General features: G+C 58.7%; 4 protein-coding genes and 3 non-coding genes across 15 annotated transcripts; 1 reads left to right on the forward strand and 6 right to left on the reverse strand.

The window, feature by feature from the left end:
- Nucleotides 1-11048: 11048 nt before the first annotated feature.
- LOC125440247 (homeobox protein not2-like) lies at nucleotides 11049-17909 on the reverse strand. The gene is made up of 3 exons (XM_048509968.1): nucleotides 17628-17909; nucleotides 14472-14686; nucleotides 11049-12767 (listed from the first exon to the last, which is right to left on the reverse strand). Exons 1-3 carry the CDS (start codon nucleotides 17899-17901, stop codon nucleotides 12609-12611), a joined length of 648 nt encoding a protein of 215 aa, XP_048365925.1. The 5' UTR covers nucleotides 17902-17909; the 3' UTR covers nucleotides 11049-12608.
- Nucleotides 17910-38735: 20826 nt separating this feature from the next.
- On the forward strand, nucleotides 38736-50491 carry IDH3B (isocitrate dehydrogenase (NAD(+)) 3 non-catalytic subunit beta). 2 transcript variants are annotated; one of them, XM_048509970.1, is made up of 12 exons: nucleotides 38736-38827; nucleotides 40792-40869; nucleotides 41669-41767; nucleotides 42190-42310; nucleotides 42576-42636; nucleotides 42901-43033; nucleotides 43314-43447; nucleotides 43995-44097; nucleotides 45377-45523; nucleotides 45612-45706; nucleotides 45883-45943; nucleotides 50309-50491. In XM_048509970.1, exons 1-12 carry the CDS (start codon nucleotides 38804-38806, stop codon nucleotides 50384-50386), a joined length of 1134 nt encoding a protein of 377 aa, XP_048365927.1. In that variant the 5' UTR covers nucleotides 38736-38803; the 3' UTR covers nucleotides 50387-50491. The 2 variants fall into 2 exon arrangements, with proteins under 2 accessions (XP_048365927.1, XP_048365926.1); XM_048509969.1 differs by lacking the exon at nucleotides 50309-50491 and adding an exon at nucleotides 46487-47241.
- Nucleotides 50492-51495: 1004 nt separating this feature from the next.
- Nucleotides 51496-56232, reverse strand: NOP56 (NOP56 ribonucleoprotein). The gene is made up of 11 exons (XM_048510030.1): nucleotides 56140-56232; nucleotides 55778-55991; nucleotides 55479-55640; nucleotides 55184-55382; nucleotides 54705-54892; nucleotides 53901-54052; nucleotides 53312-53412; nucleotides 52855-53003; nucleotides 52498-52619; nucleotides 52171-52296; nucleotides 51496-52024 (listed from the first exon to the last, which is right to left on the reverse strand). The coding sequence occupies exons 1-11, from the start codon at nucleotides 56140-56142 to the stop codon at nucleotides 51827-51829; spliced, it is 1614 nt and encodes a 537-aa protein (XP_048365987.1). The 5' UTR covers nucleotides 56143-56232; the 3' UTR covers nucleotides 51496-51826.
- Nucleotides 52384-52453, reverse strand: LOC125440445. Its single transcript, XR_007245708.1, has one exon. It is a non-coding gene; the product is annotated as a small nucleolar RNA SNORD57 (small nucleolar RNA).
- Nucleotides 52739-52809, reverse strand: LOC125440446. Its single transcript, XR_007245709.1, has one exon. It is a non-coding gene; the product is annotated as a small nucleolar RNA SNORD56 (small nucleolar RNA).
- Nucleotides 55001-55142, reverse strand: LOC125440448. Its single transcript, XR_007245711.1, has one exon. It is a non-coding gene; the product is annotated as a small nucleolar RNA SNORA51 (small nucleolar RNA).
- Nucleotides 56233-59854: 3622 nt separating the features above from the next.
- On the reverse strand, nucleotides 59855-115980 carry DCTN1 (dynactin subunit 1). Of its 8 annotated transcripts, none has more exons than XM_048510190.1 (32): nucleotides 115846-115980; nucleotides 98332-98580; nucleotides 96894-96972; nucleotides 95011-95042; nucleotides 90508-90528; nucleotides 80991-81008; nucleotides 76417-76437; nucleotides 73604-73795; nucleotides 72503-72700; nucleotides 71993-72197; nucleotides 71252-71330; nucleotides 70926-71085; nucleotides 70671-70775; nucleotides 70174-70365; nucleotides 68899-69015; nucleotides 68123-68275; nucleotides 67549-67709; nucleotides 67259-67427; nucleotides 66962-67030; nucleotides 66682-66744; nucleotides 66405-66554; nucleotides 65614-65775; nucleotides 64971-65102; nucleotides 64685-64813; nucleotides 64298-64440; nucleotides 63521-63687; nucleotides 62698-62712; nucleotides 62014-62147; nucleotides 61275-61464; nucleotides 61078-61154; nucleotides 60716-60805; nucleotides 59855-60608 (listed from the first exon to the last, which is right to left on the reverse strand). In XM_048510190.1, the coding sequence occupies exons 2-32, from the start codon at nucleotides 98557-98559 to the stop codon at nucleotides 60471-60473; spliced, it is 3789 nt and encodes a 1262-aa protein (XP_048366147.1). In that variant the 5' UTR covers nucleotides 98560-98580; nucleotides 115846-115980; the 3' UTR covers nucleotides 59855-60470. The 8 variants fall into 8 exon arrangements, with proteins under 8 accessions (XP_048366147.1, XP_048366142.1, XP_048366144.1 ...); XM_048510185.1 differs by lacking the exon at nucleotides 115846-115980 and adding an exon at nucleotides 107907-108101; XM_048510187.1 differs by lacking the exons at nucleotides 90508-90528; nucleotides 115846-115980 and adding an exon at nucleotides 107907-108101.
- Between the last annotated feature and the right edge of the window lie 304 nt (nucleotides 115981-116284).

The raw sequence follows: 116284 nt of genomic DNA on the forward strand, positions 1-116284 counted from the left end.
GAAATGGAAAGACTTCTGGTGGGGGAAGAGCCGAAAGAAGGCAGTTCGGAAAGCCTTGTGGACAGGGAGCACACAGTGGTCACGACTTCCCATAAATGAAATGGATCAGGAAAGGAATAGTGTCCGGAAATAGACCCCCCCACCCCCCCATGCCTTTGCAGCTGCACTTCAACCATGCCTGGGAGTGTGTGGATGGTGCCACACTCCTGCAACTGTGCCTCTGCCTCCCACAGTGAGACGTTCTTCCCCGGGGCACTTGCTCCTCTCCGATGCAGCCTGGAAGTTGCCAGTTTCAAGTGCTAATTGGATCATTTCCTTGGCTTTGCTTTGTGTGCGCCATATGGCTGACAGAGCGGCGGCGTGGCTGCCTGGTTCAGTCCTCATTGTCTTTGTATGTTCTTCCTAGAAGCCTCTGCTTTAACCCTTGGAAGGAGGGTCTCCCAGCCACCGAGCACGGCTGCTTTTGCGTGCGGTGGCTGGGGGCACGCACGGGCTACCCGTGGCTCCTGTCCAGGCCTGCTCTGAAGTCTGATTGGAGCACCTTCCTTGACCTCATCCTGCCTGGTACCTTTCACCTCTGTTTGCCTGGCAGCAAAGCGACAGAAGACAGGGTGGGTGTGATGGCTACTAGTCATGATGGGGGTCTGCCCCCCCCCCAGGAGCAGACACAGGAGGGTGCCTCTTGGTGTCAGTGGTTGGGGTGCACAGGTGGGCTTTCTGGAGGCAGCTGGTCGGCCGCTGTGTGAGCAAGATGTCAGGCCTAATGAGCCTTGCGCCCGATCCAGCATCGCTCTTCCAGTGTTCTGATGCTTCGGCATGCCCCAGGGCCTCAGGACTGGGCTGTGTCCCCCAGAAGGAATCGGGGCCTCTTCCATCCTGGGGTGGGGGGGATGCCGTGCAGAGCCACTGAGGTGTGTGACGGCCATGTGCAGACCCAGGGGCCCCTTAGAGATCAGCAGGATGTTCAGGGCATGAACTGTGTGACGGGCTCATCCACAGGCCATGGACTGGATCAGGTCCCTCCGGGTACACCAAGGTCAGCTCTGTCTGCTCAGACTGGCAGCCGCTCTCCAGAGTCTCAGGCCTCTCACATCACCTCAGCAGCAGTGGTGCAGTGGTTAAGAGCAGGTGCACTCTAATCTGGAGAACCGAGTTTGAATCCCTGCTCCGCCACTTGACCTGTGGAGGCTTATCTGGTGAACCAGATTAGCTTGTGCACTTCAGCATTCGCCAGCTGGGTGACCTTGGGCTACTCACAGTTCTTCGGAGCTCTCTCAGCCCCACCCACCTCACAGGGTGTTTGTTGAAAGGGAGGGAAGGGAAAGGAGATTGCAAGCCCCTCTGAGTCTCCTTACAGGAGACAAAGGGGGACGATAAACGCAAACTCTTCTTCTGCAGCCTGAGCTGTGGAGGCTTATCTGGGGAATTCAGATTAACCTGTGCACTCCCACACTCGCCAGCTGGGTGACCTTGGGCTAGTCACAGTTCTTCTGAGCTCTCTCAGCCCCACCCACCTCACAGGGTGTTTGTTGTGAGGGGGGAAGGGCAAGGAGATTGTCAGCCCCTTTGAGTCTCCTGCAGGAGAGAAAGGGGGGATATAAATCCAAACTCTTCTTCTTCTTCTTCTCCTACCTTATCCTTACTTAACTGGAGATGCAGGGATTGAACCGGGCACTGAATTGGGGCCCCTCCCCAAAGCAGGAGGCTCAAGGGAAGGGACAGCAGAGGCAGCCAATGGGCACCTCCGCCAGAGGAGCAGGCCGGGTAGGCGAAACCAGCTTGAACTCCTCCTCTGCCCCTCGGCCTTGCCATGGGATGAGCAGTGACCTCTGCTTTTAGGGGAATGGCGGCCAGCAGCAGATGACGGATGGGCATGCTATGGTGACTTTTCCCCCCAAAGGGCTTTGTTGCTTTGCAGCTCTCAGCCCAGGGCAGAAGACAACAGAAACAGTGGAAACCTTTGCTGTTAAAGAAATGCTCAACACCTCAATAACCCCCGGAGAGCACGGCTGACAATTGCAAGTGGCCCTATAAAAACACTCAGCAAGATGGAGCACAGCCATACGCACTAGAATGCCGACTAGGAGTACTTGCTTTGGAGTAAGCCCATTGAACAGGCAGGTGGTAAGGCAGGCAGCCAAGTAAGCGGCCAGCAGATCCGGCAGTGAGCCTGGTTCCTTTTGTGTGGGGGGGGGGGAATACATGCAGAACCCCCCAAGACCTCCCAGTGGTCACTTGGGGTTTTTGCTGTGGGTCTGCAGAGAACAGGACAGCCAGTGGCTGCATGCAGGCCATTCTGTGAGCCAAGCGTCACACCGCAGAAGGCCCACGTTTGGTTCCTGAGGACTTCTTGCCCACCCGCTAGAGGGGCTGCTGGTGCTTGCTGGAGTGGGGGTGGAGAGAGCTCTGGGCCTTCAATGCTTCTCTTTTGGCCAGCCCCCACCCCCACCCCCACCCCCACCCCCCGCAGGAAGCTGAACGGGAACAGCTGCCCCCACTGAACTTCTGCACCCGCTCAGAGCCAGGCTGCAGAGGCGATGACCGTGGGTGCTGCCTGTGGTGCTGCCAGGCCCAAGGGGGCACATCTTGGTCCTGGGCTATTTCAGTGCTGGCCCCGTGCCTCCTCCTGAGCAGCCGGGGGTCTCTGCCTGCCCCTAGGCTGATTGATTATTTACTTATTTAGGTTGTGGACCCTTCACCTCTCCAGCTACTACTGGTGGCAAGGGGGATATACCCCACCCCTGGTGATCTGAGCCCTTTCAGAGCCCCAGGGAGGGTGGGGGCAGGTGGCAGGCTGTTTCCCTCCCTGGCCCCTCCGGCCCACCCTGCAAGCTACAGATCATCCTGTTGTGATCAAATGACCCCAGGACGGCTGGCTGCAGAGCTCGCTCCTGGCTGGCCACGGCCTTTTTCTCCTTCAGTTTCAGGGTCACTTCTGAGGCTGCCCAGTTGATCCCCTTTTGTTTGCAGAAGGGCAGTGGCCGAGCGAGAGGGCTAAGCCACCGCCTGTCTCCCTGGGGATGCGGTAATTCTCCCGTCCTGCCTATCCCCACGGCCACTAGCTCAGGGCCAGGGTCAACGCAGGGCCAGCCTCCAGGCGAGGGTCCCGAGCCCCCGTTGCTGGCTTCTGGCTTCACCTTCTTCCGCCTGCCGTTGGCCGGCTGTCCTAACTGTGGAATAAACCGCTGGTCAGAGCCCACCTCTGCAAAACAGATATTTAAAAGTCAGGCTGGGAAGCGCTTGGATCCCTGATGGCTGCATCTGGAGCAAACCTTGAAAAGTCACAGCGGCCATTCACAGTAGAGCAAAAGGGGCAGACTGTGCGGGGGGGGGGGGACACAGAGGCAGGCCAAGCCCCTCCCCACAAGGGGTTTGAGTTCATCCGTTCAGATGGCACTTGACTAAACCCTTTGAACTCATGACTGGAAGAATAAGGGTCCTTTGGTGAATGTGCATCCAGCCAATGTAATTTTCTCATTCCTGTTTTCTGGTCCAAGGTCTGATAAATTTACCTCATGCACCTTTACAAGATGTCTTGGTAAAAACAATTCCAAGGTCTACCTTCAACATGAGCTCCACTTTCCCTGGCACTTCCCTGCTCATGGACTAGCTGGGCAGAAAACGCTGCTGAACCAGATCCACAGGAAGATTAAACATTGTAGTTCACATTGTGTGTGTGTGTGTGTGTGTGTGTGTCACAGCTCAGTTGAAAGATCCTTTAATCACCCTGGTTTCCTTAGACACCTCCCATTTTTCCTCCTCACTGGGACTGTTTGAAATTGTGCCTTCAAGATCTCAGTTTTAAGAAACTCCCAGCAGTAATGCACTCCTTTCTCTGTTAGTAGTCTTAACCATGGAATCACACCCAGTCGTTTCCTAAGTTTATTGAAATCAGATGATGAAAGTCTAGAATGTGTGTCTGACTGCGCTAGGCATCCCCTTTCCACTGTATAACAAACTCCAGGAGAACATGGTCACTTGTACCTAAGGATCCTACCACTTCCACCCCATTAGCCAGATCTAAAAATAGTCGATCCCCTTGCTGTCTCTTTCACCCTCTGGACCATGAAATTGTCTGCAGGGCAGGTCAGGAATTCGTTGGACCTCATGTTCTTGTCAGAGTTTGATTCCTCACAAATATCAGGATATTTGAGACCTCCCGTTGCTACTACTTCTCTCCTTTCTGAATGTTTGATCATCTGTTCCAAAAAGGCATCATCCAACTGTGGGGACCATTTCAAAGACTTGGGATGCCGCAGCCACATTGAGGTACAGCTCTCCTGTCAGGGGCACGCATATGCCCGTGTGCGCATGGTGGGGTGTTTCACTTTTGAATTCTGAAGCTGGAGAGAAGACAGGCCTGCACTGCAGGGAAGGCTAATGTGGCAGCAGAGCCTATCGCTCCTCTCACGCTGTCAGGCTGAGTGAAGACGGCGCTATCGGGGGACAGTTATCTTGGTCGGAGCCATGATTGGGCTGCCAGGGAGTCCCGTGGGGCACAATCTTTGTCCCTGCCAGGAGGCTCTTTCGACAGTAATTTCCCCATGCAAAACACCCGCCCGGTGCCCAAGAAGCCCGGCTGCTTCCCCTCCCCCTGACAAAAGGGCCGGGTGGGGGCGAGGGGGCGTCAGGAACAAACAGCGAGTTCAAATGTGAACTGATTAAAAATAAAAGCAACTAAATCGAAGGCCGGCCAGATAAGGCAGCCGGGCCCTCCTTCCCTATTTAACATTCATTGGACTGAATAATCAGGCCTCATTATCTCAAATTGGCTGCAATATTTGCCCTCAAAATGCTAATTCGAAAGTTGGCTGCGAGCGCCATTCTGCCTCGTTTGACTAAAATATGATTGTGCTGCATTGCGTGTCGCCAGTCGCTCCAGGGGCATTTCCAGTTTAAAACAAAATAATAATAATAAAAAAAATTCTATCAAAGTCTTGCCTGGGAAAAAGCGCCCGGTTCAGCGCAGGAGACGGAGGCTGGGTGCCCCTGCTTTGCGTAGAAATGGCATTTCTGAGCACTGAAGTAAAATTAGAAGCCTTATCAGCTTCTTTTAGGGGATGGACAGTTTATCATTAATCTCACAAAAAGGAAACGGGGCAAATGTTTTTATTGTCTTTATGTCAGCAGAGGTGGGGGAGGGATTCTGCGCCTTCCAAGGAGCCCAGCTTCTGACCTCTGGGGAGACGCAGCGACTCCCTTCCTTCTCGGTGGCTGATTAGTCCTTCATGAAGCCTCATTTTGTGACTTGTAAAAAGATCACCAGTGAAGCCACTGTTGCTGGCCAGGTGAGCCAAACTCCAGAGGGCTCCATGGGAGAGGGGGGGGGAGGCTGTGTGGAAGGGTCAGAACAGGTGTGGAGACTTTAGCCCGAGGGGGTCAGGCCTACACAACAGCCCCTGTCCTGTTTCAGGGTGGAAGGGTGGGCAGCATCACCCTTACGCTGTGGCCAGAGGCATCCGAGGGTGTCGCAAGGAATGGGACCTCTCCTGAAAACTATATGACCTTGAATATAAAATGCCCCTGTGCTTCACAGGTTACAAGAATCACCACCCAGGTGCCTGTCGTGGAAACCACTGTGGTATTCTGGGTGCTGCAGCTGGGGCACCCATGGAAGCCACAGGGTGGATACAGGATGGGGGAGGGAGGCAGAGTTCCTCACCAGAGACTGTTGAGAAAACTCAGCAATGAAGGAATAAGAGGGGAAGTCCTCCTATGGATTCAAAACTGGTTGAGGAATAGGAAGCAAAGGGTGGGTGTAAATGGGAAATTCTCACAATGGAGAGATGTAGGGAGTGGTGTCCCCCAAAGATCCCTTTTGGGACCAGTGCTCTTCAACCTATTCATAAATGACCTGGAAGTAGGGGTGGACAGCGTGGTGGCCAAGTTTGCAGATGATACCAAATTATGTAGGGTGGTGAGAACCACAAAGGATTGCGAAGAGCTCCAAGCAGACCTTGATAAATTAGGTGAGTGGGCTAAGAAATGGCAAATGCAGTTCAATGTAGCAAAATGCAAAGTGATGCACAGAGGGGCAAAAAATCCAAACTTCACATACACACTACAGGGGTCAGTGCTATCAGTCACAGACCAGGAAAGGGATTTGGGCATCTTAGTTGATAGTTCCATGGGAATGTCAACTCAATGCATGGCAGCTGTGAAAAAGGCAAACTCTGTGCTGGGGGGCGTCTGCCCCTTTGGCTCCTTCCCAGCAGTCGTCTCAGTAGATGCTAACAAGGGACGCGGCCTTCAGAGCAGAGTGCTCAGCCCGGCAATCCACCCAAGCATAATTCTATTTACGTTATTACCCTTTCTAAAAGTCAATCAATAGATAATAATGCTGGAATAATACAGAGAGTTCAGAAGCCCATTTGGTGCGCAGGATTACAGGCACTGCCGGGCAATTCCTCTGCAAATCGCCTCCATCCGGTGTTAGTGATGCGCGGATTCGCTTGCTAGATTACCCAGCATTCCACCAGGCGGCTCTCAATGACCTCTTTCGGATGCAGGCGCCACAACACGGCCCCCAAATCTGTTTGCACAGCAAGCGGCAATTGTAGCAAAGCTTAGAGGGGCTGCGGAGGGGAGGGGGCGCCTGTTGACAAGCAAGGGTGGAAATCCCCCACTCTTGATTCTGCTGGCGGCTCCGCTCTGCGCTTGGCAATGACACACTCGGCCGGGCAGCTGGGCCAAGGCCTCCTGCTCATCCGCCGCCTGGCCCAGATGGCGCCATGGGAGCTGCCCGGAGGACGAGGGGCAGAGGGGCTGGGAGGCACCAGGGGGGCTCAGAGGGCCCAGCAGCCCTGGGAGGGGCTTCCTCTAACCCTAACCCACCCACTTCAGGAAGAACACTGGGAGGCTTCTCACCATCCCTGTTGCCATCTCTGGTGGTCAGGGCTGCGGGGTGAGGGGGCTTCAAAGGAGGGGCAGAGCAAAGCCAGACTCTTCACGTTCGGCAGCACCTCAGAGACCCGCCAGAGCTCCCTCCCTAAACTCCGGTGGGTCTCTCAGGTGCTCGAGGGCTTGAATCAGACTGTTCTACTGCAGACCACAACAGGTTTCCTTCCTGGAAGCAAAGAAGCCCCCAAATGGTACCGGCCCAGTTAGGAACTCCGGATGCTGCAGCTGAGCCTGGGAGGCCGTGGGGCTTCTCGGCAGACCCTGGCCAAATGGACCCAGGCAGTGGTTGAACCACGGGGGGAGGTGCTAGTCCTCCCCCTCTCCCCCCCCCCCGCATCCAGTAGTTCCCACAAAGCAGGGGTGGCCCAGGAGCAAGCTAAGCCAAGCGAAGCCTCAGCCCAGCCAGCGATGAAGCCGAAGCCGCTGGGCTCAGCCTGGGCCTCTCGTGGTGATGGGTGGAGGAGCAGGTACCTGCCAGTGCCCCACCTGCCAGCTGGGTCCATGGCCTCGGTAGGGCCCAGTCCTGCCTGCTGTCCTTCACGGCAGCAGCCAACTGAGACCCTTCCCTGGAAGTCTGCCTGGGCCACTGGCGGCAGCGGCGGCTGCTCGGGCTGCATTTCCCTGGCTCTGCCTGGAAGTCCCCCTGGCGGCAGCAGGGCACAGCCGCCGGCTCCCTCCTCTCCCCGACTCCAAGCAGCCGAATCAAGCTTGGCACAAAAACCTCAAGCAGGGCTCACTGGCCATTTAAGTGCATGCAGCCACTACTTGCAAACAGCCCTCGTCCCTGTCCTTCTGGGCGAATAAATACCAAAGCAGGCCTTGACCCCAGCTGAGGCAGCTTTCAAAGATACCCATGAGAAGGACAAGGAAAGGTCGCCCCCCCCCCCCCCCGCTACCTGACAAAGGGAGCCAGAGTTGCCAACCGCACCCCTCCCAGGTCTCCAGAAATGTCCCAGTGCAGAGCCGGCCCCCCTGCAGCCCAGCTCAAGGCAGCCCTGTCAGGCTCAAACACAACCCAGCTCCCCCATCATGCTCGGCGGCAGAGCACCCCAGTCAGGGCTTTGGCTATCTTGCTTGGGGCAGGACAGGCCAAGAACCGAGTCCCTCTCCAAGACGGCTTGAGCGTGGCTCCCCCAGCCAGCTGCAAGCCAGAGCCTCCTTGGGTCCAGCGGCCTCCCCTTCTGGACTGAGGCCGATGGGCCCTTCAGCCTGCTGCTGTTACCCAAGGGGGTCTCTTTGAAAGCAGAGGACGGGGTGGAGCACCCCAAGAGCAAGGGCCCAAGAGCAAGGGGCACCCTCTCATTTTGCAGCAGCAACCGTGAGGAGAAAGCCCCCCCCCCCCCCCCAGCAGCCGGGCTTCTGCCAGCCTCTCCCCACCGCGAGTCTTTAGTGGGGAAGCAGAGCCCTCTACTGGTGACAGCAGGGCACAGGCGCCGGCTCCCTCCTCTCCCTGCAGAAGGCAAGGATCCACTCCAAGCAGCCGAATCAAGGTTGCCCCCCAAAAACCTCAAACGCGGTTCACTGACCCATTAAGTGCCTGCGGCCATTGCTTGCAAACAGCCCTCGTCCCTCTTCTTCTGGAGGGATAATTACAAAAACGGCCCCTTCACCCCAGCTGAGGTGGCTTTCAGAAATACTCATGAGATGCACAGAAGGGCAAGGAAAGATGTGCCCCCCTCCCCCCTGCCCCCTAGCAAAGGAAGCTTTGTGTCTTGAAACAGCCCAAAAAACTTTTTGGTCTCTGAGGTGCTTCTGAGATCACAACCACTCGAGGACTCTGGGAAGCCACTAAAGCCCAGCCAAGGCTGACCTTGCGAACTCTTGGAAGCTGAGCAGGGTCAGCCTGAGACCATTCATGAAGTCCTGGGTTGCGACGCAGAGGCAGCAACGGCAAACCACTCCTGGACGCCTTCTGCCCCGCCCTGGACCGCCCAGCCCAACCCAGCCTCATCCGATCGCAGAAGCTAGGCAGGGTCAGCTGTGGTTGGTACTGAAATGGGAGACCAGCAAGGAACTCCGGGATTGCTACACGGAGGCAGGCCATGGTCCTCTCTCGCCTTGAAAACCCCACAAAGTGGCCACAAACACGTCCCCTCCCCACTTGCAACATGGAGATGCTCAAACTAAACTTCCTCAGTGCTGTTGTGAGATCATGTATGAGAAAAGGACGTCAAATAGACCACACAATGGCTAGCCCATCTCGTGGTCATGAAGGAGGATCAGTTTACACCTGAGGAAAGTCACCACAGTCCTCCTGTGACGCTGAGGCACTCCAGGGGAGGCAAGCAGAACAAATTGATTAATTTATTCATTCATTCATTCGATTTTATATAGGCCGCCTCATCCCCAAAGGGCTCTAGGTGGCTCCATGGCATGTGTGAGGGCCAGTGGGGGCAGTGGTTAGAGCAGGGATCCCTTTGAGTCTATGGGCACTTTGGGGAGGGGCACAACCACAAAATTGCTGCAGCAGGAGGTGGACCCATGCCCGTAGGGGAAGCCAAAGCGGAGGCAAGAAGAAAGGGGGAGAATAGAACTATTTGGGAGCTGCTGCTGCTGCTGGGCCACACCCCCAATTGTTTTTTGGAAGTGGGAGGGGCTTCCAGTTGTCCCCTGGGAAATCGGGCTGTCCGTGCTGATTAAAATAATGCTGTTCTGGCAGCAGTTCCCAGATAGTGTCAGTTCCGTTGCTGGGCAAGGATCTAGGAGACCCAGGTTGGGAGGGGCAGCAGCTTCCACGTCCTCTCGCCCCGGTCAGCTGAAATGTAGCTCCCTCTCTGCCTGCCCAATCTCTTCTCCAGGCAGAACATGTCCAGCTAGTCAACCTTTGGCTGTGAAGGCTGCTTTTCCAGACCCCGCTCTGTCTCTCCCTTGCCTCCCTTTGAACCCCCCTTCCCAACTTTGGCTACGGCTTTCTTAAAATGCAGCACCCAGAAGCAGACCTCGTTCTGCAGACTAGTCCCCAAATGGATGGAGTTGCTCCTTTCCATAACTTGGACAGCTTCACTTCTCTGAAAGCAGCTGGCTGCCACCTTGGCCTTTTTGCAGCTGTGTCTCTCCACCGGGGCAAAACAAGGGCTGAGCATCTGGGGCAACAGGGCTTTAGAAACTACAGCTTCCATGGGGGGTTTTGTGGGGAGGGGTGTTACCTCTTTGCATTTATATATGCAGGGAGGAGTGGCAGACCACTGTCTCCCAGGTGTTCCTGCGCAGGAATTAAGATCAGACAGAGAGGCACTCCTGACTTCCCCTTCAATTAAATAAGCTTGTTTTGGGGGTACACAATTTGGGGGTACACAATTAATGGAACTGCCTCCCCAGCCTGAACACACACACACGCACGCACGCACGCACCCGACTACAGGAATGGAGCAACCAGTCTCTGAAACAGAGGAAAGGTTTGCACCTGAAAAGACAGGCAAGTATTCCTTCAGTCCCTTCTTAATCACATGAGGCAGGCGTGAGGGAAGCACGCCTTTACCCTCTCCGCAAGTCTTTTATCAAATATTTATTAACTTTTACCAAATCACATGAGGCTTCAGCCACGACACAGATCCTAAGAGGGCCCAATCCAGCTCCAGTGAGTCCTGTTGGGAACCCAGCAACTCGGACCAGCCTTGACTTTTTGATTTGTTGGGTTCAATAGGACTTTTAAGTCCAACTCGTCCATTTCAGATTAAACTATGTTGCTTCTAAGGAGCAATATACTAACTTACTCTGGAGTAAACAGCTGATGGGCACACCCATCGCACGGCCTTCCCCACCAAGAATTCACTCATGCCTTGTGTTTTCTGTCATTCAGGTTTATTATGGTACAAAAGTGTCAGAGGAAAAATAAATAAATATTATTTCCGATTTACCATCTCGATAACCAAACTGCAGTTACCTCAGATATAAATACAAATTAAAACCACCATTCTGCAGAAAGGAAGGAGTTATCCTGAGTTTTCAGAAGAGCTCTGAAGCGCTGGGCTGAGGACTGTGCAATTCGTAGCAATTTAAGACAGGGGAAAAGCAGCAGTCCTGGATTTCTCCCAGAGAGCAGTTGACCCCCTCCCCCCAAGACCATCTGCACAGGGACCAACCTCCCCCCCCCCCCACTCCTGCCAGAGAGAGGCTGCAGTGCTGACATCTAGTAGACAAACCCCACCTGCACACACACAAACACACGGCTATCACTGTTTGGACCAGCAGGTTCCAGAAAGGAGTCCGTTTCCAGGGAAAGGGGGGGCTGACCCCCACCGTGACTCACCCCCTGGGGCTGCACAGCCAGCGCTAGCCCTGCAGGGGACGCCACTGCAGGACCGGGCAAGGTCTCTACCAGGATGGCCCCCTGGACTCAGTCTGAGGGATGGGGATCCAACCTGGAGGGAGGACTCCGCTGAGCAGAGACCGTTGCCAAAGGAAGGGCAGGCTTCTTCTCGCCCAAGCAGGCAGAACCTGCAGAGGGAGCCCCGGAAACACCAGCCCCACCCCGGCCGGAGCTTGGGCCAAGGAGGCAGGTAGGTCAGTGCCTGGCATTTTGCTGCCCTGGCAGTATTTCTTCTCTGCACAATCCAGATTTTAGCACAACATATAAACAACTCTGGCCCCAGTCCTGAGACAGGCACGCAATTGCAGAGGACGCTTGCAAGATCTCCCGGAGGTGGGGGGAAAGGAGAGCAATCCACCCCGCCCTCCAGTCCAGGGCTGCAGGCAACAGCTACCTGTCAGCTGCGGGGAACAAGATGCCCCAGCTGAGCCCTTAGGAAAGGCACGTGCGAAATCCCCCAGGGGCAAAAGGGTTCACACCAGAGCTGAAGAATGCAGGAAGCAGCTGGCCCAGGGAGGCTTCAGCCACGGCCACGGCACACACACACACCCCTCGGCCCCCAGCAGATCACTGCCAGAGACAGGGGATGGGACCTGCTGCCTTCAACTAGCTCTGCTGAAGGTGCCAAAGAAGGACCTCTGGTTGTTTCGGGTGTCCCACGCATGCACATGGGGCAGGAATAAACACCTTCCCTGCTCAGATGGGCCAGCAGGAGGTCTAGTAAATATACCCCTCATTTTGGATTAGTTTACAACAACCCCGGTTGTGCAGAAAGGAGTGTTAAGGAAAACAGGGTCCTGGAAGTACCAAATTATGTAAGGCGGTGGTAATCCATTCTGCTCGGAGCTCCACCTCTCCTGGGCTTTCAGGGCTTGAAGAAACCACAAAGACCGCCAGCCCAGGGAACACCCGGGGGCAAGCGGCACGGAGGGGAGCGGCGCAAGGCAGTTTTCACCAAGAACCCAGCAAATCCATGGAGCTGAGAGAGGAGAGGTCTGTCATGAGCACGAGCGAAGACAACTGAGTGGGACTTGTTCTGAAGGCCAGCAGCGCCCCTCCCTCTCCAGCCCCCAGTCAGAGGCCAGGGGCAGCAGGCACCCGCACGGCCGTCTTCCCTCCTCGCACTCTGCTGAGGGGCTTCCTGATGCTACGTCCATGTCCGTGTGCTGTCCTGCTGCCTGGGTTACACAGGACCAAATAAAGGCTGGCTGCTGTTGGGGGTGGCGGGTGGACACACCTCGCCTTCAGGTCAGCCAGGCAGGGCCCTTGAAAGCATCCTGATTGGGCCATAGCTGCGCCACTCATCCTCCTCCTCTTCCTTCCCAGGATCCAGGTGCGAACCAGATGCACGCATGCAAAAAAATCTGCTGTTGGGACAAGAAAGCCCCCAAAGCAGCACCTAGACGTCCACTTCCACGGGGTCTCCTTCGCTGTCCTGTTCCTCAGGCAACTCTGCGGAAGTCGGCTGCGGCGTCCCAAACTGAGATAGTTTTGCCGCCTTTTTCTCCAAGCTCTGCTTTCGCCATTTAATTCTCCTGTTCTGGAACCACACCTTCACCTGCAGCCATGGCAAAAGGACCAACAGTGAGAGCCAACCTGGGGGTGCGGCAAGAACGAGAGCCAGCTGAACTGCGCTGAACTCAGCAGGCTCTGTTCTGGCAGAATGTCCCTTTGAAGCCCAACCTCATTCATCTCTCTTACTTATCATTAATCCAGATTTGACCGCAAACACCAGTAGCTCTCTCGGGCGAAGGGGAGGGAAGATTTTTGGTGGGAAACAGCAGGGCCACCCCCGAGAGTGGACTCAGGCTGACCAAGTGACAGCTCTGAACATGTGGACCTGATTATCTCTTCTTCTGCAGAAATTAATCTGACTGAAAGTTCCAAAATATTTATCCAGCCACACAACAGGCTTATGAGATTGGAGTGGGAGTTTGCTTTCTTCAAGCAAATGGGTTCATGTTTCAATCAAGTGTTTTCAGTCATAAGGGCTAGGAAAGCTACCTGTTTTATTTTGAAAAATTAAGAAAGAGTGGGCAAGAGCCAGATCCCTTCAGTGCCAGCACAGTGTAGTGGTTAAAAGAGGGAGTCTAATCTGGAAAATTGGGTTCGATTCCCCACTCCTCCACATGAACAACAGGCTTTTATCAGGTGAAGTGGATTTGTTTCCCTGCTCCTCCACATGAAGCCTGCTGGGTGTCCTTGGGCCAGTCACAGTTCTCTCTGAACTCTCTCAGCCTCACCTACCTCACAAGGTGTCTGTTATGGACAGGGGAAGGGAAAAGGGGTTTGTAAGTTATTTTGAGACTGCTTATAGTAGAGAAAAGCAGGGCATGAAGCGCACTCGTCTTCTTCACTCTGAAATGCCAGAGCAGATGGAGCCACGGGACTAGCCCCTGCCCAGCAGCTCAGAGGAGCAGCTGAGATGAAAGGCACCCAGAGTCAAACATCTCTCCTCTGTTGCATCCACACCACTGGCTACCACAGCCCAGTCCTCCTTGGCCACTGAATTGTCCCGAGGTGGACAAGGCAAGCCAATTGCAAATGACGGCTGTAGCTCAGGCAGGGGGTGTGTGTGTCTGTGCTGCCAGTTCATTTATGTATGAAATAGTTTAATACAGCCAAAGGCCAGAAAAACAGAACAACAACACACATCCACAACAGCAGATTACAACAATTATTAAACAACTAACTAGTTGAATAAATATCTGACTTCCAGCTCATTCCCTCGCTAAGTAGGACCTCGCGATTCATATATGTATTTCGGGGATAGGGTGGTATAAAAATCGGAATAATAAATAAATAAAAATAAATAAATTTCACCTTTATTAAAAGATGCATCCTCCTTTCTTCTTGGCTCAAGGAGTCAAGATTCTCAATGGCTGGTTAATATTATAATGTGATGATAGACCTTGAGAGCTGTAGGTGTCTAAAGGGGTGGCCTGCACCTTTTCTAAACAGGCAGTGTCATGGCCAGCTATGGGAGGACACCACCAGCCCTGGCCTACCTCAAAGGGCAGTGGTAAGCATGGCAACAAGGCCTCAGAAGTTCTCTGCACATTCTGAAATTCCCCATAAATGCCAAATGGCTGCTTTGGGGGCTGCTGTCCTCCCCCAGCAAGCAAGGCAAGATTTGTGACAGCTGCAGCATGAAATCAGCAAAGAGCCACCAGAAGGGGGGGTGCCCCCATTCCAGTTGGCCTGACCCCACCCCCACCTAGAGCTCTGTTTCCTGGGGCAATGGGGCAGGGGTCCCCCTTACCTGCGTCTCTGTGAGGTGCAGGGTGGCGGCCAGGCCCACGCGCTCCGTGCCAACCATGTACTGCTGCTTGAGGAACTCGTGCTCCAGCCGCTCCAGCTGCTCCGGGGTGAAGATGGTGCGGACCCTCTTCATCTTGCAGGGACCCCCAGATCTCCACAGGAGGGGAGTCCTCAGGGCGTGGGCGGCTGCACATGGAGGGAGCTCCAGGCCTGCCACTGCAAAGAGGGAGACGGGGGGGGGGGGGGAGGTCAGATGTGGCGCCCTCTGGCTTGAGTCCCCAGAGGAGCCTGCTCCACCTGCAGGCTGCGCACAGCCCAGTCTGGATCCCGGGGGCTGAGCCAGGTAAGGTCCCTGGGCATGGAGGCTGCAGGGCCCACCCCACCAGACAGAGGCGGGATGGCAGGGTTGGAAATCTCAAGACAACAGCAGGTTGTAACCATTAGAATACACTTAAGAAATTAATGGCTTAATTATAGATGCATGAACCTAGAGATAACTTTTAATCAAATATGAGATTGCTGGAAGTCCATTTAAGGTGTGCAGGGGTTATGGTTTGTCTGTTTTAGGTGCGAAAATAAAAGTTATATAAAGAGAAAAAAGGCTTTCGTCCACTCGTGGGACACGGAGGCTCCAAATCACCTCGTGAGATCCCCTTCTCAACATGCAAGGAGGCATCATCTGCAGTGGGGCAACTAATGGGCAACAAGCAGGGGTGGTCAGACAAGGTCAGCTCCAAGCACCTCCATTCCCCCCCCCCCCGGAAGCAGGATGTTTTATTCCCATGTGCAGACAATCTGGACTGAGAAGTTCCATAAATTTGTTTATATTTTAAACTTTTAGATCACCCTTCCCCAAAGGGCTCAGGGCGGTGAACAATGGTCATAAAAACAATAAAATCACAGATATACAATATAAAACAGATATACATTATAAAACAGACTAGCTCAGATGGCGACGTTTATTCACCCCCTCACTGTACCCGCAGGTGCCGCCCCGCCTCAGAGGACTCCAGGCCCTGCCTGGGCAAAACTGTCGGGCAACTTTTTCACTTTTGAGAGTACAAAGGAATTAATTGTGGGTTCTGTTCTTTAAGCTAAGACCACACAAAAAACCCTTTGCAGAATTTTATATTTTATTGAAACAAATAGTTTTCTTTATTAGATGAGACGTTGGAAAGTACAAACATATGAAAATTAACCCTATAGCTGCTTCAACACCAAGTGCTATCAAGACTCCTTAACATTTTTCAGCAATATCAGAATTTGTAACATTTAAAGCAAACCAGCCTTCAAGTTATTGTCCTGAACTGCTTTTAGGAATGTGTCTGTCGTTAACACGTACAGAAATCTCTCCTAATATCTTCAGAGAATCCCCTGCTGGGATACCTGATTTGCTTATCACACCAATGCTTTTTGATAGAAATAGACAGTCTCCTCCTAAAAGTGTGATTATCATCTAGATAGAAGAAGAAGAAGGAAGAAGAAGAAGAAGGAGGAGGAAGAGGAAGAAGGAGGAGGAAGAAGGAGGAAGAAGGAAGAAGGAGAAGAAGAAGAGGAGGAGGAGGAGGAGGAGGAGGAGGAAGAGGAGGAGTTTGGATTTATATCCCCCCTTCCTCTCCTACAGGAGACTCAAAGGGGCTGACAATCTCCTTGCCCTTCCCCCTCACAACAAACACCCTGTGAGGTAGGTGGGGCTGAGAGAGCTCCGAAGAACTGTGACTAGCCCAAGGTCACCCAGCTGGCGTGTGTGGGAGTGTACAGGCTAATCTGAATTCCCCAGAGAAGCCTCCACAGCTCAGGCGGCAGAGCTGGGAATCAAACCTGGTTCCTCCAGATTAGATACACGAGCTCTTAACCTCCTACGCCACTGCTGCTCCAGATAAGTGACTGGTTCTTCTTAACTATAGTTGTGACACAACTGCACTGCTGTACATGAGACTCCATCACCAGCTACGTCCGTAAAGCCTGATAAGGCCAAACTTAATGCTCAATCTCAATTAAAGGCAAGCAACCTAACAGTTCTGTTGATATGAGCATTCATGAATGGAAAACATGGGTGACCCCCAAGGAAAGCGGGTGGCATCATCCAAAGACCCTCAAAGCCCCCACATTTGGGCTGCTTCCCTGCCCATGTGTTTAGAAGGCAGGCAGACGGGCGGGCGGGCGGGCGGGCGGTGAGCAGAAGCTGGGTCACAAGCAGAATGCGATGCCCGCTCCAAGGGGACAGCTTCAGGTGGTCCTGAGGACCCTGCCAGCAACCAGGTGATGGAGAGGTAGGGCGCAGAGCAGGCTCTGGGAGGGGCACACATAGGGCACACCGCCTATGGGGACATGGGGTAACCCATGTCCCCAGGCACACATAGACCTGGGCACTAGCACCAGCTCCAGGCGGTAGACCTGTATGCGGGCATGGCCTCCAGACAGTAGACCTGGGCACCTGTGGGGTGGGGGTGAAAATTTAGATTTTTTGCTATATATGCCTCTGAGGAGGGGGCCGAAGGGGCAGATGGCACCTTCCTTTCCCCTCCTTGCTAAAAAATGACAGAGTTCTGGTCCAGCCCAGAAAAGGAGGCGCCCACAAGAGATCCAGGAGTTGGTGACGGGAGAGTGGAGCCCTCGCAGAAACTGAAGTCATCACACCAAATTTGGGGCGATCCCAGCACAGAGAGCCTGCCCCCCCCCCCCTCATTCAAAGGACACTCCCTTGGGGCGTTGGAAGAGCCCCAGATTCGCCTCCTTCGCCCTTTCAGGACTGCGGGAGGGAGGGAGGGAGGGGGGATCCAGCCACCCGCCCTCCACATCATACGGGGACTCTTCCGGGGAGCCGGAGGCCCGGAAGGCGGAGGGAGGCCTCGCCCCGGGGCCCAAAGGGGAGGGAGGCCTTGCTCCGCGGACCTCCAGGAGAGTGCTGAGCAGCGCGGTCTCAATCAGGGCCGACGCGCTCCCACCCACGCGACACGCGCCGCCCCGGTAGCCACGAGAGAACGTCGGGCCGGGAGACCCAAGACCGCTCCGCCTCCTAGCAGAGGCCCCTGGAATGGGCAGCGGCGCTCCCGCCTCCCCCCGACACACACTGGGGAAGCCCACTCCGCGGTCCAAAGCCGGCACTCCGCGGGCGGCGCGGTCCGGCGTCGAGGGTCGCGGGTGGGCGGCTCACCTGGCGTGGGGGCGGCGGGCTGGGCGCAGGGCCGGTGGGCGATGGGCGGCTGGGCCAGGTAGAGGGCGGGGAAGGGCAGCAGGCCGACGGCGCAGGTGAGGCGCGGGGCCGGCCAGGCGGCGGGCGAGAGCGGCGTCGGGGGGCTGCGGCGGACCGGCTCGGCCTTGGCCAGCAGCGACTCGATGTCGAAGCGGGTCTTGGTGGGCGGCGGCGGCGGCGGGGAGGGGTCGGGGGCGGCCAGGTGGGGCCAAGCGGCCGTCGGGCAGGGCAGCATCCTCGCGCCGTCGGACTCGCGGCTGGCCCGGCCTTTATAGGGCGCGCGGAGGGCGGGGCAGCCCGGGCAGCTTCGTGCCCCCGCCCGCCCGGGGCTCCTCCCCCGGTTTGGGCCGCTGGAGGAGCCAACCCGGGACGGGGGGGGGGGGTCGTGTGAACGGGAGGGGCAGGGGCGTGTCTGGGAAAGCGGCGCCCTCGGGGGCCAGGGCACCGACGGTAACGGGCCGTCCCTTTCTGCGCAGCCGGGCGGGGCAAGGCGTAGGGAGCCCGAGCCCCACAGCCGGTGCCAAGGAAGGGGCTGGAGCGGCCTGGAAGGCGACGTCCCGGGACTCTCCCGCGATGAGGAGGGCCGACCCCGAAGGAAGGACCCAGCCGCGTCTGGAGGCGTCCCGGGGGGGGGGGTGTCTGGCTGGGCGCAGTTGTGCTGGGGTGGCGGCGGGGGAGGGTTCGCCTCGCCCCCTCGGGACCGTCTCCCTGCTGGGAATCATCCCCCCCCCCAAAGACCAGGCAGTGAAGAAGGGAGGCCCCGGGTGGTAGTAGTGCCTGCCTGCCCCCCTCCCGGCCAAAGGTGCGCTGGGCTGCTTCCGCCCCCGTCCGCCACCGCCCGGGCCCTCCGCCTGTTCGCTTTCACTGCCACTGGTCAGGCCAGTTTAGGAGTGAGAATGACGGGACAGCGGCGGATATAACGGAGCTCTTACTCCTGAGTAGCCGCCGGGGTTGCTCGCTCTCTTTCAGCGGTCAGGAAAGCGCCCCCCTTTTTCCGGCCTGTTTCTTCTGGTTGGCTGCTAGAACAGCCTGTGCCCCCCCTCCCGTGCACGAGTCACAAGGGGGGGGGGGGTCGGCGGCTGCGGAACCTGCCGGAGTCTGAAGGCACTCAAGTGCACCCCCGGGCGGAGGGGCGGAAAGCCCCGGGTTCAGCCCCGGCAGGCAGCGTCGCCAGTTCAGAGGACGGAGCGGAGCAGGCAGGAGCCGCTGCCAGCCCGTGTCAGGCGATCTTCACCTTGAGCGGGGACCGGCGGCCTCAGCTCCACCAGGCAGCCTCCGCGTTGACTGCAGTCCCCCCCTTCCCCCAGTGGGGGGCGATGCTTGCCGGAGAGCGGCTGCTGGGCCGGGGGGCAAGGCGGGGGGGGGGGGGGGCGCCAACTGCAGCAATGTTCTAAAAAGAAACCATCTACCTGCAACATCCATCTGTGGAAATTTCTGCACAAAACTCCAGTATAAATCTACAGGAAACACAATTTTTAAAAGTACTCTGCACATACCCAGGGCCACTAACAGTGCTGTTCTTGATTCTTTTTAGTGGTCCCCGCCAGGCTCAGCCCCAGCACCAAAGTCAGGATGCGCCCTCCTCCTCCTCAGATGTGTGGTCATCGGCCTGTTGTCGGATGGGAGGGTTTGCAGCTTCAATACATGGAAACCAGAACCCTGAAGATTCAGGGGTTTATGCAGCATGCAAGGAATATCTCTCTCTCTCTCTCTCTCTCTCTCTCTCTCTCTCTCTCTCTCTCTCTCTCTCTGTGTGTGTGTGTGTGTGTGTGTGTGTATAGAACTGACAGGCTGTGGGAACTCTGCGTGGCGAGAGGACCCTGAGAGCTGGCACTGAGGGGCTGCTGGCATGCTCGACTGGAGCATCTGAAAAGGCCCTGGTGCATGGGAGATATTGGGGGGGGGGGGGCAGAATTGGATGGCTGTTCCCTCTTTGCAGGAGAGATCTGAGCCCCTGGCCAAAACCCTCGGTGGCTGCCTCACTGTGGCTGGCGCCCCACCAGTGTTATTTGGAGGAGTGAGATTCTGCAAGGGAAACGGGGGCATGGGGGGCCACAACCTGGGAAATGAGGGCCAGCACAGGAGAGGAAAACATTCTCACTCCAGATGGATGCTGGTGGCGTCTAAATGGGCGGAGTCCTTCGAGTTGTGGGCGGGGCAGACGGTTCCGTGAAACCAGCAGCCCACCTGCAGTGGGGATGAAGCAGACCAGCTGCATGCTGAGGGTCAGTAGGAAAGGGACTGGCCATAAAAACAGCTGGTGCCAGCGAGGCTGCTGAGGGCACAGGGGCCCCTTTGGTACCTGACCCAGCAAAGCCCTTCTGCGGTGGGTCTGTTGCGTCCCGTGGGCGAGACGGCATTCCTAGCAGAGTTGCACCACCCTGAGCCTTTGGACTGAGGAGGGTCTCGCTCTGCTTAGGACTGCTCCACACGTAACATGGTCAGCACCCATGAATAGACGGACCTACTAGAATCACTGCCCAGAGATGGAGAAAAAACACTCCATGTGTGCCCATGCCTGGAGCAGAAAGAAACAGCAGAACGAACACTTGGAGAATGGAGTTCCAGGGCTGGCTTTTCAACATAGTCCTGTTCAGGAGGACTGGACCAGAAGAACCTGGACCAGTAGCCGCCAGTGTCCCCTCCCAGAAAAAGAGGGGCTGTGGTTGGTCTCTGAGTGGAAGCTGCTGCCACATCCGATGTAGATGCCTTCACTGTGAGATGATGGAAACTCACTCTGCATATGTTCAGAGGCACGCTCTTTTCCACCACTCTAGATCTGGAATATGAAAACTCAGCCCCACTCTAGAGAAGTCTCAGCTTGAACATTTTCCCCTGTTCTGATGTTTGATTGGAGCTGTTCATTGCCTTCCCCGTGTTTGGTTCCCATCCTGGCTGTCCTCTCTTGTGGGCCGGTTTCCTGGAGAAGAGGCTGGGTGGGGGTTGGAGATTGTCCTCATTCGCCGGAAGGGACTTTCCAGCCCCATTTACAATTTCCTAATTTGAACCTTGGCTCTGAGGAAGACCAAATAAAGAGACCACCCAGAGATTCCTTGGCTTTGCTCCCTGGAGAAGCCCCCCCGGGGGTGGGTGGGCAGAGGGGCAATCTCAGGGGTGCCAGTGAAGGTTCCTGCACTCCAGAACCCCCTGTGGCAGTAGGCTCCTGGCGCCCCAGGGTACAACCACTTGAGGGGGAAGGGGGGGCACAATCTCCTGGGTTAGGCCTGGCATGGACCCCCACCAATGGGGGTGGGAGGGTTCTGCTGCTGTCACCACCCCACACCCCCAGTTTGATTAACACAACAATCATGCCACTAGCGCCTTCGTGGGGGGGAGGCCAGGAGGCAGAGAAGGTGTGAAATTTCTCATGGACAAAGCGGGGAATAGAGCCAAGGGGTGCCAGAGCCAAGGACCGGCCGCAGGCCCCTGGGGGTGGGGGTGGGAACAGCCCAGATTCTGAAAAACCCAGCGGAGGAGTGGCCAAATAAGGTTTTGTGTGCCGGGGATTGTAAAATGCAGCAACCCCCCCCCCCCGCCTGCCCCCCCACCCCACTCACTGGAACCGGCCCCAGCCCATCTAATAGTCATTAGCATCAATTAGAAGTGTTTGAAGTGGCCAGCAGCATTGTCCCTGTGCCGAAAAAGAGCCTCCTTTCAGGCAGCCCATAATAACATCTGGAAGGAGGAGGGGGCAGCTGGTCCTCCGGGGCCTTTCATCTCTTGTCAAGGTGCTTGGAATGTTAATGCCCCCCATTCTTTAATGGAGTTACCAGGAAATGCTTTTCACTCCTGGACTCTGGGCTGGGGGGAGGAGATTGTTTATAAAAGGGGGGGGGCTGGTGGCCTCCTTGCCTGAATGCTCCAAGGACTCGGCCTTGCCTGCCCCCCTCCCGTCTTGGGTCCCCCTGAAAAGAAAGATCGGAGGAGGCGTCCAGCATCCAGGGGCATTTTCTCCCCCAGCAACTCTTCCTTCCTTCCTCCCTTCCTTCCTCCCAGGCAGGTGGGGTTGGAAGAGGCCTTGCCCTCCGGCACAAAGCCCAGTCACCTCTCCTGGCCCCCAGAGGCAGGTGGCTGCGTCCTCTCCCCCCTCCTGCCCCCCACCTGGTCAGCTCCCCCGCTGGTGTGAGATTTCCCAGGTCATTACCAGGGGGTGAAAACCTCCAGCTTTTAAATAGGAACACATTAGCCAAAAGCACCAGGCTAATGGTGGAGGGGGGCACAGAGGGTCCTTTGTCAACCAGGCAGGAGGGGCTGAGAGAGGGGGGTCCCCCCCCCATCTCTGGGCTTCCTGGAAACCAAAAACTGAGGCCAGGTTTCCCAGAACCAGCTGCTTTCCCCTAATGCTAATCATGGGATTTTTGCTGGGATGGACCTTGGCCTGAGTTGTCCTGTCGCTGGCATCTGTTCCCCAGGCCGGCCAAGACCTTTTTGGGCCATTGGTGGCTGCTCTTCCCAGCAGAAAGCAGGCCCCCGAGCCACTCTGCAGCACCCTCTGAAATCTGCACGCTGGGGAGGTAAAGCGGTCATCCCGAGGGGTGCCAACCTCCAGCTGGGGCCTGGAGAGCTCCCTGAAGGACAGCTGATCTCCAGATACCACTTCCTGATGGAGAAAATGGCTGCTCTGGAGGACAGATCCTGTGGCACGATCGCCCACAGAAGTCTCTCCCTCGGCCAGGCTCCGCCCCAAATCTCCAGGAGCTCCCCAACATGGAGTTGGCAACCGTACACCCTAGGCTTCCCCCCCTCCCCCCCAATCTCCAGGAATTCCTCACCCTGGAACTGCCACACACACACACACACACCCGTTTCTCCGGCACTTTACACGGAGGGTGCAAAGGACTCCCTGTGCAGTGGCTCCGTGGTTCTTTGGGCAAACTTTGAAGACTGGTCGCTTTTTGCATCCCAATTTTTATTGTGAGAAGCGAGGTGGACAAAGAGTTCCTGGCCGAGATGGCTCGGGCCCTGGGTGGAGTAGGAGCTATGACACACGCACGCACGCACGCACACACCCCCTTCTCCCAGGCAGGCAGCAGGAATCCCAACGGATGCTTGGGATTACCAGGGGCTGATGCAAGACACATCGTTGGGGGGAAGGGGGTCTCTCCTGGCCCACCGGTCTCGACAATGGATGCCGGGCAGCCACCTGCCTGGCTTTGTGGATTGCCTGTCTGGGCCTGAAAGGGCTGCCCGTGAGGAGGAGGAGGAGGATGCTCTGAGGCTGGCCCGGGCCTTCCTCCCCTTCCCCTTCCTCTGGGTCCAGGGGCAGCCACAGCACAGAGGGAGCAGAGCTGGCCTGCAGCTTTGCTTTACTGAGCACCTTTTCACTGCAGGGAGGGTGTAGATTTATTCACACACACCCCCCCACACACACACCAGGATAATTGTTTTGTCATTTAGGCCATTTACTCCCTGCCTTTCCCTGCCAATGGGAGCTTGAAGCAGTTTATGTCATTCTCCTCTAAGTTATCCTTCCAATAATCCTGCAAGGTAGGCCAGGATTAGAGTTTGTGACTGGCACCAGATCATTTGGCAAGCTTCCATGGCGGAGTGGGAATTTGAACCTGGGTCACGCAGATGCTAGTCTGGCACTCTAACTGCTGAGGCTTTTTGCCTGGTTCATCTGAAAGGGCTGCTGCTGATACCCTTGTGTTTAAGGCAGCAGGGGATTTTGTGTTCGTTTTACAGGTTTGGGTGGGAGATGCTGGCTGCAACGCACAACTTTTATTATAAGGTACTTTCAGCCCAGTGGGGAAGGGTGGCCCAGAAGACAGACAGACAGACAGACAGACAGACAGACAGACAGACAGACAGACAGACAGACAGACAGACAGACAGACAGACAGACAGACAGACAGACAGACAGACAGACAGACAGACAGACAGACTCCACCAGTTCAGGGTGTTGTGGGTTTTCCAGGTTGTGTGGCCATGTGAAGATGCCAGCCACAGATGCACGCAAAACATCAGGAGAAAATGCTACCGGAACACCGCCATACTACCCGGAAAACCCACAACACCCTAGGGGTTCTGGCCATGAAATCTTTGACAATACATTCACCAGTTTAATTGGAGTAGATCCAAGTATCCTCTGATGAGTCTTCTGCTGACGTAAGAGGCTCTTACTCCAACGGAGGAGTCCCTTAAGTCAGAGGAAGGCTCTTTAGATTGGGGTGGAGGAAAACTTCAAATGGAGCCAACAGGAATGGGGGTGGGTGGGTACAAATATAATTTTAAAAATAGGATCCACTCCACAGAGATGAATTTGAATAGCACCAAAGCCTCCATGCAGACATCTTTCTGATGGTAATGAAGGGATGGAAATGAAGCCACAGCTTATAATGAGCAAATGGCCGGCTGTTGGGGTCACCCTCCTGTGTGATCATGGCATTCCACTTCAAAGTGGCATTCATTAATCGGGCAATTAAATCAATTATAGCTTGATGATGCTCTCCTTACAACACATTCTTATTTTACATCCCTGTGATGTAGAATACTGCTTGCTCAGTCTGCCTGATAGGCCGCTGAGCTGGGATTTGAACCCACAACCTCCTGGCTGCAGGCAATGATGTCATGGGGTCAGTCTCAGCATCCTCCCCAGAGCTTTTCTAGGGGTTGGGTGCAAGACGCGTGCCATGCGGCAGAAAGGTCTTGGTCTGGATCCAAGGGATTGGCTCTCAGTTCCCAGGACAGGCCCAGCCTCAAGACAGTTCCCAGGACAGGCCCAGTTCCCAGGACAGGCCCAGCCCAGGCCCAGCCTCAAGTCTCTAGGAGGGATCATGGAATCATGAAGTTGGAAGAGACCCCTGAGGGCCATCCAGTCCAACCCCCTGCCATGCACAATCAATGCACTCCCGACAGATAGCCATCGAGCCTCTGTTTAAAAACCTCCAAAGGAGGAGACTCCGCCACCCTCCGAGGCAGCGAATCCCACAGCGCTGACTGCCAGAGAGTTCTTCCTGATGTTTAGGTGGACTCTCTTTTCCTGCATCTTGAACACATCACTCCTGGTCCCAGTCTCTGGAGCCGCAGAAAACAAGCTTGCTCCCTCACCAACATGGGACCACTTCTGGGCCAGCCATTAGTGAGGCAGAAGACCACGGAAAGGGGCTTTCCGTAAGCCTTCTGCTAGTACAGCCTGGGTCCTCTTCTGTGCCTGGATGTCGCTCTCTCTTGGTTGGGCTGGTTTACTCAAAAGAGGGAAATAGCGCACGGGGGCGGGGGGGGGGGGGGTTGCTTTCCCAGGAGGGGAACAGACTCCACCTTTTCCCAGGCAGAGAAAAAACTGACAAACCTACCAGGTGGCCTGTCTGAAAATCCTCTCCTGTGGCTCACCCACCTCAGCTCCCTTCAGGACAGCAGGTGGCAAAAGGGCAGAGCTGTGGACAGGGCAGGTGGCCACTGAAGGCCGGGCAGGTCAACCACTCAGGCGAGCAGCCCCAAGACCCACCCAGGAGGAACCACAGCAAAAGGCCTCAACCTACTCCATGCCGAGCCAGAACCTGCCAGGGGGGCCGTGGTAGGAAGGGGGCAACAAGCCAGCAGAGGCGCCCAAGCAGTGCTGGTGGGTGCTTGAACCCAGGGCCCGGCCACGGGGATGCTGCTCCCTCCCTCGTTGACATAGGTTTGACCACACATAGGTCTGCCAAGTGGGGTTCTGTGGGAAAGTTACCTGATAAATAGGAACCTTGTAAGATTCATAATACAAACCTTAGATACCTGTGGGAACACAATTTGGTGGGTTTTTTTAACCTATATAAAACATACTGGGCTGTTTGCAGACTTCCCTGATGTTGTGGAACTTCTACAGGGCATTGAAAGACTGGCCTCCCTCCTGGAGCCTCAGAGGGGGTGCGAAGGACCACTTTCTAGAAGGGCTCTGGGTACTTGGTGGGTTGAACACGCTACCTTTGAAGAGCGACTCTGGAATGGTAGAAGACCTAGCTAGTACTGCTGTTTATTTGAAGAAGCATATTCTGACATTTTAATGATGTATTATGTTCCTGTTATTCTCCACTTTGGCTCCCAGTTTCCCACACAGGTGGGCCACGGGGGTGCTGTCAGGAGCAGGTCAGTCCCAGGCAGTGGCCCTGCGGAGGCAACATAGCAGGACAGTCCTTCTGTGGTTGCCCCCTGGGCCTGAGACCAGAAGCTCTCTCTCTCTCTCTCTCTCTCTCTCTCTCTGTCTCTCTCTCTCTCTGTCTCTCTCTCTCTCTGGTGCATGATCTGTTATTTCTCATCCACTGAGTCCACTTGTTCCATGGCCTGATGCTGAAAGGGGGATTCTGGAGATAAAATCCAGTGGGGCACTTGGGAAGCCTCGTCTGACCTCCGTTCCGGCTTGGAGAGCGGCCCAGACCCAATGTTGCCGGTCCAGGGGTAGCGGTGCTGAAGCTACGCCAAAGTACCTCTGTTCCTAGCAGACGTTTGCCTGGCACAGACAAGAGGGGCACTCTGGTGGGGCCCTCAAGGGATAGGCCCTGCTCTCCTGTTGCCTCCTCCCTTACTACCAGCCAGGTCTGATCTCAGCAGGCTGCTCCCGTTGGACTCAGCCAGCAGCAGTACAGAGAGGTGGCTGCAATCTTAGACCCCTCCTTCTAGCCCCCCAGCCAGCCCCTGCAGCAGGACTTCCAGCAGAAGTGGGGGCTTGGGTACCTTCCTCCGAGCATCTCCCAAGCATCATGGCAGCTTCTGAATGGGGCCGTGTCCCATGCATGAGGCATCTCCTCCTGCATTTTACTGTAGGGTGTCAGAGACAGGAGATGAGACATCCGGAACCTTAATTTTCCCCCCTTAATTAATTGGGAATTATAAACCAAATAGCCATTGATTTAGCAGGAGTCCAGTGCTGAGTGAGCCATAATCCCGGGGCTGCCTGTGATTCCTCCCCCCCACCCCCACCCCCCACCCTGTTCTCTTCTAATTGGGATGCTAATGACTATAGGGAAGTTGCAAAGCAGTTCCCAGACTCCCTGGCCCGGGGCAAACAAGCCGCCACAATGGGATCACAAATTGCGGAGGGAATCAATCCCATCAGGGATAGTGCTGTGCGGGGGGGGGGGGGGATTTATCTTGTGGCCCTGACAATAACAGCATGTTCTTAATCACCACAGCAAAGGGGCCGCTGGTGGGGGGGGGGCGCTGGGGAGCATCATTAAAGGCTGGCACCGCTTTGTCGGCAGGCCCTTTGGTGCCATGCCTGCCACTGGCTGAGCCACCTGATTAAATCAATAGACCAGCCAGGGATGGGAAAACCCACTCGGCCCCGTTCCTGCGGTGGTGCAAGCAACGGCAGACCGGGCACCCGCCTCTGCCCCCCATGCAGGACTATGGGAGCAAGGCGGGGGGGGGGGCACGCAAAGAGAGCTGTTTTGGGAGCAGGCACTGACTCCCCTCTCCCTCGAGTGGCAGATCCTTGCCCAGGCCAGAGCACAGACTTCCCTCTCGGGACCCTACTCAGCTCCAAAAGTGATTTCCCGTGCAGCAGCGTTGCCAACTCCAGGGGGTGGCTGGAGCTCTCCCACTGTTACATCTGATCTCCAAGTGACAGAGGTCAGTTGACCTGGAGGGAACAATGGACTCTATGGCACCATCTCCAAGTGAAGTCCCTTCCCTCCCCAAACTCATAGAATCATAGAGTTGGAAGAAACCCCACGAAGGGCCATCAAGCCCAACCCCCTGCCATGCAGGAACACACAATCAAAGCACTCCTGACAGGTGGCCATCCAGTCTCTGTTTAAAAACCTCCAATGAAGGAGACTCCACCACTCTCTGAGGCTGTGCATTCCACTGTCGAACAGCCCTGATGGTCAGGAAGTTCGTCCTAATGTTGAGGTGGAATCTCTTTTCCTGCCCCTTGAATCCATGGCTCCGTGTCCTAGTCTCTGAGGCAGCAGAAAACAAGTTTGCTCATGGCATCCCTTCAGATATTCAAACATAGCTATCATGTCCCTTCTTAACCTTCTTTTCTCCAGACTACACATCCCAAACTCCCTAGGGCTCTCGTCGTAGGGCATGGACTCCAGACCTTTGACCATTGTGGTTGCCCTCCTCTGGACCGGTTCCAGCTCAGTCCAACTCCATCCTCTTCAAGCTCCACCCTAAAATCTTCAGCTGTTTCCCTATTTGGAGTGGCAACCTTTTGTACAGCACTGGGGGGGTGGGGGGCCAAGACCAGCACCCTTGGGCACTCCCAGTTTGGAAGACCCTGGCCCTTGGGGCATCCGGGACCTTTGACATCCAGGACCTGTCTGCCACCTAGGTTTGCCAACTTTGGGTTAGGAAATTCCTGGAGATTTTTGGGGGGGTGGAGCCTGGGGATGCAGGGGTTTGGAGGAGGGGCCTCATTGGGGCCTCATGCCTCAGAGACCACCCTTGGAAGCAGCAGTTTTATCCAGGGGAACCGACCTCTGTCATCAGCCATTCTCCAGGTGCCACCAGCAAGCTGGCAACCCTGCCTCCACCCAAAATGATGCTGCCCCCAGCAGGCCAGAGACAGCCCCGTGGTCCAGATTTCTGGAGTGAGCTTTTCCGTTGCTAAAATATTTCATTCTAACTGGTCTCACTTATAACAGGCTTAGATTTCCCCTTTTCCAGAAGCTAAGGCTGCGGCGCTCAAGGCCCCACGTGGTGTTTGTGTCGAGCTTGGAGGGGGCAAGCAAGCCCCCTCCCTCCGGACAGAGATGGCTGCATCTTAACAGGTCCTTCCAATGCCAACCTTGGTCAGCCTGCTCCATCCCCCGGTGTCAGGAGGCCCGCCAAAGGCAGAGCCTGTGCCTCTTTCCTATGTGGGGGCAGGGGGGCAGGATTCCCTGCGCTGAGGGTCAGCATTTTAGGGCTCAGTGGTACTGATTACATGTCAGCCATTTAAGCAAAGGGCAGCTTGTGAGACACCAGCCGCTGCCTCTCTGCAGACCTTGGAGCCCACAGAGAGTGCCGTCTGGAAGGGCTCCAGAGCCAGGTGTGTGCTGAGAGCCAGTGAGCCCACCTGCAAGGAGCAGGAACAGCCCTTCTGCCAGACAGGTCCCTCCTCTACCCCTCCTGCCTGCCTCTCTCCTCTTCCTCTGCTCCTGGCCTCCTTCAGAACAGCCCCCCCTTCTCATTCAGCTTGGCCAGCCCCTGCAAGCAGATTTCCAGAGCTGGCTTGGCCTCCCTCCCTGCCCTTTGCCCAAAGGCCATTCGCTGGCCATCCTGGCTCTTCTTTGAGCATGACTCTCCACGTGGAGACCTTGGCAGGTGGACTCCTTGTGGAGATTCCTCTCCTCCCTAAGGCTTCACCCCCAGATCCCCCCCCCCCAGGCAGGCTGGCAGCCCCCGCTCTGGCACCCTGAGAACTTTGCTTGGGGCTTGACCTGCTGGTGACAGTTCTGCCCCCCCTCTGGGACACGGCCCCGAGCACCACTGAGCGGAACTGGCCCCATGTGGGATTACCTGGAAGGCCCTGCTGATTCCCTCTCTCAATCTGGAGGAAATGCCGACCCCAGAAGAACAATGCCCGGGTGCCATAATCCAGGCCATCAAAGAGGCCGGCCAATTGGATTACAGCTGGCGGAGAGGCACCTCGCACTGGGTGGAGAGCCGCCCTTTGTCCCGCCCGCCCCACGAGCGGGGATTAGTGCAGCTCTCAAAGGGCCCCCACCACAACAACGTCTTTGGGTGCTCGCTCTGAGCCAAGGGCACCGCGGGAAGGAGGCCCTGGGCATGCCGCAAGATTGACTGCGGGGTGAGGGGCTGGGAGAAGCCACTGCAGATTTCTTAATCAAACACAGCTGGGGAGGGGAGGAGCAAGAACACCCCCCCCCCGCACTCCTGTGACGAAGCCTCTTTTCAGCACTATCCAAAATTCATAGGAGGTGCTGTGGCGAATTGGGTGGGGCGGGGGCTGGAAGGAGCCGAGACCACAATACATCCTTTGCTTGAGTTCATTCATTTGCTTGCAATTTTAATTTCATTTAGTTTTGAAGGCAGGCATACATTAAATCACAATTACCCAGTAGGGAGCATAGCAATGATACGCAATCATACTAAAACCAGCTTCCTGCTACCAAGACACAACCAAAGGCTTCCCAGCCGGCGTGGCGTAGCGGTTAAGAGCAGTGGGCTCTAGTCTGCAGAACCAGGTTTGATACCCCACTCCTCCATGTGAACGGCAGACTCTTATCAGGTGAACCGGATTTGTTTTCCCGCTCCTCCACATGAAGCCTGCTGGTGACCTTGGGCCAGTCACAGTTCTCTCAGAACTCTCTCAGCCTCACAAGGTGTCTGATGTGGAGAGAGGAAGGGAAAGGAGCTTGTAAGCCTCCTGGAGACTCCTTCCAAGAGAGAACAGTGGGACATAAATCCGAGCTCCTCCTCTTCTTCAACTGGATATAAACATGCCTTTTTGCTGCTCTGTTCTTGCAGGGTGGAGGAAGGAGCAAGGAAGGAGTCATCAACTCTCACCTCGGGGGGGGGGGTATAGAACTGGCAGCCGGCAGCCCCACGGCTGGGGGTGCCAACCTCCAGGTAGGGCCAAGAGGTTTCCTGGAATTACAAATGATCCCCACACGACAGAGGTGAGCTCCCCTGGAGAAAATGGCGGACTCTGTGGCCTTATCCCTCTCCCAACCCCATTCTTCCAAAGCCCCACCCCCAAGTATCCAGGAATTTCCCAACCCAAAGTTGGCAAGCTTGGAGGAGGCTAGGAGGCTGTGGGATGCTAAGGTGAGGAGGGGGCATCTCAGCCTGTGGCAGAACAAGTCACCCCACCCCAGGACATTTTCAAGCACGGGGGTCTCCTCCAGCATCCTGCGAGCTCTGGGAGCGGCTGGCCCTTTCCTTGGAGTCCTGTCCTGATGGGAGGCAGAAGGGAGGCACTGATATATTTTCTTATTTCTTTGCTCAAACCTCAGGAGACCTGGCAGGTCCCATGCAAAGAAGGCGCACCAGGTCCGGCAGCCAGACACACTTTGTGACTCTCCCGGAGAGTCATCACCGCTGCACCACCGCTGCTGTCTGCACTGCAGATGGGCCGTGGTGGGGTTTCCAGATTCTCCAGCATGACGGCAGCTCCAAACAGACCGGGGGGGGGGGATTCCCCCCCTTTTAATGTGGTTCTGTTTCCTTTATGAATGAGGCACTGGTCGGAAGGCAGTGGTCTAACCTAAAGGGTCTGTGATGCTCGTGGGTCTTCCTGGAGAGACACGTCCCAGAGGCAGGTCCTCGGGTCTTGCTTGCAACCCGCCTGGCAGGGTTTCTCTGGAGCAGAAGAGCTCAGTTCCAGTCCAGTCGCACCTTAGAGGTCAAGAAGGGTTTCGGGCTGGGAGCTCTCAAGGGTCAAAGTATCCGAAGGAGGGAGCTGGGACTCTGGGAAGCTCACACACACCCCAGGCGCTACTGGACGTGAATCTTCTAGTTGTTCTGATTCATTAGGGTTGCCAGCCTCCAGGTGGGGGCAGGAGATCTCCTGGGATGACAACGGATCCCCAGCTGTCTTAGTTGCCTGGAGCAAGTGGCTACTTTGGAGGGTGGACTCTGTGGCCTGATGTTCCACTGTGGCTCCTTCCTCCCCCGGGCTCCAGCCCCCAAACCCAGAACTGGCAGCCTTCCGACTAACAGCTGTGGGGCAGGCCCACATTCAGGTGAGTGGTCATAGTGGGAGATTCCCAGCCACCACTGGGAGACTCAGCAAGCAAGGGCAGGCTCCTGGGCGCTCTTCTCAGCCGGGACCAACCGCCGCCATTGCTGGCCTGGATGAGGCAAAGGACCGTGGGCCCGAATTGCCTCCCCGGCTGGAGGGCTGCAGCTCTGAGGCCATAAACACCCGAGGTGGCCACCCAGAAATGAAAGGCCAGGCTGGGCCCCTCATGGCACATTTGGTCTGGGGCCTTCAGTGGGCGGAGCTTTTGGGCCTTGTAAAGAGCAAGATGAAAGACGTGGCTTGTAAAACAGGCTTGCCCCTTTCCAGAGACAAAGGCATCGTGAGCACAGCAGTGCTTGGAGGGGCCAGAGTGGCTTGGCCCACCCCCGCGCAAGGAAGGAGGGTCCCTCTTTCAAAAGGCAGCTCTGCAAACAAGGCCCTCCACCCCAACAGAGCGGTTAAACATGTTCAAAGGGAGGACGTGGGCAGCTGCTGCCGGGACTCCTGCCTGGCCCCCCATGCCCCCTCCTTGACACCCCTGTGCAGAAGGGAACCGCAAACACTGACCGGTCCGTCCCATGGTGGGTGATGGGCACCTGCCCCTTCTTCTGGCCCGGAGGGACCTGGCATGTCCATGGCAGGGGAGGGCGGATGGACTAGCCTGTCTCTGCCTTGTTTGCGTGGAACACACACGGACAGGACACCTGCTGGCTGCTTCTTCCCTGAGGTCCCTGAACATCTGGACCGTCACTGGGTGATTGTGTGTGTGTGTGGGTGGGTGGGGGAAACAGCAGGCCTGTTTGCCTGATAATTGCTAGCCCTCCCACATTATTACAGGTCACTCCTCTTCCCGCTACTTTGTGCCTCTTTCCAAAGGAACCTCACGGGACCAGAGTTTATACTCCCACCACGCCCATTCACTGCCCGGCTGTGCGGAAGGTGAGCTGCTGGTTTCCAGTTCTGCTTCTCATTTTTTGTTATCCAGATGTAGAACTCTGGACTTGTTGACATCTGCCCATTTTCCCAGTGTGATCAGATCTCATTGAATTCTGTCTTCTGGCATGTTCACTATTCCTCCCAAATTGGTGTAACCCACAGATTCAATGAGTGGCCCCTCCCTCCATGTCTTCCTCCAGATAATTTATGGAAATAAACTGAGCCCTGTGGCCCCACACTGAACCCCTTCCTCCAATCAGATGGAATGCCACTGACCACTACTCTTGGAGTGTGGTTCTCCAACCAGCTCCCTCTGCACCTCAGTACCTGAGAGTCCAGTCCACGGTCCTCTCGTCCACTCACCAGGACATCATGGGGAACCCTGTCAAAGGCTCTACTGGAATCCAGGCAACAACATCAATAGCATTCCTCTGATCACTCAATTATGGAAGGAAAGGTGGTTTGTCCAGCCGGACCTGTTGGGGACAAATCCATGCTGGCTTCCACAGATCACCTAATTGTCCTTCAGGTGCTCACAGACCATTTAAAATCTGCTCCTGTATCTTCTCTGTGCCAGAGGTCATGCTGGCTAGCCTGTAGTTTCCTAGGTCACCCCTCTACCCTTTTGTGAAAACGGGGGTAACATCAGCCTAGTGGCCCATCTTCCATCCTTCACCTGCAGCAACTGGATTTTCTCATTATGGTCATCATTTTTGCCAAGGAAAGGCTGAGGGACTTGCGGATGTTCAGATGAAAAAGAGGAGATCGTTGAGTATTTGAAAGACAGGGAGGGAGCAGTTCCTGTTGGGTAGGACTCAAAATAATGGGTTTGGAAGAGTTACCCTGAGAGAAGTTCAGCAGCGGAACTGGCTGCTTACAGGTGGAACGGAACCAGCTAGATCTTGGGGGGAGGTTTTTTACAGCAAGAATTGTTCAGGAGTTGACGCGGCTTCTGAGGGGGGGGGGTGAGCCTCTCCTCTCTGGCAGTCTTCAAGCAGCAGCTGGACAAACAGCTGTCAGGGATGCTCTGAGGCGGCTGATCTTGCATTGAACAAGGGGTGGGACTGGGTGGCCGGTATGGCCCCTTTCAACTGTATGACTCCATGGTTCTGTGTTTCATTGGCATACCCAAATGAGTCTGAGGCCCCTTCCGCACGTGCAGAATAACGCACTTTCAATCCACTTTCAGAGCACTTTTACTGGGCGGAAGAGCCAAATCCACTTGCAAGCAGTTGCGAAAGTGGATTGAATGTGAGTTATTCTGCACCTGCGGAGGGGCCCATAGTCATGTTGCAGGAATCCATTGGGTCCTTTCCAGCTTCCACAGTGCTATAGCCCCGAGACTGACCACCACGGACAGGCAGCCGTCCAATGCAAACGCTGGTGCTGAGCTGCTTCCAGCAGACGATGCCGCCCACTCCACCCCCACACAAGCAGAACAGGGCAGGCGGGGCAAACTGTGCTCCCTGAACCCACAGTGCCTGTCCCAAGTGTCCTCCCAGTAGTTGTCAAAAATCTACTTCTGAGCTGACCCCGTCCCCTCTGCGACGAGGCCCCGGCCCCAATAACCTACCTGTTTTTGCAAGAATTACTCTCCATACCCTGCAGGACCCCCGGGCATGGTGTCACCTGGGGGCACGTACTTCAGGGGCCAAGAGCAGAGGACCCCTTGGCCTGATACAGCATATGTACGATGGTTTCTAGCACCATCTGCTCTGCAGGCAGGTTGTAGCATCTGGGGAAGAGACCAACCTCCGCACCCACGCTCAAGTCACACACACACACACACACACAAAGACACAGTTGTGGCCAGTGGCTTCACAGGGGGGCTTCAGGGACAAAAGGGCTAAGAGAACCAAAGTCCACCTCCAAGCAACCTCAGGGGAAAAGGATTTGACTCTGTTGGGGTGCCTCCCAAATAAGCAAGCTGCAAACAATTGATGCCTTCTAAGGGCAGAACTGTTCTGCAGCCAAGGCATAGTGTGGCAGGGGTGGGGGTGGGTCAGCAGTTGGAGCTGGAGCTCTCCCGGTTAGACCTCTGCCTGTGAAATGACAAAACAGAGACATACGGACAAGATCTCCTTGATGGGCACTGACCCAGGGGTGGTCGACGGTCCACTTGTCATCCCTTGGGGAGGACCGCTGCCACCACCACCACCACCACCACCCCAGCAAAGGCTCACACCTTCCAGAGCTCCCTCCTGTCCAAACCAACAGCAAATGATGAGACCACCTTTTAGCATCTGCTCCACGGGGTCTGCTCCTGCAAGGGGGTGTGTTCAAGGATTGATTGGCTGTCCACTCCATTCAACAGGAAGAGCTCTCCTCCCCCCCCCCCCCCCGGTAGCATCCTGTCCAAGGGGGCCCCCAGCAACTGCCTGAGCTGTCGGTCCAGTGCAGAGCCAAGAACGTGGCCCCCACCCCCAGCAGCTCTTCCGGCCACAACTCCAAGCACCAAGGGCAGGGCCTCTCCCACGTCACCAGGGGATCTGGATAGAGAAATACAGAGCTGGGTGACATCAGCATACTCACAACAGCCGGCTCATAGAGATTGACTTGTCTGGGGGACAACATCAAGCTCTGAGGAACTCCACAAGGCGAGTCCCCCGCTGATGACTGGGGGTCTCCCACAGCAACCCACAGAGGGACGATGTCATCCGAGGCACCTGACTGAATCCTCCAACCTGCAACATCTCAACAAGACCGTCAGGAGGATCCAGATCTGCTCCCAAATCCACTTTGTATGTGCATAAAGAGCGGTCAAGTTGCAGCTGACTTCTGAAACCCAGCAGGGTTTTCAGGCCAAGAGATCTTCAGAGGAGGTTTGCCGTGGTTGGCTGACCCTGTTTTGTTTCCAAGCTCTGACAAGATCAGGCTCGCCTGGCCCATCCAGGTTGATAAATCCCCCAAGAGCAACAAAAAAGGCCCGGCCCTTGTTTACATTCACCTGGAAATCCTTGACTAAAGACCCCAGAGCCTGCCCTGAAAGGGGTCAGACTGAAAGGGGTCAAAAGCAGACGACTCGTGCAAGAAGCCCTGGGGTTGTTGTGCAAGTGATCTGCTCTCACCTTACTCAGGAAGGGCAAATTAGAGACTGAGTAATGAGGGCTGCTGGTATTTTTCTGTAGTCGTGGGTTTTTAAACAGAAGATGGAAAACTTCCTGCTCGGTGAGGAGGAGACCGGAGTCAGACGGTAGCCTCGCTGTCCAGTAGCACCTTAGCAACCAAAAAGATATTCAAGGAATAATAAGCTTTTAAGAGTCACGGCTCCTTTCGGCAGGTGACTGAACTGAGTCAATAACTGATGTATGATAGACATCAGGGACTCATTAATGTGATCTTGACATGATTTCAGCAGCCAGGCTGGACAAGGATCCTGAGTACAAGATGACCTTCACAGATCCCAAGATCCACTCAACATCCATCACAGTAACCGGGTCAAAATGGGCCACAGATGCACCAAATTATTATTATAACCAGAGGTGGAACGTGAGAGGTTTTCCCAACACTTTTGCAAAAACATTACTGCTCTTAGGAATGTAAAGACTGTCGCAGGTGATTGTCGCAGGGATGAAGTGCAGGCAGAAGAGCGATGCTGTGAACTGCCTTGGGTCCCCACTGGCGAGAGAATGATCAGTACAGCAGAGGGTATCAAAGCACCATCCTCGCCATTTTCAACCAATTGCCCAGAACAGCTTTGAAAGAGAAGAACCCCTTGCTGAACATGCCCCCCCCCCCCCCGCAGCCCCTGATCTCCAAATCTTTGCTGGCAGAGTGCATTACGCACGCGCGCGCGCACACACACACACACTCCTGAAAAGGTGATTCCTCCCCACCCCCCAGTTGGTCACGGCAGAGCTCTTGGAAGACGCAAATGGGCCGTGCTGCTTTTGCCTCAGTCTGGGCTTTGCCCTCCCTGCAGTTCTCAGGTGAATAATCTTTGCTGAATTATGTGATTGCAAATTGTGCCTTGCAAAGATCCTGAGATGGAAGGTTGTGGGCAGGGAATCCAGGGTGCCTGGGGGTGAGGCTGCCTGAAATGCCCACAGACAGATCGGTGGTGGTGGCAGCAGCAGCAGCCCCCCTTCTTCCCAGAGCTCCCTCCAGAGCACAAAGGCTCCCCCCAGCTGCCCCCAGAGGAACTGCTGAGCCCCCTCTGCTCCTGGGGGGCGGGAGAGGCATTAATGGCCCATTAAGAAGGTGCCAAACTATTCCCTTGGCCCTTGGCTTGGGGCAAACCAGGAGCCCCTGGAGAACAATGCAGGTCACCAGCAGGGGAGCCCTCGGGGGACATGTCTGGGCTTGGCCTGGCCCAATGTGGATTGAGCGTCTGGCTGGAGGACTCTGCCCAGGGACCCTCTCTCAAATAGGGTCCCAGGGTTGTGACCAATTGGCACAACACTGAAAGCACTCTTCACATTTATTGACTAGCTGCTGATCATTAGAAGATGTCTGGGGCTCATTAAAAAAAATATCTGTTCCTAATGTTGTGTTGCATGTACTATGTTTCACTTTAAAAACTGTGTAATCCCTTTGGAGTCTGAGCGAAAACTGCAACTAGAAAGTGAATCAATAAGTTAACCAGTAAATGTGTGGAACTAGCCAGAAGAACCTGTATTCAGCTTCCTGTCTAAACAGGGGATGTTCCCTTCAACTCTCAGCATGGCAGAAAGAAGGTATGTCAATACATCACAATCTAAAATGATATGGTGGAGGGTGCCTGCAAAGGGCATTGCTGTGCTAAGAAACAGTGCAGAAGAGAGTGCATCGTGCCTATATGGCTTTCTGCATTGTTGAAGGCTTTCACAGCCGGGATCACTAGGGTGTTGTGGGTTTTCCGGGTTGTATGGCCGTGCTCCAGACGTTTCGCTTGCATCTGTGGCTGGCATCTTCAGAGGATGATCCTATAGATGCAGGCGAAACGTCAGGAGAAAATACTACTGGAACACATCCGTACAACCCGGAAAACCTACAACACGCATATGGCTTTTGTAACCACTTGTGAACCTTGGCAAAATATGTGGTTCAGCCTCCTGGCTCTCCCTCAGTTCTCTCTCCTGCTACCTTCTGGCCAGGGCTCACAATGGTCTCTGTGCTGGTGAGAGCTTCTGCACCAGCTTCCTCACTGCCTGGCAGGCAGCCATCCAAGGCATGGGGCCAAGCTGGCACCCTTTCCTGTGCACTGAGGACTCTGGAGAGGGGCAGCCGGGCTGGCACAAGCCCCAGCGCCATTCTCTCTTGTCTGATCCAGGCAGGAAGCCGGCTGGGCTCTTGTGCTGCCTGGGCATGCTCCACTCCAGAGCCCCCTGCTGCCCACAGGGCTGCTTTTCTGGTCCTCAGACCCTCTCAGAGCCCAAAGCTCCAGCATGGCCACCTTCTTCCCGCCTCCCTAGAGACAACTCCCTTCCCTCTTCCAGGGTTGTTCTGGAGAAGGAAGGCTGGCTAGAAAGTCGTGGAGCTCAAGGTTCCCGTTCAGCGTGCCCTTCGGAAATAGGATGTCCACATAAATTCTTGATTGCGGCCTGGCTAGGGCTGCTCCAGGGTCCCGTGACAAGGAGAGGGGGTGGAACAGGCTGCCTGGCGCTGGGAGGCAGGGCTGGCATCAGGACTACAAACAGGCATACATCAGTGGCTCACTGGCAGGCCTCTGGCGCCACCTTCTGTCCTGAATCCACCCTGCTGCCCATGTCTCAGGGACCCGCAGGTGGAACATTCATCACACGCACAGGGACTTTAAAAGCTGGATTGGCAGCTGCCAGTGCTGTCACTGCCTGAGACAAACGGAGTGACCAGGACTTTTGACACATCCAAGACGTTTCTGTGCTCAAGATGGAAAAAACAGGCTGCCTCTCCAATGAATGCGCAATACGACACTCACGGCCTTCCTGCCAAGGCAGCATCTCTCCTGCACGAGCCGCCTTCGAAACGACTGGGTGGAGCTCCAGGCAATCAATGTGTGCAGAAGAACTGACCCCTGGTTGGCTTTTGTGCTGCCCTTCAGGCCACACTGCAGAGGACCAGGGCAGCTCCTCCATGCCTTACGCCTTCTCCGAGAACACAGGCTTCCCAATCCACACAAATTCCACGTTTCCTTCCAGTTTGCCCTGCTTGTTCCCCAAAACATCCTATGAAAAATGTGCCAGCCCGTTCCAGGCAGAGAACAAGCATCGCATATTTACACATGTTGTTTGCACTGAAATATGTACAAATGTACAACATTGAGACAGAGCTGGAAAGAAGGAACAAGCAACATCCATCCAGAAGGACCACGTGCCAGGCAGGGGTCTGCAACCTGCGGCTAAATTGGCCATGCTGGCAGGGGCTGACGGGAATTGTAGTCCATGAACACCTGGGGACCCTGCTGCAGGCGTGCTGCAAGCGTGCTTTGCGCGCACGCTCCTGCAAGCGGCAGGTCCGGCCAGAAAAACTCCGAAGTCCCCAGAAAGGGGCGGAGCCAGCACCCGGAGCCCCTCACCATACCCCGCCCCTCAGTGGGCGGTGCCCTTCCGCCTGGTGACGTAATAGATATGCGTCTGGAGCGCGTCATAAGTACGTCTCCGAGCGGCAGAGACTGTGGGATCGCAAGATGGCGGCTCTCAGGAGCTTCCGGGTAGGAGTGTAAGGGGGGGCCGCCGTCGCCACCGCCGAGGTGGCCCCTGTGGAGGCCCCTGTGGAGCGCCCCGCTAGCCCGGGCGGAGGAGGGCCTGGCCCGGCTCCCACTGGTTCCAAGCAAATGGCAGTGAGGCGCAGTGGTCACAGCCCGGCATCGATCTCCGACCCCCCCCCTGCCCTTTCACTCCGCCATCTAGTGGCCGAGAGTCCCTCGGGCCAACGACCACTTTAGCACCAACCCCTGGCAGGCCTCGTCCCCCCCCTCCCCCCTCCTGCGACTGGGTGTCAAACCGCGGATCTGTTGCCCAAATCAGACTCTGCAGCTTGAAGGCTTAGAAGCCTTTATTGGTAGACTCGCGGGTGGGAGGGGAAAAGCTAGTTCTGAAGGAACATTGTATTTATTGTATTTATTATTTTAATTGGGATTATTCGATTGTTTTAGTTGCAATGTATTGTGTTTGGCTGCCTGTAAACAGTCCTGAGCCCTTCGGGGGTTGGGCGGTCTAATAAATCGAATCAATAATAATAATAAAAATATTCAAACAACTCCGATCTATCAACCCCGTATCCTCCTCCCTCCCCCGTAACACCATCCCACACTACAGAAAGCTCGAAAGATAGGAGTGCAGGAAGGCTGCAGTAAAGCTGCCCGGTCCTGAATGCCTCTGCTTGGTTACCTAGAGAAAGCAGAAGTAATTTTCCATCAGCTTGTTCTACCCCCATTCCCTCCCCCACCCCCCACCCCCGCTGTGATTCTGTTTGATTCCACGCTCCTACTTGACAGGTGGTGCCTGGTTCCTCCTTTGGGGCCATCATTTGCAGGCCTGTTAACACCCGCAGTACTCAGAGACGGGTGAGGCAAGACTTGCCCCAACGGAAGGAGCCGGGAAACAAGCCCAGGTCTCTTAACTGCTGCAGGCTTCCTTTCCTTGCTTTTCTTTTGTAGCAGTTATCCAGCTCGAGGCTGGAAGCTCCCCAGGCTTATAGTTTTCTGATATCTTTTAATAGGTCAGTGTGATGATGAATGTAGCAGTTCAGATCCAGTTATATTTTTAAAAAAACCTTGCCATAAAACTTCTTTGGGCATCACTGTTTGACGAAGGTCTCCCCACCTTAGTCTTCTCTCTCTGAAATGTTGGTTCGTGGACAGGGGAAGATACTTCATCCATCTTATTCTCAGTTTCCCTGTGACCCTAAAGTAATTCTCTCATCCCAGTGGGTTCCCCTACTAGTTTTCTACTTTTTGTTGTTTATTGTTTGGCCAGAGAAAAGTAATGAGTCCAGTTCTCACCCTGTGTCATTTGCACTTTTTGAGCAAGGTGATTCATAGAGCAGTGGAGGATCAACTCCAGGACTTCTGGATAATTTTTAATACCTTTTGTAGTATGCATTCAGGAGCTGTACTATGGGATAGAGATGCACCTATAGTCTGTAGTTAATGGTCTCTGTTTGAATGTAGACAAACAGTTCATCTGCCATTTTTTACACAATAGTTCAGGATAACTTGTTGAAACGTTTGGAGGCAGAGTATGAGAATTTACTTTGGCTTAAATAATGAATTATGGACCACACTCAAAGAGTTGCTGTTGAAGAGCTGATTTGTCAGGGGGGTTCCACAGGACACTGCCCTGTCCTCTCTGCTGTTCAGTCTCTACGTAAAGCCCTTAGGGAAAAATCATTTGTAGTTGGATGCTATCAGCACACTGACAGCACCCAGCTCAATGGCTTTTTATTCAGCTCTCTAGGGGGTGCAGTGGAGGGTCTGACTCATGGTGAAATGGCTGAAAGTGAACAATTTGAAACCAGACAAGGCAGTCCCCCTTTTTGATGGGTCTCAACTGACTGTTGCTGATTTGGTCAGGATGAGGTCTAAAGCATTAAACCAAACCTCTGTCTGGTCCAGGCTGAGAGAGGCTGTTTGGCTGAGCCTTTCACTCTTGCTCTTTTTCATTTCTCTGATAGTGTCTCCTGCATCCCCAGAGTTGTGCAGTCTGGAGAGGCCTCAGCAGCTCTGCTGTGCTCCAGCAGGGCCGAGCACTGGTAAGACTTGCCCCTCCTCCTTGGTGAGGGGTGGAAATCTACTCCTGTTCTGCAGCTCAGGCCTTCATCCTTGATGTACCAGCCTGGGGGACTCCCTTCTTCGGAGGGCATTTTTGCAGCTCTCCCCAGTGGGAGTTTTGAATTTGTTTCTTACCTTGCATGTGGAACTGTGTTGTCTGGAGTCTGTTCAGTTGGCAGTCGGGGAGCATCAAGGGTCTTGGCACAGTGAGGCCTTTGGGCGGGGGGTGGCGTGGGTGGTGTCTGGGGCCTTCAGTCTGCGAGGCAGGTTCTCTGCCCGTGAGCCCCTCCCCACTTCTAAGCCATAGTAATATCCAAAGCTGCAAGAAGATGAGAGTTCAAGTCAGGCCAGGTGCTGTGTCTTCCATGGACCTTATAGGTAGGCTCAACCTGCCCTTCCTGGCTGGAATGCTGTAAGACGTGGTGCTTCGAACTCTTAAGGAAACAAGTGCTGCTCCCGCTTGGAGGAAAGGTTTAAAACAGAGGCGTGTCGACTGGTCTCCAGTATTTTACACGACGTCAGAAGGGTGGGGTTGGGGAAACTTCCTAACTTGAGGAGGAGGAAGAAGATGCTGCTGCTGTGGTGGTGGCGGCGGCGGAATAGCTTTCCTCCTGAAATCCAAAAAGCAGCTGAGCAAACTGCTGCCCTGGGGTTAAAGAATCCCGAGCCCCTTCTTCCTTTCCAAAATGCTCACCGTTTCCCCTTATTTGATCTTTAGCCAGCTTCAGGAAGTGGCTGGGGAGGGCTGGGTGCCTGTGGTGACCCTGTGTTCTGTTCCAGGCAGAGAAGCCGAAGGCTGAAGGGGTCTTCCACGTGACGATGCTCCCTGGGGATGGGGTGGGCCCAGAGCTCATGCACTCGGTCAAGGAAGTCTTCAAGGTAAGAGCATTTTCTCCCAGGGAGGCTGGGTGAACCTCTACTTCGAAAGGGCCTGCCTCGGGAGCCCAGAAGAGTCTTGGTGCTCTGAAGGAGGCCTGGGAAGAATCTCTTGGCTCGGCTCTGCATTTGTGAACCGTTTTGGGGGGTTGGGTGTCAACAGATAAGGATGGTGCCACGCTTTGCGCGGTACTGACAAGCCTTGCTGTTTTCCCACCCCTGGGCTACCTGAGCAGCAGAGTTCAGCGGAAGCAGCCGTCTCTGGCCTGCCGCTCAGTCACACAGGATGACCTTGTGCTCTTGTAAGCCATCACGGGCTTGCCCGCTGGTCATACTTGGGCCTGGAAATTGACAGGGAGGGGAGGCCCCACATCAGCCCCTCTTCTGCCAGCATAGCCTGGTTGATAAGTCTTCACTTCCTACAGGCTGCTTCTGTCCCTGTGGAGTTTGAAGAGCACCACCTGAGTGAGGTACAGAACATGGCTTCAGAGGAGAAGCTGGATGAGTTTCTCAACTCCATGAAGAAGAGCAAAGTGGCTCTCATAGGTACGGAGAGTCCAGAGTTCTGGTTGAGCTGGCTGCTTAGATGCAGGATGGGGAGCTCATTCACTCTTTTTTTGTGTAGAGGAGGGTGTCAGCGGACTGGCCTTCTTTACAGGGCTGTTGTGAGGGTTACTGAGAACAGTATGTGTGAAGCACTGGAATGTCTCAAAGGGGACGTGTTGGTGTGCCTAGAAATGATCTGCTGGCTGCCTTTCTTGCACCTCTCTGATCGGGGGTGGGGTGGGGGTTCCCCTCTTCTATCTTGCAGGAAAGATCCACACCCCCATGGAATACAAAGGGGAACTGGCCTCGTACGACATGAGGCTCAGGTACGCATTTGCAGATGTGCCCTCGTGTTGCGTAGGGTACCCGACTGTCACCACAAAGCTCTGATGCACAGTTGTGCCTGAGCCCCTGTTGGAGAGGCTGGCGCTCTCTGCCCTCTCTGGGGTTCGGCAGTCGGGGCAGCCTTGAGTCTTTGGGGGGACTTTTTTCTTCAGCACAGTCGAGGCTGATTGGAGGGTTTGGAGCACGGGCTCGGGGCACCACGTGTGGGGAAGACCCGCCCTCCTGAGCTTGGTTCTCTCCTGCAGGCGTAAACTTGACCTCTTTGCCAACGTGGTCCACGTGAGCAGCCTGCCCGGTTATAAAACCCGGCACAACAATCTGGACCTGGTGATCATCCGAGAGCAGACCGAGGGGGAGTACAGCTCCCTGGAGCACGAGGTGGGCACGCCCCCTGCCTCTGCCCCGTGAGCTCACGGACTGGGCCTGGAGGGAGCGGCCAGGTCTTCAGGCCGCGGAGTCCAGCCAGAATCCTGGGGAGGTGGCGTGAGTGCTGATAGGATGAACACTTCCTTCTTCTGGGGGGGAGGGGGCAGGGGGGAGTGTTCCTCAGGCTGTGGTTGGCCTCTGAGGTTCCCTACATCAGAGGTGCGGAGGAGAGGAGCTCTGAAAAGTCTTTCCTCCGGGAAGGACTGCGGCTCATGTTCATTTCTGTGCTCAGAGTGCCAAGGGGGTAATTGAGTGCCTGAAGATTATCACGCGGGCCAAGTCGCAGCGCATCGCCAAGTTTGCTTTCGATTATGCCACCAAGAAGGGCCGTTCCAAGGTCACGGCTGTGCACAAAGCCAACATAATGTGAGTGCCCACCACCACCCCGCCGCTTGCCTAAGGGTCTCACTCTGCATATTCCAGCTGCTTCCATATCCCTGCCCTGCAATCTGTGCTGGAGCGTCTCCCGCTGCTGGAGCGCTGACCAGGTTGAAGAACTGACCCCTCTTGTTTGGGGCTGGTAGCCAGAAGACGTGTTGAACTTGTTCCTCGTCTTGTGCGCGGCGCTCGCCTGTGGCAGAGGAGGCGCACAGAGCAGGGTCCCCAGTGGCGTTTCCGCCCGACAGGTGTGTCCCTCAGGCACACCCCAGGACCACAGAAGTGCTTCTTGCTTGGCAAAGCCTTCTTGGCCTGGCCTCCTCTGTGGCTACGGAGGCGCTAGCTGGACTTGCTGGTCTGCCCTTCCAGTCGCTTGGACAGAGCAGCCTTTGGATGCTGGGCCTCAGGCCCCGCTCTCCGTCCGGAGGCTGTGGGGTCTCGTTCAAGGGGGCAGCCAGCCAACCCGTCCCTCCTTCAGGTCTGGCCCCTGACTTGTACACTGGGCACGCTGCCTTGCCCCCCTTCTCTCTCATAGGAAGCTGGGCGACGGGCTCTTCCTGCGCTGCTGCAAAGAGGTGGCTGAGCTGTATCCCAAGATCCAGTTCGACACCATGATCATTGACAACTGCTGCATGCAGGTAGGTCAGCACAGCTGCTGCCTGGGGGTGCCCCCCCCCAAAAAAAAAGCAAGGAGGAGAAGGTGGCTTCCTCCTCTCCACTGGCACTCTTTGGCCTAGGCCCTAGGGTCTTTTATGTCACTTGATGGGCATGATGAGAACTGTGTTTGTGTCTTGTGCATCCGGCAGTTAGATGTGTTGTCACTGTCGCATTCCTGGGCATGTCTCAGTCCCCAGGATCTGAGCCTCTGGAAGCCTCTAGAGCAGCGATTCCCAACCAGGGTTCCATGGTACCCTGGGGTGCTGTGAGCATGTCCCAGGGGTACCGCGGCAATGCTACTGCCCCCCCACACACACTTTTGTGGGGTCTCCTGCCGGCACCAGCAAGGATATGGAGCTGGCCCAGGGGGCAGGGCCTGCCGCAAGGTCAGCAGCCACTTCCCACCCACCATTCACCCTCCGTGCTTCCCTTCACCCTGGGAGAGGAATGTGGGGGGTGGCAATCAGGGGGACTGGGAGGGGAAGGTGTGGGGAGGATGAGATATGAAGAGTGAGGTCAAGAGTACCGTGACGTCAGAAAGGTTGGAAAACACTGCTGTAGAGACTGGCTGGGTGTTGGTTTGTAAAGATGGGCCATAAAGTGAGGCCAACAGGAGTCCATTTGTGTGGGGCCTCGGGAGCGGCTGAGGGCTGCCAGGGCCTCAGTCCACGCACAGTCTGGTCCTGCACAGCCGGTGTCTGAGGCCTGTGCTCGGAGCTGTCCTGCTCAAGCGCCAATTCCTGGGGTTCGGACGGGCATTTGCCTCCAGGCTGCTGCAAGATGCTTTCTGGGTGGGCAACCAGTTGGCAGGCGGGAATGCCCAAGAATGTCAGCCAGGAGCTGGGGAAAAGGCACTGCTGATGTGACCGCCATGTGCTGCCGGTGGGGAGGAGCACAGTCTGGTGTGAGATGTGTATTCTCATCAAATGTACAGTGACCACCTGAACCTCTGAGGAGGAGGAATTGTGCATCTCACAGGATTGAAATGGCGCTTGAGGTTGTTGTTGAAAGGGCTTCAGGGACAAGCTCTGAGTCTCAGTGAGGAAGGTGGGCTGTTCTGGAAGGAAATTTATAAAAAATAAAATGCTTCCTACATCCAAACGCATCAAAAGTCTGAAATACGAGGAGGCCGGGCAGCATGTCCTGGTGAGGCTTTCTGCACCTTGCTGGAAAGGTTGCCCCCCGCACCTCATCAGGCAGGCAATTCCACCGGGGGGGCGAAGGCCGTTTAATGCGCTGGCGTCTGTTTCCTCTCTCCAGCTGGTGCAGAATCCCTACCAGTTTGATGTTCTGGTCATGCCTAACTTGTATGGGAATATCATAGACAACCTGGCAGCTGGCCTAGTGGGTGGAGCCGGTGTGGTCCCTGGGGAGAGCTACAGTGCTGAGTATGCTGTCTTCGAGATGGTAAGTCCCAGGCGCTCCCTCCCCCCCCCCTCCCCCGCAAAAGGGCTCCCTGCTGGGGGACCTGAACCGTGCCTCTGTGTCTCTCCAGGGCGCCCGGCACCCCTTTGCCCAAGCTGTGGGGAGGAACATTGCCAACCCCACGGCCATGCTGCTGTCCTCGGCCAACATGTTGCGTCACCTCAAGTGAGTCTCCCTTCTCTGCAGTGGGGCTGGGAGACGAGAGGGGTGGGCCTGGCCCCCAAGGGCCATTCTCCCGGTGGCCTGGGACAAGCCGCTGCCTCCTGGGGGCTCTTATGAGGGCAGGAAGGAAGCACACACACACACACCCCAACGTGTCATTGGTCTTCTCTCTTGGCCAGCTTGGAGCATCATTCGGCCCTGATCTCAGAGGCGGTGCGGAAAGTGATCAAGGTCGGCAAGGTGAGTGGGGCTGCAGCCGCTCTTCCTCTCCCTGCCTCTGCTGGCCTCCCACCTGCCCTTGGGCGTGGCCTGCGAGGGGCGGGAGGATTTGGTCCTCAGCTTGGCCAGGGGTCCCCCTCCTCCTCCTCCTCCACGTGGGGGGTCTTGGGCAGGGTTCATGCCCTGCTGCCCCAGGTGCTCTCTGAAGCGAATGTCGCCAGTGGCTGCTCGGCCTGTTTGTTGCAAAATTCAAAGAAATGGTGGCCGGGGAGGGCGGGAGGAAGGAGGGCCTGGCCCCAGGGGGCGCTCTGGTCTTGCCCGTCTTCTGGCCTTCCTTGGCAGCTCAGCGCTTCAGGACGCTTCAGGTTCCAGGCAGCTTCTCAACATCCTGGGCTTCGTGTACAGATGGATGAAAAGTGTGTCAGTGTGTTTGTGTGTGTGTGTTTGGCCAGCTGCTCTCTTCCTTTGGCCGCCTCCTTTTGCTTTTCCGCCATTGAGTGTCTCCGCTCATCGCCACATTTCTCCCGTTTTGTTTCCCCTCCACCCCCTTGTGTCGGCTTGTAGGTGCGGACGAGAGACTTGGGCGGTTACTCCACCACCTCTGACTTCGTCAAGTCTGTCATTGACCACTTGCACCCCCACTTTGGGGTCTAGGGTGGGGCCTTCCTCACCGTGGCCCCCCTTGGCTACTGGCCCCTGCGGAGAGTCTGCCTTGAGCCTTCTCCCCGGCTACACTCCTTGATGGGGGAGGGAAAGTGGTTGCCCCATCCACACCCTTCTTACCTGGCTGCTTTGGGGCTGGGCATGATCCCCTGGTTGGCTGTCGGGGGAGCAACACACACCTCCCAGGCCACGAGGAAGTGTCGCGTTTACAGGCCAGGGCTGTTGAAGAGCGGCGGTAGACATTGGAGCCAGCGAGCCCACTGGCACTGTGGGAGGCTAGGGCTGGGGACCCCCCACCTCGGGCCATTTCCTTCCTTCTCTGCACTCCTGCCGTTCCCTCCCCAAGACCACGGTGTCCTTGACTGCTGGGGGGCCCCCACAGTGTTGTCAAGTGTTACCGCTCCGCTTGAGGGGGCGCACGTTCCTTTGCAGCACTGGCTGCTCCTTGACCAGTTTGGAGAGGTGGCCCCCACTTTGTGCAAGTTGATCCCGCTGTGGGGAGGGAGAGTTGGTGGGGGTCACTTTGGCAGGGGAGTTTGGGTGGGGGCTCTCTGGGCTGCTTCATGAACACCGGCTGCCCGCTCTCCCAGGCCTTCCCCGAGGTGATGCGGTTGACCTTCCAGAGAGAGCCATTTGTGTGAGTGGGTGGGGCTGCGGGGGCTGGTTATAGGAGGGGGGCTGGCCTGCGGGGGGGAATCCAGCGTGGGCTGCAAGAGCGGCACCACAACTTCTAGCAGTGCTTTGTATTAACTGAGAATAAATGTCTTGCTGGAGCGGCGTGTGCCTGGGAGTTCTATGCCTGCAGTCACTTCAGCTCTGGGCCCAGCAGCCACAGTCAGGCCCCTGGTGCACCAGCCCTGCCCCTCCTCACGCACCTGCCCACGTGGTTGCCTAGGCTCAGGCTTCTCTGCAGGGCCAGCAGCATCCAGGGCGCTTCTGCAGGCTGGTTGTGGCTCCTGGCTCCGTGGCCCCCTGGAGTGGCTCCCTCCTCCTCTCTGCCTTCAGCTCACTCAGCAGGTACGAGGGAGGGAGAGAGAGTTTGGCCGGCCCCGGTCATTCAGAGTAGGGTCCCGGGGTTCCGCCAGGTCCGTTTCACAGCCAGGAGGCTGGTGCTGAGCTCTGCTTCTTGCCCCAGGCTTCTTTCCTCTCCGGCTGCTCCTGCCTCTGCTCTGAGCCGGGGTGGGATGCAGCTGACGTCTTGACCGTTTGTACCTCATGGCTGCCACAGCATGCGTGTCTCTTGGGCACTGGGGGCAGCGGGAGCGGGGGAGGGCTCCAGGTGGCCGGCCGGCCGGCCAGAGCCTCCACCAACCGCTGCATGACTTGCCTCGGTGCAGAAGCCCTCCTGCCCCCTGCCTGTCCAGCCAGGCTCTTCTCCTGCCCTCCTGGCCCCTTGAACGATGCCACTCCTGGTCCAGGGTCCCTGTGCAGAGGCGGGCGGCGGCAAACCCCCTCTGAGCACCCCTTGCCTTGAAACTCCCACGAGGTCACTTGATGGCACGTTCTACAGTGGCATTGAAAGCAGCAGCGCCAAGTGCTAGATGACTGTCCTGGGGGGTTTCGCTTGTATTTTGGGGGTTGGGGGGGGGGCTGCCATTACCCACTCACAGGGCGGCTCCTTCAGGAAGCTTTGCAAGGCTGAGTGAGGTCCTGTTCCTTGAACGAAGCTGGCAGCTGCTGAAGGGGCTGCCTGGCACGTGCCGCCTGGTGCCCAAGAGCAGCAGAGCTGCGTTCTGTAGCCACCGGATTTTCCCCGTTCACTTTGAGCTGGGGCTCGTGCAGAGTGCACGGCAGGAGTCTAGCCTCAAGGAAGCCAGAGTGTGGAGCGCAGTCACCAGACTGGGTGGGAGCTGGCTTCAGTTTAATCCGGAGGTGCCTGAGTGGGGGAGTGTCAGTGTGGCCCCCTTTGGAACAGGAGACGTAGAATGGCTGCTGAGCCCTCCCCCTTTGCAAATAGTCTTGTCAGGATTGAGTTTCAATTGGTTGACTTTTGGCCATTTAGCCCCAGCAGTCAGGTATGGGCTCAGGGTCTGTCTTGTAAGAGGCGCAGTCTGGCTCTGGCCCGCAAGGAACACTTCACAGCCAGCCAGAGCACACAGCCCCCTGCCCCCGTCATCTGCCTCCAAGCGCCTCCACAAGAGGTTATGCCTCTTGTGGAGGCGCTTGAGGGTATCGAGAAGAAGAGAAGAGTCAGGATCTATGCTTCGCCTTTCTCTCCTGTAAGGCGTCTTCAGGAACTTCCAAACTCCTTTTCCCTTCCTCTCCCCACAACAGACACTTTGTGGGGTGGGTGGGGCTGAGAGAGTCCTGAGAGAACTGGGACTAGCCAGAGGTCACCCAGCAGAGTTCATATTTAGCAGCGGTGAAACAGATGCAGTCCACTGGGTCAGAGCCTGCTGCTCATGCGGAGGGGTGGGGGATCAATCCGGTTCTCCAGGTCAGAGTCCACCCGCTCTTGGCCACTACACCTCACTGAGGGCTCTCAAAAGCCGCTGCTCAGTCCAGCGGGAGCAACGGAGAGGCCTTGGTGTGCATTCAGACTGGGGTTGGGAACTTGAGCCAAGCGGGGCTATTTCTGTCCCACTGGCCAGCCTGGAACCAGCAGGGGGGATGGAATTGCATTCCGTGGAACCCTGTTGGGTAAGAACTGTGCCAAGATAACCAGTTTCTCTGGGCAACCTTTTGAGACCAATCCATGAAGAACGATTTGAGCCACTCAGAAGTCAGACAGCAGGATCCACTGTATCAAAGGATGCAGATAAACCCAGTGGGAAGAACGAAGCAGCCGTGAAAAAGCCGCAGCCGTTGTCTGCACTTGAGCGGACCGAGAGCCAGCAGCTGAAGCCACCGGGGCTGCTCCTGTCCCGCAGCCTGGCCTTCAGGCAGTCTGAGAAGAGGTCAGCTACCCAAGAATATCTGAAGTTGTTCTGCAACTCTGCTCTTGCCGTTACTTTGCCCAGACAGGGCAGATCAGGGAAAGGGTGCCTGTCAGCCACATCGCTTTTCTGCAGGGATTTTCTAAAAGGTGCCCTGAATCAGTGGTCAAGTTTTGATGGACATCAGTAACTCATCACTGTGGTCCTTACATGCTTTGCACAACCAGGGTGGAAGAGGAGCCAGGGCAGAAGTCTAGCCATTCCCAGATTCCTGCAGTTGGCCAAAACGCCCCCCAGGCTCTTGGAGAGGCGGACCTCCTTGAAAGGGCAGTTTCTCCCTCAGGACAGAGCCCCGGAGAAGTCCATTTGGTGTTCAATTCAGTAGCAACAGGGCCTAGCCTGGTATGTCCCCCACCCCCCACTGATGCATCACAAACAAATGTGAAATGCTGAGATGTAAATCTGCTTGCTTAAGAGTCAGAAATTGGGACTAAACACCCTTTCACACACACCCCACCCCCTCCACTAATTTCAGACTCTTTCCGTTCCTCAGAGTTCCTTTCTGTGGCAGCAGGATGTGCAAAACTCAACTGAAATGACCTGGATTTTGCAGGAGGGGACCTACTGCTGGGATTTGGTGCCCCCCCCCCACATCTGTGTATCTGGCTCTTTTCAGGGACAGCCCTTTTTAGCATCCAGGGGCAGAGGCAGACGCCAGGCATGAAACGGGAGGAGTATGTTTGGAAGAGCAGGTGCCTTCTGAGTTTCAGCTTAACCACCGAAGGAGCAACACGTGTAGCATGCCACCACCGGCTTGCTCACGGGCCTGTTTTCTCCCTCCCAACAGGTGCGGACACCAGACATGGGAGGATACGCCACCTCCCATGACTTCACCCGTGCCGTGATCGCTGCGCTCAGCGATTAGAGGGACCTGCTGGGCAGCTGACCTTCTGCTTGCTAATTTATTCTTCTGTCCAGTCACTTAGGTAGACTAGTTGTGTGTTCCAGAAATAAAGTGGCCATCATCGCCTGTGTGATTGTATTGAGTAATGGGAAGGGGTGGATCTGAAAAATCTCCTCCTCCACCAGCTACAGCCTGTCAGAGCAGCGTTTTTAAAAATCCCATACCTGAGAGCAGGTGGCAGCAGCTGCCCCAGTCAGCTGCCTGGGAAAAAGGGAGCAGGTCTGCCTAAAAAGGAAGTATCCTGTTTCAGGGCTCCCCCCACTCTTCAGAAACACACCTGGCATAAGAACAGGGGTTTGGATTGACACCCCACCCTTCAAACTCCTTTCCCTTCCTCTCCCCACAACAGACACCTGGCGAGGCAGGCGGGACTGAGAGAGTTCCAAAGAACTGTGACTGGCCCAGATTACCCAGCAGGCTTCATGTGGAGGGGTGGGGAATTAAACCCAGTTTGCCTGCTCTTGAGCGCTGGGCCAGTGCCAGACAGCAGCGTGGTTGGCAGTGCCCTTCCCAGAAAGCCAGTGTTCCGTGTGGACTCCCCTGCACAGAGGCTGATTGTGTGGATGAAAAGCTCTGGGGGCAGCAGGCAATCCTAGAAGAGGGGGCAAGATTAAAGCCATTGCCTGTCTAGTGGGTTGCCTTTAAAATGCCACTCCCACCCTCCCACCAAGGGCCGTGGATTGGGAGCCCTGGGCTGGATGGAGTCCCAGCACCAGGCTGGGGCTCTTGACCATCAGCTAGGTCCCATAGCCCCCAGGGAGCTCCCATGCAGTTCTGTGTGAAGGGGCTCCCCACACACACGCGAGAAACCTTAACAGTGCTGCACATGGCCCAGCTCCTTTATGGCGCTGCCTGCCAGAGGAGCAGTTCCTGGGGATCCCAGGCTCTAACGTTCAAGCAGGAAAGAGCTCCCCTCCCCCCAGGCTGGCCAGGTAGCCGTGAAAGAGCCCCGGGGGCCACCTCTGCTGGCCCTGCAGAAAGCAGAGCAGGCGCCCTACAAGCCCCCCGCCCTCCCATCTCCACCCTGCATCGCCCCGACCCCCACAGATGTGCTAAAATGACCAGCACTCTTAGAAACAATATGCTTTATTGGAAAACGAAATGTTCTGCTTTGCACAGCTGCTCCCCAAAGTTCAGCACAATAAGGCAGGCCCAGCTCTCTCCCCGCCCCTCCCCCCGGCTGCCCTGCACTTCTGCTCCAGTGGAGTACGGTGTGGGCGCCAAAAGCTTGCAAGCCACGGCCAGGGCGGCCTTCAGACCAGTCATTTGGGCAAAGCAGGTCCAACCTGGGCTACATTCTCTCCTGTTTGGAAAATGCCGGGGGAAGCAGTTATGTCCCCACCCCAAACCCCATCCATTGAAGGTGGGGAGGGGGCGGCTCTTGAGTCTCTTCCTCTCTCGCTAGTCCACATCATCACTCTCCTGCTCCAGCCGTGCCTTTTTCTTCTTCTTCTTCTTGTCCGGGGTCTCCACAGCAGGGGGCAGCGACTTCTTCTTCTTCTTGGGCACAACTTCTGGCTCCAGGCCATTCTCAATCAGCTCCGCCTCTGCCTCCTCCGCTCTCTTTTTCTTCCTCTTTTTGGGTTCTGTCTCGTTCTCCTGTTCAAAAACAAGAAGGCGGAGGGGGCTGACTCCCAGGCATCTCTGCAAAAGAAGGGGGGGCCCTGCGCCTGTTCACCCACCAGTGCCCCATTTCTCAAGAAAGCCGGGGATGAAGAGAAAGAACTCCCAGCAAGCGGCCTCACCTCTGCCATGGTCTCCTCTACTGCAGCCGCCGCCGCCAGAGCCTCCAGGCGCTTCTTCTCCCGCTTCCGTTTCTTCTTCTCTTTCTTCTCCAGCCGCTTTTTGATCTCTGCTGCCGCCTCTGAGGCCTGAAGGGGGGGGGGGGGGCAAAGGGATCTAGATCAGCCCCAAGCCCCCCCTCTTGGCCACCTGCAAGGGCTTTCAGGCACCACGCCGGATCAGGCTCATTAAATCAGTTTTTCCCTCCACGAGTGGTCAGGGGCTACGGAGTTCTCATCACCTCCGGCCAGTGGCAGCATCGGCTGGCAGGGACACCCGACCATGCTCACCTCCACCACAGCCTCCTTCATGACGTCCAGGTTCTTGCGGGGGGGCTCCCCTGTCTCGTAGAAAGCCAGACGCTCCTCGACCTGCTCCCGCAGTTTGTCTCCGAAGACGCTGGTCGGGACCTCTGCAAACGGAGCATCAGGGCCATGCCTGTCTACGGGGGCTCCGGAAGGCCCCCTGCAAAGGCAGGGGGGGCAAGCCGCTCCAGAGCTTCCGCCCAGCCTCACCCCCACCCGGCCAGCTTTGCTCAGACTTGGACTGTCACCATTCACTGCGTGAAATGCTGTTGACGAAAAATGTAACCATCACAGCAAAGCGCCTCCTGGGACCCAAACCTCAGCCGGCCCCGAAAACCTCACCTGAGAAGCAATCGATCCGGGACGCAATGGTGCACTTATTGGCCAAGTAGCGGGAGATGCGGCCCTTGTTCTTGGCGGCTGCTCGCCCAATGAAAGTGGAGTGGAAGATCAAGCCGTACTTGGGCGTGTTGCCCCGAGTCTTCAATGCCCTGCAGCACGGGAGGGGAAGAGTCACAAGCATGGCACCCGCTAAGCCCTGCCAGCTACCCCAGCAAGACTCTGCTGCCTCCAGGGCAGTGGCCTCCCTCTATCCTCCCCCCCACCCCCGACATCAAGCCTCCCTCCCCTCACAGTCTGAATCAACACAAGGGCTAACCTGCCAGACCAGGGGGAAAAGAAAGGCTCTGGGTGGCCACTCAGCGGGTGGGAGCCGGCCTTTCACGCACACTCAGCACCAAGCGCATCAAGCCTCATTCCCCACCGTCCTGCCATCACAGTGGCTGCCCCACAGCTGTACCTGAAGAGGGCCTTCTCTGCCCCCAGGATCTGCACCGTTGAGGCTGGGTACTTGGCCAGATTAGTTAGGCTGCCAGCATGGGAGATCAGGCGGGCACCCACCTACCAGTCGACAAGGCGGAGAGAAACAACACCAAGGCAGTCAGATGACACCACACAGCTGCCACGAACCACGGATTCAAAAACTAACAGCGCCCCTCAATGTCACTAACAAACTGTTTCTTGCCTCCGCCCTCTCACACCTCAACTGCCAGGACATCTAGATTAATCTTCGTACTTACTGAATAGCTGAGCCCACTGCCAAAATGGGGACTCACCTGCCTCCCGCTAACTCCTAACAGTGCACCCACAAAGCGAAAATCTTCTGCACTGTGGGTAGCACCTGACCTGCCTCCGCCTTCCTCTGGCACAGATCAGCAGTGATTGGCTGTCAGCAGCAAGAGCTCAGTGGATTGACAGATTCACAATGTACATCATCTCTGTAACCATTGGGAACTTCCCCCTGAAAACAACCTAGCTGGTCTGCACCCACCTTCTGCCCCTTGCAGGGACTATACAGGCCCTTGTCGACCCCACCCCTTCCCACTCACCACTTCGCCAATGAGGGCTGACAGGCTGGGGGCTACTTGGCTCATCTTGGAGCGAAGATACTCCTGCAGGCCTTTGCGGTATTCAGAGAGCGAGATGACTCGGCTGGAAAACCTTTCAATGTTGATCAGGTCAATGGGAGAGATGTCCATCCCTGGGGGGCGAGGGGGGGGGGAGAAGGAACATAAGAACTGGAGTGGGGGGGTGGAAAAAGAAACATCATCCCCTCTCCTCTTCCTTTTCAAGGGTTCGTAACACAGGACAGCCCACGCTAGTAGAACCCAAGAAAGGAAACCAAGAGCCTAGAGACAAACATGGAACACAACCCAGCCTATGAGGTAAAGAGCAGCCACTCCAGGTTACTGCCCAGGAACACACCACACACAATTTTGCATTTTCAGCTGTAATTTTTCCTGCATTGTTCCCACAACCACATAACCGGCTCTGGAACTCTGCTTGCAACCCAGGTGCAGCATGAAAATGTGAGAATGCTGCATTTGCATTTTTTCTTTTGCCATAGTGTGTGGAGGGCAGTTTGAACAGAGAAAGCGCAGGCCTGCAGCCCCAGTCTATTTTTCAGCATCAGAGGTCCATCCCAAAAACAACAATTTTGCATCTAAAGGACACCCATCTGTTGGTCTTTAGAAAGAGATGTAAATTGAACCAGTTGTTCCAGGGACTCTTGTGCCTCTGCATCCTTCCCACAAAGACCCTCTGCTGGTACGTTTTGAACCAGGAGCTCCCTACAGAATCGTAGACAAACCCTTGACTGGTAGGGCCCTTCCCCCCACAGCACCAGCACTGACCCATGGATGAGCGGGAAGCGTCCAGAATTGCCTGCGCTTTTGCACTGTCCATGACGACCTCCTCCAGCTCCTCCAGGCTGTCTTCGCTCAGTTCCTTCCGGTTCCTGATGAGCTTGGCCAGGCGGCAGTAAGTGTAGTTCTCGCCCACGATCTTGATCAGCTCTGGAAAGTGATACCCGTACCACTCTCTGGCAAGGAGAGGGGGAAAGAGTCAGGGCACGAGTGGCTGGCCATGCCTGACGGAGGCACCTCAGCCCTTACGGACACGTAGCTCAGCTGAAGGGGAAAGAGGAAAGATCTGTCCCCTGCTCACAATACAGCCCAGGCGGGGGAAGCAACCTGGCCGTGGTGCATGCAGGGCGGCGGATGCTGTATCTCTCATTCCTGTGCAGTCAGCGCTGGTGGGTGGCCGCTGCCTGCGGTAAGCACTGAGAGATGACCACCCTCCCCCCCCACCCAATGCCGCTCCCGGGGCTCACCTGACGCGCATGGAGAAGGTGTTGATGTCCTTGTCCAGCTGATCCAGGAGGCTGATGGACTGGATGATCATGTTGTCCACCCGGTTGACATTGAACTTGACCTTGGCCCGGGAGTAGCTGTGCCCCAGTCCCAGCTGGGCCTTGGAGGCGGACTGGGCCGTCAGGCCCTTCACCAGGTGGCAGAAATGCAGGCGGATCCCTGGAGGGGGGAGGGGGGGAGTGAGGGCTCAGATCAGGCTCCCCGCAGCCAGCCCCCCCCCCCCCGCGCGGCAGGCCCACCCACCCACTCACTCACCGCGGGTGATCTCGGCGACGACGCCGCCGGTCTGGCAGGGGCAGCCGAGCTCCTCCTGGATGGCGGCGCCCAGCTTGGCATCGCTGACGCCCAGCAGCGCCTTCTTCCTCTTGGCCGGCAGGTGCGTCTCCAGCAGCAGCCGCAGGTCCTCGTGCAGCAGCCCTGCCGTGCAAGTGGGGGGGGGGGGGGGGAAGGTGTTGGAGAGTGCCGTCGGGCGGGGGTGGGGGGTGGGGGCCGCCGGGATCGGCCCGTGGCTCCCCCCCTCCCTCCCTCCCTGGGCCCCCCGCCCCGGCGCTCACCTTCGGAGACGGCGTGGAGGTTGTCGAGGGCGGCCTGGGCGGAGCGGAAGGGGGCGAAGGCGACGAGGCGCACGAGGGCGAGGAAGGGGCCCAGGTCGCGCGCGCTCGCCTCCACCTGCGGCACCAGCAGCAGCCCCACCTCCTCCGCCTGCCGCAGCGCGAACAGCCCGTAGCCGGCCGCGTGCTCGAACAACACGTGCAGCAGCGCCGGGCCCTGCAGGGGAGACACGGGCGGCGGCTCAGACTAGGCCACGCCCGGCACGGGCCCCGAGACACACCCCCCCCACGCCCCGAGACACCCCCCCCACGCCCCGGCCCCCCCCCAACTTCCCAGCCCCCCCCATCCCCCCCCGCGCACCCACCATGGCGGCCGCCTCGCCTCCCCTCCTGCGCCAGCCACACTCGCCCTTCGAACGGAAGTCGGGAACGCCTCTTCCGGCGATATTTCGTTGGGATGTCTCGGCCAATGGGGCGCCGCGGCCACGCCCTCCGTCCGGCCGCCATGACAGGGCCGCCGCGTGGTCGGTGCCGCGCGCTGCCTGTCGGGAAAGGGAGTCGGAGTGGCCCCGCCCCCCGCAGCAGCAGCAGCAGCAGCAGCAGGAGGCGCCTGGCCAGTGGGCGTGGCCCTGCCTGCGATTGTGCCCGTTTATAGGATGGATGTGGGGCAGTTCGCCCCCTCCCCTCCCCCCGCCAAAGTCCCAGTTTCATTGCACCAGCCGGGGGGGGGGGACCCACCGTGAACCCCCCCCCCTACCCAGAGCTTGGGAGCTTTACATGGAGTCAAGCAGAGGTGCGCCAGAGCTTCTTGCGCAAGCCACAGGGTGCCCACAACTGCTGCAGGCCCAGGCAGGACAGCGGGCCAAGGGCGGGGAGGGAGCCATCCTGATAAGGGTGGCCTCAGCAGCCTCGTTCTAGGTCGCCTGCTGACCAGCTGGAAGGCTAAGATGCCCTCCCTCCAGATGAAACAGTTGAGTAAATGCCAAGGTTTTTTTTTAATGATAATTTTTTACTTTACACATCTAAATAGCCCATCCATAGAAAGATCCCGATCTGGTCCCCCCTCCCCCCTATAATAACAATACTAAATGAAAAGGAAAGAAAAACACACACACACACATGTGATGACTTCAAGCTACCTCACTAAGGATCCAAGCACAGATCTAACTCCGCGATTATAAATAATGTCTACATTCCTTTTCACTTTTAGTTCTCCTTATGAAGTTGTCTTAATCCAATACACTGTTTCATTTAGGTCTCGAATCCCGCCATTGTTTTTGTTTGCATATGTTTTCAACAAGTAGTCTGCAAAGGATTTCCAGTCTTTCATAAAATTGTTCGTATTCTCGTTCCTTATGACCGTCATCAGCCATGCCATCTCTGCACACTCTGTGACTTTCAAGTCCCAGTTTTGTTTCCTTGGAATTCCTCTTTAGTAATTTCCCCCTTTTCCATTTCTTGTACGTGTCCCTTTTATATCTTCGCTCACGTGAGAGTTCTTTAGACATCCACGCTGGTTTCCTGAGAAACCTCCCATTTTTCCTCCTCATTGGAACTGTATGAAATTGAGCCTTCAAGACCTCACCTTTAAGAAACTCTCATCCATCATGCACTCCCTTCTCTTTTGGTATTCTTAACTTTGGCACCACATCCAGTAGTTTCTTAAGTTTACAGAAATCAGCTTTCTTAAAGTCTAGAACGCGTATCCGACTAGACTTGGCATCCACTTTCCATTGTATAACAAGCTCCAGGAGAACATGATCACTCCCACCTAAGGGCCCTACCCCTTCCACCCCATGATAACAATTATAACTATCAGGTTATTATTGCTGGCTAGGAGCAGATCTAAAATATACGATAGCCTTGTTGCCTCGTCCACCCTCTGGACCATGAAATTGTCTGCAAGGCAAGTGAGGAAATCGTTGGACCTGAACCTTGTCAAAGGTATACTACATCCACAGCATTCCCTTTCTCTACCAAGAAAGAGAGAGATCAGATTAGTCTGGCATGACTTGTTTTTGAAAAACCCATGTTGACTTTGTTAGCACTGAAAGTATAATCACATTTAATCACATTTAGTCATATTTAGTGGCATTTATTACTCATATTCAATAATTATGATATGCTTATTCCTATGTTACACCAGCTATTTTGAGTTGCTCATTGTGGGAAGGCCTTCAGCTCTCAACTTGAGCTGGGTGGCGGAGAGCTAGACAACAAGGATGTCTACACTTTCTGCTGATTCAGCAGACCCTGACAGCATAAGTAAAACATGGCCTAAAACAAGCCCCTAACACATAACAAAAGAAGGCCTTTAAGGGTACACCAGCCAAAGCGTTCAGCAGTAAGTCCTCCTGCCTGAACCAAGGTCGGAGACAGAGAGTTGAGTTAGAGTTGCACTTGCCTCTGTCAAGTGCATTCCTCCTGTCAGATTCTGTGTTTTGCCATCCATCTAAGTGGGTGAAGAAAGGGACACTGAGATGGTGCCACGGGTTGAGAAGCGTCGGGAGAAAGTTGTTTAATAAAGTGGAAAATTGTTTAAGGATTGTCCTGTGATTAACCCTGAGTTTAACGAGGTAATAGAAAAACATGTAATAAAGGAACGATCAATCTATGGGACATACCTCTCAGAGATGGCAAAAGAAAACATCTCTGTGTCAAAAGAATCATTAGCCTGGCAAAGTTATGTCATTCATTAAGTTTTTGTATGTTATTCCAAGGTGTCAAGAGTTTTGTAATGTATAGGAATGTAATGACTTAGTATGTGATGCTTTTCTATAAAAGGGACGGTCCCCAAAGCCGAAGTTGAGTCTTTCCTCCCAGGGTGCTATTGCAACCTGTTCCTCTCTAATAAACTTACTAACTTCTTGAAATCGTTTTGTCTGTCTCTTTGATTCTCTAAATCTGAATTGGGTAACTTATCCTGTTCCCTCTATTTGGGGTAACAACTTTAGTGATCATGGCATTCCCTTCTAAGTGCTTACAGACTGTCTCCTTAATGATCTACTATAGAATCTTTCCCAGTATTGATGTCAGGATGACTGCGCGGTAACTGCGTGGGTTCTCTTTTTGAAGATGGGGACAATGTTAGGCCTCCTCCAGTCTGTTGGGACTTCTCCTGTACTCCAGGAGTTCTCAAATATTATAGCAAGTGGTTCTGAGATTACTTCTGCCAGTTCTTTCAATACCCTGGGATCTAATTAATCAGGCCCTGGAGATTTGAATTCATTTACAGTAGTCAGGTATTCCTGTACTACCTCTTTATTTATTCTGTGCTGAATTTTCCCTACTGTGTCTTCTGTTCCATTCTGCCTTATCTCTGTCCTGTAGGTCACCCGCTCCACACAATGACTTTTCTTCCTTTTGCTAGAGGCATAACCAAAATATCCTTTTTAAAATTCTTTCTACCCTCTCTGGCAAGACTGAGCTCATTCCGTACTTTAGATTTTCTTAATTTCTCCCTACGCGTCCTGGCTATTTGTTTGAATTTCTCTTTGGTGATTTCCCCCTTTTTCCATTTCTTGTACATGCCCTTTTAAAATCTCAGCTCAGTTGAAAATTCTTTAGAGCTTTCTAGCATCCTTGTTTCCTTCGGCACCTCCCATTTTTCCTCCTCACGGGAACTGTATGAAATCGTGCCTTCAAGATCTCACTTTTAAGAAACTCCCATTCAATACGCCCTCCCTTCTCTTTTAGTTTGCTTAACCACAGGATCACACCCAATAGTTTCCTAAGTGTACTGAAATCAGCTCTGTAGTCTCCATTCAAGGACAGCGACCCTGCAAACCCCAGTGCTGGGAGGCAGAAGCAGAGAGAGCCTCAGCCTCCGTCCCCTGTGCACCGGCTGCTGTGTGAAACTGGATGGCCTCTCCTCAGATCCCATGGACCTGCTTGTCTCTCTGACAGCAGCCTGGCCCTTTTCAGACGGACCCTTGCCCTGCTCGTGAGTCAGGCACCAAGCAGGACGACTGAGGACTGGAGGGCAGAGGAGCTTGCGGGTCCCTGGAAGGAGCGGGAACGTCTTCCGTAGAGCTGCCAGGAAATGATGCAGGGCAGGAAATGACAGCACAGAGCCCAGGCTTGAGTTGAGGGAGTTTATTTATCTGAAGAGCTCACCATACAGGATGCTTCTCTGGCCCGGACCTGATCCTCCCTCCCCGTGCTGCAGGGAAGCATTGCAAGGGCAGGCTGGCAACCGTAGGGAATGGAGGGGCTTAGGGAGAGGCAGGGAGACCCCGGGCCTCACGGCAGAGCGGGAGCACGCCAGCTCAGGCCAGCCCCCAGCTGCGCCTCCCTTCGGCCAGGAAGCAGACAGCGGTCTTCACAGGGCACACGTGCCCCACTCCCAGGGAGCTGAGAAGGGGGCTCCCTTCTGTGCCTGCCTTTGGGCCCTGGGTGTTCGGCAGCCTTACCTAGAGAAAGGTCAGAAGCCCCCGTGCTGCCTGCCTCTGAGGAGGGAGAGGGCACCTCACAGAACCCTCTAGATGGGGAGGGAATCCTAGCTGGTGCACAGGGGTACCTGGGTAGTGCCCAGGCTACACTGCAGGTGGGGTGCCCGGCCAGAGCATGGGGTTTGGGTGCACACAGAGAGAGAGAGAGAGTCAGTGGTGCAGGGAGAGAACTGCAGCAAAGGGCAGTCTCTGGAGTCACAGGCAGCAGCCGGGCAGGTGCGGAGTGTGCCCGGGCAGAAGCTCTCTTAGGAAATGAGGCGGGTGTGGAGCTGATGCAGCTGCTCCGGCGAGAGGACCAGCTTGTGCACTTGGCCGTGGCCGGGCTGGCAGGGGAAGGTCACTTTGCCGATGTAGACGGTGTCTTCCTTCTGCTCCTCCTTGGCCTGGAGGGAGGGAGGGAGGGAGGAAGGAAGCAGATCAGGGGTCAGGAGGAGCGTAAGAGACCTCTTCTCCCCACCTCCCCAGCCCCACCCCCTGGCCCAAGCCTCACCTTCAGGAAGGGGGCAGAGGGGAAGGTGCCGAAGTCAGTGGGGACGCTGGCTCCTGGGTGCTGCCGTACCGTCTCCTTCATCACTTCATCCTGCCAGCGGGAAGGAAGCCCGGCCCCGTCAGCCCCGTCCAGCCAAGGCGGCCTGCAGAAGGTGCGCTCCCTCCCAGGAGGTCTGCTCAGGATCTCGCAATCTGAGTATTGCCTCCCTGGGCTGTGAGGCAGGGAAGGAGGCCAGACAGGCCCCACTGGGAGCACCAGTGTCCGGATCCCCCTTCGTGGGGCTGCCTGGGGGCTGCCCATCTAGTCAGGCTAGTGCAGAAATCCGTCAAGAAGAGACAGCCCCCCCCCCCCCCCCGAATTACCTTCAGCCTCTCAATGGTGTCACTCAGGGCTTTCAGGCGTGCCGTCTGCTCCAGGAGCTGGCCTGCTGGGCTGACCGCTGCACACAGAGGGGAGGAGGGGGAGGCTTGTTTGGTGCGTGCGCGCACACACCCCCGCCCCGCCCCCGCAGGCCACCCCCGAGAGTGGAGAGCGCCTCCCTCCTTCTTGCGCCACACACCTGTCTTCTGCCGCGTGACGTCCACCACCTTTGCGTTGGCGCTCATCTGGTAGAGGGTCTCCAGCAGCTGGCTCGTCTTGTGGTACAGGGAGCCGGAGAACACCTCCTCTGCCTGCCGGTCCTTGGGGAGCGAGAGCTTGGGTACCCGCAGGGGGGGCAGCAACGCCAACTCCTTCCGCATCTGGGCTCCCTGCAGAGGGCCGGGCGTGGGGGGGGGGGGGTGCTGTCAGTGGTGCTCCAGCTGACCTTCCCGCCTGCTGCGCTGAGTCGACCCTGCAGTGCCCCTGGGCCGATGCTTCTGACTAGAGCAGCTCATGCCTCCCCACCCCAGCCTTTCCTGCTACCCTCCCCTGTGCTTGAAAGAGGGAGCCCCTCACTGAGTTTCGGCTAGGAGCTCGAGAGACTGCTGCACTCTTGGGGGGGGTGGGAGGTGGGAGGGAGCAGCAATGCTAGAACATCTCTTCTGCTGACCTCTGGGGGAGGTCTGCCAGTGGGCACCACCCTCTGTCCTGGGCAGCTCACTGGCCTCTAGCATCAGGTGCCACAGTGGAGAGGGAGGGGAACCCCCCGGGTCAGTCTCTGCCCACCCCCAGGGGTTGGCGCACCACCTTCCCCGGCTCTCCTGAAACCGATGCCTCCCCTCAGCCCACAGCCCATGCCTGCCCCTTCAGCAGCAGCCTGCTGCCACTCAGCTCCCAAGTGGCCCCTGCGGGTCAGCTGGCCGACCCCTCCCCTTCACCTTGAGCTGGTTGTTCTCCTTCTTGAGGTGCTTAATCGAGAGCTGCATCGCATCGATCTGCTGGAGGAGCAGAGGGGAGTCCTTCACCTGGACAGGGCCTGACCCGCCCAGCAGCACCTGGCCAGCACCCACACCTGCAGAGGGAGCACAGAAGAAATGGCAGCGCCTGCGGGCAGAGAGAGGGAGCTTCTGGGCTGTGCTGGGAGCACGGGGGGCTCAGACCCGCCTGCCAGGGTCAGCAAGAGAGCACCACGCCTCTGCAGAAGCCCAACGCTAGTCCTGGAGGAGGAACACCCTGTGCATGTGAGCAAAAGAGGGAAGTCCACCAAGGGCACACACCCACACCCACACACACCCTTAGAGCATGCCAGCAAGCTGGAACAGAAATGGACACAAAGTTGTGAACCTGAGGGACACACCCCTTTGTCCAGGGTGACCCATGGCAGCTGCATGGGCATAGTCCGTCACTGGCACAGGCCAGCATTTCATTGCCACCCCCCACCCCTGGCAGAATTTCCCCTGCAAAACAACCCCCCAGCGGTACCATCTGCTTTTCCTGCTTCTGCATTCCTCGTGCCCCTGCCTCGTTGCGTCCCAAATACCCCAGCACCAACCTTCCTCCCTCTCCCACTCAGTCACCCTCCCAGACAAGGATGGCCTCGACCAGGGGGAAGGATACTGTACCTCTCTGCTGTTCCTCTGCAGGGCAAGCACGGGAGAGAGGAGAAGCCGCAGGGTTACAAGAGAGCTTCCAAAACCAGAAAGCAATTGGCAGTGGCCCACGCGGGGCAGCCAGGCCTGGCCACAGCAACCGCGCCCCCAGCCGAGCACGACATGCACAACAGGGCCAGGGGCTTGCAGCGCAAGTTGCAGGGAGCTCAGAAGCACACGGACAGCAGGCCTTGATCCTGCCCATACAATTCCCCTGGCTTGCAGGGAGAGAAAGCCCCAAGAGGCCATGGCTACGAGACCAGCCCCTCGGACTCAAACCCTCACGGGCAAGTTGGGCGGCACTCGGGTCACGGGCCAGTTTCTGCAGTGCCTGAGCAAAACAGCCCTCCCTCCCTCCCTCCCTCCCTGGGTCAAAACTGAAAGGAGGGGCAAGCCACAGACCTCTGGCGGAGTCAGCCCTGGCCTCCCGCCCCCACAGAACCCAGCCACTGTCCCAGGAAGCCCCTTTCCCCAGGGGCCGCCTCAGGGCTGACACGGCAGCAGAGCCTCTCCTCGGCGCCTGCCTGCCTGCCTGCCCGCCCGCCCGCCCGCCCGCAAACACGAACAGCCCCCACGCAACCACATCTTCCTGCACTCTATGAATGGGGCCCAGAGGTGCTCCTGCGCCTGTTACGCCAGCACGCGCTGGAGCCAGATGCCTGTGCCCAGACCAGCTGCCTTGGCAGGCACACAGCAAGACATTTCCCAGGAGTCGTCCGGGCAGCACAAAGCAATTGGGGGTCGGGGGGTGGGGGGACGGTGACAGTCAGAGAGCAGCTCTTTAACATGGCCGCACCTCCTGTGATGCCGGAGAGCACTGAAGCGATGCCGGAGGCCGGGGCCCCTCGCAGGCCCTCGATGGTGCGTTTCGACTGGGAGTTGAGTCGCTGCTTCAGCTCCATCTTCTCTGACTCCAGCTGGTCGATGTCGGCTTGGAGGGCGTCCATTGTTTCCTCAAACTCCCTGCAGGGGGACAGAGAAAGGCAGCGCCACGCTCACCCATGCAGCGCCCACTGGAGCTGCTGGCAAAGAGCTCTTGGGGGACCCCCAGGGCAGAGGCAGGAGCTGCTTCGGCCAGGTCTGATCTTCCACCGCTCTGGACTCCGGTGTTCATGTCCTTGCCTGCACGGCAAAGACCTGGGCGTCTTCCTCCTCAGTCACATGTGACTAGACCAGCCTATCAAAAAGCTGGGAAGCCCAGGTGTCATGTATTGTATTGATGTGGGGTACTGTAGTGTTCTAAGAGTCTGCAGCTGCTGCACTGGTAAGTGGTAATTAGTATTTGTGTTACATTGAGCACAGCTGCAGAGTGATTTTATGCAATGTGTGAGTAGCAGCCACGGAATAAAGCGTTGTATTTTGTCCCTCCGACTCCGGATTCCTGAGACATAACACCAGGAAATGGCCCACCCCAGCCCAGCCCTCTTTCCTGCCTTGGGAAGCTTCATGTTTTCTTCCTCAATGGGATGGCCAAGTTTCCTGAGAAGGCCCACAGGACTCAGAGGCACGGCAAGAGTGTCCAGGAGGAGCCAAGTGTCAGCAACCCCCCCCCCCAAAAAAAACCCCCACTCACTTTTCTTTCTTCTTCAGCAGAGCCTGGGTCTCGTTCAGCCGGGTCTGGATCTTCTCCACCCGGTCGTCGGCGTCCTTCGAGGCGCTGTCCAGCTTCTTCTCCAGGAGGCTGAGCCGCACGTTCGCCTCGCTCAGCTCCTCGCCCTGCGGACCAAGCGGAAGGGCCTGGATGGAACAGGTCTCCGGCAGAACAGCCAGCAGAACTCCTGCCAGAGCTGCCCGCTGCTGCCACCGCCACCTGGGCACGTGGCCTGCTGCCCCCACCTCCAGGGCGGGATGGGACGCCCAGGGCTTCTGGAGCAGCCCCTTTCCCTCCTCGGCAGAAGCTGGGCACGCCCCTGGCCTGGGCCCCTCGCTCTCCCAGCCGCCACGCCGGGGGCCAGCTGACCTTGATTTTGAGGGCCTTCTTCAGCTCCTTGATGCTGGTCTCTCGGTCTTCCAGTTTGAGCCCCAGCCCCTCCGCATCGGTGATCTCGGCCCGCAGAGCGGCCGCTCGAAGCTCCACTGGGGGAAGCGGCTGCAAGAGGAACCCGTGTTGGCTGGCTTGGGAGACGCAGCCACAGCCAAGGAGGATGCAGGGGCTTCTGGGGGAGCAGCCAAAGGGGCCTCCCCACCGTGTGAGCAGCTGCGAGCAGAGGAGGTCCAGCCCCACAGCCCACCCTTTGCTTCCTCACCCGGCTCTGGGGCCTGTCGGCGTCGTATTCGCCCTCCTGCATGGCGGTAGCCATCTTGTTCATGGTGGCGATCAGGATGCTGCAGGACTGGCGCAGGCACTCGTACGGGTTGATGCCCTGCCCGCCGTAGATCTAGGGAGGAGGAGCTGGCAGGTTCTTGGTGGGACAGGGGCGAGGTTGCATGCCCAGAGACTGTGGCTCAAGCAGCCCGGCCCCCTTGCCCCTGGGCCTGCTTCTGGGGAGGGGGTGGACCCTGGCACCCCTCCCTCCCCCCTCCCTCTGAAGCCGTGGCCTGGGCACTCAGGCACCACAGGCAAGCGGAGGAGTGCACTCCCTGGGCTGCTCCACCAGGAGAGAACTGGCCCCTGGGGCCAAACAGCCACTCAGCTCCGGCAGCCCCCCTGCCTTGAGGCACAGGGTTCCTTCCACAGGGTAAGGAAGAGGCTGGCAGTGAAGCCAGGTGGCCCCTCCCAGGCAACAAGGACCCAGGTGCACAGGGCGGGGCTTCCACCCACGCTCCACTTGGCCCCAGCGCTGTCTTCCCACATTTTTAGCTGGTAGAGCTCCCCAGGCTGCAAGCGAGTGGCTGTCCCAGGGCTGGAGGCTGGGGAGGGGAGGGGAGGAAGAAGGGAAAGCCCCCGACCTGCTCGCTGGCCTTGAAAGCCAAGTCTTCCAGCTTCACGGCCTGGAGGCCCTCGTTCTCCGTCAGGGGTGCAATCAGCTGAGCCCCAGCAGCGGCCACCTCCTGCAGCACGGCCACCACCCACGTCAGGTGCTTGCGGCAGTCCAGCAGCGTGTCTGAGACCTGGGCGGGGGGGAGGGAGGGAGCACCACGAAGGGGGTCAACGTGCAGCAGCAGCAGCAGCAAGAGGGGAAGGTACACACAAAAGTGAAAATGAAGAAAATTTGTACCCACAGGCTAACAATGAAAACTTCAAAAAATAGTTCTCCCACTGGAGTAGCTTTTTACTTTTAAGTAACCCAAATAAATTTATAATTTTACAAACAGTAATCAAACGTTTTGGAAAATTGTTTTCATTCTCCCATTGGAGTAATATATATAAACAAAAGCTAGAACGGCACGGCAAAGTAATCTCAATGTAAATATATAACAGCTAGCCAGATTCTAGATAATTAACCAACTGGCCTCGTTAAACTTCACGGCTGTTAAAGGCAGGTCAGGGTTTTTCAAATACAATAATGGTTACAATCAGTGAGGACAATGCTCTGCAATTGGTTTGTTCTTATGCCTCTCGAACATTTCTTATGCCTCAAGGACATTTCGAGAGGCATAAGAACAAACCAATTGCAGAGCCCAATTGCAGAGCACAGGCTGGAACCTTTTGGCTCGCAGGCTGCTGGGCGCTGTGCTCAGGACCCGCCTGCTGAGCACCGTCCCAAGGCTGGAGCCGCGCGCAGGGTCGGGCCGCCCACCTGCTGTCCAAAGCCCAGAGCCGCAGGGATGCCGGGGGCGTCGGTGCCAGGCATGCGGCGCCGGATTTTCTTGCAAAACTGGCGGATGTCGCTGCAGGAGGTCTCCAGGTCTTTCAGGAGGATGGCCCAGTCCGAGGCCTCTTGCCCAGTCTGCGGGAGGGAAGGGGAAAGGGAGCCAGTCCCAGGGGCCGGCCCTCCAGAGGGAGGCAGGCACTCGCTGCTGCTGCTGCAGCCATCTGTCCATCTGACCCCACCCCCCATCCCCACCCCACCTTACCTGCAGGAAGGAGCGCAGCCTGCCCACCTCCACGCTCATGCAGTCCAAGGCGCTCTGAGTGAACTGTGGGGGAGAAGCACAGCCGGAATCAGCCCAGAACGGGCCCCGCGAGAGACGCTCTTGCAAGCGCCTGGTGAGCAGTTTCCCGCCTTCCTGCTCCCCCCGAAAGACCGCCGAGTCCCTGCTCCTCCTCCTTCCTCTTCCTGGCCAACTGGAAGCCAGCTGCAGACCCAGAGGGAGGAATGAGCCAAGAGGGCTCAAGGGGCAGGACACTGCTCACCTTGATATGGTCGGCCAGCTGCATGGTGCAGTCCTCAGCCTGGTCGGCCAGGTGGATGCTGTACAGGTGCTGGAAGGGAAGGGAGGAGGAGAAGCACAGCTAGGTGGCTCCACAGCAGCCAAGAGAGCCCTGCAGGGCCCCCTGCTCCAGTGAGACCTTCAGCTGGGCTCGGCTCTTGCAGCTCCAGGGGGCGGGAAGGGAAGCCGAGCAGTCTCGGGACCAGGATGGAGGAGAGAAGCACCTGCTGGCAGAATGAATGAGCTGCCCCTGCTTCTCCCGTGGACGGCCCCCACTCACCTGGTAGTATTTGATCGCTTTGGTCAGGGGCTCCACGTTGACCGTCTCATCCAGCTGGTCCTTGTGCAGCAGCTCAATCAGGAAGTCCAGCGACCGCTCGTGCACACTCATCTCCGGGCAAAGCAGACCCACTTTCTTGTAGACCTCCACACTGCACTTGTTCAGGGCTCTGGGCGGGTGGAGGGGAGAGTGGAGAGGGGATGGTCACCAGCCGTAATGGGGGCCCCACAGAGGGATCCAATGCAGGAGCTAGCAGGGCCTCGTTTGGGACAGCTCCCGGGATTACTCACTGCTCATATTTGTGCAGCGTCGCTTGCAGGAGCAGAAGGGAATACACCAGGCCAGCGGCAAAACTCAGCTGCTCCCCAGGCGCCCCCCGGAGGCCGGCACGCTCCGCACAGCTCTCGTTCAGCTCAAACTTCTCCTGGGCCTGCTTGCTGATCAGCTCGGCCTGTTCCAGAGAGGGAGGAGCAGTCAAGGCTGCACGCTCTTCCTCGCCCTGGAGGCCCCATTAGCCCAGCCCACCTGGCTCCAGCTGGGGCCCCACAGCATGGGGGTCACAGCCTGCCCTGAGCTCAGGAAGGGCTAGGGGGCTGGAAGACACACCTCGTGCCCAGAGCCCCCTCCAGCGAGACAACCACCTGCATTCCTTCCTCCTAGAAGACAGGAGGCACCTGGGCCCTCTCACTCACCGCCAGGAGCGGCTTCTCCGGGGTCTCTCGCTGCTCTCCCAACATCTGCAGCTCAAGGCTGCAGGGACCAAATGTGGCACACAGTGTGTGCATGTGTGTGTCTGCAGAGGGTGTGCCATCACAAAGCCATGCCCCGCCCCCCACCCCCAGTGAAGTCCGGAGAGCGGCTGACCTTGCAGATGAGCCTGGGAATGAGAAGCAGCACCAGCACACAGTCGTGGTCGCCACCGTGCCGCAGGAAGCTGTCCGGCATGAACGAGGTCAGCAGGGAGACGTGCCGGTTGGCCTGATGCACCTCCATCTGCCGCAGCTCCATCTCGATGGCCTGCACAGAAGACGCGGCATCAGAGCATGCCCAGGAACACCCCACACCCACTCTGCTCCGCCGAGCGACCCCTGGACTGACCGCCACTCCCTGCAGGGCCTTCATCAAAACACTCAGCCCGTCCCTGCCATTCAGCTGCGTAAAAAGGTGGCCAACACCCACCCACCACAACGTGCACAAGACCCAACAGCTACACCCCTGGACACAGCCAGGCTCCCGTCCTCCCCTGCAAAAGGGACCCGTGCAGCTCCCACGAGCCTCCTCTTCTCCTGCCCCCTGTCAGAGGTCTTGGGGTCACCGCACGGGTCCATCACAGGAGGCTGGGCTCTGGCTCGCAAGCCTTGGCCACCGTGGCCATGTGGGCCTGCTGGAGCCAGGAAGACCCGGACCCGTGAGACACTCCCAGGCAAACGGGCCTCCTGGCCTAGATCTTCTCTCTGAACTGCCAGAAGGAAATGCTGCAAGGAGGTCTTCCCGTTCCTGCTAGTGCTGCCCCATCCAGCCTTGGGGGATGAGCAGCCCCCGCCCAGACGCCCCCACCCACCCACCCACCCACCCCCAGGGCTTTCCACAGGGGGAGGGAGGAAGCGGGCTCTGCCACACAGCTCTCCCGCTGAGCCCACCTTGGCGTGGGCCTTTGTCTCGGCAAACTTAATCTTGAAGTCGAACATCTCTGGCGGAGGCTGCTGCTGCCTCTCCACAGAAGCCTCCTGCTGGCTCATGAGCTCCCGGTTCATATCCTGCAGCAAGAAAGGGCGAGTGTCAGGCGAGAGGGGAGGGGAGGAGCCACAGCGGTGCCCGTGAGGGAGAGGCATCTTGAGGGCGGAGGAAAGAACAGGCAAAAATGTTTAGCTCGAGGGAGGGGAGCCTGCGGGGCCAGAGATCACCGAGGACAGGGGGAAAGAGATCCTGTCCCTCTCGCTGGCTTTCTCCCTGCGGGGGTGTGCGGGAGAGAGAGAGAGAGAGAGCCCGCGGCTCAGCATACAGAAGGCTCCAGATTCAATCCTCGGCATCTCTAGCTGAAACCGTCGGGTGGGAGGAGGGGACACGAGAGGCCACAGCCTGAAATGCTGCTGCTGGCCAGAGCAGACGTGGCTGACCTTCCCCTGCCAACAGGCCCCTAATTCAGAAGGAGGCAATTTCATCACCTTCAAGCTTGCAGGGCAAAAGGGAAGGGGGCTGCTCTGCTCTGCGCTCCTTTCCCCTTCCTGACAAAGGCAGGTGTGTCTTTCTTGGCCACCAACAAGGAAAGCCAGCGCCTCCTGGACTGGTTTAGGAAGAACTGCCTTCCTTGTCCCTGGGCACTGATGGCCACTGGAACATTCCTCATACGCCCTCAGAAAGAGAGCTTAGAGGCGGCAGCATCAACAACAGCGATTGCAGCCAACAGCACACGAAGGCCAGTTAAAAACGGGGCTTTTTTGGACAGGGGAGGGGGGCTTCTGCTCTGGCATCCAGAAAACACGTAGAGGCAAGAGCTCGGTGCAGTCCTAGAGCAGGGGGCAACTGCCTGTGTGCTGAGGGAGGGGGGAGAGGCAGCAGGGGCTGGAATGGGTCTCCCCTTGGCCAAAAGGGCCAGTATTTTGCACCAAGAAGATGTCAGTTTTGTGACTGGGATAAACTGTGCAAATGTACTTGCTACATAGTTCATCCCATCTGTCACGGCGAGAGGCCGGCAAGCTGGCCTGGCCCTGAGGACCGGGTGCCCCTAGTGATCAGGATCGGGTCCGACTAGTGATCAGGATGCCGCGGGCCGAGAACGACAGAGGCACAAAGCCTGCCCCGCCCTGCCCCACGGTCAGCAACGGCCTCAGCTGGAGACAGGGAAGCCGAGGATTATCCAGCAAGGCTGGAGGGGGGCAGGGCCACGCAGGGCACAGGGCCCCCTCCTGGCGTACCTGCAAGTGGGCAGTCAGATCTCGGTACTTCTTGATGGTCTGCTGGTAGTCAGCCACCGTCTCCTGCGCGGCCTCCACACGCTTCTCTGCCTCGCGCACGCGCGCAGTCGCCATGTCCAGCTGCTCCCGCAGTTCCAGCTCTGTCTCCCGGGCGTTCTCTTGCAGCTCGTCGTTCATCTCGTTCATGGCTTCCTGGAAGGGGGAGAGGAAGGCAGCCGTCAGACACTCCGCAGGGAGACGCCGCCGGAGGCAACCATCAGGTGGGGAGCACCCTGAGCCCTCTCCTCCGACCTGGCATGGCTGGAAAGGAAGCACCCCCCCCACCCCAAGATCAGCCAGCCCCTGCCAAGTGGAAAGAAAGAAAGAGACAAAGAGACAAAGAAAGAAAGAAAGAGAGAGAGAGAGAAAGAAAGAAAGAAAGAGAAAAAGAAAGAGAAAAAGAAAGGCTGCCCAGAGCACATCACTGCCCCCACCCCCCCAGCCACCCACGCTCTCACCAGGTCTCCGACTGTCTCGCGGAGCTCGCGGACTTTCTCCTCCAAATCCAGGTTTCTCTCCGTCAGCGTCTCCACCATCTCTTCTGCCCCCAGAGCAGCGTCCACCTGGGGAAAGGGACACCGGCTGAGCTCAGGCACAGGAGGAAGGGGGCGGTGGATGAAGTGCTGGGCCTGGCCAGGCAGGCGCAGTACAGCCCGAGCGTGGCCAGAGGTGGCTGGCGGGAGGGAGGGAGGGAGGTCCCTGGGCTGGCTTGCCTGGTCCTTGAGCTCGTCCACAGTCCTCTCGCCCTGCTTCAGCTCTTCCTGCAGCTTCTCCTTCTGCTGCCGGAGGGACTCCAGCTCCACGTTCTTCTTCTCCATGTGCTTCTGCAGCTTCACGTGCTCCTGCTTCTCGGAGGCAGACAAATCCCGCATCCTTCCCCCGGAAAAGGGTGCTCAGAACAGCTCCTGCCGGCCAGAAGGCTGCAGCTCCCCTTTCTGAGCTCTGGGCCAAAGCCCAGGCCGAGCCAGGCCCCACCTCCGGCTGGGGGCAAAAGGGGAAGCTGCTGCGTGCAGGGCAAAAGACCCCCCCGCTCTCCTACCTCACAAGGGCCTCCTTCAGACGGGCATTCTGCTCTTCCAGCTGCTTGACGTGGTAACTGGAAGCGGCACCATCGGAACCTGGGGGCAGCCCAATCACAAGTCAGCCACGCTACGTAGGAAGCAGAGCTGGGCACCCTCCGCCTCCTGCCCACCGTCACCCCGGCCTGCTACCTGTCCGCCCTGCACTCCTCCTGCTCTGGGGGACCCACCCCTTCCCTGTGCCCGCACGGCTGCTCCTTGAGAATCCCAGCAGGCTCCAAGCTCACATCTGATACTCCTTGGTGAGCTATTTCTGCCCTGCCTTTCCCCATAAGGGACCCAAATGGCTTTTCATATCGTCCCCCCCTCACCCCCCCCTGCACCTGAGAGCCTGTGACCAGTCCAAGGTCACCTGGCAGGCTTCTAAGGCTGAGTGGGGGATTCCAGGTCCACACCAGCCACCCCCCCCCCACACCCCTCCTGCCAGCTTTCTGCAGCCACAAAGCCAGAGTTGGGCTCACTTCGTCTCCCTCCCCTTGGCCCAGAGCAAGCGAGAGCATGGTCCGTCCAACTGGAGGAGGTGGGGGTCACGGGACAAGGCCCCGGCTGAGGAACGGACCTGTGTCTGCTTTTGCTCTCCAGCTCCGCTCCGCAGGCTGGGGCCTCGTGGAGTTGGCACACTGCATCCCCCCTCCCCAGGAACAGGACGCCCAATGCAGCATGCCCCCCCCTGCCTCCAGGGCTCGCAGCAGCAGGCTCACCCTTCTCCTCGATCTCGTGCTTCAGGATCTCCAGGTCCATGGTGAGGTACTCCACTTTCTCCTTGAGGGAATCCACCTCCTGCTGCAGAGACTCAGCTCGCTCTTCGGCCATCTCCTTGTCCAGAGTGGCCATCTCGATAGCGTCAGCTGTGTCGGCCATCTCCTCCATGTAGCGTTCTTTGGCCTCCAGGGCCTCTTTGGCTTCCTGTGGGGGGGGGAGAAGGGGGCAGCTGGTTCACCCAGAGGTCAGGGGGCCCCTGGAGCCCGGCTCCTCCTTTCTGGCAGGCATCAGCGCTGACCAAGGAGCCAGAGTCTCAGCCTAGCCGGCCAGATGGAACTGGCAGTCCTTTTGGGGTGGGGGAGGGGACACGTAAAGTGGCTGCAGGCGGTGGTCTCCCGTCCACAGAATGCAATGCCAACCAAAGCCATGACTCTCCCCCACAGGATGCCCCCCGCACCGCCCCCCCACCCCCGGTCCCAACTGGAGCGTTGCTGCCGCTTCCGCCTCACCTTCTTGGCCTCCTTCAGGCGCTTCTGCAGCTCCGCCTGCTGCTCCTGCATTTTGCTCTTCCACTCCTGGACCTGCTCCAGCTGGATCTTGTACTTCTCCAGCTCCTTCAGCTTGGCCTTGTCTTCGTTCCGCTTCATCTTGAGGGTCTCCAGCTTCTCCTCCAGGTCCCGCACTTGAGCACGCAGGCTCTCCTCCTCCTGCAGGCCAATGGGGAGACATCAGCCAAGAGGCGTCCGTCCGGGGGAGCGCCCGATCAGACACGGCCCCACCCGCCCGGCACACCCGCTAAAGGGGGCAAGAGGGACACGTGACCAGCGACTCTGAGCGACTGGCTGTCACTTGGGTGCGGCATCATGCACATCTGCAAAACCATGCTGATGTTTCAATGAGGAGGACACAGAGGGAAAGGGTGGGTGTTGGAGACAGGAGGGCGGGGGGTGGGGGTGGAGGAGCCTCAGGGAAGCAGCCCCTCCTCCAAGATGGGGCCCTGCACTTGCACCCTGCTGACTTGATAAGCCTGCCCCTCTGCCCCCACCCCCCCCACCTGTCTCCATTCCCTTGAGGGCCTTCTGTCCCTCTGCATGTGACACGGACCAGGGCCAAGACCAGGGCCAAGGAGCAGCCCCCTCCCTCCACTCTTATTCCACTTTCTCAGCCCCAGAGAACTTCCCAGCGGTGCTCAGTGGCAAAAATGGGCACCTGCTTCCCTGACTGTCTCCCACTCCTGTGGCTCTGCTTTCCAGCTTCAGGGCAACGCAGAGGCCAACCTCTATGCACCAGGAAGGCTGGCCATACAGCAGGTGGGCCTCCAACCCTAGGAAGCCAATCACTTACTCCACTGCCCGTCTGGCATCCGGGACACAGACAGAGCCCAGAGGGCGCAGCAGCAGTCTCTCGAGTGAGAGAACTATTCCCATGGCTGCAGGAGAGTCGGGGCCAGGCCAGGATCCCACGGCCAGTCCCCACACGACAGGGGCCCTGCTGCACTAGCCACAAGGGAAGAGGCAGCTGCCAATGAGCAAGTGCACCCCAGCCCCCCCCCCCCCCCCAAGGGGTGCAGGAGGACTGCGGCACAGCAAGAGAGGCAGACACCCGTTTACCTTGGTAGGTGATAAGATTGCCGGAGGCGCCCCTGGGGAGCTCAGGGGTGGGGCGGGGACGATGGGGGCCGCCAGGGGCGTCTGCGCAGGCGTGCTGGGTTCGCTGCTGCTCATCTCTCCGGCCGACGCGGAGGCCGAGCCCGAGAGCCCTGCTGTGCCGCTGGAGGCAGCGGAACTGGCCGAGCGGGTTGGCTGGAAGAAAGCAGATGGGGAGAGAGGAAGTCAGAAAAGCTGCTACCGGGCTGGGCCTGGGGAAGCACTTCGACCCAGCGGCTTGGCACCCTCGGCGCGTGACCACCCAAGTGCAGGCCTCTCTCATTTCCCCACCAGGCCTGGAATAAAAGCCAGGATCCTCAGGAAATCCTTGCCTGCAGCAGCTCAAGTCTTAGCCCTGAGTGCATTTGGATGTCTGCAGGATCCATGCAGCTGGGGACAGACTAGGCCGGGCAAGGAGCTCGGCTTCAACCTCCGACTGTGGCTGCTGCAGCTGAAGCCGTGACAACTGAGACCCACAACTGAACGGCTCCTCCTGCCTTCCCTAGTGGCCAGGATGGAAGCGCAAAGAGGGTCCAGGGACACTTTCCCTCCGGGGAGCCCTACAGCTGGGGTCTCTCCAGGCACTGGACGGGGCTCAGCAGCCTGCGGCCTCTATCTGCCAGGGCAGGCAGGCAGATGAAGCCCCCTACAGACCAGAAAGCACCAACAGCCTGGTGTCGGAGCAGCAACTGTATCCTCCAGGATGCCTCCAGAGACAGTCATTTGTTCAAACAGCTGTTCCGGCAGCAGGTTGGTGAGCTCTGACCAGGCCCAAGGCCCATTCCGGGGGAGTCCGGAAGGAGAGTGACCACTCGGCCAGGAAACCACAGCAAGCCATCCTGCCTGCACAAGACAGCCCTGAGAGTTATAAAAGCCCCCAAGCGTGAATGTGTGTATTTTCCAGCCAAAAACAACCATTTTGTTTCAAATTAAAGGGACCTGGAGTCTTGTGGGCAGAGTCAGCCTCACATTTGTTCTAGATTAGATGGCAAAAAAAGTGACTAGAGACCGAAGTGAGCATCAAGAGGAACAAAGTCCGCTGAGGGGAAATCGGCCTGGCCTCACCAGCCCTCGGGAGAACGGGCTCAGCAAGCGTGCGGACAGCAGCGATCAGCGCTTAGACTTTCAAAAGGCTTTTGACAAGGTACCTTTCCTAGACTTGCGGATAAAGGTGATAAGGAAATGGGTCCTTTTGTGGATTAAAACTGGCTAAATTATAGGCACCAGAGAGTAGGAATATAGGGACGGTTCTTGCAGCGAGGTCCCACAAGCTTTGCAGCCTGGCCCCTGGGGGGTGCGTAGATGGGTACCAAAATATGAACAGTTTGGAAAAAGTGAAAGAAGAGACTCTCTTTTTAATGCTAGGATGAGGAGCCGCCCACTGGGAGTGACTGGCAGACAGTGGCGCAGAAAACCTTCAGGGGCAAGGGTGCTGCCTGCCCACCTGGCACTCCAGTCTCCAGAGGCCAACCAGGAAGCTGGGGTTGGTGGACCAAACAATGTAAGACCAGGGAAAGGAGCAGGGATCGGCTGAAGATACACAGCTTTGCACAGCCTGTCAATCAGATACTGGCCACAAAACCTACACTTTGTAAAACTCCCCAGACAGTTTTCAAAGGACGTGCTTTTGGCAGCTATATCCAAGAAGCTGAGCAGGAGCTGAGTTGCAATCTGGGAGGGGCAACAGTTTTACGAATCACTCACAAGATCCAAACTGCAACTGAAAACCTCAAGCGATTGTCTGAGACAACTCCCCCCACTCCATTTTTGCCCATCAAGTGCTCAGATAACGGCAGCCCCTCCCTCGCCCACAGTGGGCAAAGCCCAGCGGAATCGAAGACTCAGGTAAAACCGTTCTCTGCCAGGGATCCGGCCAGGCACCACTAGCAGGACGGGGCGCTTCTGCCTACGTGGCTGCTCCGGGGCACTCGACAGCCTCCAACTTCTCTACCTTCCCAATTCCATGCAGCATCCTTTCTTTTCTTTTTCCTGCCAAGTTGCAGCCAACATATGCAACATACAGGAGTGTCGGGGGGAGGGGGGGGGAGGTGGCCATTGCCTGATTCTGCACAGCAGCCCTCGACTGTCTGGGTGAACTCCCACCCAAGTCCTGGCCAGAGTCGACCCAGCTGACTAGCCTGGGTCACGCCACTCAAAGCCAGAGGAGTCTGGAGCTCTGGCAAGATGGGGCTTGTCTGGGCCATCCGGCTGAGGGCCTCCCACTCCCAGGAGACCCCTGCCCCTTGCTTGTGGGAGTCATCCTCGAGATGCCTGGTTCCCTCTCCCTCAAGAGATCTCACCCTCCTGGCTACAGCAGCACAGCCTCCTAGGAGGTTTCGATTCAACTAAGCCAGGAGAGGCAGCACAGGCAGCCGGGCAAGCCAGGAGCCACAGGGCACCACAGAGAACCAGGCGAAGCTGGCAGGGCTCGTGCCAGGGGTGGCTCCTCTCTCCTCCAGCTCTGGCCATTCTATGGCAGACCAGACTATGCACATGAGTGACGCCATTAGTGATCTCTGGAATTCATGGGAATATCTATCGCTGTGAGGCGCAGGGAGCTGTGACCCTTTCCTGCTGGTGGGGAAAGTGGGAGTGAAGGTGCATCTTGGTGTAGCTTCAGGAACTCATCCAAACATGTGGCTCAGCCCACCCGATCACCCCACCCCACCCCACCCCACGATGCCGGCTTCAGTGGCCACCAAGAACAGCCGAGCAGTGCTGGAACAACACAGAGGAAGACTGAGTGGGAGACGGGCAAAGCACCGGCCAGTTCTCACCTTGGGCCGCCTGGTGGTGGTCTGCAGGCCGGCAGGAGAAGGCAGCAGAGGAGGAGAGACAGTCACACAGGGAGAGACAGGAGCAGAGACAGACAGACAGACAGACAGCAGCCGTGGCGGAAGAAAACCAAGCAAGGGAGAAACAAGACAGAGGTGCTGTTAGTGGACGGGCCATCAGTGCCACGCAGGTGCCAACATTTGTGCATGCAAGCCGCCACCCCACCCCAACCCGCTGTCCCAGCTTCACCTCAGCCCACCTGGGGCCCTCTCAGCCACCTGCATCTCCCCCAAAGGAAGTGGGGGAGGAAGAATGGACAGCCTGCGCACAGAGGAAAGAGCTGACCACCACATCAAGAGAGATGGTACACAACACGCTCCCAGCTGTGGTGGGAAGTGCCATCAAGTCACAGGCGAGACTTCATGGGAGACCCCTCGTGGGGTTTTCAAGGCAAAGGATGTTTGCCACTGCCCACCTCTGCATCACCACCTAGGTCCATGGTGGCGAACCTTTGGCACTCCAGATGTTATGGACTACAATTCCCATCAGCCCCTGCCAGCATGGCCAATTGGCCATGCTGGCAGGGGCTGATGGGAATTGTAGTCCATAATATCTGGAGTGCCAAAAGTTCACCATCACGGACCTAGGACCTCTTCCTTGGCGGTTACCCATCCAAAGACGGAGCTGGGCTGCCCCCGCTGAGTTTCCAAGAGCTGACGGAACTGAGCCAGCCTGCGCCGTCCGGGCCAAGGCACCTCCCCTCCCCTGCAGCAAGGAACACACCGGGTAGCAACAGAGCACAAGCAGAGCGAAGCTGTGCCTCAGGCAAGAACTCTGCCCAACTCCAACCCCCCCCCCCCCAAGAAGCAGGCTTTTGAGGAACACATCTGCCCAGCAGCAGAGCCTCTTTGGGCAGACCACAAAGGCCCTCCCCCACCCCCAAGCTTCCTGCAAGAAAGGCAGGCGACAGAGCACAGGAGCAACTCTGAACTCTCTCCTGGCCTCAGGGCCATTTGCACCCCTGCCAGGGCTCTGATGGAGAGAATGCCCACCCAATGTGGGGTGGGGGAGGGTGGGCAGTGCCACCAGAGCGGAATAAGCTTCAGGGAGCCTCAAGGGCTTCCCTTTCTGAAGCAAGGAAGGCAGTGTCAGGAGGGGAGGGCGCTCACAGTTCTCTTGACCTCTGCCTCCCCCCCACATGAAGGCAGTGCTTGGAACCTTCTCAAGATCTGCTTGCAGCCGAGGCTCAGGGAGGCCCAAAGGCCGGCCACCCCCCAGGAAGTCAGAGGTCTGGCCGCTGCCCCATCAGCACCAGCAACGCTCACCAAGCCCCACCAGGGCACCGACTGGGAAAGCTACTGGCTGGGCATGGGATCCTGGCGGCCACCAGACAACCCCTCCCTCCCGGGAGGAAGGAGCTGCCCTTCCTGTGGGGAACCCCAGCAGTGCCCAGCAGGGCTCCCAGGGGCCCTCTGAAGACTCAGCCTGGCTCTTGAGGGGCCAGCCAAGGTGTGTGTGTGTGTGTGTGTGTGTATGCATACACGTAGAGCTGGCACAAGAGTGGAAGCTGAACAGTTGGAAGGAGAATCAGTGGGGGGATCTGCCCTCAAAAGGCCTCCAACACACACGGCTGAGTGTCTGTCCCTTCTGCTTTTCTCAGGAGCTCCCACGGCAAACTCCAGAATGCAGAGCTCTACTCCTGGCCAACACCAGGGCCTCTGCACAGCCTGCCAAAGAGGAAGGGACAAAGCCCCCATTGTCACAGGAGCCCCCATCCGTGGCAACGCCAACAAAACAAGCGCTCAGGACATGCCCGGCCAAGCCAGGGGGTGGGGGTAAATGCCAGCAACTAACCTCCTGCATCTGAGAAGCAGCTCAACAGTGCCCCATGCTGACTATGGGTGGATGCCAAGAGAGGGCTGGCTGAAATCTGGGCAGCCACACCTATGCCAGCCTCCTGTCTGGAGAGTACCCACCAGCCAGGGCTTTACTGAATCTCAGGAACTGGGGGGGGGGGCGGCATTTCCTGTCACCAGGGTGAGGCCTCTGCCAGCCCCCACAGCACCTACTGATCGTCAAGCTTCCGTACCAAAGGCAGGCACAGATGTTTTTTCTGCAGCAGAGTGTGGACTTTGCTTACAGACGACCCCTGGATAAAGGCAGCCCAGAAAGGCACACCCAAAGACCAAACAGCAGGTGAGGGTTCGCTCTCTTCCGAGGCACACGTGGGCCAATGGAGGGAGCAGCAGGGAGAGAACACCGGTCCGGCATCCAGACGCCAGGTGGTTTCGGAAGCATCAAGTGAGGGGAGCAGTTCGGCAGGGAGGCCTCCACCAGAGAGGCAGAGGGACATGGGAAGGGGGCTGCACCCAGGCCAGGCCAGGCCAGGCCAGGCCAAACCCCAGCCCCCTCCCCTGCCAAGAAGCTGTTTGGTAAGGAGGGGTGCGGTTCCAGGGTCAGCTCAAGAACAGCTCAGCTGCACCTGACCATGGGGGCTTTCTGCACAGGAGGCCGGGGGGAGGGGCTTCATTTGCCAAATATGGCCCAGGGCCTCCTGCTCTCAAGTCGGATGAAGCTGCGCCCAGTCCTGCTGGGGGTCTGGATGACGTGGGATGGCCACAGTGATGCCTTCTCCAGAGCTCAACATCCTCAGATTTGGGAGGACATTCTATTGGAGGCAGCCAGTGATAGATATTGCCACTCATTTCAACCCACCCACCCCCCAGCAGCCACTGGTGGACTCTCCCAGAAGGAAGGCCACATCCCACAACCCAGGGGCTCTGGGCCTGCCCACCGTGGTTCCCAGGGGACGGGAGTCTCTTCCTCGGCAGACCATGCAGAGACCAAAGGGGATTCCCTCTGTCCGCATGGGTGACTTGGCCAGCCAGAGGGAGTCCACTTCCGCTCCAGGACGTACGAGTTGCATAACACTCAGAGCTCCCTAGAATGGGACAGGGAGAGCACCACCCACGTGACCTCCTCCTGCCTCCCAAGTAAGTGCTGTCTAAGAAAGGCTGTGGGGCCTGAAGGTCTTCCCTCCTCCAGAGACCCCCTGCAGACCCCCTGCCTCAATCGTGGCAAGGCCAGCTGTGGCCACGCCCCCTCCCTCTGCCCACCTTCCTCCGCTCTTTTGAGGCAGCTGCATCCTCAAGGTGGCTGGGAACCTGTGCGTGCCGGCTGTCTAGACAAGCTCTCAGGATGCCACACTGGCATCATCCACACGGCCGTGGCTGCGGTGGCAGTTATGTGGGGAACTGCAGTTCCAGTAGGAGAAATGCAGCAGCCACATAAATAAATAAAACCTGGGTGGAAGTTAACCTGGGCGGCTTCTGAAGGCCAAGCAGCAGGGGCAGCAAGCCCCCACTCCCCCCTTTCAGCCTGGTGCAACACCAAACCCTCCCTCAAAACGTGGCGGGGGTGGGGGGGGGGGGATGACTGCAGAGGCTCCAGGAGCCCTGCTCCAGACTGTCAGGACCGACTGGCATTTAAACACACAGGAAGGATCGTGGCTCCAGATCCCTGAGCTCTGTCCTCACTATTTATCCTACCTTTGCAGAATGTGACCCCGATGTACTAGGGCCACCTTCATGTGGTCCAGCGTAACTTTCTACAGTTTTCCCTCAACTGATGCGCGCCTTGTAGCCTCGGGTGACCACTGGCAGCCACTGACCTTCAGGGGACTGATTTAAAACTTGCAACTCAGGCCCCGAGGAAGCCAAGGAAGTTGCATCTTCTCCCAGGTTCAAATACAAACACAAAAGCCACCTACTCCTTCTGAGACACCAACGCTGTCCTGGGACGCCTCGGGCAGCTTTTTCCAGAGACCCCACGCTCCAGACCCACCCACCAGGGGAAGATTTCTGCCTGGCTGGAAGCAGGCAGTCTTGCCCTGCCCTTGAGGATCCATCTCTGACCCAGCTTCTGCCAAGAGCTGAGAGGCCATGAAGAGAACCCGTCCCCTAACTAAGGCTACGCAGCAGGGCTGCCGCAACAGGAGACTCGCCCGCCGGAAGTCCCCCAAGTAGACCCCGGCCATCACACTGGCGGACCTGACAGATTCACCCCCTGCAGCCAGAGGCAGAGCCAGATTCAACGGTGCCACTCAGAGCTGGACAGCTTGAAATGTGGGAGGCAGGTGAAAATGGCCGAGCAGGCAGCCAGAGCAGGGGGCCACCTCTCCCCCACCCCCCACGGGAGCACCAGCCTCCCTTCCGCAGCACGAAGCCACATGGAGATGGGAAAGGAAGGGAACTCCAACTCAGGAAGGATGGCCACGAAAGGCCAAACTGGCACCTGAAAGACGAGCCACATTTATCTCACAGTGAAAGGAACACAAGTAGCCCCCAGGCTTCTGATTATTCAGCTGCGCCAGAGGAACACAGCTGCCCCTTCGCCATCACGACATGCAAGGACCTCTCCTTTGAGGTGACTTGCCTACCCCACCCCCCCACCCCCCCCACACACACGCATGCACAAAACCTCCGGGAGCCAGCTCCAAGGCAAAAGGAGCCCCCTTTTTGCTCAAACAAAACCCAGTAACTTGGAAGCAACAACAGCGTATCCAGCGGCACCATACCTTCCGTGTGGTTGCGGCCTGTTTCATGGTTGCAGGAGACAGACGGAGCAAGACACACAGAGAGAAAGAGAGCGAGAGAGAGAGAGAGAAAGAGAGAGAGAGAGAGAGAGGCAGACAGAAGATTAGCCCATTCAATCACAACAATGCAGCACTGCCAAGCACAGCCCGTCCAGGAGATCTTGCAAATGGCCGCAGCTCCGTCGCCTCTTTGCTGCCGTCCTTTGACCCCGGCTGCTTAGCAGGGCACTGGAGCCTTGCAGCCTCCTGGCAGCCGGACGAGCCCCGGGCCGTGCATCCTTCTGCCACCAGGCTCCAACCACCGCCCCGGCAGCTCATTACATCACCACTCCTGGACCTTCCCCTCCCTTCCCGGAGCTTCCAGCAGGCAGGCGGGCAGGCAGGCAGCGCTCTGATCCAGGCACTTCACTGCCGCATGCGGTGGCTGCCTTCTCTTTCACAGGCTGGGGAGAGGAGGGATGAGGAGAAGGAGGAGGAGAAGAAGAGGGTGCCCGTTGCCGCTGCCGCCACTGCTGCCGCCGCTGCCGCTCAGGGACCGGTGAGGTTCTCTGTGTTACTTAGCAACGCCTTAAGCTCCCGTGTCCCTCCAGCTAATTGGACAGCTTCTTCTTCAAGGCACACTCCCCTCCCCTGCCAGCTTCATTGCCCCCTCCCAAGCCAGCCAGCTCAGCGCCTGGCAGAGCCAGGAGAGGTCCTTCACATCCTTGACATGTCAGGCTGTGACCCAGCTGTGGCAGCCTGTGATCCCACAAAGGCATGCAGGACGGACAGACAGACAGGCTCCCCCGTAGAAACGCGATGTGCCCAGACTCCGCATCACAAGCAGAACAACACAGCAGAGAATGAACATGCCCAGCAATGCAAAGCAAAATGTATGACTTGAGGCACTGATGCAAAAGCACTGCTGGGATCTCAGCCGCTGTGGAAACATGAGTTGCTCCTCGGCTGCGCGCCGTGAAAGGGATCATCCGACCCGTCTTCCAGCAAACAAAAGCGATCGAAGTCGGGGAGACACTGACGCCTAATGCAGATTTCATGTATTTATAAATGTTGATGGCATAAAAATTGATACAGATTTCTGCAGTAGCATTTCCCTGGGAAATATCAGCAGCCCTGTCTGACCTTGCAGGTCCAAAGTGGGAGGAAAGGAAACCAGCACTCCTGGAGCTCCCGGCAGGACTCTCAGAGGGCTTGAGATAGCACAGCTGACAGACATAAGAACATAAGAATTAGCCTGCTGGATCAGACCAGAGTCCATCTAGTCCAGCTCTCTGCTACTCGCAGTGGCCCACCAGGTGCCTTGGGGAGCTCACCTGCAGGAGGTGAAAGCAACGGCCTTCTGCTGCTGCTGCTCCCAAGCACCTGGTCTGCTAAGGCATTTGCAATCTGAGATCAAGGAGGATCAAGATTGGGAGCCATAGATCGACTTCTCCTCCATAAATCTGTCCAAGCCCCTTTTAAAGCTATCCAGGTTAGTGGCCATCACCACCTCCTGTGGCAGCATATTCCAAACACCAATCACACGTTGTGTGAAGAAGTGTTTCCTTTTATTAGTCCTAATAAGTCCTTCCTTTTATTAGTCCTAATAATAGGCTGAGTCAGGTAGCTTTGGAATTCTAAGGACACCCACCCCACCCCCATGCCTGATTTCTGGGTGGAATGCGAGGGGCACCTCCCCCTTTCCCACGGTCCAACACACACAAAGGCAAGTTGGGCACTAACTCACTCATGCACAATTATTCTGAGCTCACTTTTTTGCACAAAGTTGAGCTCAGCCAGTTGAACAGCAGCCTGCAAAATCAGACATCTGCGACCCTCTTGTCACACCTCAGTCCTTACATAGTCCAATGAAACCACGCCCCCCTCCCCTCCCCCCTCCCCCCCCCCCCCAGTCTTTTCCACTCCCCCAGGCATTCCTCAGATGTTCAGCCTGGGGGCTGTTTACCTTGCATTTCTCTGGATCTTTAACTGTGGAGCTCCCCCTGGGCCGGTCCTGGATTGGACCCATCTGCTGCCCCGCCTGCCCTGCCTGGGTAATCTCTGGCCCATTCTATGGCCTGGTCTTTTGGCCTATGGGGTGGCCCGTGTCCCAGCCCCAGCCTGGGCCCTTGACAGGCGAGCCTCATGCTGGGGGCCCTCTAGGGGTCACCCTTCTGGGTCCCCACTGGGGGTAGAGCCTGTCCTGGCTCTTGCTCACTCTCTCTGCTCTCTGCTACAGCAGCACTTCTTACTCTGAGTCTCTCGTTCTCCTTCCTTCTCTCCCCTCTCGGCTGCCCCTCCCTCTTCCTTTTAACCCCCCCCCCCTTCTCTGTTGGCTCCTAACCTCCCCTGGGCGAAGGCCTGCCTCCAGCCCTTGACTGGCTCCTGGGGTGTCCATCTGGCCCTGCCAGGTTGCCGTTTGGCCCTTCCGCCCAAGAGCCTGCCTGTACTCTTAAGGAACGGGAAAGCACAAAACCCTGGCTGTATAAAAACAATGGCAAACAAGTACAAATGGGTATCTGAACCATATGAGTTAATACAGTGAATCCAGATGTGGCAAAGCCAGCAAATGACAAAACCCCAAGAAGGGATACAAGAGTCTCCAAGTAGGGAGGGTGCAGCAGTCTGTGGTGTGCTGTATAACAGAATCCAGAACAAGTCCCCAGGTATTTACTCGTTTTCATGGAGTCATGGATATCACTACGCCCACTGCCATTCCTGGAACGATCTTATGAAGTTCAAACACAGTTCGCCCGCTTGGGTTCCATTCCTTACAGGCTAACTCGCATGCCGGCCAGCCCTGAGCGCCGGGGGTTCTGCATATATTTACTGCCTACGGGCTAAGAAGAAACAGATGTAAACAGCGCTAACTCTCTCGTTATCTTATTTGCAAAGATTGGGAAGACTTAAAGAAATACTGACATGTTAACGGACTATCACTGAGCTTGTTACAACAAATCAGAAAAAAACCATTTTACAGGAAACTAGAAAAACCAATCTCAGTGTTTAAACCTCACAGATGGCAGTTTCTCCCTCTCCACTGGAGCACTGGCCCAACGTGGCTCAATCGGGCCACCGGTCTGCTGCCACTGCCACTGCCGGCCTGGGAAAGTTGTGCAGGCTTCCCCCAAGGTGAGTGGCAGTGGGGCGAGGACATTCATGCCGACCAGTGGCGCCAGCTCTGGACGTGAACTTATGCAAAGTTTTACCAAGAGCTACAGAAATTAAAGCAGCTTAAAGAACGGACGCCTCCAGACAGACCAGATGCCAGTAAGGGCGGGCTGGCGGGCTCTGTTGGAGGAAACCAACCATTTGTCCCTGCCACCCACCCCAGAGCTTTACTTTTCTGCGCTGTTCTCTGGAAAGGCTCTTGAACTCTTTGACAAGGTGGGTGACACACCCAAGAAAGCAGGACTGGGCTTTGGCTCTGTGGCCCCTCCTTAATGCTATCAGCCCCTGGGGTCAGGGAGAATCCTGGGGGGTTGGGGTTTTTTGCCACCTTCTGGGCATGGAGCAGGAGTCACTGGGGGAGTGGAGGTGTGGTTGTGAACGTCCTGCACTGGGCAGGGGGTTGACCAGATGACTCTGGAGGTTCCTTCCAACTCTATGTGTCCACGCTCTCCAGGGCAGGCCCCCAGCCTCAGACACCGCCAGCAGACTGCTGGAGCCCACCAACACAGAACACGAAAGAATCCAATGGACTCATTTCCCATGAAGGCACACAAGGAAGTCTCTGTGGATTGGGAGGAGCCCCAATCAGGAAACTTTTAGCTACTGTCCTAAAAACACAAGTCAGACAACCTGGGCCATGCATGGTTTCGATTAGCAGCAAGAGCCACTCCATGAGTTTCAAGCTACAAGGACTCTCTTTGGGTCCTCACCACCAGCACCCTCTTCATTCTCGAGAGATCACCAATGGAACTATCATCTGTCTGTCAACACTACATGAGCCAACCTCAAATATTATACTGGAGACCAATGGCCTTTTCAGAGTGTAAAAATCCCTGAAAATCCCATAGGTCTCCAAGGTGCTCCTCGACTGGACTGGAGCTCTTCTACTGCAGACCAACGTGGCTACCTTTGAAACGAGGAACGTCCCTCAGGTTCTTTATGCCAACATCCCCCACAAAGATGAGCTGCAAGCCACGAGGGACGCTGTCGGTGGCCATAAACAGCAGGGCAGCCCCTGCTACCAACGCTTGGTCTCCACCCCATTCACTTCTGTTCTGGCCGCAGCAGGCGCCTGAAGGGGAATGGCACAGCCACAGGTACAGCCACAGGCTCACAGGGTGGCGGCGCATCCACCGCTGATCCAAAGCTCCTGCTTGAGATCTATCAGTGACACTCAGCCTCTGGCGCCCTGGGAAGGCAGCTTCTGAAAGATCCCACCAGGACTTCATCCTGTGCAATAGGCACCACCTTGTACAAACCATGTCCTTCTATCTACGGGGGACGAAGAAACTGATGCATGTCTGAGATTTAACCCCCCCCCCCCCCCCCCAGCCCATGGCAGCTCTCCTGGTTCCAGACAAGAAGGAGGAGGCCCGAACTCAGACAAAACAAAGGTGAGGAGGGCGGAGAAAACTGGAGAGGACTCGCCTCCCAACACTGGGTGCAGCGAGTCTGTCTTCGGCAGATCATGTAAAAATCCACTCTACTGTAATCCCCGCTGTAATCCCCCCCATGCAATCTAATATCTGTGCAAAGCTCCTTAATGAAATCATCCAATGGCCTGCAGTGGGAGGTCAGCACTGAGCTCCGAATAAGCTTCGAGCTGCAGCCATTTCTACCCTGGACTGGAATCCAGGGGCTGAGGGAGAACAGACTGAAGAGATACAGGCCGGAAGACCCACGGCTGTCAAAGAGATGTTCTTCCTCCGTTGAGGGTGTGTAGCTTTTGTGGAAAGAAGCAGAGATCTGGAAGGGACCTCTGTGGCCATCTAGTTCAACCCACTGTATAATGCAGGAAATGCACAGTGAGCTCCCCCCGCCCCACTCCCCCAGTGACCTCCAGAGGCCTAGAGGAAGGCAAAAACCGCAGGGTCCCTGACCAATCTGGCTTTGAGGGAAATTCTTTCCTGACCCCAAAGTGGCAAGTGACATCCCCCAGGGCACGCAAGGACCACAAGAGCTGAGCACCGACTCACACCATCCTGCCCTCCCTCTCACAATCTGCCTAAATTTACAGTCAGCCTTGCTGTCCTGCGGCCACCTGGCCTCTGCGTCAAAACCTCCAAGGAAGTAGGGCTCAGCCAGCACCTCCCGAGGAAGGCTGTCCTGCTGAGGAACTGCTCTCACTGCCAGGACGGACGTTCTTAATAATGTTTAGCCAAAAACTCTTTGGATTTAATTTCAATCTGTTGGTTCTGGTCTGCGACGACAACACAAAATGGCTCTGCACCATCCTCTAGAGGACGGTCCTTCAAGTACTTGAAGATGGCTCCTATGTCACCGTTCAGTTGTCTCCTTCAGCCTCTCCTCAGAGGGCTTCATGTCCTGACCCCTCACCCTCTCCGCTGCCCTCCTCTGGACATGTCCCTGCTTGTCAACATCCTTCTTAAACTGCAGCACCTAAAACTGAACCCAATACCTGAGGTGAGATCTAACATGAGAGGAATAAAGTGACACCTTCACTTTGTGTGATCTGGACACTGTACTTCTGCTGATATTGCCAACAATTGCATTTGCCTTTTTAGCCACCGAATCACACTGCTGACTTCAGTCCAGTGTATGGTCTTGTTGGATCCTATTGGAGAATCAGGCAACCACGACGGCCAACAATGATTTCTTCTCGTTTGGTTTGGAAGCTGGTTCCTCAGTTGCAGACCTGGCCATACTGATCGGCAGCCTCAAGACTGGATTACACTGGGCCGCCCTTGAAGGCAACGAGGAAGCTTCAGCCAGCACAAAACGCAGCAGCTCAGCTGCTGTCAGGACCCCACTGCGCCTAACATGTGTTCCTACACTGGCCCCAATTCAAGGGGGTGATGCTCACTTTCAAGGGCCCTCCTGACCTGCGACTGGATCTCTTGCCACATATTCCCATGAGAGAATGTTGCTCTTTTTAGCTGGACGTGTTGGCCGTGCCTCTCCCATCCACGGCTTTCCTTGCAGCAGCACAGGGGGGTGAGCTCTCTTGGTTGCTGCCCCGTACTTGTGGAGAGCACTCTCCTGGAGGAGGTCGGGAGAGGATCCGCCTTCCTGGCCTTCCAGCAGGGCTGGAAAATGGAGCTGTTCTGTTAAGATACGTGGGGCCCCTTGAGCCTGCCTAGGAAGGGGAGTACCTTCTGCCCAATCAAATCTGCTTTACCTGATGTAGTTTAATGTCTCTGAGGCTTTATCTCTGCTCGCTACCTGTCCTGGGTCCTGATTTGTCAGAAGAAATGCTGGCTTATCAAATATGTTAGACAAAATTGCTGATGCGTACTTCATAGGGCAGCCCTCACAGACCACCCGGGCACTCATCCTCCTGCCGAGTGCAGCAGCCTATGCTGCCTTGACCAGGGCAAACCATTCTGCATCCACTTTGGAACAGCTTCTGCGTTCAACTTAAGGTGCTGACTTGCATGTCAAAACCTTTCATGACTCGAGACTCCCCTAAATGAACACAGGCACAAATGGCCTCCTTCTCACAGAGCCCTTCCGCAGAGGGCCCACTCTTCCTCTCCGTGTCTGAGGCCATTTTCGGTCACTGATTTCCAGGCAAAGGGCTTTCACAGCACAAGGCAAAAGGGCTTCCATCCAAAAAAGGGGGGGGGGGTTTCCCAAGCAGGATGCCACCCACGCCCTGACCTTCCCCTTTTCCAGGGCAGAGATCAAGACTCGAAGAGAAGCACCAGCATTCCTCCACCCATCCCTGGGCCAAGGGGCTGCAACCAATGGTGGATGGCCTGCAGGGGTGCAGAGCAGCAGAGAGCTGAAAGGCAGGATGAAATCCCAAGGGCCCCTGGCAGGGGAGCAGCTGCCACCACACCACACGACGCCCCAGGCAGGCAGGCAGGCAGGCAGCCTACGACAGAGACAAGAGCAGGCCCCTCCTTGGCAGGGGAGGAGGTCCGGAGGGAGGCTCTCTGGAGGTGGACCACCTGCCTTCTGTTTTTCTCTGCAGGGCCAGGGCAGCTGCCATGGTTTCGGATTCCCGGGGGGAAGGCCGACTGCCATCAGAACAGAATAAGTGCAGCCTTCAGCAGCGCCCCAGGGGCCGCCGGGTGTTCTCTGCACTGCAAAACACCAGAGAGATTCGGCAACCTGTATGAGCCGGGTAAACACATCTGAACAGGCTTTCTGATTTCCCATAATTTATTTGGCTTCTTCCAATCCTGAGCTACGCAGGCCACAAGAATACCATCCCGATCTTAGCAGATTAAAGGCCAGCAAGAGCCAAGGGAAAGGAGGGCCCCGTGGCAGCCGCCCGCCGTTTCTTTCACGGTGGGTCCGGTTCCATTCTCTTGACTGGGTTTGTTTTATCATTTTCCCTGAGAGCTGCTTTAGGAAGGCGTGGGAGGCGACATGCAGATTTCCAAGGAAAATCCGTGTCAGGAGCCCACACCCGTGGCCAGAGGCTGTGCACACGCAGCGCAAGGGGAGGAGGAAGCAGCCCGGCCTGTGGATCAGTACCTTGGACAGCTCCTCCGCTGACTGCTGTGTGGAAGGAGGACTCAGCCCAAACGGATGCCCAGAGATCCCAAATGTTTGGCTTCTCCGCCTCCATCCAGCACAGGCCGAGCAAATCAGAAGAAAAGCCACCCCGGGGAGTGCTCAAGCCCACCCAGGGCCCCCCAAAGCCCCGCCCCCTCTGCAAAGTGCAGCCCAAGTCGAGCTTTCCTTGGCTCAGCCCTGCCTCTACCCTCCCCCGCCTCACCCCACCCATGCAGCAGGTTAAAAGCAAGACCCTCTCTTCAGCCACAACTCCTTCTCAGCTAAGGAAAAGCCCACTGTAGCTCCCTTCTCCCACGAGGCTGCCCCAGGAGCAGACAGCGAAAGCCTCTCCAGGAAGAGCCCCAGCAGCCCTTTCTGCCTGGCAGACAGATGGCCGGGGGGGGGGGGGGGGCTAGTAGGTTCAGGACAAGGAGGAAGAGGGCACCTGGGGGGACCTCCCACTGGCCATCTCTGCTGCCTAAAAGCACAACAGGGTGGAGCCAGTAGACGGATTACTGATCCCCTCTGCTCCCGGCCTCTGAGTTGGTGCTCAGAGAACAACCTAATCTCATCAACCAGGATTTATCAACAGGCACCTCCGGCCGCGCTGGAGCAGCTCCGTTTCAAGCGTGGAGTGAGCAGAGTCCCAAAGGGAGCTGCAGCAGAAATCCCACTCTCCAAAGGGCTGTGAGCTGCCACCGCCGGAGCTACGTCACTTTTCAAGCAGAGACTCTGCCCACAGGCCGAAGCAAAGGAGAAAGGAGCCACAGGACACCCCGCCCCACCCCCCAGGACACAGGAACAATCAGCCCGTCAACGACCGCTCCAAGCACGGATCGGCCACAAACAGGAAAGAAAGCCGTGGCACCCGCCAGGGAGCACTCCCAGCTGTGCACGCCTCCTGAGCTGGAAGGCCAGGCAACCGGGGGACTTGCGGGGGCTTCATGCAAAGCAGCAGGGGCGCAGGTCAGAAGACGGAGCACATGCACGGCAGGAGGCCTCTGGCACATGCAGCAGAGGGAAGAGGGGCTGGCTGCCTGAGGACTCCCCCCGACCTTGGGAAAGGATTTTCCTCTGGGATATTATTTCAGTCACACCCAAGAAGGTTCTAGGGGCTGAGGCCCCGTCTCCAAACAGGTAGGCCCTGTTTTGGTGTCTTGCCAATTTGCCTGCTCTGGGGCGTGTGGCTGCCGGGCCTGGGGGAGGGGAGGGGCGCTACAGAGCCAGAATGCAGCCAGCAGCCTCCATGCTGGAGAAGGCGGAGTGGCTCCCTGCCAGGACTTCCTGCTGGGGGTGGGGGGAGCCACAGAGGCCATCTTGAGGAGCAGCCCAGGAGAAGCGGGACACGGGGCAGAGGCCGCTCAGAGGATCAGGCTGCAAAGAGCAAGCAGCTCTGCAAGCAGGAGGGGTGGCGATGCGGGGTGGGGGGGGGGAGATTGTCCCCACAGCACTGAAGTTTAGACAAAGCTGAGGCTAGGATATAGGTCAGTGTTCATTCTGACCCATTGGTCACTTCTTTCACACCCACGTACAGGCGGTTTTCTAGTGGCAGCACAAGTTCCCCTCCCTCACTCCTTGATTCTATAGTAGGCACCCCTTCGTGCCTGTAACATCCATGCCCTGGAGTAGCCAAATACCAATGGCAAAGCGGCATAAGCCCCAGCTCCGAGGCAGAGCTACCGGTGCTAGCCTGTCCTAGAAGACTTGGCATGCCCCCCCCCCTCCCTCCCGGCCTGCTCCCTGGCCGGCTGCTGCTTCTCCCGACACGCAGGCCAGCAGGGGAGACACACATGCAACGGGCACATGCACACGAGCAGCCGCAGCTGTCCTCGGGTCTGTCGCATGCGCAGGGGGCTCTGCCAAAAGAAGAAATAGACACCACCTTTTTAGGTTTCACTCCACGCTGCATGGAAAGAGGACAAAAGGTTAGATGTTAGAGAGTCAGCGCTTATTCCGGAGACCTATGTGCGCGTGGGGGGGGGGGGGGCACCACGCAGCCTCTAGGCTCACGCAGGGGAAGCACAAAGGGCGAGAGAGCACAGAGACCGTCGCTGGTTCCTGCTGACCTGCCTCGTTCCTCTCCAAACCTAAGAGAAGCTTTGGAGGCTGCAATGGGGCCTTCCCGGACTGACCCCCAGGAGGTACCTGCGGGGGATGGTTGAGGAAGGTGCCCAGCACGGGGGGCCCCAGTGAAGTGCCACAGCAGAGATGGAGAAGGAGGTCAGTTTTTATACCCAACTTTTCTCAACCTTAAAGGAGTTTCAACGCAACTTACAAATCCCTTTTCTGTTCCCCTCTCCCCAGCAGAGACCTTGCAAGGTAGGCGGGGCTGAAAGAGTCCGCAGAGAACTGTGTCTGGCCCTAGGTCAGTCAGCAGGCTTCATGTGGAGGAGCAGGAAAACCAACCAATCAAACAATTGAAAAAACTGAAAAAAACTGGTTCACCAGATTAGCATCCGCCACTCTTAACCACAGTGCCACAGTGCCCCTAGTTGCAAGCCCCACAAAAGCCTCGCTGCTGTCCTCTCTCCGGCACGAATGTTCCTGCCACTGCTAATAAAGGGTTCATTATGACCCATTTCCCCCTCCCCCACAAGCTTTTTGGCAACAGCAACCTGAGAAGTGGGTGGGTGGACAGAGAGGCCGACAGCCAGAAGAGTGGAAGCCCTGGAGCCAGGCAGAGGGCAGCCTGCAGTCGGGGCACTGGGCCTGACCTAGAGGCCCCCACTAGCCCTGCACTGGAGACACAGCCCTTCTCTTGCAAGAGGGAAGAGACCTACTGCCTTCCCAAGACAGGTCCCTGACAGGGTGTGGAAGCCAGGGGGCCACAGGTCTGCTTTGGACTGACAGGGACTCCACCCTTCTGCCTCAGTCAGGGGACGGCAGCAAGAGGCTGAACGTGTCCAAAGGTGAAGAGAGTCCATTCCCACACATGTTTTCTTCCTCACAAACCTCATGGATTTTGAGGGGACCCTTCACAGGTCCAGCCAAGGGTGGGAACTGGAGCAACTACTAGAGCTCCAGGGTCTGTTTCTGGCCTATGACACCGGCATTGTGATGCATTCAGCAGCAAGCAAAACTGAGTGCTTTTAGGGTGTGGGAAAAATCCGGCAGCTCCCTCAGCTGGTCTCACAGGCTGTGTTTTCATGGAGGCAGCGGGTGCGAGAGAGGCAAATTCTCACGTCCTGGAAGAGTGACTGTCTATCGCCACCGTCTTCCTGCAGAGAGGTCTATTTCAGCACATTCTCTGAATCTGTCTGAAGCAACTTGTGGCTTTTATTTGGGGCTTATTTATTTGAGTTCAGCGGCTGCAAAGCTGTCTGTGCTACAATTTGGAACCTTTCCTATCACTTCTCCCAAAAACTTGAAATGGGGGGAGGAGGGGAAAGAGTTATTCTCTTTGAGATTTGGCGGCGTGGGTGCTCGTGGGGAATGCTACAATCCCTGAGTTTTGCCCAGTTCGGCTGGGAAAATATGAAGGAACAGACCTCGGGGAGCAAGAACAATAACGAATTATGAAAACTAAACAAAAGAAACAATAACGAAACAACATATGAAACAACCTGATAACAAAACAATCCCTTCCGGAATCAGCAATGAAAATGCCGCCCACTCTTTCTTCTTCTGGGGTGGGCTTCACTTCCAGGTAGCTGCTGCCTGAGAACTTCCCAGAGCCAAAGTCATCGGTCAGTTGGGGAAACCTTGGCCGGAGAGGCGCAGCCGGCCTGCACATTCAACTCTGACGGTGCTGCCAGACAGCTTGCTAGTCAAAAAGCTTGCAAAGTGCTGGGAGAGTTCTTCAAATCCACCCCTTCTCCTTTCCAGCTGACTGCACCAGTTGACGCTTATTTGAACCTGGGCTGTTGCTGTTGTTTATTCACATTATACCCTCTTCCAGTGTGCAAATCATAAGTAAAATTCTGTCCCTTTTCCTTCAAAATTTCTTATGGATGAAACATTCATTATTCGATTCATGATAACAACAAGCCAAGTGATTTGTTTTGCTCAGGAATGAAGTGTGGATCGGGGGCAGGTGAAACCTTCGCATGGGGGCCCAGCAGCTCTGACACTTCCAAGAAAGCAGGCTTCAGTTTCAAGCCACAGCTGTTCTACTACCCATTCTGGCTTCCGGCTGTATTCATCAGCACCACTGAGTCCTTAGAGGCCTCTCATCCTGCTCTCTCCCAGACCAAAGGGGAAATGGTTGCAGAGCGCAGGTGAAGAACTCAGCTTCAAGACGGCCCCCTCCTCAGCAGCCGCCCTCTGTCAAAAACAACACACTACAACGGAGGGGAAACGTGAGAAGCCTCTGCCCGCCGTCTGTGGACAAGCCATGGGGGAGGGGCCGGCCCCTGGCAAGCTCCTTTTGGTCCCTCAGCGGTATGGGAAGCCACAGTCCTAGACGGGCTGTTTCGACTGACACCTAGTGGAGGAAGAGGGGGCAGAGCAGCTTGCCCGAGGTGGGGGAGGGCCCAGAACAACGGCCGGCCCGGGAGTCACATCTGTTCTGTTCTCAGAAAGTGGTCAAGAAACAACTTGGAGGGGGGTGGGGTGTCTCTTACTGAAACCAAAAGACCAACTACCGTGCAGGCGGGGCTGGACAGAAAGGCCTGGCTGAGATGGACAGAGAGGAGGGTTAAGCACTGGTTGGCACAAGCTGTCTTCTCCGGCGCTGCAGGCAGGCTGCTGATCAGAGGCACTTGGCAACGATGCAGCCATAATCTTATTAAAAGACTGGGACCTCCCTCCATGTTTTGACACCTCTGCTGTCACGCACTGCAACCATGGGAGTCCCGGGGGCTGCTGCAGGTTTGGGGCGTGTGGAAAACCACCCCCCTCCACCTCTGGGGCTTCCATCAGATTTTGGGAAGGCTCCATCCAGCTCCCAGGCAAAGCAGCCCCAGGGAGGAGAGCTGCTGCCTGAGCCAATGTCCTCCTCCTCCTCCTCCTCCTCCTCCTCCTCCTCCTCCTCCAGGGCTTCCTCAGCCCTTGGCCAAGCGGGGCTCCAACACCCAGGGTGGGCCCCTGACACCACACAGCAGCCTAGCTAAGGGCACCTTACTGCTCGGGGCCTCCAGTCCTCCAGCCTCAGCTGCAGGACGGAGCCCCTTGGCCTTGTTCCCAGCTTCCCTTGCAGCCTCCCTCCAGGAACTGTGCTGGACCGCAGCCGCTTCCCATTCCCAGCAGGGGAGGGCCCAGCTCCGTCCTCCTCCCCAGCGGGGCTGCTGCTCCTTCCACTGCGAGTCTCCGCTCAGCCCCTCCTCCCAAGGCTGCCCGTGAAGCACCACAACAAGAGAGGGTCCAAGTGGGGCACGCGAGAGTGGAGGCCAAGCGGCTACCCGGCAGCAAGAGGGCCCGGAGGATCCTCATCATCTGCACGGCACCGCTGGGAGCCCTGGCTGCACCTTCCAGCCAGGCGGACGAGAGGCTCTTCACAACACCACGGAGGCACGAACGCACCCCCCCCCCCCACTGCACCGCTGCCTGCGAGGGACCGGCCTTCCCCAGGCAACAGCCTGAATCACCAGCGGAGCGTGGACACGGCATGCAAGCAGCAACCGGTACTACACCAACCTGCCCAGACCAGCTTCAGCTCCCTGCAACTTCCTGGCATCAGACCCGAGCAGTGTGGGCCAGCCAGGGTGTTGACAGGGCCCCACCCCAATGCAGCCAATGGCAGCCAGCGGGCCACAGAGGGGACATGGAAGGTCCCGGGTTCAATCCCCAGCAGCTCCAGGCGAAAGGGCCAGGCAACAGGAGATGTGGGAGACCTCAGCCAGAGAGCTGCTCCCAATACTGGACTGGAGGGACTCAGGGTCTGACGCAGCACAAGGCAGGGGCACATGGGTGGGAAAACGGGGTGTGAGAATGGTGGTGCTCCTTCGGCAGCTGACGGGCAGAGTCTGTGCTCAGCACTTGGAAGGTCCCAGGCTCAGTCGTCAGCATTTCACTTGAAAGGCGCAGGCAGTGAAGGAGACCTGAGAGGCCTCCGTCCGCCTGAGAGCCGCTGCCAGTTTGAACAAGTGATACTGACTTTGACAGGCCCCTTCCGGGTCATTTCCGTGGAGTCCCCCCTGCTCCCCAGTGGTGCGGCCCTCGCTGGCTGGCTTGAGCTTGGGAGCCCAGCAGGGGAGGCCACGCAGGGTGCCCCGCAGAGCCTCCACCTCATTGGCAGCCCATTCATGCTCAGAGCGGCTGCAAACGAGATGTTGAGTCCCCTGCCTCAGGATGCACCAGCAGTGCCCCAAATGATCACGGCACTCCACGTGTGACAAGACTGTGGCGCATGTGTGGGTTTTATGGCCATCTTACTGCTGCCGGTTCTGCCGTGGAAAACCCAAGCCCTCCCCTGGAACCCCAGCAGGCCCACAGAGGAAGCACTCACCAGTTTGCTGGCTTTGGGGCCCTCTGAAGAATCTGGAGGGGAGAAAAGAACATTAGAACAAAAAGAAGAAGTAGAGTTGGATTTATATTTCCCCCTTTCTCTCCTATAGGAGACTCACAAACTCCTTTCCCTTCACCTCTCCCACACCCACAACAAACACCCTGTGAGGTGGGTGGGGCTCAGAGAGCTCCAAAGAACTGTGACTAGCCCAAGGTCACTCAGCTGACATGTGTTGTGCACAGGCTAATCTAGTTCACCAGATAAGCCTCCTCAGCTCAACTGGCAGACCAGGGAATCAAACCTGGTTCCTCCAGACTAGAGTACACTTGCTCTTAACTACTATGCCACTGTTGCCAGAGCCAGAACGCCCCGGCCTCTCCCAGGCCCCGCCCTCTTCAAGACCAGCTTCCACGTTTCAGATGTCCCAGGAAGACTCCTGGTGTTTCTTTGTGAATGGATCAGACTTCAGTTCTGAGAGCCAGTTCTGACAGCATACGAGGCACAATCTGACGTACCAGGAAAACACGCACAGCCCTTGACCGGATTTGCCTCACCCACATTATTTCCAGAGCAGGGAGACGGGAAGTTCTGTCCAGGACAGAATCTCAGGCCTTTCTAAAAGGTCGATCCCTGCTTGCTTGGAAACTGGGCAGTCGTGCTGAAGGAGGGGCAGTTCTGCATTCATCGGAACTAAATCTCAGAAGGGCTCTTTTCTCCTCGTGGCTGCCCGTTCCAGCCTGTTGTCCGGCAGGGCTTTGATGGTGGAGCAGGCTCTTCTGAAGACAAGTCAGTCACTCCTCAGGACAGACGGCTGGGCTTCACCCACTCGTCTTTCAGGGCCCTTCTTACAGGCCCAACCTCTCCACTGGCTCAGCAGCCACTCTGCCCTACTTCACAGGAGAGGGGGCTTGGCAGTCCCTGCCCCCCCCAGCTCTACCCTTGTGGCTCCCTGCAAGCAAGAGGGGCCCTTTGATCCCACAGTCCTCCTGCCCTCCCCCCCCCAGCACATATTGTTCACGGGGCATTTGAGAGACTGGGGCTCCAGGGGGGCTACCCAGTGCCGACTGCCTCGTGATGGAACAGCAGAGAGCCAGGCCACCCAGGCCCCCAGAAATCACCAGCCATCGGCCTCTGAGGCCTCCCCTCACCAGTTAACTTCTTGCAAGCTCTTTCACCCAGGATCAAGCCCACCACCCACCCCTCCCCACCTCCTTGGAGCCTCCTGCTTGCCTCCCCTTTCTCAGTTACTTGGTCAAATCCAGCTCCTGCAAGAAGGGTGCACAGCCAGGCCTCGCCCTACCAAGACTGGCTGCGCGGACTGGCTGGCTGGCAGTTAAGCCTCCCCTGAGGGCACCAGCCCAGCTTCTCCCTCCTCCCTCCACTGCTGTGCATGCCAGAAAAGTGGAGGCACCCACAATGAGCCGCCTAAGAGACCTCACGTGGGACCTACCTAAGAACCCAGCTTGTTCCTCACCCTGTGCCACACCGACCTGGTGCTCTAGAGCCCGCTCTGCTCTGCCCACCTGCAGGATGCCCCCAAAGGGACTCTGGGCCTTGTGAGAATCCCTGCTGGCTCAGAATCGGCAGCGATTCCGCTCCAGGGCCAGGATTCCGAAGAGGCTCCTTATGTGAGGCTGCCACAAGGAAACACCCAAAGCAAAATGCAGCAGTTCAAAACTGCCTGCAGTCACAAGCCGGCTCCCTCCCCCTCAGCCCATCATGCCCAGCTGGGGAAGGAGGTGCCACCTTTGGGTTGAGCTGGCCACTCTTGCCCCAGAAGCCCTCCAAGGACCATCGCTGCTCCCCCAGAGCACAGGTTCGAAGGCAGGGAGATGGTGGGCACTCGGGATGCCACACCACGCCATGCCACGCCAGGGTCTTACCTCTCTTGGGGACCTTGGAGGATGAAGACTCTGGCGTCTCCGGAGAGGTGGTATCTGCGCCATCATCAAACACCTGGATCTGGACAAAAATGGAGTGAAGGCACATTCTCAGCAAAGCCTCCAGGATGGGCCTCATTTCAGTTCACGGAACACCAGAGCTCACTGCCCCACTCGGAGGTGCAGAAAGGGTGCAAAAATGCCCCCTGCCTCCTCTTCATTGCTAATCTTGTGTGGTGCCAGACTGGAGAGGAACAAAACTGCCCTCCCGTCTGGGTGGATGGAGGGGAAATGCTGCGGAAACCCCGGCCGGTGCTCCAACACGCCAGGTTCTGTGGGGCAGGGAGGGGAAAGCGTCCGGCCCAGTGAGGCAAATCGCCTGTCTTGAAACTGCTTCAGAGACGCCATCCGCAGTGCAGACGGGGAACAGCCACTTAAGCACGGCAACATGTGCCGAAAACTCCCCTTTCAGTTCGAGGGACTTCTATGGCAGCTCATTTAAAAATAATATAAACATTACATCGACTATTGAAAAACTCAGGCAGCTCCTGAAGCCTCTGGGAAAGTGCCAGGGAGTGTCTCTCGGGAGGGAAGGGCACAGGCGGGGCCCCGTCTCTGGCTGTGCCTGTCTTGCCTCTCAAGTGCCTCAGGGGCCAGCCTGAGGGTCCCGTTCAGGACTGCCTCACTTGTGGGAGCCATGGGGGAGCAGCAGCAGGCCCCGAACCCCTCATGCTGCCACTGAAAGCCAGCTGCATTGCCTGTCCTGCGGGGTGGCCTGGGCAGAGAAGGCAAACCAGAAGCAGGAGCTAGTTCACCTTCAACAGCCTCGCCCTGCACCCCGTGGCAAATTTCCTGCCGAGACTTCTGGCAAAGTGCAGAAGGGGGTAATCGGGGCCACAGAAGCCGCAGCGTGAAGTGGGATAACTCACACCCCAAAAGACACCAAGGCTGCCCTCTGCTGCTTGAGGAAGCCGCCCAACGGAACCACGGCCTTCAACGGGCGTTCTCTCAGGATGGTAAGAAACTGGGGCAAGAGGGGTGGCCAGAAAGCTCAAGCAAGCAGGACTCAGCACTGCCAGGGGCACAACCGGCTTTTCCAAGGAAGAGGAAGACCCCGCGGCAGCCTGCTCCCCCCAGCTGCCAACAGCATCACCATGGCAACAGATCTCCCAAGCAGCCCCAGAACACTTCGGAGGTGGAGGAAGAAGCTGCAGAGGCTGCAATCAAAAGGGTTGCTGCTCAGTGCATCACAACCCGGCAGGGCTGGGCGGACCCCTCCTTCCGGCTGGTGACCACAGAGGCGCAGTTCACCAGCTCTGCTGAACAAGCATCCCAAGGGCAGAAGGTCAGGGGGACCAAAAGCTCTCGGGCCGTACCCAAGTCCGGGAGCGGCGGCTTTTTTCTTGGGAATTGCTGTGGTCCACTGACAAGGGACACTTACCTGTGACTGTCTGACAAAGATGCCGTGGTTCTCCTCGCAGGTGAAGTACTTCCGGCCCTGCACGATGCCATCATTCTTGCCTTTGGCTTCGTCCAGAATGACACCAACCCATTTCCCGCTGGCAAACAACGTGGCACCCACATAGGCTACCGTCCCGTGGTACCCCTTTCCAATGACTTCCACTCGGGAGCCCACTTTCAGGGGCTTGCCACTTGCTTCCGTGGTCATCCTGGGGCCGGTGCTCGACGCCTAGGGTGGAAGGAAAAGGTTAGCCAATCATCTCAGACATCTAAACCAAAAGCTCTTCCAATCACACCATCTCATCCGATTCTCGCAGCACTGAACAAAGACGGTCCGCGCTCAGGTTTGCATCCAGGTGCATTTCAGGAGATTCTGTACGCGCCAAATAAAATTCCACATGTTGGGATCCTGAGCGAGCCAGAATCCAAACACGTTATAGGGGAGCTGCGGCCACGGTGGACGCTTCACCACTCATAAAGCTTCTGAACAATTTCAGGGACTAGCATGTCGGCCGGCAGTAGAAGAGCTAGACTGCAGCCCCGTAGCCCGAGAAGACCGACAGGCCTCTCAAGGGATCAGCTGCCAAGAGTCAAAGCACCCTCTGGCGGACAATTAAGCACAGGGAGCTCTCACTGCCCAGTTGCCGGCAGTGCTGAAGTTTGAGGCTCAGCAACCCCACTCCTGAACCTTCCGGCCTCAGACTGAAGGTGGCGCCAGAGGGCCTGAGTAGGCAGCCCTGCCCCTCACTGGGGGTTCACAAGGCCTGTGGAGAGACACACACACACACCCCATATGCACTCAGAGATGTGCTTGCCTGTTAAACCCTTACGGTAACAGATGTAAAGTTACTGCTTGCATCTTATGGCCTGCGCATGCTTAGTGGGGAGGTGCACAGGGCAGAGGGTCGTCCTGCAGCCCGTGTGGGTGATGGGCCCAGGAGCGAGCCCGAGACTTGCGCGTGGGGGTTCCTTTCATTCCTGTCATTCATTCCAAAGGGACTACTTTGTTACTTGGTTGATTCATATGGTTCTGTTTCTTTTGTTCCTGTTGTTTTCTTTTCACAATTCTACTCCATTATTGTATTGTCGAAGGCTTTCACGGCCGTAATCACTTGGGTGCTGTGTGGTTTCTGGGGCTGTATGGCCGTGTTCTAGCAGCATTCTCTCCTGACGTTTCGCCTGCATCTGTGGCTGGCAGCATGTTCAGAGGATCTGGACAATCCTCTGAAGATGCCAGCCACAGATGCAGGCGAAACGTCAGGAGGGGGGGTGTTGGGGGGGGGGGGGTTTTTGGGGGGAGGGGGGGTGGGGGGGGGGGGGTTTTGGGGGGGGGGGGGGGGGGGGGGGGGGGGGTGGGGGGGGGGGCGGGTGGGGGGGGGGGGGTGTGGGGGGGGGGGGGTGTGGGGGGGGGGGGGGGTTGGGGGGGGGGGGGGTGGGGGGGGGGGGGGGTGGGGGGGGGGGGGGGTGGTGGGGGCGGGGGGTGGGGGGGGGGGGGGGTGGGGGGGGGGGGGGGTGGGGGGGGGGGGGGGTGGGGGGGGGGGGGGGTGGGGGGGGGGGGGGGTGGGGGGGGGGGGGGGTGGGGGGGGGGGGGGGTGGGGGGGGGGGGGGGTGGGGGGGGGGGGGGGTGGGGGGGGGGGGGGGTGGGGGGGGGGGGGGGTGGGGGGGGGGGGGGGTGGGGGGGGGGGGGGGTGGGGGGGGGGGGGGGTGGGGGGGGGGGGGGGTGGGGGGGGGGGGGGGTGGGGGGGGGGGGGGGTGGGGGGGGGGGGGGGTGGGGGGGGGGGGGGGTGGGGGGGGGGGGGGGTGGGGGGGGGGGGGGGTGGGGGGGGGGGGGGGTGGGGGGGGGGGGGGGTGGGGGGGGGGGGGGGTGGGGGGGGGGGGGGGTGGGGGGGGGGGGGGGTGGGGGGGGGGGGGGGTGGGGGGGGGGGGGGGTGGGGGGGGGGGGGGGTGGGGGGGGGGGGGGGTGGGGGGGGGGGGGGGTGGGGGGGGGGGGGGGTGGGGGGGGGGGGGGGTGGGGGGGGGGGGGGGTGGGGGGGGGGGGGGGTGGGGGGGGGGGGGGGTGGGGGGGGGGGGGGGTGGGGGGGGGGGGGGGTGGGGGGGGGGGGGGGTGGGGGGGGGGGGGGGTGGGGGGGGGGGGGGGTGGGGGGGGGGGGGGGTGGGGGGGGGGGGGGGTGGGGGGGGGGGGGGGTGGGGGGGGGGGGGGGTGGGGGGGGGGGGGGGTGGGGGGGGGGGGGGGTGGGGGGGGGGGGGGGTGGGGGGGGGGGGGGGTGGGGGGGGGGGGGGGTGGGGGGGGGGGGGGGTGGGGGGGGGGGGGGGTGGGGGGGGGGGGGGGTGGGGGGGGGGGGGGGTGGGGGGGGGGGGGGGTGGGGGGGGGGGGGGGTGGGGGGGGGGGGGGGTGGGGGGGGGGGGGGGTGGGGGGGGGGGGGGGTGGGGGGGGGGGGGGGTGGGGGGGGGGGGGGGTGGGGGGGGGGGGGGGTGGGGGGGGGGGGGGGTGGGGGGGGGGGGGGGTGGGGGGGGGGGGGGGTGGGGGGGGGGGGGGGTGGGGGGGGGGGGGGGTGGGGGGGGGGGGGGGTGGGGGGGGGGGGGGGTGGGGGGGGGGGGGGGTGGGGGGGGGGGGGGGTGGGGGGGGGGGGGGGTGGGGGGGGGGGGGGGTGGGGGGGGGGGGGGGTGGGGGGGGGGGGGGGTGGGGGGGGGGGGGGGTGGGGGGGGGGGGGGGTGGGGGGGGGGGGGGGTGGGGGGGGGGGGGGGTGGGGGGGGGGGGGGGTGGGGGGGGGGGGGGGTGGGGGGGGGGGGGGGTGGGGGGGGGGGGGGGTGGGGGGGGGGGGGGGTGGGGGGGGGGGGGGGTGGGGGGGGGGGGGGGTGGGGGGGGGGGGGGGTGGGGGGGGGGGGGGGTGGGGGGGGGGGGGGGTGGGGGGGGGGGGGGGTGGGGGGGGGGGGGGGTGGGGGGGGGGGGGGGTGGGGGGGGGGGGGGGTGGGGGGGGGGGGGGGTGGGGGGGGGGGGGGGTGGGGGGGGGGGGGGGTGGGGGGGGGGGGGGGTGGGGGGGGGGGGGGGTGGGGGGGGGGGGGGGTGGGGGGGGGGGGGGGTGGGGGGGGGGGGGGGTGGGGGGGGGGGGGGGTGGGGGGGGGGGGGGGTGGGGGGGGGGGGGGGTGGGGGGGGGGGGGGGTGGGGGGGGGGGGGGGTGGGGGGGGGGGGGGGTGGGGGGGGGGGGGGGTGGGGGGGGGGGGGGGTGGGGGGGGGGGGGGGTGGGGGGGGGGGGGGGTGGGGGGGGGGGGGGGTGGGGGGGGGGGGGGGTGGGGGGGGGGGGGGGTGGGGGGGGGGGGGGGTGGGGGGGGGGGGGGGTGGGGGGGGGGGGGGGTGGGGGGGGGGGGGGGTGGGGGGGGGGGGGGGTGGGGGGGGGGGGGGGTGGGGGGGGGGGGGGGTGGGGGGGGGGGGGGGTGGGGGGGGGGGGGGGTGGGGGGGGGGGGGGGTGGGGGGGGGGGGGGGTGGGGGGGGGGGGGGGTGGGGGGGGGGGGGGGTGGGGGGGGGGGGGGGTGGGGGGGGGGGGGGGTGGGGGGGGGGGGGGGTGGGGGGGGGGGGGGGTGGGGGGGGGGGGGGGTGGGGGGGGGGGGGGGTGGGGGGGGGGGGGGGTGGGGGGGGGGGGGGGTGGGGGGGGGGGGGGGTGGGGGGGGGGGGGGGTGGGGGGGGGGGGGGGTGGGGGGGGGGGGGGGTGGGGGGGGGGGGGGGTGGGGGGGGGGGGGGGTGGGGGGGGGGGGGGGTGGGGGGGGGGGGGGGTGGGGGGGGGGGGGGGTGGGGGGGGGGGGGGGTGGGGGGGGGGGGGGGTGGGGGGGGGGGGGGGTGGGGGGGGGGGGGGGTGGGGGGGGGGGGGGGTGGGGGGGGGGGGGGGTGGGGGGGGGGGGGGGTGGGGGGGGGGGGGGGTGGGGGGGGGGGGGGGTGGGGGGGGGGGGGGGTGGGGGGGGGGGGGGGTGGGGGGGGGGGGGGGTGGGGGGGGGGGGGGGTGGGGGGGGGGGGGGGTGGGGGGGGGGGGGGGTGGGGGGGGGGGGGGGTGGGGGGGGGGGGGGGTGGGGGGGGGGGGGGGTGGGGGGGGGGGGGGGTGGGGGGGGGGGGGGGTGGGGGGGGGGGGGGGTGGGGGGGGGGGGGGGTGGGGGGGGGGGGGGGTGGGGGGGGGGGGGGGTGGGGGGGGGGGGGGGTGGGGGGGGGGGGGGGTGGGGGGGGGGGGGGGTGGGGGGGGGGGGGGGTGGGGGGGGGGGGGGGTGGGGGGGGGGGGGGGTGGGGGGGGGGGGGGGTGGGGGGGGGGGGGGGTGGGGGGGGGGGGGGGTGGGGGGGGGGGGGGGTGGGGGGGGGGGGGGGTGGGGGGGGGGGGGGGTGGGGGGGGGGGGGGGTGGGGGGGGGGGGGGGTGGGGGGGGGGGGGGGTGGGGGGGGGGGGGGGTGGGGGGGGGGGGGGGTGGGGGGGGGGGGGGGTGGGGGGGGGGGGGGGTGGGGGGGGGGGGGGGTGGGGGGGGGGGGGGGTGGGGGGGGGGGGGGGTGGGGGGGGGGGGGGGTGGGGGGGGGGGGGGGTGGGGGGGGGGGGGGGTGGGGGGGGGGGGGGGTGGGGGGGGGGGGGGGTGGGGGGGGGGGGGGGTGGGGGGGGGGGGGGGTGGGGGGGGGGGGGGGTGGGGGGGGGGGGGGGTGGGGGGGGGGGGGGGTGGGGGGGGGGGGGGGTGGGGGGGGGGGGGGGTGGGGGGGGGGGGGGGTGGGGGGGGGGGGGGGTGGGGGGGGGGGGGGGTGGGGGGGGGGGGGGGTGGGGGGGGGGGGGGGTGGGGGGGGGGGGGGGTGGGGGGGGGGGGGGGTGGGGGGGGGGGGGGGTGGGGGGGGGGGGGGGTGGGGGGGGGGGGGGGTGGGGGGGGGGGGGGGTGGGGGGGGGGGGGGGTGGGGGGGGGGGGGGGTGGGGGGGGGGGGGGGTGGGGGGGGGGGGGGGTGGGGGGGGGGGGGGGTGGGGGGGGGGGGGGGTGGGGGGGGGGGGGGGTGGGGGGGGGGGGGGGTGGGGGGGGGGGGGGGTGGGGGGGGGGGGGGGTGGGGGGGGGGGGGGGTGGGGGGGGGGGGGGGTGGGGGGGGGGGGGGGTGGGGGGGGGGGGGGGTGGGGGGGGGGGGGGGTGGGGGGGGGGGGGGGTGGGGGGGGGGGGGGGTGGGGGGGGGGGGGGGTGGGGGGGGGGGGGGGTGGGGGGGGGGGGGGGTGGGGGGGGGGGGGGGTGGGGGGGGGGGGGGGTGGGGGGGGGGGGGGGTGGGGGGGGGGGGGGGTGGGGGGGGGGGGGGGTGGGGGGGGGGGGGGGTGGGGGGGGGGGGGGGTGGGGGGGGGGGGGGGTGGGGGGGGGGGGGGGTGGGGGGGGGGGGGGGTGGGGGGGGGGGGGGGTGGGGGGGGGGGGGGGTGGGGGGGGGGGGGGGTGGGGGGGGGGGGGGGTGGGGGGGGGGGGGGGTGGGGGGGGGGGGGGGTGGGGGGGGGGGGGGGTGGGGGGGGGGGGGGGTGGGGGGGGGGGGGGGTGGGGGGGGGGGGGGGTGGGGGGGGGGGGGGGTGGGGGGGGGGGGGGGTGGGGGGGGGGGGGGGTGGGGGGGGGGGGGGGTGGGGGGGGGGGGGGGTGGGGGGGGGGGGGGGTGGGGGGGGGGGGGGGTGGGGGGGGGGGGGGGTGGGGGGGGGGGGGGGTGGGGGGGGGGGGGGGTGGGGGGGGGGGGGGGTGGGGGGGGGGGGGGGTGGGGGGGGGGGGGGGTGGGGGGGGGGGGGGGTGGGGGGGGGGGGGGGTGGGGGGGGGGGGGGGTGGGGGGGGGGGGGGGTGGGGGGGGGGGGGGGTGGGGGGGGGGGGGGGTGGGGGGGGGGGGGGGTGGGGGGGGGGGGGGGTGGGGGGGGGGGGGGGTGGGGGGGGGGGGGGGTGGGGGGGGGGGGGGGTGGGGGGGGGGGGGGGTGGGGGGGGGGGGGGGTGGGGGGGGGGGGGGGTGGGGGGGGGGGGGGGTGGGGGGGGGGGGGGGTGGGGGGGGGGGGGGGTGGGGGGGGGGGGGGGTGGGGGGGGGGGGGGGTGGGGGGGGGGGGGGGTGGGGGGGGGGGGGGGTGGGGGGGGGGGGGGGTGGGGGGGGGGGGGGGTGGGGGGGGGGGGGGGTGGGGGGGGGGGGGGGTGGGGGGGGGGGGGGGGGGGGGGGGGGGGGGGTGGGGGGGGGGGGGGGTGGGGGGGGGGGGGGGTGGGGGGGGGGGGGGGTGGGGGGGGGGGGGGGTGGGGGGGGGGGGGGGTGGGGGGGGGGGGGGGTGGGGCCGGTTCCTCCTCTCCCTCGAGCCCCCACTGCACATGAATGGAGCCATCGCCGCCATGCCTGGCGGGCTGGATAAATGCCTTCCGGGGGCCACATTTGGCCCCCGGGCCGTAGTTTGGGGACCCCTGGCTTAGAGCATTAGCAACTGCTACTGGTTTGAGGGCCCATCCTGCCCTGATTCCTGAGGGGGGAGGCAGAAGCCTTCATGTGGAGCCAGCCCTCCCAGTCCCCCGGCCACAACTGAGCCTTCTCACCGACAGCTCCACCCAAAGAAGCCCTCTGAATCAAACCTCAGCCCTGGCACAGAAGCCAAAAGTCTTGATTTCACACACACACACTCAAAGGCCAAACTGGGTGGGCGCCCACGAGCTTCTTCTCCCAGCAGCCTCTGCACAGCATTTCTCAGCTAAAAGAGACTGACTCCCCACCCTGCCCGGCCCACCATTTAAGACCTGCCTCCCGTGTCCTGCTCTGGGCCACGGCCTTCAAGGGCAAGGAGGGCGGCTGCCCGAGGCAGGGCGGTTTCAGTGCCGGCAGGTCACCTGTGGGATGCCTTCTCCATGGAGACTCAACCATGTCTGTTAGGCGCCAATCCAAACGCATTTCTTTCTACCCAGGGTTTTAACGGAGAGCTTTTATTGCTCGAGTTGCTTTGTCGTCTGCTTCTAGCACGAGGTCTCTTTTATGTGTCCTGCTGCCGCTATTTGTACAGCCCCGGCTTGTTTGATGGCCGTCCGATCCAGCTGCCCTGAACAGGCCTCTGAGAAACCAGCTTCTCTTCCTCCCTCTGTGCAGCCCCAGATGTCTCCAGCATCTGCCATTGCTGCCACCTCCAGAGGTGCCAGGCGGGGAGAGGCGTGGGGCCCTCTGCCCCAGCAGGGCTGCCATTGGCAGGGGGCACCTGAGAAGGGGAGAGCCTTGTGCAAGGGTGTCAAACGGCAAACTCCGCTTCCTTGGTGGCAAGTTGAGGGGCTCTTTGCTGAAGAAGCCTCGTCTCAGACCTCCCCTTCCCCAACCCTGGCTGGCCCTCCCTGCCACGCTCTGCCTGTCAGGGTGCAGCAAGACTTGCTGTGACACCCCCACCCCGTTCCAGATCCCAGATCCCACTTTCCTTCTTCAAAGAAGATGATTACCCAAGGATTACTAATGCGCTCATCATCCGGTGACAGAATGGGGGTGGCGGCGGCTGTCTGTGGGAGGATGAGCTGTTGATCTCAGACTGGAGGCGAACACAGCAGGCAGGAAGCGCCTGGGGGCCGCTTGGTGGGACCAAACCTGGGGCTGATGTTTAGAGGCCAGCAGGCCGGCCAGGCAGCAGGGAAGGGCCAGCCACTGATGGCAACAAGGATGCAGGACAACAGCGGTCAAGGCGCAAAGAGGAACACCAAGCAACTTGGAACACAAACAGGTGGCTCAGGCCAGCCACACCCCAGAAGCTACTGGCTGGTACTGGGACGGGAGGCCCTGGGAAGCCCAGACAACCACCGCCAAAGCCTCCTTGTGAGGGGACTGTGTAAGTCGGCTGCAACTAGTCGGCACTCTCCCCCCACCACCAGAGGAAAGACTAAAGAACCCTCAAGTCCACCCCCAGGGCTATTAGACGGATAGGGTAGTGTAGTGGTTAAAGAGACAGACGAGCAGCTGCAAGGCCCAGATGCAAATCCCCACTCTGCCATTGACGCTCACTAAGTGACCTTCCCTCTGAACCCCGCCTACCTTACAGGGTAGTTGTCAGAATAAAACAGAGGAGGAGAGCATGACAGAAGGCCTCTGAGGTCTGCACTGGGGAGAAAAGTGGGGTATGAATTATTCATGTTTATAATAATAATTCTTATCTTGTTGTGCCCCGCCCTGAGCCCTTTGGGGGAGGGCAGTATAGAAATTAAACATAACATAACAAAACCAGGCCACGCCACACAAGCGCCAGTGGAGTCTGGCAGGAGAATAGAACACAGCTCCTGCAAGCCCTGGAACCCAGGACTGTTGCCCACGCACACCGACTTCATCCAAATAAAGCCCCCCCAGAGTGTGCCAGTGCCCAACCCAGAAAGAGGGAAGGAACATCACACCCCCAGCGGCAGCAGAGGCAGGAAAAGGCTGTCCTCTCCAGACGTCCACAACCAAAACCTTCCCCTTAGGGAATTCACAGCACTCCTTTCCTGGACAGCGTGACTTGATAAAATGCACCATTAGCCAACAACACTTTCCACAAATTCATCCCCCCACCTCCCCGCAGGCAGCCATCCCCCCCCTCCCCCCCGGCCTGGCCTGGCCTGCCCAAAAGACGGCTCACATGGAACTCATGGCCTCAGGACTGTCTCCCATTTTCCAAACTGGGTTCCACGTGTTCCCCAAACACCAACCCTCTGAAGTACCCAGACGCAGCTGCCACGGCTTGCTCCAGAGGCCAGGAGGGCACGGGTGGCCTGTCTGACAGGCCCAGCCTAACACCCCTCCCAAGCAACGCTGCAGCTTCCAAGGGACACCCAGGGAAGCATCCGCAGCACAGCCTGGGCACAACCACGTCAAGGGAGCCGACGGGCCAACCTCTCAGCCCCGGGGGCAAAATGTTCTGCCCTTTGCCTCATTAGCTGAGCTGCACTTTGGCCCTGCGTCCCACCCCACCCCACCCCACGCCCGCACCAAGGAGGAGAAGCCGGGAGACCAAGGATGGCTCGGACGAGGAGGCCCTTCAGAACCCCCAAACCACCCCAAGTCACCTGCAGCTCTTTGCCAAAATAACAGGCATGTCCAGAGGCTGAGATGGGGGGAGGCGGGGACGGGTGGCAATGAGGACAAAATGACAAAGGAGTAAACTCCACAGAAGCCCCCCCCCCCCCCCGGCCGCCTATGTTCTGGGCCTGTACTCCGTTCTGGAGGCCAAAAGGCCCCTGGGCTCCCAAAAGCCACCCGAGGCCGTTCTGGCCAGTCTCAGAAAACACACAAAGCCGGCTAGTAAGAGGAAGGCAGAGCTGGAGAGAGGAGCCACCGCGGCAGAGGCTCAGCTGAGCCCTCCTGATGCTGGCCACAGCCAGGCCCAAGAGCCAGCAGACCTGCGCTGGCCAAGCAGCGGGAGGGCCTGGCAACAGAGAGAAGCTCTTCATGCTCCCACGACAGCCACGGCCACGGCCCGGCCAGGCACCAGCAAAGCAAGCATGGGTGGTCCACCCCCACCCACCCCCTTCCCAGTTGCCTGCAACAGATTGCATCGAGAGAGGGCATCTCACGGGGCACCGGCCCTGGCGTGCAGCCCCCCCTCCCCCGTGGCCACCTGCCTGCTCCTTACCCTGCTGGACGTCTGCCTCCTGGGCTGGGCCATGCTGGTGTTTTCCCTCTCCCTCGCGAGCACCCTCTGTGCAGGGCTTCCAAGAGGGCCGGCTGGTCCTAGCTCATGGCCAGGGTCCTCCCAGGCAAGACGCCTCCTGCCCTGTGCTGCAGGAGCAGCCCTTCCTTCCTCCCTCTCCCTCTCCCTCTCTCTCTCTCTCTCTCTCTCTCCAGCCACCTGGGCACAGCAGGAGAAAGAGAGCCCTTTTCCAGAGAGGAGGAGGAGGAGGAGGAGGAGGAGGCTCTCAGCCTCCAACACACAGAAAACCAGCCCAGCTGATGGAGCCTCACTCTGCGCTAGTGCTGCTGCTGCTGCTGCCTCAGACTCCTGTCACTGAGCGAGTGTCCCGGCCCGCTGGGTCCTAATGCTAGACCCATTCACTCTGAAACATCCACCAGAGAAGGCAGGGGGCTCAGGCCGGCAGAGATGGGAAGGCAGCCAGCACAGAGCAGCAGGGAGGGGCAAGTCCTAGGGTTGAGGGGGGGGGACCAAGAGCACCCCTACAGAGGCGGAAACAGCCTCCCTCGGGCGGGGGGGCTTCTCTCAGTGGACTGAAAGGCCAGAGCAGCACGAAGGCAGCCCCCACCATGCCAAAGGGAAGCAAAGTCCCTCACAAAGCGAAGTGGCCCCCACACTGGCACGGGACACGGGAATAGGCCCGGGGTTGGGGGCGGGGCGATGACAGAGTGGGTTGGCTCTGACTGGCAGAACCAGATCCCAGTCAGGGAGAATCCAGCTGCTGCCTCTAAGACCAGCCCAGACCCTCTGCACGAAAGAGTCAGCCATCCGAGGAGGCCTCCCCAGGAACAGATGCACATGGCTGCCACAAGCCCTTGACATTCAGAGGCCAGGTCAGGATCTCACAGTGCTTTCCTCCTCCTGCTCTGCCAGCCCCCCTCCTTTCTCCACGCTGCCTGCCCGTGTAAGGAAGAGCTAGCCCCACCCCCCACCCCCCACTTTCTTCCTTCAAGCCCCTGGCGCCCACTCGGCTGTCTCCTTTGCTCCCCTCCCCTCCTCTCCTCTGAGACCCACCTTCAATCTGCTCCTCTGCTACTGGCTACTGTCAACTAAGCCACCTGCAAGGATCTTCTGGTGGGCAACCTTTGCCTGGCACCTTCAACCCAGCACCCAGCCCAGGGCTGCCCACACTTCCTGTGGCAGGAGAGCGGAGGGAGGGAGAGCTAGAAAATCCAAGTGGAAAACCCATCAGGGGCACCAGGCAGCCAGGTGGAGCAAAGAGGCAGCCAGACGCTCGTTTGTAAAACAGGCTGGAGACGAACGTCCACAAAGCAATGTTTGAAATAATGGTATCAGACCAAAGACTCCTCTAGTCCAGCCTTCCGGCCACACAGTGGCCTCCAGGGAACCCACAGGCAGGACGACTGAGGCAGCCTCTCCCCGCCCCCCCACCTGTGTTGCCCAGCAGCTGATGAGGAGGAGGTGTCCTTCCGGCTCTGGGCCTGGAGGGAGGAGAGCTCCTCAATGACCACTGGCCGTGGATAGCCCCGTCCTCCATGAATTAGTCCACTCCCCTCTTAAAGCCTTCCAAACTGGCAGCCATCACCACATCCTGAGGCAGGGAGTTCCCCAAATCTAACTGTGCACTGTGTGAAGAAGCCCTTCCTTTTGTATATGTGGAGGATCTCACTCTCCAAGAAGAAGCTTTGATTTATACCCCCCCTTTCTCTCTTGCAAGGAAACTCAAAGAGGCTTACAAACTCCTTTCCCTTCCCCTCCCCACAGCAGACCCCTTGTGAGACAGGTGGGGCTGAGGGAGTTTAGAGAGAACTGTGTTTGGCCCAGGGTCCCCCGGCAGGCTCTATGTGGAGGAATGGGGAATCAACCCCTGTTCTCCAGATTAGAGCCTGATGCTCTTAACCAAGACACCGCGCTGGCTCTCAGATCTAGCACATGACCCTGCATCCTAACATCACGAGGGAAGGAGAAATGCCTCTCTCTGTCCACACTCTCCGCACCAGGCATCATTTCCCAGGCCTCGGTCATGTTTCCCCCCCACTCCTTTTTTCTAAACTAAGCAGCCCCCAGGGTTTCAAGGGAGGCCCTGCCTTCTGCCAGCCCGCCCGAGAGCCAGGACTGCCAACACCATGAGAGCCATTGCAGGGGGCGGCAGCAGCCGGGTTGGTCTGCAGCAGGAGAGTTCAGATTCGAGTCCAACAAGCATCAGCTTCCCAGGATCAGCTTCCCAGTCAGAGGCAGCCTCTTGCTGGTTGGTCTCTACTGAGCTACTGGACTTGAATTCAACACAGTCGTTTCAGCCCCTGAAGCCACCTGAGTTACAGTCAGTTCAGCATTTGACTACAGACAACGGCTCTGAACGAGGGCATGGAGGAGAAGTCGATCTTTATGGCGGAGAAGTCGATCTCTGGCTACCAATCTTGATCCTCTTTGATCTGAGGTTGCAAATGCCTGAGCAGACCAGGTGCTCGGGAGCAGAAGCAGCCGCAGAAGGCCCTTGCTTTCACCTCCTGCCTGTGAGCTCCCAAAGGCACCTGGTGGGCCACTGCGAGGAGCAGAGGGCTGGACTAGATGGACTCTGGTCTGATCCAGCAGGCTAGTTCTTATGTTCTTAATAACGGAAACACATTTCGCTTCCAGATTATGTACGTATCATGGAGCGTTACAGATACTGTGGAACTCCCCCCCCCCCCTCAAGTGGGTTCTAGATCAAATCAAGCCTGAACTGTCCCTAGAAGCTACAGTGACTAAACTGAGGCTGTCATACTGTGGTCACACAACACAAAGACAAGGGTCCCTGGAAAAGACAACAATGACAGGAAAAGTTGGAGGCAGCAGAAAAAGAGGAAGACCGAACATGAGATGGGTGGACTCTATCAGGGGAGCCACGGGGGCCCTCAGTTGGCAAGACCTGAGCAAGGCTGTTCACGAAAGGGCATTTGGGAGGATACTGATTCTTAGGGTTGCCATGAGTCACAAGGCACTTAACACACACACTGCTGCACATGTGTGTGGCAAGAGAGACAGCCATATTCCCCCTTCCCCTCCAAAACCAGGGGGAACATCTCTGCCCGGAGGGCCTCTGCGTCCAACACCTATGAGTTAGCTGAAGAATAATGAACAAACGCAAAGGGAACGTCTGCAGCCCAATGGATGGGAAGCACCTTTCTGATCGATCAGAAGAGAGTCTGACAAGCAACTCTGCTCAGAACACAACCAAAAGGGCTGCTAAATACAGCAGTGATATTAATTGCCCCCCCACACACACACACCCCACACACCTTGACCCTGTCTCAGCAACCAAGGGCTGCCCGTGGGAAATGCAGGGAAGGAGGCAGTGCTCTGCCCCTCCCAAGCACCACATGATCAGGAAGAACACTCTGATGAGACGTTTATAATATCTTCTCTAATCAAAAATCGATGCTGCGGGTAGTTAACGTCCCCTTTGGTATGCAGCTGAAGTAGGCCCCTGAGGTTGCTCTGGAAGGCAACGAGGGCATGTCTGGTAAGTCCCATCAATCACAACGTCCCACAGAAGCCAAGACAGGGCCCTGACCAGTCCTTGCAGCCCACCTTCTGCATGGCCCCCACCAAAGAGAGGCCCTTCAAATGCTGAACCCAGACCCTAGTCGGAAGGTGGGCAGTGCCTTGACTTGCAGAAAGTCCTGGGCACATGCTCAGCACCAACCCTTTTTAAAAAGAAAGATTTCCAGCAGCAAGACAAGTTGGGAGGAACCTCCCCTGGCTAAGATGTAGGAATGCTGCTTCCAGCCCCAAGCCACGTGGCTCAAGGGATGGCTGGGCCTTTGGCCCCCACCTATGCCTTCCTAGTGGCCGAATCCAAGTGGCACATTTGCACATTCCACACAGCACTCCAGAACCAGGCTGAAGCATAAGAATTCCCCAACTGCTCTGAGGCAATGAAACCCACTTTGGGCAATTTTTCTATCTATCACAGATGCGTGGTTTTGCCGGTCTCAAAACTGTAAGTTTTGTGTCTGCATAGTTAACGGGCCTTTTCTTTCTCAACTCTGCATGCTTATGCCCACAGTAAATGGACAGGCTTGTATGAGAGGAAGAGATATTTTAGGTATGGTGTCCCCAAGTCAAATAAGGCGTAAAAGGTCAACACCAGCACCTCGATTGGGGCCCAGAAGCAAACTGGGAGCCAGTGCGGATGGAACAAGACTGGAGCAATATGGTCCCTGCCACCCACTGGCACCCACATTTCTGGCCACAGCTCTTTGTCCGAATAGTGGAAATGAGAAATTTCCAGAAATTTTGAAGGCGGGGGGGGGGGGGGGGGGGGACGGGACGGGACAAAACAAAATTGGGGGTAAACTAAAATACGCACAATGCTGACTTTCTTGCTGAACTTAAGCTTGCTTTACTGATTTAAGAAAGTGTATCACCTAGTTATCATATACTGCTTGGCATACTTGTGAAATGCAAAACTGGACATCCTAGTCTTTTTAGAAAAACTGCAACAACAGACAACTCCTGATCATACGCACGAAGCCAGCTCACAAGCAGACTTCCCAGCACTGATGCTCAATTGGAAAGGTGTCAGTGAATCAAGACAGGAAGTACACAGACTTTCTTGTGGGGATATTAAGAGCACAGGGAGAGGCCCTCCTGACCGTACTGTTGACCAAAGATGTCCATCTGGTGGGCACCTGAAAGAGGGCCTTTTCAGTGGCAACCCCATGATTATGGATCAACCTTTCAGGGAGGCGCTCCTGGCCCCTCACTTACCATCTTTACGAGGCAGCAGAAGACGGTTTTATTTAGGACTGCATTTGATTAAGTAACCAGCAGTCTTAGACTGTGATTTCAAATGTTGGTTTTAATGTGTTTTATGCATTCAATTTTAGGCATTTCATGTATTTGGTAAACCGCCTAGAGTTCCATAAGGAAGAAAGAAGGCTACCAAAGATGTTACACCGTGTTTCCCCGAAAATAAGACAGGATCTTATATTAATATTTGCTCCAAAAGATGTGTTAGGGCTTATTTTCAGGGGATGTCTTATTTTTCCCCCCAAGATTTCGCGCCCCCCACGTAACCAGATCAGCTGCACCAGGGAATCTGTAACTAGGACTTCTTTTTGGAGCAGGGGTTATATTTCAAGCATCCTCCAAAAATCCCCAAAAATCATGCTAGGGCTTATTTTCGGGGTAGGTCTTATTTTCGGGAAACAGGGTATATACGTGTGTGCGTGTGTGTGTTTATATATGTGTATATATGACACTCACACATGCATGCATAAAGGGGAGGCCAAGGCAGGCCCAAGATGTGACTTCTCTGCATCTCCCCACCCAAAACCAGCTTCCCCCCTCCCTCTGTGCCTTGAAGCTGGGAGAGGTGTTTCAGCTGGGCACAATTACAGAAGGGCGAGAGGCTCACATCTGCCTTCCTCTAGCAAACAAAAGAGACTGACAGTTCCCGTGACACCTGGAGCGCACGCACACACACGCACACGCTCATGCAGCAGTTCTGGCCTGGGCACTTAACCCCAGGACTCTATCATCTCCCTGGCACTAGGACCCTGCGTGGGCCCAGCCTGGCACACCTGCGCACTGACAAACTGCACCATTTTGCCTTTCCGGCAGTAGCTGAAGCAGCCTTTTCAACAAAGCCAGACTGCAGGGAGGGCCACGGGCAGAGATGCCGAACGACACCCCTCCAAGGATTCCTTGTTTTGTTTTGTGTTTCAGCTGGAGCCAGTGAGACCAACAATCAATACATCTGACGCAAGGCTTCATTGACAAGGTAACCATAGCAACACACCCAGAAGCAGAGAATGCTGCATCGCCTCTCCGGTAAGCAGAAGTGGCCGATCTGCACCCTCCCCATCCAGACCCCTGCCCTGCCCCCCTTCATTTCACAGCCAAGCACCTTCTCCGGACTCTCAGGAACTGCTTTGGTCGCCTCTGGCACCCGGGTCCCTGCGGAGATGCCGGGGATTGAACCTGGGGGCATCTGCATGCCAAGCAGGGGCTCTACCACTGAGCCACAGCCCCCTCCCCCATCCCGTTCCCATCGGCGGCAGCTCTCCAGGGTCCCAGGCAGAGGAAAATCTTCCACACTGCCTACTGCCAGGCCCTTTAATTGGAGATGCCGGGGACTGAAGCTGGGGGCATCTGCAGGCCAAGCGGATGCTTTACTACCCACTAAGTCATGGCTCTTCATGTTTGGGAATTGAATCTCTCTTCGTTCCTATTTATTCCATGCTGGTTTACCATCAAAGGTGGCTGTCTTGAGACCCCTGCAAAAGGATCCCTGTGTTAAGTCTGTCATAGCAACATGAAGCAAAAAGCCAGGAGTACCTTCCAGACTAACAACTTTCATTTCAATGTGAGCTTCTATGGATCACAAGTCGGGTCACCCCCAGCGAAGAGGGTCAGGACCCGTGAAAGCTGGAATGAACCCATGAAATCAATGCTGTACACGCCCAGGGAGCCACTGAATTCGTGCTGTCTTGGAATCAGTGATGACAGGGAATCTGTTAAGAATTGGGGCAGATTGACATGCTGATTTTTGGCTGGAGCAAGCAAGGCCACAAGCCAACACATCACCGACACTTTATTGATCCAAACACCCCTGAAGCCGGAGATGCTGCACAGCAGGGCACACTGGCGGACTGCATGTCTAAGCTCCACTTTGCACTGCATCTCCACCCCAGTGCTCTGCCCCCTGGGCAAGAGAACGCCTCAAGCTCCGCAGATGTGCTGGTTATTGCGCAGCGACAGAAATCCTCCCTTTCGCCCACGGATGATCCGACAAGAAAGAAGGGCTGCCATTCGGCTACCCCTTTCAGACCAGTTGCAACTGAGGCCTGAAGATCAGAAAGCAACGCGTCTTCAGGAAGCCCTCCAGCCGCAGCAGCAGCAGCACTGAGAGCCACCGACACGCGCAGGAAACGCCCGCTTGCCCTCCCAGGACAACTAGATTGTTTGGGGCAGCAAACAGACTTGCAATGGGGGCCTCTTTGTTAGAAGATAATTTTGAGGAGGCTTCTGAATGACCAGTCGCTTTGAAACGAGCGGCCACTGCAGGCCGACAGAACTAAGCAGCCCCCCCGTTCCAGCGGATCCCCGAACTGCCGAGGCCTGAGTCCGAAAAGGAGGCGCCCGTCATGCCCTTGGCCTCTGCTGTTGTGAGAGTGGATTACAAAAGAGCCTGGTCCTGCCCGACAAAGCGGGGGTCGGGGCGGGGGTCGGGGCGGGGGGCGGGGCCTGTCAGCAGCCTCAGTCCAGCACCAGCAGCCCGGCAGATGTGCTCCTACGGCAGCCATCCCAGGGACCCTCCAGACATCCAGAGCCCCGGAGGAGGAGGAGGAGGAGGAGGAGGAGGGGGGGGGTCTCTTCATCCCAGGGGTAGGCATGGGAGGGGGTGGGGGTGATGCTGCTCTGGAGGGGAGCCCCGCGCCTGGCCCGGCCCGGCCCGGCCCCCCGAGCGAGCCCCCGGCAGAGCGGGTCCCCTCGGGGCCGGCGGCCTCTCGCCCCCCCACCCCCACCCCCCCCCCGGCCAGCCCTGAAGCTGGACTGAGCGGCCCCTCCGGCCCGGCCCCCCCCCCCGGGAAGGCGAACGCAGCGGGGGGCGGAGCCAGGGGGGCCGGTTCCGAGGGTCCTGCGGGGGGGGGGCGCTGCCCGCAGGAGCCCCAGGAAGGCCACGGGGGGGCGGGGGCAGGAGAGGGGCCTCCTCCTCCGGGGAGGGGAAGTTGTCGGGGGGGGGGGCCGCGCGCGCCCCTCAGTCACCCCGGCCCGCCCAGCCTGCCAGCCCCTCCCGCACCTCGTCCCGGGCTCGGCGGCCCTCCTGGCCAGGTAACCCGGAGCAGCAGGCCGGGCGGTCCCACAACAGCCCTGCCGGGTGGGCTCTCTCTCTCTCTCTCTCTCTCTCCCCCCCCCCCGCCCGTCTACTCACCGGCCGGGTCCTGGCGCCACCGCCCAGCCGCGCCGCGCCTGCGCAGTGAGGGAGAGGCCCCTGCGCTCGGGCTGCCCTGGCGGCGCCGGCCCTGCTGCTCGCGGGGCTCTCGGCTCAGGCGCGACGAAGGCAGCCCCACCCACCGCGGGTCCTTCCCTGCCTCCGCCGCCCAGCTCCTCCGGCAGGGGGCGCCTCGCCTCGGTAGACTGCCCCGCGGCGGGAGGCTCCTCGCGGCTGGCTCAACGGGAAGCGGGGGCAGTCAGTCTACCGAGGCGAGGCGAGGCGCCCCCTGCCGAAAGGGCCGCTGCGGGGGGGGGGCGGGGGCGGGGCCGGATGCCGCGGAGGAGGAGGAGGAGGAGGAGGAGGGGGCGGGGCCGGGCAGCACCTGGCGGCCGCCTGGGCCAAGGGCTGCGGTTTTGCTGAAGTGCGAAATGTCAGG

Source organism: Sphaerodactylus townsendi, linkage group LG10 (assembly GCF_021028975.2).
Source record: "Sphaerodactylus townsendi isolate TG3544 linkage group LG10, MPM_Stown_v2.3, whole genome shotgun sequence".
NCBI lineage: Eukaryota > Metazoa > Chordata > Lepidosauria > Squamata > Sphaerodactylidae > Sphaerodactylus > Sphaerodactylus townsendi.

Bases quoted from the DNA above. Each gene is read 5' to 3' on its own strand.
- IDH3B (XM_048509969.1), top strand. From the start codon at position 38,804: ATGGCGGCTCTCAGGAGCTTCCGG. The intron at 42,311-42,575 runs GTACGGAGAGTC...TCTATCTTGCAG, and splicing joins GAGCAAAGTGGCTCTCATAG to GAAAGATCCACACCCCCATG. The intron at 45,707-45,882 runs GTGAGTCTCCCT...TCTCTTGGCCAG, and splicing joins AACATGTTGCGTCACCTCAA to CTTGGAGCATCATTCGGCCC.
- DCTN1 (XM_048510185.1), bottom strand. From the start codon at position 107,939: ATGGCCCAGCCCAGGAGGCAGACGTCCAGCAGG. The intron at 90,529-95,010 runs GTGAGTGCTTCC...CTTTCCATGCAG, and splicing joins GCCCCAAAGCCAGCAAACTG to CGTGGAGTGAAACCTAAAAA. The intron at 66,745-66,961 runs GTGAGCAGTGTC...TCTCCCCCACAG, and splicing joins AGCTGGCCGACCATATCAAG to TTCACTCAGAGCGCCTTGGA.
- NOP56 (XM_048510030.1), bottom strand. The intron at 54,053-54,704 runs GTCAGTGCTGGT...CTCGCCCCCCAG, and splicing joins CGCTTCCCGCTCATCCATGG to GGATGGACATCTCTCCCATT. The intron at 52,620-52,854 runs GTGAGGTTTTCG...CTCCGTTTGCAG, and splicing joins CCGGATCGATTGCTTCTCAG to AGGTCCCGACCAGCGTCTTC.
- LOC125440247 (XM_048509968.1), bottom strand. From the start codon at position 17,901: ATGCTGCCCTGCCCGACGGCCGCTTGGCCCCACCTGGCCGCCCCCGAC. The intron at 14,687-17,627 runs GTGAGCCGCCCA...CCCTCTTTGCAG, and splicing joins GCCCGCCGCCCCCACGCCAG to TGGCAGGCCTGGAGCTCCCT. The intron at 12,768-14,471 runs GTAAGGGGGACC...CCATGGCTGCAG, and splicing joins TGCACCTCACAGAGACGCAG to GTGAAGGTGTGGTTCCAGAA.